The 123,934-nt window shown below is 50.3% G+C and overlaps 2 protein-coding genes across 4 annotated transcripts in view; one reads left to right on the top strand and one right to left on the bottom strand.

Moving 5' to 3' along the window:
• Positions 1–7,632, top strand: part of LOC140400359 (suppressor of cytokine signaling 4-like) — a 10,510-nt gene extending 2,878 nt beyond the window's left edge. For both annotated transcript variants that reach the window (XM_072489701.1, XM_072489702.1), the window contains exon 2: positions 5,113–7,632. In XM_072489701.1, coding sequence (XP_072345802.1) covers positions 5,292–6,635 — 1,344 coding nt within the window. In that variant the 5' untranslated portion in view covers positions 5,113–5,291 and the 3' untranslated portion in view covers positions 6,636–7,632. The remainder of the gene's footprint in view (positions 1–5,112) is intronic.
• Positions 7,633–34,234: 26,602 nt separating this feature from the next.
• Positions 34,235–99,381, bottom strand: LOC140400333 (organic solute transporter subunit alpha-like). Of its 2 annotated transcripts, none has more exons than XM_072489699.1 (7): positions 99,140–99,381; positions 91,976–92,130; positions 69,141–69,214; positions 68,896–69,054; positions 49,939–50,050; positions 48,531–48,786; positions 34,235–34,582 (listed from the first exon to the last, which is right to left on the bottom strand). In XM_072489699.1, the coding sequence occupies exons 1-7, from the start codon at positions 99,186–99,188 to the stop codon at positions 34,455–34,457; spliced, it is 933 nt and encodes a 310-aa protein (XP_072345800.1). In that variant the 5' UTR covers positions 99,189–99,381; the 3' UTR covers positions 34,235–34,454. The 2 variants fall into 2 exon arrangements, with proteins under 2 accessions (XP_072345800.1, XP_072345801.1); XM_072489700.1 differs by having other exon boundaries at positions 48,531–48,696.
• Positions 99,382–123,934: the final 24,553 nt, after the last annotated feature.

Here is a 123,934-nt window from a genome sequence, read left to right as displayed (position 1 = left end):
TTTTTTAAAAATTGGCATCTCATTTGTTTAATCATAATTGTACAAAATATGTTGTGAATAATGCCAGCTACAAAACAACCATCTCATTGACAGAATTGTATAGTCAATAATCAATTTGTTTCAGCTGTTATGCATTGTATCGAAGAAGAGGTTTATGTATGGAGGGCTGCAATATAAGAACATAGAACATAAGAACTAGGAGCAGGATTAGGCCATCTGGCCCCTCGAGCCTGCTCCGCCATTCAATGAGATCATGGCTGATCTTTTGTGGACTCAGCTCCACTTTCCGGCCCGAACACCATAACCCTTAATCCCTTTATTCTTCAAAAAATTATCTATCTTTATCTTAAAAACATTTAATGAAGGAGCCTCTACTGCTTCACTGGGCAAGGAATTCCATAGATTCACAACCCTTTGGGTGAAGAAGTTCCTCCTAAACTCTGTCCTAAATCTACTTCCCCGTATTTTGAGGCTATGCCCCCTAGTTCTGCTTTCACCCGCCATCTATTCCCTTCATAATCTTATATGTTTCTATAAGATCCCCCCTCATCCTTCTAAATTCCAACGAGTACAGTCCCAGTCTACTCAACCTCTCCTCGTAATCCAACCCCTTCAGCTCTGGGATTAACCTAGTGAATCTCCTCTGCACACCCTCCAGTGCCAGTACGTCCTTTCTCAAGTAATGAGACCAAAACTGAACACAATACTCCTGTTGTGGCCTCACTAACACGTTATGCAATTGCAGCAGAACCTCCCTAGTCTTAAACTCCATCCCTCTAGCAATGAAGGACAAAATTCCATTTGCCTTCTTAATCACCTGTTGCACCTGAAAACCAACATTTTGCGACTCATGCTCTAGCACAACCAGGTCTCTCTGCACAGCAGCATGTTTTAATATTTTATCATTTAAATAATAATCCCTTTTGCTGTTATTCCTACCAAACTGGATAACCTCACATTTGTCAACATTGTATTCCATCTGCCAGACCCTAGCACATTCACTTAGCCTATCCAAATCCCTCTGCAAACCTCCAGTATCCTCTGCACATTTTGCTTTACCACTTATCTTAGTGTCGTCTGCAAACTTGGACACATTGCCCTTGGTCCCCAACTCCAAATCATCTATGTAAATTGTGAACAATTGTGGGCCCAACACTGATCCCTGAGGGACACCACTAGCTACTGATTGCCAACCAGAGAAACACCCATTAATCCCCACTCTTTGCTTTCTATTAATTAACCAATCCTCTATCCATGCTACTACTTTCCCCTTAATGCCATGCATCTTTATCTTATGCAACAACCTTTTGTGTGGCACCTTGTCAAAGGCTTTCTGGAAATCCAGATATACCATATCCATTGGCTCCCCGTTATCTACCGCACTGTTAATGTCCTCAAAAAATTCCACTAAATTAGTTAGGCACGACCTGCCCTTTATGAACCCATGCTGCGTCTGTCCAATGGGACAATTTCCATCCAGATGCCTCGCTATTTCTTCCTTGGTGATAGATTCCAGCATCTTCCCTACTACCGAAGTTAGGCTCTCTGGCCTATAATTACCCGCTTTCTGCCTACCTCCTTTTTTAAACAGTGGTGTCACATTTACTAATTTCCAATCCGCCGGGACCACCCCAGAGTCTAGTGAATTTTGGTAAATTATCACTAGTGCATTTGCAATTTCCCTAGCCATCTCTTTTAGCACTCTGGGATGCATTCCATCAGGTCCAGGAGACTTGTCTACCTTTAGTCCCATTAGCTTGCCCATCACTACGTCCTTGGTGATAACAATCCTCTCAAGGTCCTCACCTGTCATAGCCTCATTTCCATCAGTCACTGGCATGTTATTTGTGTCTTCCACTGTGAAGACCGACCCAAAAAACCTGTTCAGTTCCTCAGCCATTTCCTCATCTCCCATTATTAAATCTCCCTTCTCATCCTCTAAAGGACCAATATTTACCTTAGCCACTCTTTTTTGTTTTGTGTATTTGTAGAAACTTTTACTATCTGTTTTTATATTCTGAGCAAGTTTACTCCCATAATCTATCTTACTCTTCTTTAGAGCTTTTTTAGTAGCTTTCTGTTGCCCCCTAAAGATTTCCCAGTCCTCTAGTCTCCCACTGATCTTTGCTACTTTGTATGTTTTTTCCTTCAATTTGATACTCTCCCTTATTTCCTTAGATATCCACGGTCGATTTTCCCTCTTTTTACCGTCCTTCCTTTTTGTTGGTATAAACCTTTGCTGAGCACTGTGAAAAATCACTTGGAAGGTTCTCCACTGTTCCTCAACTGTTTCACTATAAAGTCTTTGCTCCCAGTCTACCTTAGCTAGTTCTTCACTCATCCCATTGTAATCTCCTTTGTTTAAGCACAAAACACTAGTGCTTGATTTTACCTTCTCACCCTCCATCTGTATTTTAAATTCCACCATATTGTGATCGCTCCTTCCGAGAGGATCCCTAACTATGAGATCCTGAATCAATCCTGTCTCATTACACAGGACCAGATCTAGGACTGCTTGTTCCCTCGTAGGTTCCATTACATACTGTTCTAGGAAACTATCGCGGATACATTCTATAAACTCCTCCTCAAGGCTGCCTTGACCGACCTGGTTAAACCAATCGACATGTAGATTAAAATCCCCCATGATAACTGCTGTACCATTTCTACATACATCTGTTATTTCTTTGTTTATTGCCTGCCCCACCATAATGTTACTATTTGGTGGCCTATAGATTATTCCTATCAGTGACTTTTTCGCCTTACTATTCCTGATTTCCACCCAAATGGATTCAACCTTATCCTCCATAGCACCGATGTCATCCCTTACTGTTGCCCGGATGTCATTCTTAAATAACAGAGCTACACCACCTCCCTTACCATCCACTCTGTCCTTCCGAAAAGTTTGATACCCTTGGATGTTTAACTCCCAGTCGTGACCATCCTTTAACCATGTTTCAGTAATGGCCACTAAATCATAGTCATTCACGATGATTTGCGCCATCAACTCATTTACCTTATTCCGAATACTACGAGCATTCAGGTAAGTACACTTATATTGGCTTTTTTACCTCTGTTCTGAATCTTAACACCTCGATCAGTAACCTCTCCTAAGTTATATTTCCTCTTAACCTTTCTCCTAATTTTCCTTGTCGTCGAACCCAAATCTTCCTGTAACAACCTGCCGCGTCGCTTACCATTAATGTTTTCCCTTCCCATTTTATTTCTTTTAGTATTCCTGGTCCTATTCACTGAGCTCCCCTCAGTCACTGTACCTTGTACTATCGCCCTTTTTGATTTTTGACTATGGCTTCTCTGCCTTACACTTTCCCCATTACTGCCTTTTATTTCTGTCCCTGTTTTACTACCTTCCAACTTCCTGCATCGGTTCCCATCCCCTTGCCACATTAGTTTATGACTTGACTTATATGACTTATAAGAACATTTATTTGAGCAGAGGTGGACCATTTGGATCATAGTTGATCTGCAAACAAACTCCATGTCCCTGCCTTTTACCCCATATCCTTTGATACATTTGGGTAACAAAATTTGATCAATCTCAATTTAAAATTTAACAATGAATCCAGCATCAGTGCCAATTTCAGAAAGGAGCTTTAAACTTCTACCATGAAGGAGCGTCCCCTAATTGTATTGCTAAATGTTGGACTGCGATCCCAGTCCCAAACTCAACTGACATAGTTTCTCTCTGTCTGCCCTGTTTCCCTGAATATCTTGAAAATTGATCTTTTAACCTTGCAATCTTTTCTCATATGTTATCCCAAGATGAGTTGACTTGCAAGTGGTACATTTAAACCTGAGTAGAAACATCCATGAAACATTTTGGTGCTTCACATGTATTAAAGTTGAGAAATGGGATATTAACCATGTGGTGATGTCACAAATGACTCGTCAGTTTATCTTTTCAGGGTTGCTGCTTCAGGCCCTGAATTCATAAAAGCTGTGAATCTTCAAAGTCACTACTCAGGTGCTGGAAAAATATGAATTTCTGAGTTAAATTTTCATCTTGAGGGTGATAATCTGGCAGAATGGATTGAAACATGTTACAGAACCCATCCAATTTTCATTCCGGCATTCTACAACTCTAAGATCTACCTACTTTATCTTCAGTACCTTTGTCCTTCAGTACCTTTGTCTTGTTACTGACGGCGACACAGGAGATCAAATGCTTGGTCTCATCTCAAAGACATGGCTAAAATCAATGCTTACCTTAAATGGAACCTGATGAGCATGAGTATGGTTCAAGCTGCGCTGCTTTTTTTTGTCATGTGTTTTATTTATCTATGATTAATATTGTTGAAATGTCATTTTACTTTGAATTTATTTAATTAGTATCGGTCTTGGTTTAGTGGTAGCACTATTGCCTCTTGGAGATCATGTGGTCAAGGCCCACTCCAGAATCTTGAGTACAGTATCTAGGCTTATGCTTCGGTGCAGTGAGTAGGGGGATGGTGGCGGGGGGGGTCTATCATCTAGCATGTCATCTTTCCGATGAGTCATGGATATAAAAGATGGATGGTGACATCAGCTTAAATGATGGACTCGACAACAGCAACCTGCATTTATGTAACATCTTAACATGGAAAGATGGTTCATGGCACATCACAGATGTATATTCAGACAAAATTGGTGCCAAATGTTGATTAAAGACTTGTTTTTAAGGCAAAGTTTTTGAGGTAGAGCAGTTTAGTGAGAACATTTCAATGTTTAGAGCTTAGACAGCTGAAGGTGTAGCATAAGAGTGCACAGAATGCCAAAATTGGAGGAACATCACACTTCGAAGCAGGAGTAGGCCATTCGGCCCATCGAGCCTACTCGGCCAGTTGATAACATCATGGCGGATGTCAGCTCCACTTTCCTGTCTGCCCAACCTTTTAGAGGGTTTTAGGATGTGAGGTTACAGAGGTAGGGAGGAGTGGGTTTGTGAAGGCATTGGAATATTCAAATCATGGAGGTGCTGCTTGAATTTGCAAGCTTCTGACCGGAGATATAATTGCTATCACTGAATCAGGCTGACATTACACCTATTCAGTCTCGTATCATATCTCAAGCATCATTAGTCAAGAGTGAAGCACTAATTGTTTTCTTTTTCTGCAGATGTTCTCATTTGAAAGAGCACGGTGGGATTGTCTGTGTGGCAGTCAGATGAAATCGCTCTAGTGAAAACCAGCAAAACCATAAATGTGAATTTGGCATTAAGTTTTCATTCAAAGTGCGACAGAATTCCTGAATTAACTGCATGTGAATTTCTAACTGTTTCAAAGTTAGCCCAAAGAATGTCACAACAAAGAGAAGCAGCATCTCAAAACTTGGATGTGAAACCCAAGGTCAACCAAGGCAAAAATGTTGATCGTAGGGATGGTTATACGTGGAGTGGTAAGAAACATTCACATTCTTCCAAAATGGAGACTCCTTCAGATGGAGGGGTGGGGTCTGTTGCTGGGATATCGTCAACTGCTTCCAGAAGGGAGAGAAAACTGAGCTCTCCTGGACCTGAGCTGGAGCTTGAAGATTCATGTTCACGCAAGCTCTCCAGTCGATCACTGAAGCAAAAGATTCAAGACGCAGTCGCCCAGTGTTTCCCCCTTAAGGTGCATAACCATAAAAGCTCTGCGTTAATTTCCAAAAGTAAAATCCACATTAGCGATCTGTTGATGGATAATTGTCCGTTTCCAATTGGATCTGAGCTGGCTCAAAAATGGCACTTGATTAATTGGCACACAATTCCATTGACTCAAAGCTGTGGAGTCTGGGAGGGCTCAGATGTGGGATTTGATGAACATGAGCTGGAAGAAGGATGCAGAATGAGCATTGAACTAGAGGTGGACCCCCCAGATGCACAAATCCGCACACTTGAAGTGATTTCTCAGATCAATGCTTTGCACAAGCAGAACTTTGAAGTAGAACATGGAATGGATGACTTAACATGCGATAATAACACGACGTTTCCTTCAAATGATTCTGACTCTGATGAGGAACTGATGGCTCTTTTTACAGATTCTGAAAATCAGAATAATACCAAGTTGGACTTTGAGAATAACTGCAGTTGGCTAGCACCCTTTCACAAATACCACACGGAGTTTGGCTACATCTACCGCTTAGTCCCAGATCTATTTTGGATCAGTAATAATCCATGTTACTGGGGTGTAATGGATAGATATGGAGCTGAGGCTCTGTTAGAAGGTAAACCAGAAGGTACATATTTGCTGAGAGACTCTGCCCAAGAGGACTACCTCTTCTCTGTCAGTTTCAGACGTTACAGCCGCTCTCTTCATGCTAGAATTGAACAATGGAACCATAACTTCAGCTTTGATGCCCACGACCCCTGTGTTTTTCATGCACCCAGCGTAACTGGTCTTTTGGAACATTACAGGGACCCAAGCTCGTGTATGTTCTTTGAACCACTGTTGTCACTTCCACTAAATAGGACTTTTCCATTTTCACTTCAGCGCCTTTGCAGAGCTGTAATTTGCAACTCCACAACCTTTGAAGGAATTGATGTTCTTCCTGTGCCACCATCATTGAAAGCTTACTTGAAGGAATACCATTACAAACAAAAAATAAGAGTGCTCAAGATCAGTGCACACCAGTGGTACGGTGGATTGAAAGGCAATCACTAAATTTCAGAACCACAAGAAAGATTTTTAAAGACCACCAGAAACATTTCTACACCATAAAGAGAACTTTTAAGTGTTTGTCTTAAACAGAATTTGCTGGCACTCTATTTTGTTACACTACAATTTTTGCTTGAAGACTGCTAATTTTCAAACATTATCTTCTACTTTATCTGGGTATCCCAGATTAATTTTCTCCCCCCTTATTCGTGGGTACAATTAAACTGGTGTACCTTGTCCGATTGGATGAATCACTTGCCCATGTTTTCTGTAGGTTTATGACACTTTAGATTTTTTGCCTACAAAGCACTCCTGTCATGTTGAGGTGGAAATTAAAATCTGAAAGAGTTCAGTTCTGAAGCCAAGATTTTTCATGGTAAAATGTACTTTTAGAAAGTCATGAAGCCATTTGACATGTATATCAGTTTTATTTGCACTTTTTTGGTACTCTTTCAAAGATGTTCGTTAACCTATCATTTTCTAAATTATCTGAAGCTTTAATTATGTAACATGGATTGTTGCAATGTAATTTTTTAAAATTCATTTTACATGAGTAAAATCTCTTAACAAATTTTGCTCTTTGAAGTTTTGTTTTGCATAATGTTGCAAATTAGATATTGGCAAAGATTCAAGTATCCTACTTAATATACTATTACTCAAATATATTTTGCGATGCATGACCTGTATCTCTGAAGCAAAAGCAGAAAATACTGCAGACAGACAACAGTTCATTCATTCATCAATCTGATTGACTTTCTGGTGAAAGTACGCTGATCTATCTCTTTTAGGCCCAAGTGGATCATCTCATACATGCTAATATTGAAATCCATTTCTCACAGTTTTTCCCTTTCACTTAATCTATTAATACCTTTGTAATTTTAAGCTGCCATCTACACTGCTTAGAATGTCACCCATCTTTGTGTCTTCGGAAAATATGATCTGCAACTCGATCCCATCATTAATAACTTTGATAGACAGTTGCGAATAAATACCATAGAAAATGTCACTTTTCTGGACCTTTTGTTTACATGTAGATTCCCAATTTATTATATGAAATATTAAAAATGGTTGTGACTGCAAAGGATGAAGTATAAAGGTGGTTGGTGAGAGCTGGTTATGTGAATGTTCTGTATGTGTCTATATTTGTGAAGTACAAGGTCTGCCATGTTGAAATGAGTCAAGAGCAAAATGGCATTCCCACAATCATTTGAGTAAGAGTAAAGCAGAAACTGATCACCCAAGTTTGGTAAAATAGCAAATGATTGATTTGTCTAGCTATTTTAGCAATGCCAGCTGTACTGTGCTTAATCAACCCTAACACCGAAGTGTTACAAATTAAACTGGCAACGTTAAATGGATATTGACACTACTGGATCAACAACGTTAAAGTGAAAAAACATAAGTATTTATTTTATTTAGCGAATACAAAGTCCCCAAGCCAAGCGGTTTCTTTCGGCCCTGCTGTGTTGAGTACAGATAGGCCTTCGCTGTGTCTGAAGATTAGACATTCTTCTATGATGTGGTGCATAGTTTGCTCTCTCCTACAGGCACATAGGGGGTTGACACTAATGTCTCGTGTGGAGGTGGCCAAGCAGGGGCCATGGCCGGTCTTGAACTTATTGAGGGCAGACCACTCTTTTCTTGGAAGTTTGAAACCAGGCAGCTGTTGGGTTTGAGACCTGCCACTTGTTCGTCATGTCCAATGATTCCCATTCATTTGTCCAGGTGAAATTTGCATTGAAATCCTGTGTGGGAGGGCTTTTTCAGATCGGCTATCTTATTGAGAGTTATACCTTGGGTGGGCTGAATCGATCAGCATGAATGGCAGGCAGGGCATTGCAAACATTTTCTATCGTTTTGGTGTCAAAGTCGGGGGCAAGTGTACCAAATGGTCTCATAGGTGTCTGTGAAGTTGAGGAGCACAGCAACCTTGTCTTAAGGTTTTTCTGAAAGCCGATTTGAATGCAGGTGGCAAAGGCCAGGATCTGCTCTCCTGTGCTGCGGTCCTTTTGGAAACCAGTTTGGTCGACACTAAGAGCACTTACAATTGAGGATATGCGCCGAAGGATGAGGCATTCAAGATTTTATATGGGACCAACAGCCGAGAGATTGGATGCAAATACGGGGCGTTTTCTAGATTTTGGTATGCTAATGATTTTGCAGTCCGCCATTTCTTTGGAGTGGTGTTGGAATTTATGACTATCATGTAAAACCAGGTCAGCCAGGCAAGAGCTTGGGTCCCCAGTGTTTCATAAATTCTGCTGCAATATTGTCACATCCTTTTGCCTTGCCACACTTCAAGCAAAGTAGGCCCCTCTTTTGTTCTGCAACCTCAAAGGAGATGGGCTGATGTCTTCTCTTTGTTGCTGATGGTGTTGTCTTAATTCACCCTGGATGTTTCTTTTGATGTTTGTGTCTAGGGTGTCTTAGCTATGGTAGGCAGGTAGCTGGAGACATGGTTGGGAGTAACTGAGGGGCGGTTTTGATTGGGTGGCTTTTGAACTGCTCCAAGGTGATGGATTAGGCGCCAGCACTTGCTGCTGGACTGTGTAAAGTTTAGCTCTGCTACGGTTTCCTCCCATTAAGTGAGTTGACATTAAGCAAGAACCTGCTGTGTCCATGTGCTTGGGGTGAAACCAACTATCTGCCTTGGTCTAGTTTTCCATGTTGGCATTTTATGATGGCTATCATGTGACTTTACTTAATACTGAAGTCCAGAACTACTGAAGTAATTTAGAAAGGGATTAACAATGAAAATGGTCTTGGAGGAAGATGGAAGTGGAAACTTTGGTCATCGCTAACAGTTAGAACATTGATTAAGTAATCAATGCGCCTTCACAATTATTTCCTGAAATACCCTATTAGCTTAATTATTGTCATTATTGATGTTTGGAAATGTTAGGACCATCCCATTTTAAATACAGATTTAAATTATATTACGTATATTAAGCCAATATATTTTGGTGGTTTTGCATTTCTGTAGACCATCTACACACGTCATATAAAACTGTTTTAAAACTGACAGTTAATATTGATGAATGGGGAAAGACAGCAAACTGCAGAACATTAATTATCCTCATTTCAGAAAGTAACTTGTGATTTGAAAGCAATTTTTTGTGTAATTTTTAGAAAAGCTGAGGCTGATTGGGGACAGTGGTGAGAAAGAAGAGGAGTGGCAACCCTGCTTCCCTGCTCTCTTGTTCAGAGGAAACTGATGAAATTCACCTTCTAGGCAACTACAATTCTGAACACATCCTATACCTCTTGTAGGGTGTTGTTTACAGTTTGTAGAAGTCTTCATAGTCACATGTAGGATAACTTTATAAAAATATAAATTTACAGTACCCAATTCTTTTTGTTTTCCAATTAAGGGACAATTTAGCGTGTCCAATGCACCTACCCTGCATATCATTTTGGGGTTGTGGGGGTGAGACCCATGCAGACACTGGGAGAATGTGCAACCTCCACACGGATAGTGACCCGGGTTTGGGATCGGACCTGGGTCCTCAGTGACACGAGGCAGCGGTGCTAGCCGCTGTGCCGCCCTTACACGTAGGTTAACTGGAATATTGGCTCTGGCCAACACTCGACTGACCTTGGGTCCAATACATGGGCTTTCTTACATCACCATGTGGATGGTACTGTACTCAGGCCCACATTAATCATATATATGCCAAACCCTTTTACTACACCTCCCCCAATGTATTTTAAATGATTATAGTTTACCTTATGTCTTTTTTACTATCATACATTTACATTAAAAATTATCACTACACCATCTTTCTCCCCCCCCCCCCCCCTCCCCAACAAGTCCTTAAATTTAAAGGTTCAGGGGGTCTGGAGGACTTCTAACCCTTCCATATCTTGTTTTTCGTTTGGAAGTTTTCTGCCATCTGGGAATTTTTTCATTCTTCCATTCTTTTGTTTTGAACTGTACTTGGTTGGCTGAGCTATCACTTGGTGGTTGCTATCACTCGTATTTTGCGATGTGGCCGAACAGTGTGCTTGTCTCCTAGTTGTTTTTGTCTCACTTCTTCCATCATCATGTGGGCCATTGAGACGTATGTGGAAGTTTACATCTCAAAAATGGAGCCCTTGTTCTCAGTTGTTTTGCAATTTTACCAAATTTTTTGAGTACTACTTTTCTAGTTGTTTTTTGAGCTCCTGAATCTTTTCATTCAGCTCAGCAACTACTCTGGTAAATTGAGCTGACCTTGTTTCAGAACTCTTGTACAAGTTTGACAACTTCATCTGGGTATTCAGTCCTGTTTGGAATCTTTCTTCCATGGTCGCTGACTGATGCTTGGAAACTGTTGGAAAATGGACAATCTATTTTGTAGAATTTCTCTTATCTACTTCCAAAGTCTGGATTTGCTCTTCAATATTACGTACCTCAACCTTCATGTTGTTCAGATTGGATCGAAGTTCAAGCAGTTCAGCAATTTTAGTCTGCTTTCAAGCAGCTTTTTTAATGCATCAGCAATTCCTTCACATGTTGCAGGAATTTTGCACAATATTTCCTTGAGACTTCTGTTCTTGAAGTTCATGTTTTAATTGATTTCAAGTTTTAATTGAAGATCTATGTTGAATTTGTTTTTACAAGTTCGTCATTTTAGCGTTTCCACTTTCAAGTGTCCTACTTTCTGTGAGCGACATTCTAGTGTTCTCATCAGTTTTCATTTTTCCTTTACAAACTCATCTTTCGTATGTGGCAGTTGGTTCTTTAGTCTTATAAGTTTTTCTTCAGCAGAGCATAATTCCTCTGCGTTATCGTTCAAGCTCACATCCTGTAATGACACTTCTCCCAATTGTTTCTGAGACTTTATACTCTTCTGAGATGTTCTGCTTGCTTTTGCCATTCTAGGTTTGTAATTTGCAGCTCTTGACAAATATCTTTGGAATTGCAGTGTTTTCCCAAGTTTGCTTTCAAATGTCCAACCATTTTCTTCAGCTCAGTGGTCTCGCTTTTGCTTCATTTTGAAATTTTACAGAGCAACAGACTTTGACCTGAAGGATTCTTGAAACAGGTGAAGGCCCTTTAGCAGGTTTTTCTTTTCTTTGTAAAGCGCAATTGCTTCGTCTCGAGTTGTCTTGTTACAAGAGCCTCATCATGCTTGTTCTGCTGTTCCTATATTCTGCTATCCAAGGTAGTCTTTATTCCTTCATGCTGTTGAAAGGTTATGTACTGTTTTTGAATTAGATCTTGAAGGACAGTTAGCTGTTCTTACAACTGGTATTTTCCTGTTCAGACCTTGCCTTCTCACTTTGTGCATCAGTACATTGCTTTGTTACTGCTGATATTTCCAACGCATTCAACTTATTTAAATCCTTACGTTTTTCCCAGGGGGCTTATTGGTTCCTCAGTCCCTTGAGTCTTTCAAGGTCGCAATTTGTTTGGGTACATTTTCTGCCTGTTGTTGGGGCTGGCCAACAAAACTTCCCATTGAGTTTTCCCAATTCCCGCTTCAATTTGCCAACAATGGAATTCAGTGTCGTTATTTCCTTTGTGAAACTTTAGAAACTTGTTTGTTGAGATCGCTAACAGTTTGGTTCGTTGAGGATTTTGGCATGTTGTACATTTTCAAAGGTATATAGTCAACTTGAATTTTGTGTTTTAAATCTTCTACTTCAGCTCTGATACAGACATTTTGCAACCTTCTTCAATTTTCCTTTTGCAGTGTTTATTTATTTTGGATTTCATTAGATAGATTTCCTTCATTCTGCACTGCCATCTGTTGTTGCAGCTAGATAATGTGTCGGGCTTGTCAAAACAATAAATATTTTTGTCTGTCTTTGCCTGTCTGGCAGCCTCGTGTGGTTTGCTCGGGTGATGTCTTTTTCACCTTTCGTAGCTTTACGGGGAATTTTCTTTCACTCTTAAGCTTTGTGTGCTCCACAACTTGGAAGATTAAAATAGCATCAAAGGTTTTTAATATTTCATTGAAGCTGATTGAGGATTCATCAATGCCTTACTTAGAGTCATAGATGTTTACAGCATGGAAACGGGCCCTTCGGCCCAGCTTGTCCATGACGCCCAGTTTCTATCATTAAGCTAGTCCCACTTGCCTGCATTTGGCCCATATCCCTCTATACCCACCCTCCCCATGTAACTGTCTAACTGCTTTTTGAAAGACAAAATCGTACCTGCCTCTACCACTGCCTCTGGCAGCCCATTCCAGATGCTCACCACTGTAGGTGTGAAGAAACTTCCCCTCTGGTCTCTTCTGTTTCTCTCACCTTAAACCTATACTTCTGTAATCAATGGATTTTATCTTCCGCAAATACACCAAATGGGTATAAAAACATATTAGTACTTTTTCTGTTTTCTAACTTAATCCTGATGTACTCCTGTATCTAAAAATTCTCTTCAAGGTGCCCAATGTTAGGTCTGGTTTGGGCTTTGCGTTAGCCAAAGTGGCCTGTTAGTTTTAATTTCCTACCTGTGGATGTTTCTGATGACAGGTGAGTGCCTCTTTAATTTTTGTTTTCTTCCAAGGTGGCTCCACAGTAACCATTGTTTTCTTTGTTCATGGGGCGGCACCGTGGCACAGTGGTTAGCACTGCTGCCAACAGCGATGAGGAACTGGGTTCGATCCAGGCCCCGGTTCATTGTCTGTGTAGAGTTTGCACATTCTCCCTGTGTCTGCATGAGTTTCACCCCCACAACCCAAAAAGATGTACTGGGTAGGTGAATTGGCCACGCTAAATTGCCCCTTAATTGGAAAAAAAGAATTGGATACTTAAAAACGATCTTTCATCAAAACGGTAACATACAACTTAACCCCATTAAAAACTAAACCCCCTAACAGCTGACGGTGTCCTAAGTATTTAAAAAAAGGAGATAAATGGTTGCCATCTCAGGTCGAACCTCACACCTACACCATGATGGTATACTTAATTTTTTCCAAGTGCAGACATGGCACCAAATCGCCTGACCAGGCAGATGCACTGGGTGGTGTGGGAGACTTCCATCCAAGCAATATTTGCCTCCTGACCACCAGTGAGGCAAAAGTGAAAACATCCGCCTCTACCCCAGAGTGAATTGCATGTGAATCTGAGACCCCAAATATGGCTACTAGTGGACATGGGTCCAGAACCATGAGAAGAATCTCCGATATAGTAAGTAATGTTGAAATTGAGTTCTTTCTGTCCAGACTGGTCTCAATCAAAAGGCTGAGTTCGGATTTGTAGGTATTGTTTTATTTTAGTTCACCCGGCTTGCAAGCCTCACTCACCCTGACAAATGCAGAGACCACCAGTCTCCAACTTCCCCAGAGTGAGTGAACAAAGAAAAGCAAAACAAGTGTTCTCATATACATTCATGCATATCAAGTTCCACATACACCCGACCAAATAAGGTAATGGTACGAATACAAGATTCTTATAGGTCCTTTTCCCACATTCCTTGACCTGGCCATATAACCTGACCTTCACAACCACTGATAGGCCCATTATACATTCCTCCTCCTTGGGCCTCTTTCTCCCAGCATCCATTGTGCAAAGAACCGGTCCTAATAGTTACCCATCCCCCTCTCGCCATGCTTTGCCCAATCTCTTTGTTCACTCCCTGCAACCCGAATTAATGTCTATAATGCACTATTCTCACTGGCCATCCCAATCTAATGCTCTTTTCTTTAGTTCAATTCCTCAGTAACAATCACTCTTGTCTCCATATCCCGGGGAAACCCACTCTTCCCCGCCTTCTGTGTAATACTTTAAACTGAATTAGACTGTTAGATGCAGGAGGAAGTTAGGGTGGCACAGTAGCACAGTGGTTAGCACTATGGCTTCACAACTCCAGAGTCCCAAGTTGATTCCTGACTTGGGTCACTGTCTGTGGAGTCTGCACGTTCTCCCCGTGTCGGCATCGGTTTCCTCCCACAAGTCCTAAAAGACGTGCTGTTAGGTAATTTGGACATTCTGAATTCTCCCTGGGTGTACCCGAACAGGTGCCGGAATGTGGCGACTAGGGGCTTTTCACAGTAGCGTCATTGCAGTGTTAATGTAAGCCTACTTGTGACAAAGATTTTAAAAAACGTTTTCTATGGCAGGCCTTCATGTGCGCTCCTCCTCTACATGCATCACCGGAAGTCCTGCCTTTAATTTTAAAGCTTTTTTCATTCAGTCAAGCTCAGCCACCATGTTTTATGCTGCCGCCTATGGACCTGGTGCTGCAGCTGTCTGAATTTTAAATCTCTGCCTTCGGCTTCCAAGCCTTTTGAGCTTTTTCCTGGCAATGTTTACTCCGCGCCTCTGCTTCTTGAGCTTCATTTCCATGTCTGAATGCTTTGTTAATTTTTTTTTTTTCCAGTTTTCCAGTCTTTTTGTTTTTCTCTGTATTTTCTACGAGGTTTTGGGTTTTTCCACAAGCTGCCACCATGTTGTAGGATGTTGGTTTTTGTTTGGTCTGTCTGAAGAAGTCTCCATGGTTATAAGTATGTTAATTGTAAGTTTTTATTGATTCTTAGCACCATTTACAAATATGCAGTAAAAGGTACAAGCTAAGAGCTTTGTCCATTCTCCCTGGTATACGTGACTGACCCGGAGTGTGGGTTATGTTCTCTCTTGCATCACTGTGGGTGCTACTCCTCAGACCCACATTAACCCTATATGTACCATACCCTCGTACTACAACCTCTAAATGTGTCTGCTTGGCTGATCATGCAAAATTGACTGTCTCTTTGGGAATGTTTGATTTAGGAATTCTCATAAATTGTCACCAATGCATTTTTAAATTGAGACACAGGTCAGCAAATTCAAGCCATATTTAACACCATTAAAGACAGGTGAACAGGTCCACTTAAACGTTTAGAACAAGAAAAGTATTCAATTAATCGGGAACATGAGATCCAAATTATTTGGGACATTTAACCTAGAACTTTGTGTAATACCTTCATTTTAAAAAAGACATTCAATTGAACATATTTCTGATGACTTAAAGTTAGTTAGGAATATCAGGTTTTCTATCTGATATTCTTCAGAATAGGGCTTAGAGTGTGATTCCAAATCCAGCATTTATTCTATTTAACAGCAAATTATTGCGGATGCTGGAATCTGAAACAAAAACAGAAAATACTGGACAATCTCAGCAGGTCTGACAGCATCTGTGGAGGGAGAAGGGAGCTAACGGTTCGAGTCTGGGTGACTCTTTGTCAAAGATACAGCAACAATGAAAACTTTTTTCGAGAGACCTTCGTTTTTGATTGTTCTTGAAAGTTTAGATAACTTGACAACCAAGTGAGAGACGGGTATCTGAATGTGGGTAAAATAATTACCTTGCTTTAAATGATAGCACTGTTGCCTCTGAGCCAGAACTTGTGGGATTATACATTATTTATTCTCGCGTTCTCTTCAAGGCAGGTCTGCCCCACAGGGTGACAACCTCCGTCACAGGCGAAGCAAGGAAACGGGCCTCAAATCCACTCCACGCTGTTGGCACCAATCTGATCCACACCAGCCATCTAGCCTGCTGAGCCAACCGGCTCCCAAGGTGTCTTACGTTGCTGTGGCAAAATAGACTTTAACATGCATGTTGTAGCTTAAGTTTTGAATGGTGATGGGAGAGGCTCCAATTTCTTTCCCTCGCGTGGCTGACCAGGAATCTCTCACTCTTATTGCCTACCAGTGTGTTGGAAGGATTCACAAGGATAACCCAACCTGTTTGGCTGCGTTATGAGTACACCTTCTTGGCCGTCAAGTCCTGGTGTGGGACTTGTACCCAGAGCTTCTGCCACAAAGGCAGGAACACCAACCATTCCACCACAAGACCTCCGCATATTTTATTCAACTATCTTCAAAATGTGTTCTGGAATGCGAATCCTGGGGGAATTTGGCAATTTTTCGGGGTATAAATTGAACGTGGGGAAAAGCGAGATGTTCGCGATCCAGGCAAGAGGATAGGCAAAATGTGTTCTGCATATTAGCAGCTAAAGTATTATCCTTTTGTTAGATTTAATTGAAACTGATAGAAGGGTTTATTCTTACGGAATATTGTCACTATTTGCAGTAGTCGCTTTTTCTTACACTACCAGAGAATGGATGAGAACTGATCGAGGAAAAAAGACTAGACAAGTTACAATAGGAAATAGACCCCTATTGACGTTGAAGCAAAATATTTAAAGATTAGTGAATAATAATGGTTGGAGACTAATGCTGGAAAAGAATAAAGTAATGCAAAGTAGGAAGGTGAAAGCATCGGATGAAAGATTGATGGAAAATAAGATCAGACTGTGTTGTTAATTGCTATGTTTTATTTTTGTTTTTATTTTTTACTGGTTTGAAGGGTTACTGCAGAGATCAAAAATATCCTCAGTAAAATACTGCAGCAGTTTTCCTCTAGCTTTCTTGTAAGTTGTTGATTAAACTTCCCGTATTGGCTCACTTCACAAATTCAACATCCTCTGCCTGCTTAAAAGAAATAACGAGGTTGATGTGTTAAAATGGAGTCCCTCTGCTGCATAATGACTGTCAGTGATTGCACTCTCTTAATAAATGACAGCATATCAGCACTGCTTTGCAGACTGACGGCTGGTATTCTGAAATCACAAGGGACAAAGAAGGTCTGAAATGATTGTTTTCCGTTGACTTTTATTTTAATGTTACGGTGAAGAGGGTGCAGCAATGGTCAATCTCAGGGGGGGTAGTTAGGCTGGTGAATGAGTATTTGGGGTTCTGTTTTGCGGAAGTGCAGTTGATGAGATGATCGTGGGTGTGTTGCTTGCCTGCTCCTTGCCTTCCTCTTCCTCCCCTTCTCTTCCTCTTGAGCTGCTATCTGTTACTTTGGTGACAGGGCCGTGCCCTCGTGATGGCCAGGTTATGGAGGACACAGCAGAGCACCACCAAGCAGGACAAGTGCATCCTTGTGTCTTGTATGGCTAATCCAGAATGGCTTGGGATGTGGAATCATTCCTTCAGCACACCATTCATATGTTCTGTGATGTTTTGTGTTGCAGTATGTCTCTCATTGTACACATGCTGGCCACATGTTGTTCGGTGGTGTAGCAGAGTCTTGGGCCAGATGTTAAGAATGCAATCCTGATCACTCAGCAGCCACACTCTGTTTGATGTGGTTGCTCAAATACTGAGGAAACAGCAGACTGGTGTAGAATACAAGTGTAATGACTACTGCCAGGATAGTGGGCAACCACCAGCACGGTGTACTGAGCATCACTCAATAACTGAACATTCAGGGGCTGGCAACCTTCGCGACAGGTTGTAACACCTGACTGCATGTAGATGCAGCATCTACAAAACCACGTGTGTGCAGTGTGGTAGTCACCACTGTTTGTATAATAGTTGTATTAGAGGTAATACGGTAAGGCTCCTGTACTACAGGTGCGGGGGTAGATCTCGGCTTGCTGGCTCGCCCAGTAGGCGGAGTAGAAATGTGCGTGCACACCGAGCTGCTCCAATTTCTGGTAGCAGCTGCAGGAGGTCACACATCTCTGCTTAATAAAGCCTCGATTACTCTACTCTCGTCTCGTCGTAATTGATAGTGCATCAATTTATTAAGCAGAGATATTACAGCGATGGAACTACGCGTCAAGCCAGATTGCCTACAACTGCACCCGCAAGCAGCCAACGCCACGTCAGCCTTCGACCACTGACTCACTTGTTTTGAACGTTACCTCGGATCAGCGACTGAACAACCCTCGGACGCACAGAAACTCCAGATCCTGTACTCACGGGTGAGCTCCGAGATTTTTCCCCTTATCCAGGATGCGCCCACTTACCCTGAAGCTATGGAGCTTCTGAAAGGACACTATATCCAGCTGGTGAGTGGTGAGTCAGTTTCAGCGGGAGCATTGCGGAAGGAGGTTGCTGGGAGGTAAGTCAACCTTTAAAAGCACTTGTCTTTGCAGGGGCAGGCCAGTCGATTTCGGCGGGAGAACAGCTGGTGAGTCAGTTTCAGCGGGAGCATTGCGGAAGGAGGTTGCTGGGAGGTAAGTCAACCTTTAAAAGCACTTGTCTTTGCAGGGGCAGGCCAGTCGATTTCGGCGGGAGAACAGCTGGTGAGTCAGTTTCAGCGGGAGCATTGCGGAAGGAGGTTGCTGGGAGGTAAGTCAACCTTTAAAAGCACTTGTCTTTGCAGGGGCAGGCCAGTCGATTTCGGCGTGAGAACAGCTGGTGAGTGGTGAGTCAGTTTCAGCGGGAGCATTGCGGAAGGAGGTTGCTGGGAGGTAAGTCAACCTTTAAAAGCACTTCTCTTTGCAGGAGCAGGCCAGTCGATTTTGGCGGCGTGAGAACAGCTGGTGAGTGGTGAGTCAGTTTCAGCGGGAGCATTGCGGAAGGAGGTTGCTGGGAGGTAAGTCAACCTTTAAAAGCACTTGTCTTTGCAGGGGCAGGCCAGTCGATTTCGGCGGCGTGAGAACAGCTGGCTGGTTAGTCAATTTCAGCAGGAGCTGAGAATTTTTTCTTCTTTTTTTTAAAATTATTTTTAATTAGTTTTTTAGGCGGGAACAGGAAGTCGACCCGCGGACGTCTGGGAAGACCCTCCCCAATAAATTCTGGTGGAGAGGAAACCCGAGACACTACACGTGTAGTGTCTCCCACCCGCCCTCCTCCTCTAACCTAATAATAAAACCCATTGGTCTGAGGTAAGTACCATATTTTATTATATTATTATTATTTTTTTAGCCAGATCTTGGTAGAAAGTTAGAGGAATGGCAGGGAAGGGAGTGCAATGTTCCTCCTGCAGGATGTTTGAGGTGAGGGATGCAGTTAGTGTCCCTGCTGATTTTACCTGCAGGAAGTGCTGCCATCTCCAGCTCCTCCAAGACCGAGTTAGGGAACTGGAGCTGGAGTTGGAAGAACTTCGGATCATTCGGGAGGCAGAAGGGGTCATAGATAGCAGCTTCAGGGAATTAGTTACACCAAAGATTGGAGATAGGTGGGTAACTGTAAGAGGGACTGGGAAAAAACAGTCAGTGCAGGGATCCCCTGCGGTCGTACCCCTGAGAAACAAGTATACCGCTTTGGATACTTGTGGGGGGGACGACTTACCAGGGGTAAGCCATGGGGTACGGGCCTCTGGCACGGAGTCTGTCCCTGTTGCTCAGAAGGGAAGGGGGGAGAGGAGCAGAGCATTAGTAATTGGGGACTCTATAGTCAGGGGCACAGATAGGAGATTTTGTGGGAGCGTGAGAGACTCACGTTTGGTATGTTGCCTCCCAGGTGCAAGGGTACGTGATGTCTCGGATCGTGTTTTCCGGGTCCTTAGGGGGAGGGGGAGCAGCCCCAAGTCGTGGTCCACATTGGCACCAACGACATAGGTAGGAAAGGGGACAAGGATGTCAGGCAGGCTTTCAGGGAGCTAGGATGGAAGCTCAGAACTAGAACAAACAGAGTTGTTATCTCTGGGTTGTTGCCCGTGCCACGTGATAGTGAGATGAGGAATAAGGAGAGAGAGCATTTAAACACGTGGCTACAGGGATGGTGCAGGCGGGAGGGATTCAGATTTTTGGATAACTGGGGCTCTTTCTGGGGAAGGTGGGACCTCTACTGACAGGATGGTCTACATCTGAACCTGAGGGGCACAAATATCCTGGGGGGGAGATTTGTTAGTGCTCTTTGGGGGGGTTTAAACTAATGCAGCAGGGGCATGGGAACCTGGATTGTAGTTTTAGGGTAAGGGAGAATGAGAGTATAGAGGTCAGGAGCACAGATTTGACATCGCAGGAGGGGGCCAGTGTTCAGGTAGGTGGTTTGAAGTGTGTCTACTTCAATGCCAGGAGTATACGAAACAAGGTAGGGGAACTGGCAGCGTGGGTTGGTACCTGGGACTTCGATGTTGTGGCCATTTCGGAGACATGGATAGAGCAGGGACAGGAATGGATGTTGCAAGTTCCGGGGTTTAGGTGTTTTAGTAAGCTCAGAGAAGGAGGCAAAAGAGGGGGAGGTGTGGCGCTGCTAGTCAAGAGCAGTATTACAGTGGCGGAGAGGATGCTAGATGGGGACTCTTCTGCCGAGGTAGTATGGGCTGAAGTTAGAAACAGGAAAGGAGAGGTCACCCTGTTGGGAGTTTTTTATAGGCCTCCTAATAGTTCTAGGGATGTAGAGGAAAGGATGGCGAAGATGATTCTGGATATGAGCGAAAGTAACAGGGTAGTTATTATGGGAGATTTTAACTTTCCAAATATTGACTGGAAAAGATATAGTTCGAGTACAATAGATGGGTCGTTTTTTGTACAGTGTGTGCAGGAGGGTTTCCTGAAACAATATGTTGACAGGCCAACAAGAGGCGAGGCCACGTTGGATTTGGTTTTGGGTAATGAACCAGGCCAGGTGTTGGATTTGGAGGTAGGAGAGCACTTTGGGGACAGTGACCACAATTCGGTGACGTTTACGTTAATGATGGAAAGGGATAAGTATACACCGCAGGGCAAGAGTTATAGCTGGGGGAAGGGCAATTATGATGCCATTAGACGTGACTTGGGGGGGATAAGGTGGAGAAGTAGGCTGCAAGTGTTGGGCACACTGGCTAAGTGGAGCTTGTTCAAGGATGAGCTACTGCGTGTTCTTGATAAGTATGTACCGGTCAGACAGGGAGGAAGGCGTCGAGCGAGGGAACCGTGGTTTACCAAGGAAGTGGAATCTCTTGTTAAGAGGAAGAAGGAGGCCTATGTGAAGATGAAGTGTGAAGTTTCGGTTGGGGCGATGGATAGTTACAAGGTAGTGAGGAAGGATCTAAAGAGAGAGCTAAGACGAGCAAGGAGGGGACATGAGAAGTATTTGGCAGGAAGGATCAAGGAAAACCCAAAAGCTTTCTATAGGTATGTCAGGAATAAGCGAATGACTAGGGAAAGAGTAGGACCAGTCAAGGACAGGGATGGGAAATTGTGTGTGGAGTCTGAAGAGATAGGCGAGATACTAAATGAATATTTTTCGTCAGTATTCACTCAGGAAAAAGATAATGTTGTGGAGGAGAATGCTGAGCCCCAGGCTAATAGAATAGATGGCATTGAGGTACGTAGGGAAGAGGTGTTGGCAATTCTGGACAGGCTGAAAATAGATAAGTCCCCGGGACCTGATGGGATTTATCCTAGGATTCTATGGGAGGCCAGGGAAGAGATTGCTGGACCTTTGGCTTTGATTTTTATGTCATCATTGGCTACAGGAATAGTGCCAGAGGACTGGAGGACAGCAAATGTGGTCCCTTTGTTCAAAAAGGGGAGCAGAGACAACCCCGGCAACTATAGGCCGGTGAGCCTCACGTCTGTAGTGGGTAAAGTCTTGGAGGGGATTATAAGAGACAAGATTTATAATCATCTAGATAGGAATAATATGATCAGGGATAGTCAGCATGGCTTTGTGAAGGGTAGGTCATGCCTCACAAACCTTATTGAGTTCTTTGATAAGGTGACTGAACAGGTAGACGAGGGTAGAGCAGTTGATGTGGTGTATATGGATTTCAGCAAAGCGTTTGATAAGGTTCCCCACGGTAGGCTATTGCAAAAAATACGGAGGCTGGGGATTGAGGGTGATTTAGAGATGTGGATCAGAAATTGGCTAGCTGAAAGAAGACAGAGGGTGGTGGTTGATGGGAAATGTTCAGAATGGAGTACAGTCACAAGTGGAGTACCACAAGGATCTGTTCTGGGGCCGTTGCTGTTTGTCATTTTTATCAATGACCTAGAGGAAGGCGCAGAAGGGTGGGTGAGTACATTTGCAGACGATACTAAAGTCGGTGGTGTTGTCGATAGTGTGGAAGGATGTAGCAGATTACAGAGGGATATAGATAAGCTGCAGAGCTGGGCCGAGAGGTGGCAAATGGAGTTTAATGTAGAGAAGTGTGAGGTGATTCACTTTGGAAGGAATAACAGGAATGCGGAATATTTGGCTAATGGTAAAGTTCTTGAAATGTGGATGAGCAGAGGGATCTAGGTGTCCATGTACATAGATCCCTGAAAGTTGCCACCCAGGTTGATAGGGTTGTGAAGAAGGCCTATGGAGTGTTGGCCTTTATTGGTAGAGGGATTGAGTTCCGGAGTCGGGAGGTCATGTTGCAGCTGTACAGAACTCTGGTCCGGCCGCATTTGGAGTATTGCGTACAGTTCTGGTCACCGCATTATAGGAAGGACGTGGAGGCTTTGGAGCGGGTGCAGAGGAGATTTACCAGGATGTTGCCTGGTATGGAGGGAAAATCTTATGAGGAAAGGCTGATGGACTTGAGGTTGTTTTCGTTGGAGAGAAGAAGGTTAAGAGGAGACTTAATAGAGGCATACAAAATGATCAGGGGGTTGGATAGGGTGGACAGTGAGAGCCTTCTCCCACGGATGGATATGGCTGGCACGAGGGGACATAACTTTAAACTGAGGGGTAATAGATATAGGACAGAGGTCAGAGGTAGGTTCTTTACGCAAAGAGTAGTGAGGCCGTGGAATGCCCTACCTGCTACAGTGGTGAACTCGCCAACATTGAGGGCATTTAAAAGTTTATTGGATAAACATATGGATGATAATGGCATAGTGTAGGTTGGATGGCTTTTGTTTCGGTGCAACATCGTGGGCCGAAGGGCCTGTACTGCGCTGTATTGTTCTATGTTCTATGTTCTATATCCGGCCGATCAACAAACTCTACGCCAGGCACCTCCTGTCCACGCGGTAGCAACTCCCCGGTGAGTCATTAGATGATTTCTGGCATGCCTTGCACATCCTGGCTAGGAACTGCAACTGCCAGGCAGTTTCGGCCACTGAACATGCAGAACTCTTAATCAGGGACGCTTTTGTTAGGGGAATGGGGTCGGCGTACATCCGCCAGCGCCTATTAGAAGGGGGTACGCTCGACCTCGCGGCGACCAGGCAACTCGCTAACGGTAGCCTTCCGGAACGCACAGTCGTACGCCCCCGACCGCACGGCGCCCTCATGGACATTGTGGGCCCCACCAGCGGCCGCCCCCAGCCAACCCCAAGCCTGCGCCACGCGGCAGCCAGCCAAGCCCGGGGGGCCCAAATGCTATTTCTGCGGGCTGGCAAAGCACCCCCGGCAGCGCTGCCCGGTGCAGAGTGCAATCTGCAAGACCTGCGGCAAGAAAGGACATTTCGCTGCTGTGTGCCAGGCCCGGTCGATCGCTGCTGTATCTAGGCCCGGTGTTCCTGTACCCCCTGCGTGTGGCCCGTGGGCGCTGCCATCTTCCACCCAGCAGACCACGTGCAGCCTGTGGGCACCGCCATCTTGAACACCGCCCGCCGTGGGCGCCGCCATCTACGGCGCCATTTTGGACGGCGCCTCAAGACCCCTGCTCGTCGGGCACTTCATCTGGCTGCTCATCGTCTGCCACCGCCGCCGACCAGACCGGGGCCTACCAACACCAGCTGCAGCTGGCCTCCATCACGCTCGACCAGTCCCGGCCGCACAACCTCGCAACCACGACAACGACCGTGAAAGTCGATGGCCACAAGACATCCTGCCTTCTTGACTCCGGGAGCATGGAAAGCTTCATCCACCCCGCTACGGTAAGGCGCTGCTCCCTCGCGGTACACCCCATTACCCAACGAATCTCCCTGGTCTCCGGATCCCATTCCGTGGAAATCTGGGGGTACTGCATCACCACCCTCACCGTCCAGGGCGTACAGTTCAGCAACTTCCAGCTCTATGTCCTCCCCAACCTCCAAAGTCTAACTCTAAAATTTGGTGGACCCCTACCACCCCTCACTGTTTGCGGCCTCACGACCCTTAAGGTTGACCCACCTTCCATGTTTGCAAACCTCACCCCGGATTGCAAACCCGTCGCCACCAGGAGCAGACAGTACAGTGCCCAGGAAGGACCTTCATCAGGTCAGAGGTCCAGCGGCTGTTGCAGGAAGGCATCATTGAGGCCAGCAACAGCCCCTGGAGAGCCCAAGTGGTAGTAGTAAAGACTGGGGAGAAACATAGAATGGTCATTGACTCCAGTCAGACCATTAATCGGTACACGCAGCTCGAAGCGTACCCCCTCCCACGCATATCTAATATGGTCAATCAGATTGCACAGTACCGGGTCTTCTCCACAGTGGACCTGAAATCTGCTTACCAGCATCTCTCCATTCGCAAGGCGGACCGCCAATACACTGCGTTCGAAGCAGGCGGCCGCCTTTACCACTTCCTTAGGGTCCCTTTCGGCATCACTAACGGGGTCTCGGTCTTCCAACGTGAGATGGGCCGAATGGTTGACCGGTACGGATTGCGGGCCACCTTCCCGTACCTAGATAACGTCACCATCTGCGGCCACGACCTGCAGGACAACGACACTAACCTCTTCAAATTTCTCCACACTGTTAAACTCCTTAACCTCACGTACAATAAGGAGAAGTGCGTATTCCGCACCAACCGCTTAGCCATCCTTGGTGATGTGGAAAATGGAGTTCTAGGGCCCGACTCCGACCGCATGCGCCCCCTCATGGAACTCTTTCTCCCCCCCCCCCCCCCCCCCCCCCCACTGCCCTAAGGCCCTGAAACTATGCCTGGGGTTTTTCTCTTATTATGCCCAGTGGGTCCCTAACTATGCGGTCAAGGCCCGCCCACTCATCCACTCCACAGTCTTCCCCCTGACGGCTGAGGCCCGCCAGGCCTTTAACCGCATCAAGGCAGACATCGCCAAGGCCACGATGCACGCGGACGACGAGACCCCTTTCCAGGTTGAGAGCGATGCATTGGACATCACTCTGGCCGCCACCCTCAACCAGGCAGGCAGACCCGTGGTATTCTTTTCCCGCACCTTCCATGCCTCCGAAATCTGGCACTCCTCCGTCGAAAAAGAGGCCCAGGCCATCGTGGAAGCTGTGCGACATTGGAGGCATTACCTGGCCAGCAGGAGATTCACTCTCCTCACTGACCAACGGTCGGTTTGCCTTCATGTTTAATAATACACAGCGGGACTTCCGGGTGCGGCTATGTAGAGCTAGGTCGCATATTCGGCAGCTCCCGCTTGGAACGGACTTTTGGGCTCTTTTACAGGGCCCCCACGGCATTTGTTTGACATTTCCCGGTGTGGGAAGAAGACTGCAACATTCCCCCGACAGTGTCCCCCAGGAATGTTATGTCTTTTGGCTGCCAAACCTGGCAGAAACAGTAAAGGATTTGGCTTTGGCTGCAGGTTTAGACGAGGGCCTCTTCCAGCATGCAGGCGGGGGAAGGGCAAGCTTAAAGCTGCAATCTGACTTGACTCTATCAAAGGTGAATTCTAGCAGCAGAGGGAACAACTGTGAAAGGATCTACCAGGGCCATTGAAGAAGCAGGGACGAGGCTTCCGATGGCGGCCATGGAGGAGTAGGTCGCGCATTCGGCAGCTCCCGTCTGGAACTGACTCTCGGACCTTTTTCAGGAGTTTCCATAGACTTTTTAAACGGACCAGAAGTGTAACGGCCAAAGGAGCGGCACTGGAGCAACGGGAGAAGCGAGGAAAAGAAAACAAAATGGCAGCGGCCAGGGACAAAGGGGAGCTGCAGGAGTTCAACAAGCGCTGCTTCGAGGAGCAGCGCGAAGAGATGCGCAAGGAGATGTTGGTGCCTATGCTTTCGGCAATTGAAGGACTCTGGATCACCCAGAAAGTCCACGAAGCTAAGATCCAGGAGGTACAGAAAAGAGTCCGTCAGAACGAGGACGAGCTCGTGGGCCTGGCGGTGCGAGTGGAGCAGAACGAGGCGCTAGACAAGAGGTGGGCGGGAAGACTCGAAGACCTGGAGAACAGGTGGAGGAGAAAGAATCTGCGAATCCTGGGTCTCCCTGAGGGAGTGAATTGGGCTGATGCCGGGGCATACGCGAGCACGATGCTCGAGGCGATGATGGGCACGAAGGCCCCTTCGAGGCCGCTGGAGTTGGACGGGGCACATCGGGTGCTGGCGAAGAAGCCCCAGGCAAATGAGCTGCCAAGGGCGATGGTGGTGAGGTTCCACCGGTTCACAGACAGAGAGTGGGTCCTGAAATGGGCCAAGGAGCGGAGCAGTAAGTGGGACAATGTAGAGATCCGAATATACCCGGACTGGAGTACGGAGGTTGCAAAGCGGAGAGCGGGTTTCAACCGGGCCAAAGCGGCGTTGTACCGGAAAGAAGTGAAATTCGGAATGCTGCAGCCAGCACGACTGTGGATCACATACAAGGGCCAACACTATTACTTTGAAACGCCTGAAGAGGCGTGGACCTTTGTACAAGCCGAAAAGTTGGACTCTAACTGAGGGTTTGTGAGGGTAGGGGGATGTTTGAGGTTTGATGTGTGATGGTTGTTGTATATAGGGGGTCAATCACGCGCAGGAAATGTTACATGGGCTGGGGGAGAGAGACAAGGCCGCGACAGGAGCTGCGCCAGAGGGGGCGGAGCGGGCTTTGGGAAGGAAGGGGAACTAAGGAATGCATATGGATTGGGAGACTCCCACGCGGGGAGGTCAATGGGACGGCGGGGGAAGCCAGGGTCCGAAGGCGTCAGCTGACTTACGGGAGTGACATGGGGGGGAGCAAAAAAGCTAGACAGGGGTCTAGCGGGGAGGTGGGGGGGTGGGGAAGGGTTGCTGCTGCACTGGCCGAAAGGGAATGGGACACAGAAGAGGTGGTCGGGATGGGGATCCCCCCTCTGGGGGACTGGAGGGTGAGGGAGGCGTGGACACGGACTGGCCCAGAAAAGGAGATGGCAAGTCGGCGGGGGGGGGGGGGTGGGGGGGCGGGGGGGGGGGGGTGAGAGCCCCTCCAATCCGGCTGATAATGTGCAACGTGAGGGGTCTGAATGGGCCGGTGAAGTGGGCTCGAGTGTTCGCGCACTTAAAGGGACTGAAGGCGGACGTGGCCATGCTCCAAGAGGACACACCTGAAGGTGGCGGACCAGGTCAGGCTAAGAAAGGGATGGGTAGGACAGGTATTCCAACTCGGGACTGGACGCGAAGAATAGAGGGGGTGGCAATATTGGTGGGAAAGCGGGTGTCATTTGAGGCCAAGACTATTGTAGCGGACAATGGAGGGCGATATGTAATGGTGAGCGGTAGGCTGCAAGGGATGTGGGTGGTGTTGATAAACGTATACGCCCCGAACTGGGATGATGCAGTATTCATGAAGCACATGGGGCGCATTCCGGACCTGGAGATAGGAGGCCTGATAATGGGAGGGGACTTCAATACAGTGTTGGATCCAGCACTAGACCGCTCCAAACCAAGGACTGGAAAGAGGCCGGTGGCGGCCAAGGTACTTAGGTGGTTTATGAATCAGATGGGGGAGTGGACCCATGGCTGTTTGCAAGGCCGCAGGCCAGGGAATTTTCTTTCTTCTCCCATGTACACAAAGCCTACTCCCGGATAGATTTCTTTGTTCTGGGTAGGGCGCTCATCCCGAGGGTGGAGGGGGACGGAGTATTCGGCTATAGTCGTTTCGGACCATGCCCCACACTGGGGTGGAACTGGAGCTGGGAGAGGAGAGGGACCAACGCCCGTTGTGGCGGCTGGATGTGGGACTGCTGGCGGACGAGGTGGTGTGTGGGAAGGTGAGGGGGTGTATCGAAAGGTACTTGGAGGCCAACGACAACGAGGAGGTGCGGGTGGGGGTGGTATGGGAGGCGTTGAAGGCGGTGATCAGGGGAGAGCTAATTTCCATTAGGGCTCATAGGGAGAAGACAGAGGGTATGGAAAGGGAGAGGTTAGTGGGGGAGATTTTGAGAGTGGACAGGAGATACGCAGAGGCCCCGGAGGAAAGATTACTTGGGGAAAAACGACGGCTCCAGACGGAGTTTGACCTGTTGACCACAGGGAAGGCGGAGGCACAGTGGAGGAAAGCGCAGGGGGCAACCTAAGAGTATGGGGAAAAGGCTAGTCGGATGCTGGCACACCAGCTCGGTAAGAGGATGGCAGCGAGGGAAATAGGGGGAGTCAAAGATGGAAGGGGAGCCACGGTTCGGAGTGCGCCGAAAATAAACGAGGTATTCAAGGCCTTTTATGAAGAGCTGTACAGATCCCCGCCCCCAGCGGGGGAAGAGGGGGTGAGACCATTCCTAGATCAGCTGAGATTCCCGAGGGTGGAGGAGCAAGAGGTGGCTGGTTTGGGGGCACCAATTGGGTTGGAGGAGCTGAGCAAGTGTTTGGGGAGCATGCAGGCGGGGAAGGCCCCAGGACCGGACGGATTCCCGGTGGAGTTCTACAGGAAGTACGCAGACCTGTTGGCCCCGCTACTGGTGAGGACCTTTAATGAGGCAAGAGAGGAGGGGACCCTGCCCCCGACAATGTCGGAAGTGACAATTTCTTTGATCCTAAAGCGGGACAAGGACCCACTGCAATGTGGATCGTACAGGCTGATCTCGCTCCTCAATGTGGAAGCAAAGTTGCTGGCAAAAGTGCTGGCCACGAGGATCGAGGACTGTGTCCCCGGGGGTAATCCACGAGGACCAGACGGGATTTGTAAAGGGCAGGCAACTAAACACCAATGTGCGGCGGCTCTCAAAAGTGATAATGATGCCATCGGAGGAGGGAGAGGCGGAGATAGTGGCAGCTATGGACGCGGAGAAGGCCTTTGACCGAGTAGAGTGGGAGTACCTCCGGGAGGTGCTGCGCAGGTTTGGGTTCGGGGTAGGGTTTTTCAATTGGGTTAAGCTCCTTTACAGAGCCCCGATGGCAAGTGTAGTGACGAACTGGCGGAGGTCGGAGTACTTTCGACTGTACCGAGGGACGAGGCACGGGTGCCGCCTGTCCCCCCTGTTGTTCGCATTGGCGATCGAACCATTGGCCATGTCATTGAGGGAGTCTAATAAATGGAAGGGGGTGGTCCGAGGGGGAGAAGAGCATCGGGTGTCGCTATATGCGGATGACCTGTTGCTGTACGTGGCGGATCCAATGGAGGGGATGGTGGAGGTCATGGAGACTCTAAGGGAGTTTGGGGAGTTTTCGGGCTATAAGCTCAATGTAGGGAAGAGTGAGCTCTTTGTATTACAGGCGGGGGACCAAGAAAGAGGGATATGGGACCTACCGCTGAGGAGGGCGGAGGGGAGCTTTCGGTATCTGGGGATCCAGATAGCCAGGAGTTGGGGGACCCTACATAAACTGAATCTGACGAGGTTGGTGGAGCAAATGGAGGAGGATTTCAAAAGATGGGACATGTTACCGCTCTCGCTGGCGGATAGAGTGCAGTCGGTCAAAATGGTGGTCCTTCCGAGGTTTCTGTTTGTGTTTCAGTGCCTTCCCATCGTGATCACTAAGGCCTTTTTTAAGAGAGTAGGCAGGAGTATTATGGGGTTTGTGTGGGCGAATAAGACCCTGAGAGTAAGGAGAGGGTTCCTGGAACGCAGTAGGGACCGAGGAGGGTTGGCACTGCCAAACCTGGGGAGCTACTACTGGGCAGCAAATGTGGCGATGATCCGCAAGTGGGTTATGGAGGGAGAGGGGGCAGCATGGAAGAGGATGGAGATGGCGTCCTGTAAAGGAACGAGCCTGGGGACGTTGGTGACGGCACCACTGCCGCTCTCGCTGACAAAGTATACCATGAGCCCGGTGGTGGCGGCAACGCTAAGCATCTGGGGCCAGTGGAGACGGCACTGGGGTGCAATGGGAGCATCGGTGTGGCCCCCGATCAGGGGTAACCACCGGTTTGTCCCGGGGAAGATGGACAGGGGGTTCCAGAGCTGGCATCGGGCGGGGGTTGGAAGAATGGGGGACCTGTTCATCGACGGGACGTTTGCGAGCCTAGGGGCACTGGAGGAGAAGTTCGAGTTACCCCCGGGAAATGCCTTTAGATATATGCAGGTGAGGGCTTTTGTGAGGCGACAGGTGAGGGAATTCCCGTTGCTCCCAGCACAAGAAGTTCAAGATAGGGTGATCTCGGGTGTATGGGTCGCGGAGGGCAAGGTGTCGGAAATACACCAGGAGTTGAAAGAAGAGGGGGAAGCACTGGTAGAAGAGTTGAAGGGTAAATGGGAGGATGAGCTGGGGGAGGAGATCGAGGAAGGTCTGTGGGCTGATGCCCTAGGTAGGGTTAATTCCTCCTCCTCGTGTGCCAGGCTCAGCCTGATACAATTTAAGGTGGTTCACAGAGCGCACTTGACGGGGGCGAGGTTGAGTAGGTTCTTTGGGGTAGAGGACAGATGTGGAAGATGCTCAGGGAGCCCGGCGAACCATGTCCATGTGTTTTGGTCATGCCCGGCACTGGAGGGGTTCTGGAGAGGAGTGGCGGGAGCAATATCTCAGGTGGTGAAAGTCCGGGTCAAGCCAAGCTGGGGGCTAGCAATATTTGGAGTAGTGGACGAACCGGGAGTGCAGGAGGCGAAAGAGGCCGGCATTCTGGCCTTTGCGTCCCTAGTAGCCCGGTGAAGGATCTTGCTAATGTGGAAGGAGGCGAAGCCCCCTAGCGTGGAGGCCTGGATAAACAACATGGCTGGGTTCATAAAGCTGGAGAGGATTAAGTTTGCCTTGAGAGGGTCTGCGCAGGGGTTCTACATGCGGTGGCAACCGTTCCTAGACTATCTCGGGGAGCGTTAGAGGAAGGTTGGTCAGCAGCAGCAACCTTGGGGGGGGGGGGGGGGCGAGGGAGGGGGGACTGCCTGGGAGGGTGGATGAGCAAGAGATAACATGAAGGGTTGGGGAAACTGGCACGTACGGGTGAGGGCCAGTGTACAAAGCTGTTTTTGCCATGTATATATCTTGCTCTGCGCGATTTCTTGGTTTTTTTTGTTATGGGGGGGGGGGTTTATTGTTTGTAAGGGAGAAAAATTGTGTTAAAAAACTTTAATAAATATATATTTTTTTAAAAATAATAATACACAGCGGGGCAAGATCAAAAATGATAAAATCTTAAGGTGGAGGATCGAGCTCTCTACCTACAATTACGAGATTTTGTATCCCCCGGGAAACTCAACGAGCCCCCGAGGCTGGCACCTCCGCAAACACGTGTGGATCCACAAGGCGGACCCATTGGTCGAAAGGGTACAACTACTTCATGCGAACCCACAGTACGCCTACGTGGCGTACCCCGACGGCCACCAGGGCACAGTTTCCCTCAGGGACTTGGCACCAGTTGGAACCCCATCCACGGCCCATTACCACCTGACCCCCCCCCCCCCCCCCCCCCCCCCCAGCGCACCTCACTACAGCCCCCGCCCCAGGGCGATCCGTCCTCCCACTGGTTCCACCCGGGGATGAAGATGAGGACAACACGCTCCCGGAGTCACAGGCAACCAAGTCGGCGCCTGCATCACCACCGGGACCGAGGCGCTCGCAGCGGAGGATCAAGGCACCCGACCGGCTGAATTTGTGAATTTTCACCAGACTGTAAATTTTAAATTCTCACAAACCTGTAACTTTTTTTCCACCATCCCCGCTGGACTTTTTTTTTTTAATGGGGTGAATGTGGTAGTCACCACTGTTGTATAATAGTTGTATTAGAGGTAATACGGTAAGGCTCCTGTACTACAGGTACGGGGATAGATCCCTGCCTGCTGGCTCCGCCCAGTAGGCGGAGTATAAATGTGTGTGCACATTGAGCTGCTCCCATTTCTGGTAGCAGCTGCAGGAGGCCACACACCTCTGCTTAATAAAGCCTCGATTACACTCTTGTCTCGTCGTAATTGATAGTGCATCATGCAGTTGATGGCTCCTTGCACAATAGGGAGGTCCACTATCCTGGCAAAGACAAATGAATGCTTCACTTGCTTTTCTCTGGTCAGAGAGAACATGATGAATTCCCCTCTCCTGGCATAAAGAATGTCTGTCAACTCTAATGCAACAGTGAACTGAGAGATGTTACAGAAGTTGCCTGCTCTAGTCTGGAATGATCCTGAAACAAATGTAACCAATGGCTGAGTTATGTCACGATCTCCTTCGTAAAGTACATATGACACATACATGGTACATTTGGCTGAGGCTGAGATAAGAGAAATTCTGAAGATCCTAGGTGGATAGGGCCGAGGGAGAAAAGGCCTTGTGTAAAGAGACATCCCCCCTGACCCTCTGCTGCTTTTGTGAGCAGCTTGTCTTCTTCTTTGCTGCCTCTCCTCCACCTTCCAGTCATCTTGCAGGCCAAAGGGCTGAGAACTACAGCACATATGACAGGAATCCAGAGTTCTGTGCTCATACCCTTGCAGTCAGAATTGAGGCCTTTTCCGTGTGCAGCACCAGCTCCTGTCACCATCAGCAACTTGAGGCAAAACTGCAAAGCACTGCCACAATCTACAAGTGAAACATTAGAAATTAATCTGTAACCAACCTGACCGTAGTTAATGATTCCTTTACGTAGCACTGGCAGGGTCAGGGGTGAATGGGGATGGTGTCCTTCCTGTTTCCAAATGCACATACAGATCTGCGTACTTAGCTGGTGAGAGATTAAAAATGGCATCGCTGACGTCAAATCAGCGTCACTTGCTGACTGATGCTGTGATCTGTCTAATTTACATCATTGTTCTCCCAGTGCCCTCACGAAAATCATGGTGTGGGGAAGTTTGCTTGTATGCTGTGGACTCCATTTTGGTATTAAAATGGCACCCATAGCGACAAGACTATGGGCACTGAGGAGTCCCACGTTTGTCGTCATTGTCTCTGTGCCAGTCATTTTGATCCTAAATGCAGAGACTTTGGCTGGATTTTCCTGCCCTCCTGTTGTGGAGGGACCTGCCATGGAAGAATTGGCAACCCAGCCAAACGTCCGTTGACTTTTGGTGGGAACCACACGATCCCAGCGGCGGGTTGTTTTATACATTATTCTAGAGAAGATTTGGATTTGAATTTATTGTCACGTGTACCGAGGTACAGTGAAAAGTATTGTTCTGCGTACAGTCCAGGCAGATCGTTCCATACATAAAAAAACATAGGACACATGATAGATACACAATGTAAATACATATACATCAGGTGAAGCATACGGAGTGTAGTACTACTCGGAGAAGACGTGAAGAGATCTGTTCAGTCCATAAGAGGGTCATTCAGGAGCCTGACAACAGCGGGGAAGAAGCTGTTGGTGCGTGTTCTCAGACTTTTGTATCTCCTGCCCGATGAAAGAGGTTGGAAAGAGAATAACCCAAGTGGGAAGGATCTTTGATGATGCTGCCCGCTTTCCCAAGGCAGCAGAAGGTGTAGACACAGTCAGTGGATGGGAGGACGGTTCGCGTGATGGACGGGCTGTGTTCACGACTCTCTGTAGTTTCTTACGATCTTGGGCCGAGCAGTTGCCATACCAAGCTATGATGCAGCCAGATAGGATGCTTTCTATGGTGCACCTGTAAAAGTTGGTAAAAGTCAATGTGGACATGCCAAATTTCCTTAGTTAGTTTCTGGAGGATGTATAGGCACTGTTGTGCTTCCTTGGTCGACTTGGGTGGATCAGGACAGATTGTTGGTGATGTGCACACCTAGGAATTCGAAGCTGTCACCCATCACCACCTTGGCACCATTGATGCAGACAGGGGTGTGCACGTTACTTCGCTTCCTGAAGTCAATGACCAGTTCCTTAGTTTTGCTGATATTAAGGGAGAGATTGTTGTCATTACACCACGCCACTAGCCAACAAATACAATAATGCAATGCCTGGGGGTTCAACCCTGCCTTCAATTCCTGTCCTGACCCTTCAGTATGTTCATACAGCATTAAAAAAAAGACAATTCAGGCTTCTCAGCACCAGATCCATTTGTTGAACATTTTGTGGTTCTGTTGTAAAAGGAAGGAAATGGAAAGGATTGCTAAATTCAAGGTTTCTATTGTTTAGTGACTTGGCAATAACTGACAATACAAAGAAAATACCTCTTGTGGGACAATGTAATAATAAAAGTCAATCCCACACATTTAAACAGTTACATTTCATCAGATTTCACGTCATACATCACTATAAAGTCCAGTTTTTGAACAGATACCCCAGTAGGAGGCACAAAACATAATTTGATCCATGAGGAAGACTATCAAATCAAGGCACAGAATGAAGGGGATTTTCAAAATACAGTGGAATAGATTCTGGCATTCGTTTCCGATAATATTTTCTAGAGACGAGTATCAGTATAAACATTTCCAGGATCTTCACATGGTGGTCTATTTCTGCAAAAGAAGTCAGAGACTTATTTTCAGTGTAAACGTGAGCTAGAGAATTGAATGGAAAACGCGGTACAATATTTAGTTTGCTGATTTTTAAAAAAAATTGAAGGTTTACAGGAGCAAACAAATGAGTTAAGAGTAAAGCAGATTGAAGTGAAATGGTAAAACAACAGAAAAATACAAACAAGAAATTGGAACGGAGAACGGTGAGGAGTTATATAATACAGAGCTGTTACAGCGCTGTACAGAAGGAGGCTATCATGTCTACACCAGCTCTCCAAATGAGCAACTCACCCAGTACAATTCCCCCCCCCCCTCCAAATCTTCTCCCTGTAACTCTACACATTCTTCCTTTTCAGATAACGGTGTAATTCCCCTCTGAATGTCTCAATTCAACCTGCCTCCACCTCATTCTCAGGTCATGCATTCCAAGGGTCTGGTTTAGCACAGGGCTAAATCGCTGGCTTTGAAAGCAGACCAAGGCAGGCCAGCAGCACGGTTCAATTCCTGTACCACCCTCCCCGAACAGGCGCCAGAATGTGGTGACTAGGGGCTTTTCACAGTGACTTCATTGAAGCCTACTTGTGACAATAAGCGATTTCATTTTCATTTTCCTTTTTCAGACTTTACACCACTCGCTGTGTGAAAGTGTCTTTCCTTATGTTGCCTTTGCTTCTTTTGCCAATTATTTTCAATCTGTGCCTTCCCGTCCATCCCTCAAGTGGGTTTCTCCCTATCGACGCTGTCCAGAGCTATCATGATTTTGAATGATGTTAAACCTCCACTCAGCCATCTCTTCTCCAAGGATAACAGTCCCAACTTCTCTGAAGAACAATCATCTGGACACAAAACGTCAAATGTTCCCCTCTCCCCTGAGGCCGCCAGACCTGCTGGGTTTTTTTTCAGCATTTTCTGTTTTTATTTCAACTTCTCCACAACTGAAGTTGTGATAATTGATCGACTTGATTTTGTTAGTCTGGAAACATACCTGCGGTGGAAGACATTCTAGGAACACTTGTCCTGACTCCATTTAGGTGCAAACTGTCCAGGCTGGACAGGCTTCAGCTTCCCGAAGGTGCTCCAAATATCCCAAGAATCTAAAGCCCTCCCTCTTGCACCATCGATCCAACCACACATTAAGCTGCATTATCGTCTTGTTCTTGTAATTACCTGTGTGTGGAACTGGGAGTAAGCTGGCGTTTTTCCTTTTGAGGTTCTGCTTGCTAATTTCCTTCCTAGCTCCATAAATTCTGACTGCAGAACCTCATCCCTCTTTTTGCCAATGTTGTTCGTAACAATGTGGACCGCGACTACTACCTGTTCACCTTCCCCTCTCGTGGTGCTCTGCAGCTGTTCAGTGATCCTTGACCCTGGTACCAGGTAGGCAACACATCATCCTATACCACCCCCTGCTGAGCCACTTGTGGTGCCATGGACTTGGCTCTGGCTGTACTTCCCAGCTGAACCATCACGGTCATCATTGCTCAGAACTATATCCTGTTTGGAGAGTGGAATGCACTCAGGAAGCTCCCGCACGACCAACCTGCTGCTACTTGGCTGAATGGTGCTTACCCATTCCCTCATTCCCTGCATACACTTAAGATGCGGGGTGACCACATCTATAAATATGCCATATACAAAGATCCTGACCTTGCAGATGCACTGCAGTGATGCAAGATGCTGCTCACATTCAGACACTCAGAGTTCAAGCTTCTCTCGTCGGTTATGGGAAGGCTTAAACAACGTAACGGGCTACAAAGCAAAGCCGAATAGAACCTCCGGCAGCAGAGCACTCCTCCCCGATGAAGTCAATGCATTCGATGCTTGGTTCGAGCAGGAAGCCAACAAACTGATGTCACCTGCCCCAACAGCCTCGGACACACCCATTCCTACCGTCACCGTCTCAGAAGTCAGATTGGCCTTCCTGAAAGTGAACCCATGGAAAGCAACAGGTCCTAATGGAGTCCCTGGTTGTGCACTCAGATCCTGCGTGGACGAACTGGCGGGTGTGTTTCCCGACATCTTCAACCTCTCCCTACTCCGTACCGAGGTTCCTACCTGCTTCAAGAAGACCACCATCATACCGGTGCCAAAGAAGAACCGGGCAACGTGCCTCAACGACTACAGACCAGTGGCCCTGATATCTATTATTATGAAATAATCGAGAGGTTAGCCATAAAACACATCAACTCCAACCTTCCAGATTGCCTTGATCCATTGCAATTCACCTGCAGCTACAACCGGTCCACAACAGATGCTATCTCCCTGGCCCTACACTCATCCCTGGAGCATCTCGACAACAAGGATACCTATGTCAGACTCCTATTCATTGACGACAGCTCCGCCTTCAGCACCATAATCCCTAGGACTTGGTTCCTCACTCTGCAACTGGATCTTCGACTTTCTGACCCATAGACCGCAATCAGTAATGATAAACAATGACACCTCCTCCATGATAGTCCTTCATACCGGGGCCCTGCACACCATCCTATACCACCCCCTGCTGAGCCACTTGTGGTGCCATGGACTTGGCTCTGGCTGTACTTCCCAGCTGAACCATCATGGTCATCATTGCTCAGAACTGTATCCTGTTTGGAGAGTGGAATGCACTCAGGAAGCTCCTGCACGACCAACCTGCTGCTACCTGGCTGAATGGTGCTTGCTTAGCCCCCTAGTCTTGAATTACTTTTTTGAATGTGGGCTCTGATCCCACAGACTGAGATCTTGTAACAGCGGAGAGCCCCTCACCCACCACTCCCCTGGTAACAGCACAGAGCCCCTCACCCACCACTCCCCTGGTAACAGCACAGAGCCCCTCACCCACCACTCCCCTGGTAACAGCACAGAGCCCCTCACCCACCACTCCCCTGGTAACAGCACAGAGCCCCTCACCCACCACTCCCCTGGTAACAGCACAGAGCCCCTCACCCACCACTCCCCTGGTAACAGCACAGAGCCCCTCACCCACCACTCCCCTGGTAACAGCGGAGAGCCCCTCACCCACCACTCCTGCTAGCTGAGCTAGCTGAAAGAAGACAGAGGGTGGTGGTTGATGGGAAATGTTCAGAATGGAGTTCAGTTACAAGTGGAGTACCACAAGGATCTGTTCTGGGGCCGTTGCTGTTTGTTATTTTTATCAATGACCTAGAGGAAGACGCAAAAGGGTGGGTGAGTAAATTTGTAGACGACACTAAAGTCGGTGGTGTTGTCGACAGTGTGGAAGGATATAGCAGGTTACAGAGGGACATAGATAAGCTGCAGAGCTGGGCTGAGAGGTGGCAAATGGAGTTTAATGTAGAGAAGTGTGAGGTGATTCACTTTGGAAGGAATAACTGGAATGCGGAATATTTGGCTAATGGTAAAGTTCTTGGAAGTGTGGATGAGCAGAGGGATCTAGGTGTCCATGTACATAGATCCCTGAAAGTTGCCACCCAGGTTGATAGGGTTGTGAAGAAGGCCTATGGAGTGTTGGCCTTTATTGGTAGCGGGATTGAGTTCCGGAGTCGTTAGGTCATGTTGCAGCTGTACAAAACTCAGGTACGGCCGCATTTGGAGTATTGCGTACAGTTCTGGTCACCGCATTATAGGAAGGACGTGGAGGCTTTGGAGCGGGTGCAGAGGAGATTTACCAGGATGTTGCCTGGTATGGAGGGAAAATCTTGTGGAAAGGCTGATGGACTTGAGGTTGTTTTCGTTGGAGAGAAGAAGGTTAAGAGGAGACTTAATAGAGGCATACAAAATGATCAGGGGGTTAGATAGGGTGGACAGTGAGAGCCTTCTCCCGCGGACAGAAATGGCTGGCACGAGGGGACATAGCTTTAAACTGAGGGGTAATAGATATAGGACAGAGGTAGGTTCTTTACGCAAAGAGTGGTGAGGCCGTGGAATGCCCTACCTGCATCAGGTGTGAACTCGCCAACATTGAGGGCATTTAAAAGTTTATCGGATAAGCATATGGATGATAATGGCATAGTGTAGGTTAGATGGCTTTTGTTTTGGTGCCACATCGTGGGCCGAAGGGCCTGTACTGCGCTGTATCGTTCTATGTTCTATGTTCCCCTGGTAACAGCACAGAGCCCCTCACCCACCAGTCCCCCAGTAACAGCGGAGAGCCCCTCACCCACCACTCCCCTGGTAACAGCGGAGAGCTCCTCACCCACCGCTCCTCTGGTAACAGCGGAGAGCCCCTCACCCACCACTCCCCTGGTAACAGCGGAGAGCCCCTCACCCACCACTCCCCTGGTAACAGCGGAGAGCCCCTCACCCACCACTCCCCTGGTAACAGCACAGAGCCCCTCACCCACCACTCCCCTGGTAACAGCACAGAGCCCCTCACCCACCACTCCCCTATTAACAGCGGAGAGCCCCTCACCCACCACTCCCCTGGTAACAGCACAGAGCCCCTCACCTACCACTCCCCTGGTAACAGCACAGAGCCCCTCACCCACCACTCCCCTGGTAACAGCGGAGAGCCCCTCACCCACCACTCCCCTGGTAACAGCGGAGAGCCCCTCACCCACCACTCCCCTAGTAACAGCGGAGAGCCCCTCACCCACCACACCCCTGGTAACAGCGGGGACCCCTCACCCACCACTCCCCTAGTAACAGCGGGGAGCCCCTCACCCACCACCCCCCTGGTAACAGCGGGGAGCCCCTCACCCACCACTCCCCTGGTAACAGCGGAGAGCCCCATACCCACCACTCCCCTGGTAACAGCGGGGAGCCCCTCACCCACCACTCCCCTGGTAACAGCGGAGAGCCCCTCACCCACCACTTCCTTAGTAACAGCGGAGAGCCCCTCACTCACTACTCCCCTTGTAACAGTGGCGAGCCCCTCACCCACTACTCCCCTGGTAACAGCGGAGAGCCCCTCACCCACCACTCCCCTAGTAACAGCACAGAGCCCCTCACCCACCACTCCCCTGGTAACAGCACAGAGCCCCTCACCCACCACTCCCCTGGTAACAGCGGAGAGCTCCTCACCCACTACTCCCCTGGTAACAGCACAGAGCCCCTCACCCACCACTCCCCTAGTAACAGCACAGAGCCCCTCACCCACCACTCCCCTGGTAACAGCGGAGAGCCCCTCACCCACCACTCCCCTGGTAACAACGAGAGCCCCTCACCCACCACTCCCCTGGTAACAGCACAGAGCCCCTCACCCACCACTCCCCTGCTACAGAGGAGAGCCCCTCACCCACCACTCCCCTGGTAACAGCGGAGAGCCCCTCACCCACCACTTCCTTAGTAACAGCGGAGAGCCCCTCACTCACTACTCCCCTGGTAACAGTGGCGAGCCCCTCACCCACTACTCCCCTGGTAACAGCGGAGAGCCCCTCACCCACCACTCCCCTAGTAACAGCACAGAGCCCCTCACCCACCACTCCCCTGGTAACAGCACAGAGCCCCTCACCCACCACTCCCCTGGTAACAGCGGAGAGCTCCTCACCCACTACTCCCCTGGTAACAGCACAGAGCCCCTCACCCACCACTCCCCTAGTAACAGCGGAGAGCCCCTCACCCACCACTCCCCTAGTAACAGCACAGAGCCCCTCACCCACCACTCCCCTGGTAACAGCGGAGAGCCCCTCACCCACCACTCCCCTGGTAACAACGAGAGCCCCTCACCCACCACTCCCCTGGTAACAGCACAGAGCCCTCACCCACCACACCCCTGCTACAGCGGAGAGCCCCTCATCCACCACTCCCCTGGTAACAACGAGAGCCCCTCACCCACCACTCCCCTGGTAACAGCACAGAGCCCCTCACCCACCACTCCCCTGGTAACAGCGGAGAGCTCCTCACCCACTACTCCCCTGGTAACAGCACAGAGCCCCTCACCCACCACTCCCCTAGTAACAGCACAGAGCCCCTCACCCACCACTCCCCTGGTAACAGCGGAGAGCCCCTCACCCACCACTCCACTAGTAACAGCGGAGAGCCCCTCACCCAAAACTCCCCTGGTAACAGCGGGGAGCCCCTCACCCACCACTCCCCTGGTAACAGCGAAGAGCCCCTCACCCACCACTCCCCTGGTAACAGCGGAGAGCCCCTCACCCACCACTCCCCTGGTAACAACGAGAGCCCCTCACCCACCACTCCCCTGGTAACAGCACAGGGCCCCTCACCCACCACACCCCTGGTACAGCGGAGAGCTCCTCACCCACCACTCCCCTGGTAACAGCACAGAGTCCCTCACCCACTACTCCCCTAGTAACAGCGGAGAACCCTCACCCACCACTACCTTGGTAACCGCACAGAGCCCCTCACCCACCTCTCCCCTGGTAACAGCGGAGAGCCCCTCACCCACCACTCCCCTAGTAACAACGGAGAGCCCCTCACCCAAAACTCCCCTGGTAACAGCGAAGAGCCCCTCACCCACCACTCCCCTAGTAACAGCGGAGAGCCCCTCACCCACCACTCCCTTGGTAACAGCGGAGAGCCCCTCACCCACCACTCCCCTGGTAACAGTGTAGAGCCCCTCACCCACCACTCCCCTAGTAACAGCGGAGAGCCCCTCACCCACCACTCCCCTGGTAACAGTGAAGAGCCCCTCACCCACCACTCCCCTGGTAACAGTGTAGAGCCCCTCACCCACCACTCCCCTAGTAACAGCGGAGAGCCCCTCACCCACCACTCCCCTGGTAACAGTGAAGAGCCCCTCACCCACCACTCCCCTAGTAACAGTATAGAGCCCCTCACCCACCACTCCCCTCGTAACAGCGAAGAGCCCCTCACCCACCACTCCCCTAGTAACAGCGGAGAGCCCCTCACCCACCACTCCCCTGGTAACAGCACAGAGCCCCTCCCACTTCCCTGGTAACAGCACAGAGCCCCTCACCACTCCCCTGGTAACAGCACAGTGTCCCTCACCCACCACTCCCCTAGGAACAGCAGAGAGCCCCTCACCCACCACTCCCCTAGTAACAGCGAAGAGCCCCTCACCCACCACTCCACTGGTAACAGCGGAGTGCCCCTCACCCACCACTCTCCTGGTAACAGCACAGAGCCCCTCACCCACCACTCCCCTAGTAACAGCACAGAGCCCCTCACCCACCACTCCCCTAGTAACAGCACAGAGCCCCTCACCCACTACTCCCCTAGTAACAGAGGAGAGCCCCTCACCACTCCCCTGGTAACAGCACAGAGCCCTGTGGTGGTATGTATTAGGGGTAATACGGTACACCATGAATGCCGAGGAGCTATTGGAGGACAGATGCTGGGTCCCGATTGGATCTGCCGCCTACTGGGCTCCACCCAGATAGGCGGGGTATAAGAACCCGGTTTGCTCCCAGCACCTGCATTCTGTGACTGAGCTGCTGGGGAACAAGTCTGCTGAATAAAGCCTCGATTGAAGTTCTCTACGTCTCGCCTTGTGTGTGATCGATGGTGCTACAATTTATTGAGCAGATCTAAAAAGGAATATGGAGCTCCGGATCGCCCTGGAGTGCCTGTGTATCGGCCCCCAAGCAGCTAACGCAACATCGGCGTTTAAGCACTGGCTGGCGTGCTTTGTGGGATACCACCGAACGGCCCCCGGCAGACCAACAGAAGACCAGAAGATGCAGGTCCTGCATTCCAGGGTGAGTTCCGAAATCTACTCACTCATCGAGGACGCGGAAGAATTCCCAGCGGTGATCAACTCGCTGAAGGAGATCTACATTAGGCCCGTCACCCAGGTCTATGCATGCTACCAGCTCGCGACGAGACGACAAATCCCCGGGGAATCGCTAGACGAATTCTTCAATGCTCTAAAGATCCTGGGAAGAAACTGCAACTGCCCAGCGGTTACGCCGAACGAACATACGGACCTCCTGATCAGAGACGCTTACGTAGCAGGTTTGGCATCGTCGCAAATTTGCCAGAGACTTTTAGAGAAAGACTCTCTCGGACTCAGAGGTACGGGCCCTTGCAGCCTCCCTCGACGTGGCCTCCCAAAACGCCCGCGCCTATGCCCCCGGCCGCGCTACAGCCCCTTGGGCTCCGTGGACCCCCGCCGCGACCGACCCCCCGGCACCCCCCACCCCTCCGCAAGCGTGCACGGCCAGAATCCCAGACCACCCGGTGGGGGCCCCGCTGCTATTTTTGCGGGCAGCCGAAACACCCCCGCCAGCACTACCCGGCCCGCTCGGCCACCTGCAAAAGCTGCGGTAAAAAGGGGCACTACGCAGCGGTGTGCCAGTCCCGTGGGGTCGCCGCTATCTCCGGGGAAGAAATGGGACCACGGACTCAACCCCCCCAGCAACCCACGGGCGGCCAACGGGCGCCGCCATTTTGAGCCCCGGACACCACAAGGGGGGGACGGGCACCGCCATCTTCCTACCCACGGGCCGCGTGCGATCCATGGGAGCGGCCATTTTGTCCAGCCCCCCCCCCCCGCATGCGACCCATGGGAGCGGCCGTTTTGTCCACCCCCGACCGCATGCGATCCATGGACGCCGCCATCTTGGCTGGCAAGCAAGGACCCCAGCGTGGATGGCTCCACACTGCCTGAAGACAACGATCTGATGCACCAACCACGTTTGGCATCGGTGACCCTCGACCAGTCGCGGCCCCGGACGCTCCAGATGACAACGACAAAGGTGCTGGTGAACTGGCACGAGACGCTGTGTTTGATCGACTCGGGGAGCATGGAGAGTTTTATTCATCCGGACACGGTAAGACGCTGTTCCCTTGTAATTCGGCCAAGCACCCAAAAAATGTTCCTGGCGGCGGGGTCCCACTCCGTTGCAATCAAACGGTTCTGCATCGCAAACCTAACGGTGCAGGGGAGAGAGTTCAAAAATTACCGGCTGTATGTCCTTCCCCACCTCTGCGCTCCCACCCTCCTGGGGTTGGACTTCCAATGCAACCTCCAGAGCTTAACATTCAAATTTGGCGGCCCTATACCCCCACTGACTATCTGCGGCCTCGCGACACTCAAGGTCGAACCGCCCTCCTTGTTTGCGAACCTCACCCCGGATTGCAAACCCGTCGCCACTAGGAGCAGACGGTACAGCACCCAGGACCGGACGTTTATCAGGTCTGAAGTCCAGCAGCTGCTGAAGGAAGGCATAATCCAGGCCAGCAATAGTCCCTGGAGAGCCCAGGTGGTAGTAGTGAAATCAGGGGAGAAGCAGAGGATGGTCGTAGATTACAGTCAGACCATCAACAGGTACACGCAGCTAGATGCGTACCCTCTTCCCCGCATATCCGACATGGTCAATCGGATTGCACAGTACAAGGTCTTCTCCACCGTGGACCTTAAGTCCGCCTACCACCAGCTCCCCATTCGTCCCTGTGACCGCAAGTACACTGCCTTTGAAGCAGACGGGCGGCTATACCACTTCTTAAGGATTCTATTCGGCGTCACGAACGGAGTCTCGGTCTTCCAACGGGAGATGGACCGAATGGTTGACCAGCACGGTTTACGGGCCACGTTCCCGTACCTCGACAACATCACCATCTGCGGCCACGACCAGCAGGACCACGACGCCAGCCTCCGCAAATTCCTCCAGACCGCTAACGCCCTCAACCTCACCTACAACGAGGAAAAATGCGTGTTTCGCAACGACCGTCTAGCCATCCTTGGCTACGTAGTGCGTAATGGAGTGATAGGCCCCGACCCCGAATGCATGCGCCCCCTCATGGAGTTCCCTCTCCCCCACTGTGCCAACGCCCTGAAACGCTGCATGGGCTTCTTTTCTTATTACGCCCAGTGGGTTCCTCAATACGCAGACAAGGCCCGCCCACTAATCCAGTCCACTACTTTTCCCCTGTCGACAGAGGCCCGCCAGGCCTTCAGCCGCATCAAAGCGGATATCGCAAAGGCCACGATGCGCGCCATCAACGAGTCCCTCCCCTTCCAAGTCGAGAGCGACGCATCCGACGTAGCTCTGGCGACCACGCTCAACCAAGCGGGCAGACCCATGGCTTTTTTCTCCCGGACCCTCCACGCTTCAGAAATTCGCCACTCCTCAGTAGAAAAGGAGGCCCAAGCCATAGTGGAAGCTGTGCGACATTGGAGGCATTACCTGGCCGGTAGGAGATTCACTCTCCTCACTGACCAACGGTCGGTAGCCTTCATGTTCGATAATGCACAGCGGGGCAAGATAAAAAACGACAAGATCCTGCGGTGGAGGATCGAACTCTCCACCTACAATTATGAAATCTTGTATCGTCCCGGAAAGCTGAACGAGCCGTCCGATGCCCTATCTCGCGGCACTTGTGCCAACGCACAAGTGGACCGTCTCCAAGCCCTCCACGAGGACCTCTGCCACCCGGGGGTCACTCATTTCTACCACTTCATAAAGGCCCGCAACCTCCCGTACGCCGTCGAGGAGGTCCGAACAGTCACCAGGAACTGCCAAATCTGCGCTGAATGCAAACCGCATTTTTTCAGGCCAGATAGAGCGCACCTGATAAAGGCTTCCCGTCCCTTTGAACGCCTCAGTTTGGACTTCAAAGGCCCCCTCCCCTCCACCGATCGCAACACGTACTTTCTTAACGTCGTTGACGAATACTCCCGTTTCCCCTTCGCCATCCCCTGCCCCGACATGACCGCGGCCAAGGTCATTAAAGCCCTATGCACCATCTTTACCCTGTTCGATTCCCCGCCTACATCCATAGCGACAGGGGGTCCTCCTTCATGAGTGACGAGCTGCGTCAATTCCTGCTCAGTAAGGGCATAGCCTCGAGCAGGACGACCAGCTACAACCCCCGGGGGAACGGGCAGGTAGAGAGGGAGAACGGAACGGTCTGGAAGACCGTCCTACTGGCCCTACGGTCTAGGGGTCTCCCAGCTTCCCGCTGGCATGAAGTACTCCCGGATGCCCTTCATTCTATCCGGTCCCTGCTGTGTACCACCACGAACCAAACGCCTCACGAGCACCTCCTTGTCTTCCCTAGGAAGTCCGCTTCTGGAACGTCACTTCCGACCTGGCTGGCTGTCCCGGGACCCATCCTGCTCCGGAAACATGTGCGGGCGCACAAATCAGACCCACTGGTGGAAAAGGTACATCTACTCCACGCAAACCCGCAGTACGCGGGACCTGGCGCCCGCCGGAGCTCCCCACACCCCCCCAACACCAATCACCACCCCCTCACTCCCGCCGGTGCACCCCACAGCCACACCCTTCCCGGGGGGATCGGTTCTCCTCCCAGGCCTGTCCAGGAGTAAGGAAACAGAGAGGGACAGCGCGATGCTCCCAGAGTCGACCGGACCTGAGCCAGCACCACCACCCGGGCTGAGACGATCGGAAAGGGCGACCAGAGCACCATCTCGACTCATCGAATCGACTTAAGATGTATATAATGCAGTGGCCCAGTAAAGAGGCATTGTTGTAAATAGTTAACGCTGCTAATCGGGTAAAATGTGAATAATTCAGTGGCCCAGTAAAAGCGGCATGGTTGTATATAGTTCAATGGTTAAGGCACCGACCCTGTAAACCCCTACCACCATACCACCCACCACCCTGCCGGGTTTTTTTTAACAAGGGGAGAATGTGGTGGTATGTATTAGGGGTAATACGGTACACCATGAATGCCGAGGAGCTATTGGAGGACAGATGCTGGGTCCCAATTGGATCTGCCGCCTACTGGGCTCCACCCAGATAGGCGGGGTATAAGAACCCGGTTTCTCCCAGCAGCTGCATTCTGTGGATGGCTGCTGGGGAACAAGTCTGCTCAATAAAGCCTCGATTGAATTTCTCTACGTCTCGCCTCGTGTGTGATCGATGGTGCTACAAGCCCCTCACCCACCACTCCCCTGGTTACAGCACAGAGCCCCTCACCACTCCCCTGGTAACAGCGCAGAGCCCCTCACCACTCCTCTGGTAACAGAGGAGAACCCCTCACCACTCCCCTGGTTACAGCACAGAACCCCTCACCGCTCCCCTGGTTACAGCACAGAACCCCTCACCACTCCCCTGGTAACAGCACAGAGCCCCTCACCACCACCCTGGTAACAGCACAGAGCCCCTCACAACCACCCTGGTATACCATCTGTTGTCATGTCGAACAATGGGCCTTGTTTCAAAAATCATTAATGGACTGAATTTGCCCGTCAATGTGACTTCAGGCACATCACCTCTAGCCCTCTATATCCCCAATCGAACAGGATGGCGGAAAAGGGTGTACAAATCGTGAAGCAGTCGCTGAAGAAGGCTGTTGATAGCTGGGAACACATCTATTTGGTGCTTCTCAGCTATCGTTCAGCACCACTTGTCAATGGACTGTCGCTGGCACAGCTGCTCACGAACAGGCAGCTCCAGACGACCCTGCCTTCCAGGGTGGCTCCCCCAGTAAATTAACGAATCAAGAGCAAATTGTTTCCCCAAAAGAGGAGGCAGAAAGAGGTGTACGACAGGTCTTACAAGGAAGCTCCAGCAGCTGCAGCCAGGGGACACCGTCAGGGTCAAGGATCCCAACGGCAATGGGTGGGTAAAACTGGCAAAGGTTGTGCAGCAGGCAGGTCCACACTTGTTTATGGTGATCACGGAGGATGGTTCAGTATTGCGAAGGAACCGAAGATCGTTACTAAAAGTGCAGCGGCCTTTCGTGCTGAATCCAGTGGAAGAGCTGGGGTGCAATCCCAAACGTGAAGAAGACACTGACCACCCGGCAGAGCCAGTGATCAACGACGCATCAGCAATGGTGCAAGTGGAACATCCAGCAACAGGTGAGGGTGGGACACGTTAACCAACTCAGCCAACACTCAGGCTGACCAGATTACCGCACAAGCCTGACAGACTGAACATATGTTTAAAACCATCAGGTATGTCACGTTACTAAAAAACTAGTTATGTTTGTAAATATCAATGCCTCCTCCTGGTCTCCTCAGGGTGATGACCTGCTTCATTCTCCCCCTCACGGTGATGACCTGCTTCATTCTCCTCCTCACGGTGATGACCTGCTTCATTCTCCCGGTCTCCTCACGGTGATGACCTGCTTCATTCTCCCCCTCACGGTGATGACCTGCTTCATTCTCCCGGTCTCCTCACGGTGCCGTTGACCCGCTTCACACTCCTCCCACAATATAATAAGTGTCATATTGAACTCAGGGGTAACATTGCCTGCCACATTCATCTCTTACTCCAAATCCAGATCTTGTAATAACCATTTTGAAATGTCGGTAATGTTCCTTTGACTGTATTGAAGCACCTCCGATTGCAATGTGATATATGTAGAAAACTTGGATATCATCGCACCCTCTGTGTCGGCCATTTTGAAATGTTTGTAATGTTCTTTCAGATATTTTATGAATAAAGTATATTTTTGCAAACAATAAATAAACGTAGATTTAACATTAACCGAAGGAAGAAAATTATGAAAACTGGAAGATATAAAAATGTTGTAGGTCTAGAAAGTGATCAGTATGAAGATCTGAACCTAGTTGCATGTTTTAAGTAAAATTAAAATCCTGATTATCCATATCGAGAATTATAAAACCACTATTCCACACAATACTAAAATCTATCAGTTTCTCTTTTGTTTATTCATCTAGAGGGTGTGGGCATCATTGGGAAGCCAACATTTATTATCTATGTACAACTGTCCTTGAGAAGTATCCTTAGAATCCCTACAAAGGAGAAGGAGGCCATTCAGCCCATCGAGTCAGCACCAACCCTCTGAGAGAGCACTCTCTGCCCTAGCCCCGTAACCCTACGTATAGATCATGGCCAATCCACCTACCCTGCACATATTTGGACTGCAGGAGGAAACTGGAGCCGACGTGGGGAGAATGTGCAAACTCCACACAGTCACCTAGGACCAGAATTGATCCCTGGTCCCTGGTGCTGTGAGGCAGCAGTGCTAACCACTGTGCCACCTTGCTGCCCAGAGTAGAAAGTGTAATAGATAATTATCACATGCAAGTTAACAAAAGCATTGTTTTTAAAAGATTTGCCTTCCTACGCCTTTTCACATTCAATATCGACAAGTGACATTTCATATTAATAGAGGTTTCACTTACGTGATGCTCTGCCTTTTGAGGAATATAGACTACCACAGGGAATGACATGATAGGTTGCGAGGCATGCTAGAATCAGCGGCTGCAGATTGTTGATGATAGTGTAGATAATTACAATTGCATATTTGGCCATGAGATGATAACCTGCTTCTGCAATTCCAAAGGCAGCCTTCAGAAACAGATTAAACACATATAGGGATGATAGAGCAGATATGTTCAGCATGATCTTGATGTAAAACAAGGGATTGGTTGGATTTACCTGCAACACAGAGTTTCACTGGTCAGTATTGTTAAAAGAAGTTCTAATCTTTGGGTTGCCATGTTGAGGTTTTTCTACAACCATCACAGCACGAACAGTTTCTAAATCTACCAGAGCAGGATGTTACAGAATCACAGATTCGTTACAGCCGAGAAGGAGGTCACTGAAAACCTCAGTAAGCCCTGATTTACCAACTTTTACAGGTGCACCATAGAAAGCATCCTATCTGGCTGCATCACAGCCTAGTATGGCAAATTCTCAATGCAAGACTGTAAGAAATTACATAGAGCCATGAACACAGCCCAGTCCATCACGCGAACCCACCTCCCATCCATTGACTCTGTCTAACCTCTCGCTGCCTTGGGAAAGCGGGCAGCATAATCAAAGACCCCTCCAACCTGGGTTATTCTCTCCTCCAACCTCTTAAATCAGGCAGTACATACAAAAGTCTGAGAACACGCACTAACAGGTTCAAAAACAACTTCATCCACGCTGTTACCAGACTCCTGAATGACCCTCTTATGGACTGAACTGACCTCTTCACACATCTTCTCTATTGAGTAGTACTGCACTCTGTATGCTACACCCAATGCCTGTGCCTCTGCATTCACATTGTGTATTTATGTATGTCCTATATTTTTTCATGTATGGAAAGACCTGTCTGGATTGTACGCAGAACAACACTTTTCACTGTACTTCGGTACACGTGACAATAAATCAAATCAAGTTAAGAAAAGGTAAAAACTTTGCTGTTTACATGGCTGAAGCCCTAAACTGAGGAGAAGAGTAAGATGGTTTATTCAGAAAAAATGCTTTTGCAGTCGTTCAGCATTATGACATAAGATTGTCCCCTTCAGCCTCAACAGTTGTTTATTTTACCCGAGCATTTTAAGAATTTTAGAGATTATAAAATGAATCCAAAATTTACAAAATCCATTTGGGGAAAAAATATTGAAATAAAGAACAAACTCCCAATGCAAATATTATACAAATAGAGATTAATGTTGGTAAAAACCCATGCAAAAAGTAATTTCTTCATGGAAATAGCCTTGAATAAACCCTGAGTAATTTTCCAGATGAAGGATGTGTTTATTTAAGACTGTTTGCTGGATCTGCACATTAGAATCGAAAGAAGCAAATCTCAGTAATTACCTCTCCATTGTCATATTTTCCGTCAGCCGACAAGACGGCAGAAATGAACTGAAGCAAAGGTTGTAGAAACAATGTCTGCAAAATGCCAATTCGAAGGATTCTGTAAGCTTTCCTGTGAAACGAATAGTCCAGCATTTAAAATAATCAGTATTTTAAATATCAAAGTAACAATATCGTTCACTATTCAAAAGTAAGGTAGCTTCCCATCTCACATGGTTCAAAATTATTCACTGTTGTTGATTTTAACTGTTAAAAATTGGATAGAATAGGAAGACTTTGCATTGCACCTTATAGTATTTATACCTGTCACTTTGATTCAGGTGTTATCACTCTCATACCTGTGTCAGAGTAGTTTTGAGTGATTGTTTAATGGTGATCTAGAAGTAATGAGGGAGGTGCTGCTCTTCGTAATGATATTGAACTGGACCCTTATCCGACAGGCTACATAAAAAGTGGAGGAGGACATTCCAGGAGCAGCACCAGGCATCCTTAACAAAGTGGTGTCAACCTGGCGAAACTACAACACAGGGCTATTTATGTGCCAAACACCATAAGCAGCAAGTAATAGACAGCTTAAAAAATATATACTTTTATTAAAGTTTTTACTCTTTATACACAGTACACTCGTTAAACGTAGATTCAATGGTTACAATTTACAAACTGTTATTTTTTTAATGTGTTCCCCTCCCCCCCCAGCCTCCTTGACCCCCACACCGCCTTCCCTTCTTTCACTGTTTCAGGGTCCTTCCCTTGGCCCTTTATTTTACCATGGATAGCTGTCTCGTGTTTATATGTGGGCGGTGCCCTTCCTCTCCCTTTCCCCCCATCTCTGTTGTTTGACTTCCTGTTGTTGGCCAGCCTTTGAGAGTTCTCTTTCATGTGGCCTTGTGTTGGGCCGTCTGGTCTCTGTGTCGGCCGCTTTCTGGCCTCCCTGTTATAGCCTGCCTGCTTATCATTGGCTGGGGACTAATGACAATCCCACAATCCTGTGGGAGTATGAGCTTCCCCAATGAGGGGGGCGGAGAAACCATTAGTAAACTCCAAGTATAAATACAGCTGGCCAGTTTAGGAACCAGCAGGAAGGAGTGTGCAGCAAGGGAAGTTGCTGCTGCTGTTATATATATATATGTTATTGTAAATAAATGTTATTACTTTGTATCCTTAAACTCGTGCTGGATTCTTTGTGGCCCTTACAAAACTGGCGACGAGGGTTAAAGTGAATAGCTGTCTACACTGCTGAAGCCACCTCCCTGGATTTTTGTTGGATACAGGTTGGAAGTTGTTTTCTATTGTACCATGCCTCTGTATGGACGTTTGGATGTTTTTGATGCTGCGCTGGAAAGCTGGAACCAGTACGCACAACGGATGCGTTACTATTTCCGGGCAAACAATATCACCGAAAACGAGCGCCAGGTGGTCATATTGCTCACCGCCTGCGGCCTGCATACATTTGGGGTGATTAGGAGCCGTACGTGCCCAGCTGCGCTGGACACCAAAACGTTTGATGAACTTGTGAATATAGTGGGGCAACATTTTAACCCAACCCCGTACACGATAGTCCAGCGTTACCGGTTTAATACCGCTGAGAGGACCCCTGGAGAATCCCTTGCCGATTTTCTATTCAGGCTACGCAGGATTGCGGAGTACTGTGACTATGGTGAGACCTTGTCAGAAATGTTACGCGACCATTTGGTTTGCGGTATTAACAATGCGGCCACCCAGAGAAAGTTGTTAGTTGAGCCAACATTGACTTTTCAACAGGCAATTCAAATGAAATGAATGAAAATCGCTTATTGTCACAAGTAGGCTTCAAATGAAGTTACTGTGAAAAGCCCCTAGTAGCCACATTCCGGTGCCTGTTCGGGGAGGCTGGTACGGGAAATAGTATTGTCCCGAGAGAGCGCAGAACGAGGAGTGCAGGAGCTACAGGGAATGGAAGTGCATGCCTTGGGGCGCAACCCCTTCTGTCCAAAAACGTCCCCCCACGCTCCTGCGGTACCTTGGGCAAGGCGACGTCCGGACCGACGCCAGTGGCCATCGGACATTCCTCCCCGAAGGGAGCCTTCTCCAGAACCAATGGATGAGGAGCCATGTCCGTGTCAAACTTGTAGGCGCCGACCCCGTCGCGGACGCCGGTCCTGGGGGCGCCGTCATTCCGAAAGAAACTGGGACCAGCCCAGTGGCCGTAACTGGGACCAGCCCAGGGACCGTACCTTCCATGTGGATGAACCTGCGGCGAATACCCCTGAGGACGTGGAGACGGAGGACGACTGCCTGCAGCTGCATTGTGTGGCAGCTCCCCGTGTGGCCCCCATTAAGGTGACAGTACGGGTCAATGGTCACCCGCTTGAGATGGAGTTGGACACTGGCGCAGCGGTCTGTGTGATCGCCCAGAGGACATTCGACCGCATCAAGCAGGGTATACAGACCTTTACATTAACCGACTCACAGGCCAGGTTGGCCACATACACGGGGGAACCACTGGACATTGCAGGAACTACAATGACCCCTGTTGTTTATGGATGCCAGGAGGGGCGTTTCCCACTTATCGTGGTGCGCGGCCATGGGTCCAGCCTGTTGGGTCGGGACTGGTTGCGCCATTTGCAGTTGCAATGGCAGCACATCCTCCAAACAGTTTCTGAAGGGTTGACTGAGGTGCTAGGACGATACCCAGATGTATTCCAGCCTGGTTTGGGGAAAATAAAAGGGGCCGTAGCCCATATCCAAGTCAAACCAGGAGCCACGCCGCGCTATTTCCGGGCGCGCCCGGTGCCTTACACCTTGCTCGAGAAGGTAGAAGGGGAGCTCACTCGTTTGGAGAGTTTGGGTATTATCAGGCCCGTCCGTTTTGCTGACTGGGCAACACCAATTGTACCTGTAATGAAGCCAGATGCCACAGTTCGCTTGTGTGGCGACTATAAACCTACAGTGAATACGGCTTCCCGACTCGACCGATATCCAATGCCTCGCATAGAGGATCTCTACGCGAAGCTTGCAGGTGGACTCTCGTTCACAAAATTAGATATGAGTCACGCCTACCTGCAGTTGGAGCTGGACCCTGCCTCCCGACCATATGTAACGATTAATACACACCGGGGCCTGTATGAATATACACGGTTGCCCTTTGGAGTATCCACTGCCTGTGCTATTTTTGAACGTGTTATGGAGGGCATTTTGAGAGGTTTACCATGTGTTGCTGTCTACTTAGATGACGTTTTGATTACAGGGATGTCGGAGCAGGAACATTTGGAAAATCTGGAGGCTGTCCTTAGACGCTTTTCGGAGGCTGGAGTCCGTTTACGTCGCACAAAGTGCGCATCTCAGGCAAAGGAAGTAGTCTACCTGGGTTATCGGGTGGACCGCAAAGGTTTGCACCCCGTCGCAGAGAAGGTGCGTGCGCTTCAACAGGCCCCCGCCCCGACTGACACTTCGCATCTTCGTTCTTTTCTCGGTCTTGTAAACTATTACGGGAAGTTCCTCCCCAATCTGGCAACTACGCTGGCCCCGTTGCACCTTCTGCTAAAGAAAAATCACACCTGGGTTTGGGGTCAGCCGCAAGAAACCGCTTTCTGGCAGGTAAGGCAACAATTGTCGTCATCTGGGTTACTAACCCACTATGATCCTGGAAAGCCTTTGCTCGTCACATGTGATGCATCCCCGTATGGTATTGGGGCCGTCCTGTCCCACAAGATGGAGAACAGGGCCGAGCGACCAATAGCTTTCGCCTCCCGCACATTGACTGCAGCGGAGAAAAAGTACGCGCAGATCGAGAAGGAGGGCCTGGCAGTGGTTTTTGCGGTGAAACGCTTCCACCAGTACGTATATGGCCGCTATTTCACTATCGTGACTGATCATAAGCCTCTGCTGGGACTTTTCAGAGAGGATAAGCCAATACCGCCCATTGCTTCTGCACGGATCCCGCGCTGGGCTTTGTTGCTTGCTGCATACGAGTATTCTCTGGAGCACAAACCAGGAACGCAGATAGCAAATGCCGACGCACTGAGCCGATTGCCTTTATCGACCGGCCCCATGTTGACCCCCCCGACCGGTGAGGTGGTTGCAACCCTAAATTTTATGGACACCTTGCCTGTCACGGCATCACAGATCCGTGAGTGGCCCCAGACGGAGGCAGTCCTGTCAAAGGTTCGGCACATAGTCCTGTATGGTGGGCAGCATAGACAGCTCTCAGGCGAGTTGCGGGCATTTTCCTCCAAGCTGTCAGAATTCAGCGTGGAAGACGGCACCCTCTTGTGGGGGACGCGTGTGATTGTTCCGGAAAAAGGCCAGGAGCTGATACTAAGAGACTTGCACAATGGGCATCTAGGTGTGACCAAAATGAAAATGTTGGCCCGGAGTTATGTCTGGTGGCCAGGCCTCGACACCGACATTGAGAAGGTGGCCCAAAACTGCTCCATTTGCCAGGAGCATCAGAAGCTTCCGCCGGCCGCGCCCCTACATTACTGGGAATGGCCAGGGCGGCCTTGGGCACGCTTGCATGCAGATTTTGCAGGCCCTTTTCAAGGATCCATGTTCCTTCTATTAATCGACGCCCAGTCTAAATGGCTAGAGGTGCATAAGGTGCCGGGGACAACGTCCTGCGCAACAATTGAATAGATGATTTTGTCCTTTAGCACGCATGGCCTCCCCGAGGTGCTGGTCACGGATAACGACACTCCATTCACGAGTGAGGAGTTTGCGAGGTTCATGAAGATGAACGGCATCCGCCATATCCGCACTGCCCCTTACCACCCGGCTTCAAATGGGTTGGCAGAGCGCGCAGTGCAGACATTCAAAAGAGGACTAAAGAAGCAGTCTTCCGGATCAATGGACACGAGACTGGCTCGCTTTTTGTTTACGTATAGGACCACCCCCCATGCGGTGACTGGGGTAGCTCCCGCAGAACTCCTAATGGGCCGGAGACTTCGCACCCACCTTAGTATGGTTTTCCCGGACATTGGGCAAAAGTATGCCCGACACAAGAACGGCAGGGACAGGGATTTTCTTGGCATCGGCCGATTCGGCAGTTTGCGCCCGGTGACCCAGTGGGTTCCCAATTTTGCTGGTGGTGCCCAGTGTGTTCCTGGCGTAATCTTTCGCCAAACGGGCCCTATATCTTACCAGGTGCAAGCCCAGGGTTGTCTCCAGCGCAAACATGTAGACCACGTTCGGTCCAGAAGACTATCCCGTCAAAAGATTCCCCGCCCCCGGAGCTAATTTCTACAGCCGCAGAGACCAGAGACAAGGGAAGGTAGTCCTCACAATCTTCCACTGGTGCCTCACTCAAAGCATGCGCAGGTCGTTACAGAACCGAATGGAGATAGAGACGCTGACATGACGGAGGCAGCAGACTCTGACTCCGAGATGGAGACACAGGACGCATCAGAGGGGGAATCCTCGGGTCGTGGATGTACAACCGTTACGCCGTTCATCACGGAAGCGCCTGATTCAGCGCTGCGGGCAAATGGTGTCCGGCCTGCGGCAAAACGAGTCTGACGCCCTCCTTCGCCAGGGTCTTCGGTGGATTCCTTGGACTTTGGGGGGGGAGGGATGTTATAACCTGCCTGCTTACCATTGGCTGGGGACTAATGACAATCCCACAATCCTGTGGGAGTATGAGCTTCCCCAATGAGGGGGGCGGAGAAACCATTAGTAAACTCCAAGTATAAATACAGCTGGCCAGTTTAGGAACCAGCAGGAAGGAGTGTGCAGCAAGGGAAGTTGCTGCTGCTGTTATATATATATATATATATATATATATATATATGTTATTGTAAATAAATGTTATTACTTTGTATCCTTAAACACGTGCTGGATTCTTCGTGGTCCTTACAAAACTCCCCTTGCTGTTTCCTCTGGTCTCCTCCCCCCTCCCCCATTTCCCTCCCCCCTCCCATTTCTGTCTTCTCCCCGTGTTCCCGTTGGCTCCCATGTGTGTGTGTGTGTGTGTGTGTGTGTCCCGCCCCCGTTCTATTGGTTGTTGGCTTCGAACAGGTCTTGGAACAAGTTGGTGAATGGCCCTCACGCTTTGTGGAAGCCATCCTCTGACCCTCGGATGGTGAATTTAATCTTTTCCAGGTGGAGAAATTCTGATAAGTCTGCCAGCCAGTCTGCAGCTGCGGATGGTGCTGCTGATCGCCAGCTGAGCAGGATTCTCCAGCCTGCTATTAGGGAAGCAAAGGTAAGGACGTCGGCTCCCTTCCCGATGTGTAGTTCTGGCTGGTCCACTACCCCGAAGACTGCCACTCTCAGGCACGGCTCCACCCTCACCCCGACAACCTTGGACATTGTTTCGAAGAAGGATGTCCAGAACCCATCAAGTTTAGGGCAGGACTAGAACATGCGGACGTGGTTGGCTGGGCCTCCCTGGCGCCGTTCATATTTGTCCTCCACCTCCGGGAAGAACCTGCTTATGTGGGTTCTTGTCAGGTGTGCTCTGCGCACCATTTTAGCTGCATGAGGCTCAGCCTTGGGCAGGAAGAGGTGGAGTTGGCCCCGCTCAGCGCTTCGCTCCAGAGACCCCAACCTATTTCCATCCCTATCTCTTTCTCCCATTTTTTCCTAGTTTTGTCCAATGGGGACACCTTTAAGGTCGCTAGTCAAGGGGCAGCACTGTGGCGCAGTGGTTAGCATGCTGCCTCACGGCGCTGAGGTCCCAGGTTCAATCCTGGCTCTGGGTCACGGTCCGTGTAGAGTTTGCACATTCTCCCCGTGTCTGCGTGGATCTCACCCCCACAACTCAGAGATGTGCAGGGTAGGTGGATTGGCCACGCCAAATTGCCCCTTAATTGGAATAAATGAAATGGATACTCTAAATTTATTTAAATAAAAGGTTGCTAGTCTGTCTCCCGTGTATAAGTCCCTAACCATTAAGTGACCCCTCCCATCCTGACTCCACCTCTTAAAGGCGACGTTGAGTATGGTCAGTGGGAACCTGTGGTTGCCACAGATAGGGGCCATGGTGGATACCTCGGTCAAACCGAAGTTCTGCCTCATCTGGTTCCAGGTTCTCCGAGTTGCTACCACCACTGGGCTTGCTCAGTATTTTGCTGGCGGGGATGGGAGCGTTGCCGTGGTGAGGGCACGGAGGGTCGTTCCTGTATAGGAGGACTCCTCCATCCTCACCCGTTCCGTGTCTGGCTCCGTCACCCATCCCCTCACTCTCTCGGCCGTGGCTGCCCAGTGGTAATATTGCAAGTTCAGGAAGACCAGGCATCCCATGTTTCTTCTCATCTGCAGTACTGCCTGGGGATTCTTTCCCCTACCCCACGCAAACGCCATAATTATTTTGTCTATTGCTTGAAAAAAGGTCTTGGGGATGTAGATCAGTATGGATATGAACAGGAAGAGGAACCTGGGCAGGACGTTCATCTTGATCATCTGAACCCTCCCCGCCTGGGAGAGAGGGAGTGCATCCCATATCTGCAGGTCCTTTTTTACTTGCTCTGCCAGACTGGTCAGGTTTCACTTGCGGATCCGTGTCCAGTCATGTACATCTCCTGGGAAGGGTCGGGATGCTGTCCGGATAGCCGCACCCTCTCTCGGGGGTGCCCGGAGACCTCTCGCCTCGTGGGTCCGCTGATCTGCTTGCTCGTTACTTCTGCCCTTTGCCGCAGTTTCTGGCGTTCCTGGAGCCTCTCGAGCTACTGCTTCCTGGCATTATTTTCCTCTCTGTTGTCTTTCTGGGTGAAGGGATGAATGAGTCTGATTTTCTGGGCTAAATTTGGTCAAAAGTGCCTATTTTGCTGTTTTCTGGAGGAAAACTACCTGACTACTCAGCACATCCCCGTCACCAGAAGTCTGGAATAGACAGAGCTAAGCAATTCCACAACCAATGGATTTGATCTAAACTCTGCAATCCAACCACATACAGCCGTGAATGGTGGTGGCACAGTAACATTGTGGATAGCACAAATGCTTCACAGCTCCAGGATCCCAGGTTCGATTCCGGCTTGGGTCACTGTCTGTGCGGAGTCTGCACATCCTACCCGTGTGTGCGTGGGTTTCCTCCGGGTGCTCTGGTTTCCTCCCACAGTCCAAAGATGTGCAGGTTAGGTGGATTGGCCATGATAAATTGCCCTTAGTGTCCAAAATTACCCTTAGTTTTGGGTGGAGTTACTGGGTTATGGGGATAGGGTGGAGGTGTGGACCTTGGTAGGGTGCTCATTCCAAGAGCCGGTGCAGACTCGATGGGCTGAATGGCCTCCTTCTGCGCTGTAAATTCTAACTGGAGAAGGAGGCTACACAAATATCCTCATTCTCAATATTGGAGGAGCAGATCAGTGCAAAAGACAAGGCATTTGCAACCATCTTCAGTCAGAAATGCTGGGTCGATGATCCATCTTGGTCTCTTTCGGATGTCCCCAGTATCCCAGATATCAGTCTTCAGCCAATTCAATTTCGTCAATGTGCTATCACGAAACAGCTGTCACCCAGCTCCTGATCTCATTACAGGCTTGGTTCAAACATGGATAAAAGCTGAATGCCAGAGGTGAGGTGAGAGTGACTGCCCTTGACACCAAGGCAGCATTTGACAGTGCATGGCATTAAGGAACCCTAACTCCTTGGGGATATTCAATGTTGATTGCACAATGTTTAGCACCATACTGGCTCTGCAGATAATGAAGCAGTCCATGCCCAAATGGAGCAAGACCTGGATAATATCCAAGCTTGGGCTGACAAGTGGCAAATAACATTCATGCCACACAAATGCCAAGCAATGACCATCTCCAACAAGAAAGAATCTAACAATCGCCCCTTGACATTTAAAGGCATAATCGACTCCGGATCCCCCCACTATCAACATCCTGGGGGTTACCATTGACCAGAAACTGAACTGGACTAGCCATATAAATATTGTGGCTACCAGAGTGTGTCAGAGGCTGGAAATTTTGTGGTGAGTAACTGACCACCTGACCCCCCCAAAAGCCTGTCCACCATCTCAAGGCACAAGTCAGGAGTGTGATGGATTATTCTCCACTCTCCGGGATGAGTGCAGCTCCAACAGCACACAAGAAGCTTGATACCACCCAGGACAAAGCAGCCCACTTAATTGGTACCCCTTCCACAAACATTAATTCCCTCCACCATTGACACACAGTAGCAGCTGTGTGTACCATCTACAACATGAACTAGGGGCAGCACAGTAGTTAGCACTGCTGCCTCACGGCGCCAAGGTCCCAAGTTCTATCCCGGCTCTGGGTCACTGTCCGTGTGGAATTTGCACATTCTCCCCGTGTTTGCGTGGGTTTCACCCCCACAACCCAAAGATGTGCAGGCTAGGTGGATTGGCCAAGCTAAATTGCCCCTTAATTGGAAAAAATTAATTGGGTAGTCTAAATTTATTTTTAAAATTCTACAACATTTACTGAAGGAACTCACCAAGGCTTCTTAGGCAGCATCACCCAAACCCACAACCACTACCATCTAGAAGGATAAGACGGTCCAAATCCTGGAACCCCCTCCCTAACAGCACCTTAGGTGTACCTACACCTCTGGGACTGCAGCGGTTCAAGAAGGCAGCTCACCACCACCTTCTCAGGGGCAAGTAGGGATGGGCAATAAATTGTCCGACTAGCCAGCTACGCCCACATTCTGTAAATGATTTTTTTTAAAGCTGAAGTATGCAAAACTCAGATAAGAGCAGTGAGTTCTCCAAGCATATCAATCAACCTCACTGAAAACATATTACCTGATCATCCACTTATGCCCATGCTTGTTGAAATTCAAAAGAATTAATTGACTTTAAAGATAATTGGTGAAATATTATCTGCTAAGGGGGTGTGAGGAGATGGGTTTGTTTTGGGGGGAGGGAGCAGGGGGGTGGTTAAACCCGACATGTTCCTAGACTCTTTACATGTTCAACAGAGTTGCGTTCAGAAACCCCTTTGAAGCAGTCAGGTTAGACAATTAAACATTACAATCCCCATGGAGACTGATAACTTAAAAGAAAAAGATGAATTTCCCATTGACCAACTTAAAGGATCACACATCAAGATTTCATATCTTAAGACTTTTTCTGTAAGAAACACATCAAAACCAACAAAGACTAAGCATTACTTTGTTGGCAACTGATACGTGAAACTACAGGAAAGGACAATCAAAAGCCCTATGCCGTATTTATACGTTATACTGCATTCTCAGCAGAAATGTAGTCATATGGAATCCGTAGAGGAGACAGAGAGCACCGAGTTTTACTCTATGCAGATGACCGGCTCCTCTATGTCTCTAAGCCACAGGAGGGACTGAAGGCAATACTGCAAATCCTGAAAGTGGGGGGGGGGGGGGGGGGGGCAGACACTGCAAAGAAGGAAAATCAAAGGGCCTTACCAAACCTACAATACTACCACTGGCTAGCAACGGCAGAAAGAGTGAGGCAATGGGTACAAGACCCCGACACAGATTGGGTACAAATGGAGGAGGCATCCTGTAAAAGAATGACCCTCCGGGCCCTGGCCACAGCAGCACTCCCATCCTCATCAACAAGATACACACAACAAGCCCAGTGGTTGCGGCCATGCTGAGAACGTGGACCCAGCTGAGACAACACTTCGGGATAACCAAAATGGCCCCCATATGCGGCAATCACCGATTCCCCCCAGCCATGCTGGATACCACCTTGAAAAGTTGGAGGCGGGACAGGGGCACACTGACGGTCAGAAACTTATACGTAGGGCACAGACTGGCGACACTGGACGAACTGACGAGGAAGTGGAAACTAGGAAAAGGACAGGAAATGAGACACCTCTAAATAAAACACTTCCTCCGCAAAGCGACAGTGGGATACCCTGGGGCTCAAGAAAGCACACTACTAGAGGACCTGATAGGCACAAGCAACGAGAAGGGGGGGGCTATGTGGGAAAATAGACGGACAGCTACAGGACAGAGCTCGAACACCACTGGACGAGACCAGACTGAAATGGGAGAACGAATTGGGGACCAAGGTAGGGTGGGGACTCTGGAGCGAAGCTAACTCCACCTCCTCCTGCGCAAGGCTAAGCCTAATGCAGCTCAAAGTGGTGCACAGAGCGCACCTGACCAGAACCCAAATGAGCAGGTTCTTCCCGTGGAGGACAAATGTGAGTGGTGCCAGAGGGGCCTGGCCAACCACACTCACATGTTTTGGGCTTACACCAAGCTTGCTGGGTTCTGGGCAGCCTTCTCCGAGGCAATGTCCAAGGTTGTGGGGGTGAGGGTGAAGCCATGCCCAATAGTGACAATCTTCAGGGTATCGGAGCAGCCAGAACTACACATGGGAAAGGGGGCCAACGCCCTTGCTTTCGCTTCCCTAATCGCACGCCGGGGAATCCTGCTCGGCTGGCGATCGGCAGCACCACCCACAGCTGCAGACTGACTCGCTGACCTTTCGGAATTTCTCCACCTGGAGAAGATTAAGTACGCCCGGAGGAAGGCTTCCTGGACACTTGGGGACAGTTTGTCGGCCTGTTTCAAAGCCTGTTCGAGGCCAGCAATGAGGAGTAAGTGAATAAGAATTATTTAAAAAACACCAAGATAGATGAGGAACAAAATGACTGCGCAACCCGGGGGAGACAAGATGGAAGGAAGGTGGGGAAACCACAAGAGATGGGGGGGGTGGGGGGGGGGGGGGGGCTAGGAAGCCAGGAAGGGGGGGGGGGAAGAAGGGAGGGGGGGGGGGAAGTGGGAGGAACTATAGACCGATTCAGAGGGCAGCAAAATGTACATAGGGTCAGTTAAACGATGGACAAAATAAACCTCTCTGTATAATAAAGGAAATTAGCGCAGGCAAGAAAAAAGTGATGTATATATACAACTGTTTATAAATATGAGAAATGCCAAAAAAATATTTTTTTAAAAAAAGAAATGTAGTCATATGGGGAATTTTGCCAACAGTGTATCATTCCCAATGGTGGAACCGTGTGCTGCACTCTTGCCTTTTCCCATTTCCTACATGATTACAATTAAAATTTCAAGCTCCACAGGTGTGCACAGGAGACATGTATGATCACGCGGTGAGGCAAGCTGACTAGCTACGGATGGGCTACAGGAGAGCCTCCTGGATTAGCAGGGAGATTCTGCATCACGGCCACTTGGATCCCAACCATTTGTAATTAAAACCACTAAGGACTCTTGTTGCCTCTGCCAAGTGGAATTCTAACTCTACTGAGCAAGCTTTCTGCTGGAAACTATTCCCAAGTGTTATATTTATAAGATTTTTATTTCTCGGGAAACGGCAAGTAACTCTGACTTACATACAATGAATGAATCAAATGCTATGATCAGGCACAAGAAACTTCGGGCAGGATTCTCCGTCCCGCTGGCAGTGGGATCCTTCGTCCCGGCAACCAGCCAATGGGGTTTCCCACTGTGGGCACCCCATGCCGTCGGGAAATCTGTGGATGTGAGTGCACTGCTGGCGAAAAGGAGGATCACGCCGAGGGAGAATCCAGCCCCTCATTTAATATCTCAGTGAAGGAACCTCCCAACAATGGCGTACTACACTGGAGTTAAATTATGAACAGATTACTCCTGTTAATGCAATGGTATTTTTTGCAGCAAATAACTTGAACTACTCAACAATTATGAAATAACATAAATAAAGTCTCATGGGTTAAGTTCGAGTTCAGAGACTTGAGCACATAATGTTAGCAGCCATTTATTGCAGCACTGAGGATTTACAACACTACTGGAGGTGTGCGGTTGGAGTTTCCTCCAGGTTTTGGAGTTTCCTCCAGGTTCTGGGATGTAAGAAATCGTTGCATAATAATCTTAGATAATCTTAGAAAATCTTAAGAAATATTATAGAAATCCTATGATGTAAGCTTCCAGAACAACTCGCAGGCTGGAAAACGAAGGACAGACCAATTATTCCCGTAACAGCCTCCCCGAACAGGCGCCAGAATGTGGCGACTAGGGGCTTTTCACAGTAACTTCATTTGAAGCCTACTTGTGACAATAAGCGATTTTCATTTCATTTTCATTTCACTGTCAGGGACATGTGTCCAGTACAGACATTCCTGATTAGGTCAGATCCCATGAACCAACCAACTGAGAAAAGGTTAAAAACAGGCTCTCGAGTGGGAATAGATCACGTGTGTTATGTTCTGGTGCTTGGCCGGATGGAATTAGTGCACTAGAGAATGTCTAGTTCGTGACTCGTTGAATGTTTATTGTTAAACAATAGCATGGGTCAGATAACAATAAGAAAACTATCAAAATATACTACTATATTACTATTAAATTATCTAAGAGCTACTACAAATGCAACTATCCCCTACGACAACTATCTCCAGACCACCAGAGGTAACAGTGTCATGTGGTTGTTCTTTTCTGCCACCTGCTGGTTAGAGGTCATATCTATTAATATTTACATGATTGCTTATGTATACCATCACATCCCCATTCCTTTGGAAATGAACAATATTTACAGACATTATTTAAATTTACTGCGCAATACATACGTTATGCATAATGCTTCAAGTGTTGACATGTTTAAAGTCCATCACAAATTCAATCTGTCTGATTTTTTGCTGTATCTTGTTGATCTTCTAAGCACTGGTTAAACTTGTGAGTTTAACTGGTTCTCAGCTGTTGTTGAAGATTGTTCCTGCTGTGTTTTTGTGTTTTGTACATTTTCAGCTTGTTCTGTTTCTGTATGCTGAGGTAGTGTTTATTCAGTTGTCCTGAGATTGCTTTATACATCATCCAGTGGTTCTTAATCAAGGGGTTGCTCAACCTTCAGCAAGGCTCTCCTGTTTTTTCTTAGAGCTTGCCCTTCATCCATGACGATGATGTATGACAGCGGACCTGATGGTTGTATTACCTTTGCACACTTCAACCATCCACCTCCATCAGGATCTTTTACCCCGACTGTGTCATTTGTTGCTAACGGTTGCAGACATCTTGTTGATCTATCATAATCAAGATCCTTTTTTGAAATGTTGCAGTCATCCTGTTGATCTATCATAATCTTGTTTTGAAATGTGAGCTTCTTCACAGGATTTGATTAGTTGGTTTCTGTGAAATATATGGTAAGGTAGTTCTGAGTTGTCGATTCATTAACAATTGTGAAGGTGATAACCCATTAATCAGTGGTGCCTCTCTATAGCCAAGTAACGCGCGATATGGATGTTCCTGACTGTCCATAGCTTTTTTGAGTAGCTACTTCACAATGTGAACACCCTTTTCAGCCTTCCCATTGGATTGGGGATAAAGAGGACTAGAAGTAATATGTCAAAAATCATAGCTCTGTGCAAATTCTGTCCTTTCATGACTGCTAAAAAATGGGCCATTGTTGCTCATGACAATTTGAGGTATTCCATGACGAGAAAAAATGTCTTTGGTATGTTTGATGACACATCTGGCTGATGAGTTGGCTAGTTGTACCACTTCTGGAAAGTTAGAGAAATAGTCGATCACTAACAGATATTCTTTTCCTGCCAGATAGAATAGATTCAGTCCCACTTTCTGCCATGGAATCGTTATTATTTTGCCCATTTGCATTGGTTTTTTTGTTGTTTGTCCTGAAATTTCTGACAAGGTTGCACAGTTTTCTTTCACAACCTAATGTCTTGATTGATGCCTGGTCAATATACCGTTTCTCTAGCTCTTCGTTTGCAATTTTCTATGCCTAAATGTTCCTCATGAATCTTCTGTAGAATCATGGATCTTAGATATTGTGGTATGACAATCTTGTTTTGCCTTAGCAAAAAACAATTGGCTGCACTTAGCTCTGCTGGAATGTTATAATATTTGGAACAGGATCCTTTTGGCCATCCCTCACTGAGATATTTTATGATCCTCTGTAACATTTCATCTTTGTTGGTTTCTTTGGTCAATTTTGATTTCGCATCAGACACTGGAAGAGTTTCTGTCACAAGATTCACGTGTACTTGCGCATCCTCATCCATGCATTGCTCTTCCATCATATCCATAGTACTGACCAAATTCCTTGGTGCATTGCTACTGATTTCCTTCGTAATGTACTTCTCATAGATCCCAGATCCCTTATTTCAACCAAACCACCTTTTAGTGTCGGCACCAACACTACTATTAATTTTACAGGCTGCAAATGGTGTAACACAATGATTACAGTGGTCAGTGGGTAATTTTGTGGATCTGACATCTGATTTACTGCAGGATTCATGGAATTGATCACATTCGGCTATATTATTGCTAGTACAGGTTTCTTCTATCATAATATTTGCTTGGCTGTGGTGTTCGTCCTGTTGTTGTAAACTAGATTTCTGCTCGTTTTTCTTTTCCTATGTTACAGGTTGCACCTTATCCTTCAGTTGCACCCTATTAGTAAGTGGCAAAACTCCAAATCCTTGAAATATTTCTGGAACGCTTTAAGGATTGAATCCATTGATGTACTTTGCGTGGTTACAGCACAATCAGCACTGTATACTCTTTTTACCAATTTGAGTGCTTCACCGGCTTCCAGCAATGATTCACGATCAGCCTCTATAATGGAAAACTTCACTTTATGCATTTTATTCTTTACACTGACCTCTAGTTCGCAAACTCCTAGAGTGTGAAATATTTTGCCGGTATAATCCTTCAAAAGTACCGTTTTATTCAAAACGTGCGGTTTAATTTTAATTTTTTTGCCTATCCGATAAACTTATAAGATTGGCCCTCACTCCCATGTCAAGTTTAACATTGACTAATGTTTTATTAATCATCAGAGGAACTGTCCAGTTATCTCTTTGAACAATTGTATTTGCATTGCTATACTGCAAATTTGCTTCAAAGACTTTTTAGCTTGCATCCCGTTATAATGCTTAAGATTCACTAGATATCACATCAATAAAAACTGTCTTCCAGATTGATGTCTTCAATCACGTTGATTGATTTTTGCAATTCCAATTTGTTTTGCAAAGTGATTTTTGCCTTTGCATTTAGAACACACTTTTCTGAATTCTGGACATTACCTTTGTAAATGCTTTTTGCTCAATGCTTGCACAAAATGGTGGTATTGGTTACTCGTTTAAAATGGCTGTCGCTGCTTGGACCACATTTTGCCTTAAAGTGTGTCAGAACACTAATGACATCGGCTGCATCTCCGATCTTCGCGCAAAAATTCTTTAAGTTTAGAGTGCTAATCTGCTCGAAGTGAACTCGCTGGCATGGCAAATGTTGATGACATCGTTGAGCTGGAATTTATTCTCCCTCAACTTTCTTTCACGAACTTTGTCATTACTAATCCCGAACACAACTTGATCGTGGATCATGGACACTTGCAAATTTGCAACGTTACATGTCTAAGCCTTTAACCTCAAATCTGTTAAGACGCTGTCAAACAATTCACCTGCCTGTTGAGTACGTGTGCAAAAACATACCGGTCAAACGTTTTTCTTTCGGTGTGGAGTGTCGATTGAATTTTTTCATAACCTCATTATTTCTATCAGCTTCTTTATCGAATGTGAAGTTATTAAAGATTTCTATCGCCTGTGAACCTGTGAGCAGCAACGCTATTCTCCATTCATCAGGCTGTGCCTGAAGACCTAGAGCTGCTACGTAAAGGGTGAATTGTTTCTAAAAGCGTGCCAATTCGCATCTACATTACCAGTGACTCGAAGCTGGTGTGGTGTCTTCAGACCTTCCATCGTTGACTTCGATAACTAGCTGTGCATGGAGATATATTGGGGCAGCACAGTAGCACAGTGGTTGGCACTGTGATTACACAGTGCCAGGGTTCCAGGTTCAATTCCCGGCTTGGGTCACTGTCTGCGCAGAGTCTGCACGTTCTCCCTTTGTCTACGTGGGTTTCCTCCGGATGCTCCGGTTTCCTCCCACAAGTCCCGAAAGACGTGCTGTTAGGTAATTTGGAAATTCTGAATTCTCCCTCTGTGTACCCGAACAGGTGCTGGAATGTGGCGACTAGGGCCTTTTCACAGTAACTTCATTGCAGTGTTAATTAAGCCTAGTTGTGACAATAAAGATTATTATTATTATATTCTCTCAGTGCTCTACGTGGTGAGTAATTTTTTTTTCTTTCTTCTTTGTTATCTTGGTCTCTGTTCTTTCTAGATCTTCAGAACCAGTCCTGGTACCATGTTAAATTCTGGTGCTTGGCAGGACTGAATTAGTGCACTAGAGAACGTCTAGTTCGTGACTAGTTGAATGTTTATTGTTAAACAATAACATGGATCAGATAACAATAAGAAAACTATCAAAATCTACTAACTACTTTATTACTATTATTGAATTATCTAAGAGCTACTACAAATGTGACTATCCACTACGACGATTATCTCCAGACTCCCCGAGGTAACAGTGTCACGTGATTGTTTTTTACTGCCACCTGCTGGTTGGAGGTCATATCTATTAATATTTACATGATTGCATATGCATATCGTCACAACGTGGGACAGGAAAGAGTTTTTCAAAGAGGTCCATGTCATCTTCAGATGGAGGAAAACTGGGTGAGGGACCTTCCTGGCTCCTCGGTTAGTTTAAGAAGAAAGAGAACAAAGGCGAAGACTGCAAACAGAGCAGTCAAGAGAATGCTGTCCCCAGCTTCATCTGTCTAACTGCCTTCTAGTATCAGTAAACCATCTCTGTCTATCATGCGTCATACATTTTCCGAGACTATTTAGTTTTTCCAGTGAACGTACCTTATACATCCAATTAAGGATGACAGGTGCCCCCTCAGGCTGGAGAACTATTACGAAGCCTTTCAGCAATGACACATTGGGCAACCTCACAGTCCGAGGTTAGAGCTGACAAGGCAGGGAGTGTGAAGGGATATAGAGAGAGAGACGGATACCTCCATATTGAGACACCTGAACACTTTTTAAGAATATTAAAATAGATAGAGGCCACAGCTGCGAGGTGGTTGGCTGCAGGGAGGGTTTAAAAAGGCCCTCTGGAGTGCTTGCCCTAGGTCTGCCACCAGGTGGCATCGTCCTCACATAGGCCCTGTTGCAGATAATGCACAGGGCCTGGCTGCTGAATGGAAAATTCCAGTTGGTTTGAGGGTGTGGCCTTAATGACCTTTATTGGTTGTCGGCTGCTTATGGGCAGGTAGCTGTTGCGTCCCGGCCAACATTTTCAAAACTGTCTCAGAGGCACAATAAACCTGCAGACTGACATACAGAGGGAGATTTTGAGCCTGCCCCCAATGGGCTTTCAAATCTAGCCTGTGGTCTTCCAGATTAAACAGAGCACTCTTAGGCTGATGTAAATGTTCGCATGACATTACTTCAAAAAGGAGCGCAGCTTTTCCAGTATCTTATGTACCCCTCAATCCACGGTGTAGAGCAGATACATCTGGTCACCATCTCATTGCTGTTTAGCGAGTTTGCTGCCATTTTTCTACACTGTAACAGTAATCCCTCTGTGCGCTATTTTAAAGAAGGCGCTCACTTTTTTAAAAATGTAAATAAATAATGCACAAAGCAACATAATGCATGTTATGATTAATATCACAAAACATAATTTCAACCCAAAGGAGGTTGCCCCACTGAGCCATGTGCCCATTTTCTTCCAAGAGTTTTAATGGTATGAAAACTTGAAGAAAACTGAGAAAAGTGAATAAAAATGCTTGCATTTGGATTATTTACCTGCAATAGAAAAAATTCAGACAGTTTATGACTGAACCTTATGATACAATCAATATCTTGAAATCACTTTGATAACCCATTCTTCTTCACAATAATTGTGTCACAGAATGAAGAGGAAGGTGTTATTATGTTTCTACCCCCATTTTATTTGTTGGGGACTGGTGTCACTGTGAGCATCAATAAACTGCTCAATACAGCTGATGAAATGGTAGATTTCATGGAGTTGTACTCCCAGTGTGGAAATTTATTACCAGCGGTTCAGCCAAATTGCTAGTAAATACTGCTAATGGAAAATTCCAGGAGTGAAAATTTGTAAAATCTACCCTCTGGAGTGCATATGTAATCCTTATTAGAGAATATTGAAGGCATTTATCAGATGAAAAATAAAACAATCGTAAAGAAGCTTGTTTACCTGTTTATCCTGACCTTTGGAAGACACGTGCAGCAACAGCAACAAGGTCCCACATTTAGTGCAGCATCCACATACTGCAGTTTATCAATGGCTTCAGTTACGCCGCCAAGGTAACTTATAGTAAGGTGGAAGAAACCAAACAAAGCTATACATGCATAGCTATAAAACGGAAAAGAAAAGTCAGATTAGGCACCAAAACTGCGTCCACCACTCATTCACCAAAGTACTTTTCCAATTATACTTACACAGCTGCCACAAAATCCACCAAAGTTCCAGCTCGTGGAACAAACATCCCCACTTGGTAGACAATGGTAGTTACCTAAGTAAAAGAGAACATGAGCTTTTGCTGAAGGTTGGTCATTTACAGTTCCAAAACATGTGAACCACACTTAAATTGCACCTTGCTGTAATGAAAATATCAATCCAAACGCAATACCGTTTTCCATGATATGAGTGACTTTTACACTGAGAGATCTTCAAAGGATAAGAATGTACAAGTGCTTTAAATATTAAAAATAGATATCAACAGGGATGGAGTTTTTAAAATGTATTTGATCCCAATTTAGTTAGTTAATCTCAGCCAGGGAGACAATTGGCCTTCAATGCTCATGGTCTCCAAGCACTCCTTATAATTATCCAGTGAACCCTGTTGGAAAGTGTATTTGTGTGAATTTTAATTGACTGAATACTGGATCGAAACCTGCTGGAATAATAACGGCACATGTTAAGGCGCACACCATTATTAATGAACAAATTGACCAGCATGTTCAGGGGATTGAGACATAGGTCCTGAGCTGTGAGTCAACGAATTTGCCAGTTGCATTCTGCCACTCCATCCTTTATGTTGCATTAATAGCATTTTGACTACATTTTTATAAGAACTTGCTGGATTTGCATATTTGTTCATTAAACTCACCCGAGAAAATTAGAACTGGAAATAAGCAGCGTACATTCTGTAACGATATGTATATTGACTGGGATGTAAAGAGATAACAAGTTAATGATAATGCTTATTACCACGAGAGGAAACCACAGAACAGTCATATATATCATGTGACTTCTGGGATTCTGGGAGTCACGAGTTAGGAGAGAGCTGGATAAGATAGTGAGGCATGAGAGACAGAGAGAGCGGTTGTACTTGTGAAAGTCTGCTAGTTAGAGATAGCATAGTTTAATAGAGAACCTTTCTACTTTAGGAATGTGATCGAATCTTAGTAGTGCAATAAATTTATAGTTTTGTTTGTTAACAAAGCATTGTGTTCCTTATTCAACACTACGCATCCGAGCCATCCAGGTAAAGCAGAATAGAGAAGACAACACATACCTTTTTAACGATGTGAGAATGACAATTAACCTCTCTGGCTTAGTAAGGGAACAATTTAAATTATTCACGCAATCCTACATATGATTAATTGGGTTTTTCAGGCAGTGGGCTTTGATGCCCCGATCTGCACCATGTATCCACCCCAAAAGGAGCAGTAATCCACAGGAACATTCGACTCTCACTGGTTAGGCTCACATGTACAGCGCAGTCACTTGGGCAAGGTGTTAACACCATTGGAACTGTACCCAACCAAAGAATCAATTTTAACCCATGGGTTTGAGGTGGGAAGGGGGCTGAGCAAATCTGAATGCACGTGCCCTAAGTCTCAGGACCATCGGACCCAGGCTCCAAATGGCCAATTTCTTTCCTAAACAGGAGAGAAGAGGGCACAGCGAGACTACCAGCAGACAAGGATCGAGTAGTTATTTTCTTTCACTTTCACGGAGTACCTCTTCGTCCTTCCCACCGATCTGCCGAACTGCTACTGCTGAGCAGGAAAGCCACAGCAGCTCCCAACCCAGGCTGCAGTTAAAATGTTATCAGGGTCCCATTGACTGCAAAGGACCAAATTAACACTCATCAATGTGCCCTGTCTGCCAGGCAACCCATCTGCCACATAAACAAATGGGGTTAAAACCAGCTGCCAGGGGACGGTGTTGGGGAAGCGCATGTGGTATTTCTCCCAACAATCCTTTATACCATTTTTTTCTTAATGTGCCAGTATATTGTTATTTGCCTTCAATAAAATTAATTTAAACACTCAAGGAACAGTTTTTTAAAAAAATGCCCAAGAATTTAAAGCCAGAAGATATTAAATGCTAAACTCACCCCTGCCAAGATGGCTACAGCTAAGATGGCTGCCGGCTCCCCCACGCTTCTAACAACCAAAACTCTGTGCAAAATTCTGGTCACTGAGCTCAACATATCCCGATTAAATTTAGCTCTGGAGCTGAAAAACCCATTGGAAGAATTGTTGGGTCCTATTCGGTCCTCCCTTTATTTGTTTAGCTGTTGACTCTCACACCGGCATCCTTACCAACTTCAAGACGACCCTTTCAGACCATAGCAACAGGATCAGTATACTGGAGCCCAGGCTGACAGCAGGTCTGACATCCTCCGTGGAGAGAGAGGGGAGCTAACGTTTCGAGCCTGGGTGACTCTTTATCAAAGCTGACAAGAGGGTGGGATTCTCCGGTCTCCGACGGCAAAATCGTGTTCGGCGATTGGCCGGAAAATCCCCATTGGCCCCAAAATCGGGGGTGGCACCGCTTTTGTGATGCTCCGCACCCTCCAAAACGGCATATCCTATGGATGGCCTCGATGTCACTTGAGGCCGTTCCCCGATGCTCCACCTCCCGATGGGCCGAGTTCCCGACGGTGTGGGTCACTCATGCTATTTTTTTTCGGGAACCTGACGTGGTGGCTGCGGAGTGAGTCCAGCGCTGCCACAGTCTGGGGGGAGCCGATTAGCAAGCAGGGGGGGCTTTAGCGGAGGCGGGGGGCATTGGTGGGGGGTGGTCCGGGGGTGGCGAGCCTGGCCAGAATTGGGCACTATTTGGCAGGCCAGGTCCGCAGGCGGTCAGCGCCATGTTGCACGTCACAGCCGCTGCAGGCCGCCGCCGGGCGCATGCGTGGCCGTATCCGCAGCTATAGCCGGGGGCTGTACACTGCGTGCCTGCATCCCCCCCACCAAACGAAGGATCGGTGGAGGTTTTGCGCCGTTTTTTCTGGCGTAAAATGGTACTGTTCCCACGCCGGCATCAGCACATAGTCTCATAATTGAAGAATCCAGCCCAGAGTCTTTGACAAAACTTTGACAAAGAGTCATCCAGACTCAAAACATTAGCTCCCTTCTCTCTACAGATGCTGTCAGACCTGCAGAGATAGTCCAGTATTCTCTGTTTTTGTTTCAGAGTCCAGCACGCGCAGTAATTTGCTTTTATTAACTAAGTTTGTGTTTTTGTTTTGGGTATCATGTGTTTGAATATCTGTACAGGCCTTTTAATATGCTCAAAATTAGGGACATGTTCGAGTGCTCGTTTACACTAGAGCTCTTACTACGCAGTTAGAACAAGCAACTTTCCAATGGCATATTATATAACAGAGATTATATGTCAGGGGTATGTCCCATTAACAAAGTTAGTTAGTCAACGGATGTCATAAAAGACGGGATACCTGCTGTTCGTCCTGTTTATAATGGTGAGCTTAGGATTTGATTCATGGTTTTATTAGTTAAAGGTTATTATCACACTGTTTGTTTTTTGTTCTAGAGGTTTGGGAGTGTGATTATTGTTCTGGGGATGGAGTGGGGTGGGAGGGATTTTCTGCATTGACAGTAATCAAAGATCTTTTTGCATTTGGCCATTTTAATTTTGTAATGGATCCTCTTGGTTTTGCTTTCTTTTCCATTCAATATACTGACCCTTTAAATAAAGTCTTCCAAGACATGTAACTAGGTCAGGTGGTCAGGGTTGTACAGGTCTCTCAATAAGATTAGTCACATGGAATGTTAGGGGGTTAGATGACTGTGGTGAACCACCGTATTAGGTGATGTAAGGTAGGACCTGCACTACAGGTTCGCCGGTAGCTCCTGCCGGCTGGCTCCGCCTACGGAGAACTGTATAAATATGCATGACCTCCAGTGCCCTGCCATTTCGCCAGCTGCAGCAGGAGGCCACGCATCTGACTGTAATAAAGCCACAGTTGTACCCAACTTTAGTCTTTGTGCAATTGATTGCGCATCAAGTTATTACAGTCAGATTTTCCACAGAATGGAGATCAGAATTAAGCCCGATCGCCTGCAGCTGGATCCGCATTCACCCAACGCCAAAAAAGAGTTTACTCACTGGCTAGCATGTTTTGAGGCCTACATCAACGCTGCGAACCCCGCGCCAACGGAGGCTCAGAAGATAAACGTCCTGTACTCCAGACTGAGCTCCAGCGTGTTCCCGTTGATCCAAGACGCCACGAATTACACAAAAGCAATGGAACTCCTTAAGGAACACTACGCACAGAAGGCGAACGCGCTCTTCGCCTGGCATGCACTCGCCACCCGCTCGCAACTACCTGGTGAGTCCATCGAAGACTTCTGGCGGGCCCTAATTCCACTCGTCCAGGACTGTGACTGTCCGGCCGTTACGGCCGCCGAACACGCAAATCTCCTCATGCGCGATGCCTTCGTGACGGGGATTGCGTCGGACCGCATCCCACTCTTCTACTCCTTCCTACCCCTCCTGGACCCCGCCGACGACCTCCTCAGCTGGGGCCCTGCCTTCCCAATACGTCTGCTCTGCACGCCGATCCACGTACCCTGGGGGTACCCGCTGCTACTTCTGCGGTCAGCAGAAGCACCCCCGCCAACACTGCCCGGCCCGCACTGCAGTTTGTAAAGCCTGCAGTAAAAAGGGCCACTCGCGGCGGTGTGCCAGGCCCGCGCAGTCGCTGCGATCACACACACTATCGCCCCCTCCCCCACGCCAGACGCACAATGGGAGCTGCCATCTTCTCCTCCCGGGTTCATGTGCGACCAATGGCGCCGCCATCTTGTCCCCCTTTGGCCACGTGCGCCCCATGGGTGCCGCCATCTTGTCCCGACCCCGCATGTGCGCACCATGGGCGCCGCCATCTTGTCCCCCACAGGGTCTCCGGACATCCCGACATCGGAACCGCACACGCTCCGCACCCAAAGCAGCCGACGGCTACCCGCAGCATGCTTCGATGATGCTGGACCAATCTCGCCCGCACAACCTGGCCACCGCATTGACGACGGTGAAAATCAACGGCCAGGCGACCTCGTGCCTGCTGGACTCCGGGAGCACCGAAAGCTTTTTGTTCACCCAGATCCGGTAAGGCGCTGTTCCCTCGCGGTCCACCCTGCCAATCAAAGGATCTCCCTAGCCTCTGCATCCGATTCCGTCCTTATCCGAGGCTTTTGTACAGTCACCTTCACGGTCCAGAGCGTAGAATTTAGTAATTTCCGCCTCTATGTCCTTCCTAATCTTTGCGCTGCACTCCTGTTGGGCCTGGACTTCCAGTGCAACCTCCAGAGCCTCACCCTCAAATTTGGCGGGACCTTGCCCCCACTTACCGTTTGCGGCCTCACGACCCTCAAGGTCGATCCTCCCTCCCTATTTGCCAAGCTAACTGCGGATTGCAAGCCCGTTGCCACTAGGAGCAGACGGTACAGCACCCAGGACAAGACCTTCATCAGGTCCGAAGTCCAGCGGCTGCTTAAGGAGGGTATTATCGAGGCCAGCAACAGCCCCTGGAGAGCCCAAGTAGTAGTGGTTAAAACTGGGGAGAAACACAGGATGGCCGTGGACTACAGCCAGACCATCAATCGGTACACCCAGCTCGACGCATACCCCCTCCCACGCATATCTGATATGGTCAATCAGATTGCGCAGTACCGGGTCTTCTCAACAATTGACCTGAAATCCGCCTACCACCAGCTCCCCATCCGGAAGTCGGACCGGCCATACACCGCCTTCGAGATGGACGGTCGCCTCTACAACTTCCTTAGGGTCCCTTTCGGCATCACAAATGGGGTCTCGGTCTTCCAAAGAGAGATGGACCGAATGGTCGACCAGTACGGTTTGCGGGCCACCTTTCCGTACTTAGATAATCACCATCTGCGGCCATGACCAGCAGGACCACGATGCCAACCTCGATAAATTCCTCCGCACTGCCACTCTTCTCAACCTGACCTATAACAAAGAGAAGTGTGTGTTCAGCACAACCCGGTTAGCCATTCTCGGCTATATAGTCTTCTTGGGCCCGACCCCGACTGCATGCGCCTCCTCATGGAACTTCCCCTCCCCCACTGCCCCAAGGCCCTCAAACGCGGCCTGGGGTTCTTTTCCTACTACGCTCAGTGGGTCCCAAACTATGCGGACAAGGCCCGCCCACTCATTCAGTCCACCCAATTCCCCCTCGCAGCCGAGGAACAACACGCTTTCGCCCGCATCAGAGCAGACATCGCCAAGGCCGGGATGTGCGCAGTGGACGAGTCACTGCCTTTCCAAGTAGAAAGCGACGCTTCAGACGTCGCCCTTGCCGCCACTCTAAACCAGGCAGGTAGACCCGTGGCATTCTTTTCCCGCACCCTTCATGCCTCTGAAATTCGACACTCATCCGTTGAAAAGGAGGCCCAAGCTATCGTTGAAGCTGTGCGGCACTGGACGCATTACCTGGCCGGTAAGAGATTCACTCTCCTCACTGACCAATGGTCGGTTGCCTTCATGTTCAATAACACACAGCGGGGCAAGATCAAAAAATGATAAAATCTTGCGGTGGAGAATCGAGCTCTCCACCTATAATTACGAGATCTTGTATCGCCCCGGTAAACTCAACGAGCCACCAGACGCCCTCTCCTGTGGTACATGTGCCAGCGCACAAGTGGACCAACTCCGGGAGGCCCTACACGACAGCCTTTGTCACTGGGGGTCACTCGATTGTACCATCTGGTCAAAGCTCGCAATCTGCCCTACTCCGTCGAGGAAGTAAGGACAGTCACCAGGGACTGACAGGTCTGTGCGGAGTGCAAGCCGCACTTCTACCGGCCAGACCGTGCGCGCCTGGTGAAGGCTTCCCGCCCCTTTGAACGCCTCAGCGTGGATTTCAAAGGGCCCCTCCCCTCCACCGACCATAACACCTACATTCTCAGTGTGGTCGACGAGTACTCCAGATTCCCCTTCGCCATCCCATGCCCCGATATGACGTCTGCCACCATCATCAAGGCCCTCAGCACCATCTTCGCTCTGTTCGGTTTCCCCACCTACATCCACCGTGACAGGGGATCCTCATTCATGAGCGATGAGCTGCATCAGTTCCTGCTCAGCAGGGGTATAGCCTCCAGCAGGACGACCAGCTACAACCCCCGGGGAAACGGGCAAATAGAACGGGAGAATGGGACGTTTTGGAGGGCCGTCCAGCTGGCCCTATGGTCCAGGAACCTCCCAGCCTCTCGCTGGCAAGAGGTCCTCCTTGACGCTCTACACTCCATCCGGTCACTATTGTGCACCGCCACTAATAACACACCCCATGAACGGATTTTTACCTACCCCAGGAAGTCCACATCTGGGGTGTCACTCCCGACTTGGCTCGCAGCTCCAGGACCGGTCCTTCTCCGTAGGCACGTCCGACTCCACAAGGCGGATCCCTTGGTGGACAGGGTTCATCTGCTTAGCGCCAACCCTCAATATGCCTACGTTGAGTTCCCCGACGGCCGCCAAGATAGTGTCTCACTCAGGGACCTGGCACCGTCAGGTTCCACCCCAACACACACCCCCACCCATGCGCCCCCCCTCCTACCGCGCCGCCAATATTGACCCCAACAGACCACACCACGCCCCTCCCCTTTTCCTCACAAGAGGACGAAGAGGACATTAGCACGCTCCCAGAGTTCCCCGATGACTGGCCAACATCAGCACCGCCACCACCGCCATCGGTGCCACCTCCACCACCGACTTCGCCGCCACCGTTACGCCGCTCCCAACGAAACACCAAAGCACCGGATCGGCTGAACCATTGACGGACTCCGGACCGTCAACATGGACTTTTCTTTTTCCTACCACTGTAGATAATTGCACTAATTGTATATAGTTTATCGTCAGCCCCGCCGGACTCATTTTTAACAGGGGGTGAATGTGGTGAACAACTGTAATAGGAGATGTAAGGTAGGACCTGCACTACAGGTTCGCCGGTAGCTCCTGCCGGCTGGCTCCGCCCACGGAGAACTGTATAAATATGCCTGACCTCCAGTGCCCTTCCATTTCGCCAGCTGCAGCAGGAGGCCACGAATCTGACTGTAATAAAGCCACAGTTGTATCCAACTTTAGTCTTTGTGCAATTGATCATGCATCTGTGACTCAGTAAAATGTTCCAAAGTCTTTTTGCATCTCAAGGGCATTAATACTGTGTGGTAAACCACTGTGTTCTGATATTAGAGGTTGTACGATAGAACCTGCACTACAGGTTCACCTGTGGCCCCTGCATGCTAGCTCCGCCCAGGAGGCGGGTTATAAATATGCGTGGTCTCCAGCTCGCAGCCATTGCGCCAGCTGCTGTGGGAGGCCACACATCTGATACTAATAAAGCCTCAGTTTTGATTCAACTTCGTCTCCAGTCAAATTGATCGTGCCTCAATATAGCAGTATCATATTCAGAAGATGGACCTCCGGGTTAATCCAGATCGCCTGCAGCTGGATCCACTCTCAAGCGACTCCAGAAAGGGCTTCCAGCACTGGCTAGCTTGTTTTGAAGCGTATATCAACGCAGCGCCGACCCCTGTTCCAGAGGCTCAGAAGATCCAAATATTGTACTCCAGACTTAGCTCCAAAGTCTTCCCGCTGATCCAGGATGCGCACAATTACGCTGATGCCATGACTCGACTCAAAGAAAATTCTGAACAGAAGACAAACACGCTCTTCGCCAGACACACGCTCGCAACGCGTACAAAACTACCTGGTGAGGCAATCGAGGACTTCTGGAGGGCCCTGATCCCACTAGTGCGGGACTGTGACTGTCAGGACATTACAGCTAAGGAGCACTCAGATCTCCTTATGCGGGGGACGTTTTTGTGACTGGGATTGGGTCTGATGTTATCAGGCAGCAGCTCCTAGAAGGGGCCACGCGCGACGTCGCAGAGACTAAAACACTAGCGCTCTCCATGACGGTCGCCCTGCGCAATGTCCAGTCCTATGCCCCCAACCGCATGCCCCACTCCTCCTATGCTTAATGGGCCCCACATGCAGCTGCCCCAGCGGTGGCGCTATCCACCCAATACGCCTGTGCTACGCGCCGGCCAGTGATCTCCGGGGGGCCCCGATGCTATTTTTGCGGCCAGCAAAAACACCCCCGCCAACGCTGCCTGGCTCGCGCTGCCCTTTGTAAGGCCTGCGGGAAGAAGGGCCACTACGCAGCAGTGTGGCATGCCCGCTCAGCGGCCGCGGTCACCCCCCCCCCCCCCCCCGGTCACGGACAATGGCCGCCACCATCCTCCTTTCCTCCCCAGGCCATGTGTGACCAATGGGCGCCGCCATCTTCTCCCCTGCACAACATGTGCGTTCCATGGGCGCCGCCATTTTGTAATCCCCAGGATCTCCGGGCGCCGTCATCTTGACCACCCGCAGCACATGGACACCAACGGCGTTCCAGGACCTCAACTTAACGGCCGCCTCACTACCCGCGATCAATCACGGCTCGCCTCCATGGCAATCGACCAGTCCTGACCACATAATCTGACCAACGCATCCACCAGCATGAAAGTCAATGGCCATGTGACCTCCTGCCTACTGGACTCTGGGAGCACCGAGAGCTTTGTACACCCAAATACGGTAAGGCGCTGCTCCCATAAGGTACATCCTACCAATCAAAGTATCTCCCTGGCCTCCGGATCCCATCGGGTAGCGATCCGGGGGTACTGCACGGTCACGCCCACAGTCCAAGGCGTAGAGTTCCACGGATTTCGCCTCTACGTCCTCCCTAACCTCTGCGCTGCACTTATCCTCGGCCTGTACTTCCAGTGCAACCTCCAGAGCCTGACCCTTAAATTCGGCGGACCCTTACCACCCCTCACTGTGTGCAGCCTCGCAACCCTAAAGTTCGATCCTCCTTTCCTCTTTGCCAATCTAACTCCAGATTGCAAACCCGTCGCCACCAGGAGCAGATGGTACAGCACCCAGGATAAGGCCTTCATCAGGTCCGAGGTCCAGCGGTTGCTTCGGGAAGGCGTCATCGAGGCCAGCAACAGCCTCTGGAGAGCTCAAGTGGTAGTGGTTAAGTCTGGAGAGAAAAACCGAATGGTCGTGGGCTACAGCCAGACCATCAACAGGTACACGCAGCTCAACGCGTACCCCCTCCCACACATATCTGACATGGTTAACCAGATTGCACAGTACCGGGTCTTCTCAACGGTGGACCTGAAATCCGCTTACCACCAGCTCCCTATCCATAAATCGGACTGGCCATACACCGCCTTTGAGGCAGACGGCCGTCTATATCACTTCCTCAGGGTCCCCTTCGGCGTCACCAACGGGGTTTCGGTCTTCCAAAGGAGATGGGCTGAATGGTCGACCGGTACGGTTTGCGGGCCACGTTTCCGTACCTAGACAATGTGACCATCTGCGGCCATGACCAGCAGGACCACAACGCTAACCTCGCTAAATTTCTCCGCACCGCCACTCTCCTCAACCTCATGTATAACAAGGAGTTCCGCACAAACCGCTTAGCCATCCTTAGCTACATGGTCCAGAACGGAGTTCTGGGGCCCGATCCCGACCGCATTCGCCCCCTCATGGAGCTCCATCTCCCCCACTGCCCCCTGCCCCAAGGCCCTCAAACTTTGTCTGGGGTTCTTCTCATATTACGCGCAGTGGGTCCCAAACTATGCGGACAAGGCCCGCCCACTCACACATTCCACTCATTTCCCCCTGACGGCCAAGGCCCAACAGGCTTTCGCCCGGATCAGAGCTGATATTGCCAAAGCTGGAATGCACGCTGTAGACGAAACACTTCCTTTCCAAGTAGAAAGCGACGCATCGGACGTCGCCGTTGCCGCCACCCTCAACCAGGGAGGCAGGCCCGTGGCATTCTTTTCCCGCACCCTCCATGCCTCTGAAATTCGGCACTCATCCGTCGAAAAGGAGGCCCAGGCTATCGTTGTGGCTGTGCGACATTGGAGGCATTACCTGGCCGGCAGGAGATTCACTCTCCTCACTGACCAACGGTCGGTAGCCTCCGTGTTCAACACCACGCAGCGAGGCAAGATCAAAAATGATAAAATCTTGCGGTGGGGAATCGAGCTCTCCACCTATAATTACGAGATTAAGTCTCGCCCTGGCAAACTCAACGAGCCCCCAGACGCCCTATCAAGAGGTACATGAGCCAGCGCACAAGTAGACCGACTCCGGACCCTGCACGACAGCCTTTGTCACCCAGGGGTCACTCGGTTGTACCATTTCATTCAGGCACAAAATTTGCCCTACTCCGTCGAGGAAATAAGGACAATCACCAAGGACTGCCAGGTCTGTGCGGAGTGCAAGCCGCACTTCTACCGGCCGGACCGCGCGCGCCTGGTGAAGGCCTCCCGCCCATTTGAACGCCTCAGCGTGGATTTCAAAGGTCCCCTCCCCTCCTCCGATCGACACACATATTTCCTCAGTGTGATCGATGAAGACTCCCGGTTTCCCTTCGCCATCCCATGCCCCGACATGACATCTGCCACCGTCATTAAAGCCCTTAATTCTATCTTCACTCTGTTCGGCTTCCCCGCCTACATCCACAGTGTCAGGGGATCCTCATTCATGAGTGATGAGCTACGTCAGTTCCTGCTCTGCAGGGGTATCGCCTCCAGTAGAACGACGAGCTACAACCCCCGGGGAAACGGACAGGTAGAAAGGGAGAATGGGACGGTATGGAGGGACGTCCAGCTGGCCCTGCGGTCCAGAAATCTCCCGGCCTCCCGCTGGCAAGAGGTCCTCCCTACATTCCATTCGCTCATTACTCTGCACTGCCACTAATAGTAGACCACATGAACGTCTTTTTGCCTTCCCCAGGAAGTCCACATCCGGGGTATCGCTCCCAACTTGGCTTACAGCTCCGGGAACCGTGCTTCTCCGTAAACATGTGCGGCTCCACAAGGCTGATCCGTTGGTGGAAAGGGTGCACCTGCTCCACGCATACCCACAGTACGCCTACGTGGCGTTCCCCGACGGCCACCAGGATACCGTTTCCCTCAGGGACCTGGCACCAGCAGGTTCCACCCCCTCACCACCCTCGTCGCCCCCGGTGCCACCCTCCCCTCCCCCGCCACCCCCATCACCCCCCATAGGACCGTCCGTCCACCCCCTGCCACTCCCATTGGTGAAGAGGGTTTCGGCACGCTCCCAGAGTCAACTTCAACCACAACAGCGCCAACATCGTCGTCACCACTTCGTTGATCTCAAAGAACCACCAAGCCATCGGACCGGCTGAACCTCTGACCGGCCCGCCGGATGACCAGAGACATTTTTTTTGTTACTCTGTAAATATTAAAATTTCTAATTGTATATAGTTATCCACCACCCCCACGGGCCCAATTTTAACAGGGGGTGAATGTGGTAAACCACTGTGTTCTGATATTAGAGGTTGTACAGTAGAACCTGCACTACAGGTTCACCTGTGGCCCCTGCATGCTAGCTCCGCCCAGGAGGCGGGTTATAAATATGCGTGGCCTCCAGCTCGCAGCCATTTCGCCAGCTGCTGTGGGAGGCCACACATCTGATACTAATAAAGCCTCAGTTTGGATTCAACGTCGTCTCCAGTCAAATTGATCGTGCCTCTCACTGATGTTGCATTCCTTCAAGAAAGGCATCTTGGCGTTTGAGATCACACCAGATTATGTAACGCATGGGTTGGCCAGGTGCTTCACTCCAGCTTTAACAGCACAGCTGAGGGATGGCAATTTTGATTAACAAAAGAATACAATTCTCCCCCTTGGATGTAGGGCACGATCTTTGCAAAAGGGAACAAAATCCCCTAGTGAGGGCGTTTAGCCGCGTGCCAAGAGCACATGACTATTCAACGCTATTTACTGCTGACCTCTCTGATATTAATTTGGCCTTTGCTTCATTTTATCGTAACTTCTATAAATCTGGGGCGTCATTCTCCGACCCCCCAGAGGGTCGGAGAATGGCCGTTGGCCGCCGTGAATCCCGCCCCGCCGGTTGCCGAAGTCTCCGAAGGGAGAAAAGTCAGCGGGGCGTTAATGTCGCCGCTGCCGCGGAGAATGTCACGGGTCTGCGCAAGGCAGCCGATTTTTGGCCTGCCGATATTCTCCCTTCCGTATGGGCCGAAGTCCCATCGACGTGATGACCGTTCACGTCGACGTAAATTAAACCTCCTTTTCATCGGCGTGACCCTGTGCTCCAGGTTCACGCCGACCAGCGTGCAGGTGAGTGACGGCCTGGGGGGTTGGCTCTGGGCAGGCGATGGTGTGGCCGCAGTCTGAATGCGTGAGGAGAGGTGTCTCGGGTTGTGTGTGTGTGTGTGCGGCGGGGGGGGTTAGAGTAGGCTGGGCTCCGGGGGAGTGCCGGGAGGGGGGTGCCGGGGAGGGGGATGGGGGGTCCGTGCTCGGGTGGAGGTTGGGGGGGGTACGTGCCGGGGTGGAGGTTGGGGGGGGGTCCGTGCCGGGGAGGGGGATGGGGGGGTCCGTGCTGGGGAGGGGGATGGGGGGGTCCGTGCCAGGGTGGAGGTTGGGGGGGGTCCGTGCCGGGGAGGGGGATGGGGGGGGGTCCGTGCTGGGGAGGGCGATGGGGAGGTCCGTGCCGGGGTGGAGGTTGGGGGGGGGGTCCGTGCCGGGGAGGGGGATGGGGGGGGGGTCCGTGCTGGGGAGGGGGATGGGGGGGTCCGTGCCGGGATGGAGGTTGGGGGGGGGGTCCGTGCTGGGGAGGGGGATGGGGGGGGGTCCGTGCTGGGGAGGGGTATGGGGGGGTCCGTGCCGGGGTGGAGGTTGGGGGGGGTCCGTGCCGGGGTGGAGGTTGGGTGGGGGGTCCGTGCCGGGGAGGGGGATGGGAGGGCAAGTGAGTTGGTCCACCTGGCCAGGTGCCAGCCTCCAACAGTTGGACCCATGCGGTCCATGCCACCTGGCTGGGGGAGGAGGGGATATGGGCAATGATGACATGTCGTCGTTCCCCTCCCCCCACCAGGCCGTCATGTTTTCAGATCATCCAGCGATGTTGGCCGCCGTGGCGGCAGCCGTTAATGTCTATGTTGCCGTGGATGAGGAGGAGGAGGAGGAGGAGGAGCGTGCCAGAGAGGCGGCGCAGGCTGCTGCAGAGGGGCAGGCGGCAGCCGCCCAGGCTGGAGGGACACCTGACCGACAGGACGAGGAGGGGGAGGAGGACGTCGCGACCCCACGGCAATGGAGGCACCCGAGGGCGCCCCGTGTGTACCGGCCCAGGCAGTCATACCAGGACCTCACGGACCGGGAATGCAGGTGGAGGTTGGGGGGGGGGTCCGTGCCGGGGAGGGGGATGGGGGGGGGTCCGTGCTGGGGAGGGGGATGGGGGGGTCCGTGCCGGGATGGAGGTTGGGGGGGGGTCCGTGCTGGGGAGGGGGATGGGGGGGGGGGTCCGTGCTGGGGAGGGGGATGGGGGGGTCCGTGCCGGGGTGGAGGTTGGGGGGGGTCCGTGCCGGGGTGGAGGTTGGGTGGGGGGGTCCGTGCCGGGGAGGGGGATGGGAGGGCAAGTGAGTTGGTCCACCTGGCCAGGTGCCAGCCTCCAACAGTTGGACCCATGCGGTCCATGCCACCTGGCTGGGGGGAGGAGGGGATATGGGCAATGATGACATGTCGTTGTTCCCCTCCCCCCACCAGGCCGTCATGTTTTCAGATCATCCAGCGATGTTGGCCGCCGTGGCGGCAGCCGTTAATGTCTATGTTGCCGTGGATGAGGAGGAGGAGGAGGAGGAGGAGGAGGAGGAGCGTGCCAGAGAGGCGGCGCAGGCTGCTGCAGAGGGGCAGGCGGCAGCCGCCCAGGCTGGAGGGACACCTGACCGACAGGACGAGGAGGGGGAGGAGGACGTCGCGGCCCCACGGCAACGGAGGCACCCGAGGGCGCCCCGTGTGTACCGGCCCAGGCAGTCATACCAGGACCTCACGGACCGGGAATGCAGGAGGAGACTCCGGATGAGCCGGGAAACCATGGCACACATCTGCCACCTGCTGGCACACCTGTCACCGCGTGGCACTGGCGGGGGACACCCTCTCCCCGTGTCCGTCAAGGTTACGGTGGCCCTGAACTTTTATGCAACGGGGTCATTCCAGGCACCGAGTGGGGACCTGTCCGGCATATCGCAGACATCGGTGCACCGGTGCATCCGGGCAGTGACAGATGCCCTATATGCCATGGCGCACCGCTACATCCGCTTCCCCGTGGACCGGGCCAGCCAAGATGCCCGGGCGGTGGGCTTCTCTGCCGTGGCCGGGTTCCCCATGGTCCAGGGCGCGATCGATGGGATGCACGTCGCCGTGCGGCCACCTGCAGATAACAGGGCCGTGTTCACTAATAGGAAGGGGACCTATTCGATGAACGTACAGGTGGTCTGCGACCACCGCATGATGATCCTGCACGTCTGCGCCCGTCACCCAGGCAGTGTACACGACTCATTCGTGTTGTCGCGGTCATCCATCCCCGGCATGTACGAGTGACGCCATCCCCGGCTGAGGGGCTGGTTGCTGGGCGACAGGGGCTACCCATTGCGATCGTGGCTGATGACGCCTATACGGAGGCCACGCAATGAGGCGGAGAACCGCTACAATGATGCCCATGTAGCGACAAGGGGAGTGATAGAGAGGTGCTTTGGCGTGCTGAAGATGCGTTTCAGGTGCCTGGACCTCTCTGGGGGCGTCCTCCAGTATCGGTCAGATAGGGTCGGCCGCATCATTGTGGTGTGCTGCGTCCTGCACAACATAGCCCAACAGAGGGGCGATGTGCCGCAGGCAGAGGAGGGCGGAGTGGAGGAGCAGCAGGAAGAGGCGCAGTCCTCCCCAGATGAGGGGGATGGGGGTAATGGTCAGGGCAGACGGGGTAGACACAGGCGGGTGGCTGTCCACCGTTACCGGCTGGCCCAGCGGGCACGGGACAGACTGATAGACGCCCGCTTCACTGACTAGATGGGCGTGGGAATCGGGTAGTATGGCCACAGACCGCACACCATGGCAACAGCCGACCACCCACACCCCCCACCTATCCACCCACCCAGCACCCTCACCCCCTTCCCCAACCCCACCCACTCCACCCGCATGCACACCACCCCCCCCCATTGCCGATCCACCTGTGGCACAACGGGCCGGGCTCACACAGTTGCGGGTGGACGCGTGTCTATCGCAGGCCATGGAGGATGATGACAACCCGCCCTGCGGTGAGCTCCTGGCTCTACATCGTTGGACTATGTCTGACCCATGGCCACAGTACCACCATCCACCTGGACCATCCCTGCATGCGGCTGTGACACTGCAGCGCACGGTCCCGTCCTCTGCCCGGGGGATGTTGATGGCGGCCCAGGGGGAAGGGGGCAGACTCACCTGGGGCTGAGGTAAGACCACCCCTCACACACACACTTGCGCTCAACGTACATGACACCCCCGCACACTTTGGACAGAGCACAAAGGCAGCTTCTGTAGGTGTAACATTGACTTTAATAACCAAAGGAGTTCATGCACGTGCCCTAGCCCCTAAAACTCATCTGTGCCCTGCAACCGTGCCAACTTACTCAGTGTCTAATTGTTTGGCCTTATGGGCCCTTTGACTACGTCTACGTGGTTCCCCAGATGGTACAGCAGAACTGGAGGTGGACTCCTGTGATTCCTGCCTTCTGACACTGGATCCCTTTGGCGGCCGTTTCCTGGGGCGTCCTGGCCTAGATGGGCCAGGCTGCGGCCCGGGCGACTGGGATGGCGAGCTGCCAGCCTGTCCTGCCCGTTGCCCACCCGATGTACCTGGGACGGAAGGGGGGGAGTCCGAGGTGTCGCGGTGTACCGGGACCTCCCCTACAGAGGGAGCCGGGACGGACCACACCACCTCCTCCTCCCTCGGGGTGCCCGATGGCCCCCAGGCCTCTACATGGGTGGGGGATGCGAACGGACTGGCCATCCGACGCCCCCCCCGACATCTGGCGCTGCCAGCCCTGGAGGCCCGTGCTGGTATCGACAGGGGTCTGCAGGTTTGCAGCCATGGAGCCCAGGGGGTTGGCAAACCCTGTCTGTGACAGTGCGACGCCGGCTCGCACATGGCTACTGGCGCCGATGCCCTCAGCGATGGCCTGCAGAGACTGGGCCATGGCCTGCTGAGACTGGGCCATGGCCTGTAGAGACTGGGCCATGGCCTGCTGAGACTGGACCATGGCCTGCTGAGACTGGGCTATGGCGTTGAGCGCCTCTGCCATCTGGCGCTGGCACTGGCTCATGGCCTCCTGTGAGAGGGCAGCCATTTCCTGGGCCACATACGCCGCATCAACGGAAAGCCCCAGGCCTCGCAAACCGTTCCCCATGTCTGACACCGTCGCACCCATTGCCTCCACCGCGGACGCTACCCGTGCGGTGTCGGCCTGGGTGGCACGCATGACCGGCACCACTCCCAGCTCCTGGACGTGGTTGGACTCCTCCACCTGCGACCGCAGCCGCCGCAAGCCGCCCGTCACCCTCTTCGCTCGTCTCCGGGTCGGTGGTTGCATCGGATCTATGTGTGGGTGTGGTAACTCCAGGAACCCGGGATCCATCTGGGCGGCAGATGTTCGCTTGGGCTGGGCTGCCCTCCGACCGCCCGGCCCCTCTGCTGCTCCTACCTCCACCTGCTGTACCGGGACGGCTGTGTTGTGCGCACCAGTGAGTGTACCAGACGCCTCATCACGAAAGTGCCCAACCGTGGTGAGTGTTTCTGCGATGGTGGAGGGTGTTGGTGACAGCAGTGGCGTTGTGTCGTGCTCTTCGTCCCACTCTGAGTCCATGGCACTTTGGGGTGGGGGTTCGTCTCCACCCATCCACTCTGAGTCACTGTCCGGTATTTCGTCTTCCTGGGTAGTGCTGTCCCGGGTACTGCTGTCCCGGGTAGTGGTGTCCTGGGTAGTGGTGTCCTGGCTCGGATGTGACGGGGGCCTGTGGCTGCCCCCTCGTCGCTGGGTGGTCGCTCCCGCACGTGACGGGGGTGTCGTCTCCCTGTTGCTCCAGGTCTCTCCGTCTCCCGTGGTGTGCGAGGGGCATCCTGCGGGCGTTGCATGCTGGAGGGTGCGGGTCTCTCCGTCTCCCGTGGTCTCCGAGGGGCATCCTGCGGGCGTCACATGCTGGAGGGTGCGGGTCTCTCCGTCTCCCGTGGTCTCCGAGGGGCATCCTGCGGGCGTCGCATGCTGGAGGGTGCGGGTCTCTCCGTCTCCCGTGGTCTCCGAGGGGCATCCTGCGGGCGGTCTGCATCTGCGGGGATGGGTGCCTGGACGTTTGGTCCTGCGATACACAATGAAGCATGCATGGTTAGACATCAGGCAGTGATCAGGTGATACGGGGGAGGGGGATATAGGGGAGGGGGGATATGGGGACGGGCTGTCGGTGGCTCACTTGCTAGTTCGCCCCCCGACCTCTGCATCAGCAACCTCCCGGTCCTCAGGTCCGCCAGCCAGTTCCAGGGCCCTTTCCTGGTGTTCGGTCAGTGGCCTCTCATCAGCGGGCCCTCCTCCAGTCCTCACATGCTCCCTATTGTTGTGTGCGCGCTTCTCCTGGGGGGGGGGGGGTGGCAGGGGTAAAAGGCAACAGTGTTAGGCAGGTATATGAATGCACGCCATCGGTTGCGCGTGCATTGCAGAGGTTAAGGTTAGGGCTGGATTCACTTGGGGATATGGGGGATGGTGAATATGGGGGAGGGGGGATATGGGGGAGGGGGGATATGGGGGAGGGGGGATATGGGGAGGGGGGATATGGGGGAGGGGGCATATCGGGGAGGGGGGATATGGGGGAGGGGGGATATGGGGGATATGGGGAGGGGGGATATGGGGGAGGGGGGATATGGGGGAGGGGGGTTATGGGGGAGGGGGGTTATGGGGGAGGGGGGTTATGGGGGAGGGGGGATATGGGGAGGGGGGATATGGGGGAGGGGGTATATGGGGGAGGGGGTATATGGGGGAGGGGGATATGGGGGAGGGGGGAATATTGGGGAAATGGGGGAGGGGGGTATATGGGGAGGGGGGATATGGGGGAGGGGGCATATCGGGGAGGGGGGATATGGGGGAGGGGGGATATGGGGAATATGGGGAGGGGGGATATGGGGGAGGGGGGATTATGGGGAGGGGGGTTATGGGGGAGGGGGGATATGGGGAGGGGGGATATGGGGGAGGGGGTATATGGGGGAGGGGGTATATGGGGGAGGGGGTATATGGGGGAGGGGGATATGGGGGAGGGGGGAATATTGGGGAAATGGGGAGGGGGGATATGGGGAGGGGGGATATGGGGAGGGGGGATATGGGGAGGGGGATATGGGGGAGGGGGGATATGGGGAAGGGGGGATATGGGGGAGGGGGGATATGGGGAGGGGGATATGGGGGACGGGGGGATATGGGGGAGGGGGGGATATGGGGGAGGGGGGAATATGGGGGAGGGGGGTTATGGGGGAGGGGGGATATGGGGGAGGGGGGGATATGGGGGATATGGGGGAGGGGGATATGGGGAGGCTCACCCTGCCTGCTCTGACAAGGTCATTCACCTTCTTGTGGCGCTGGGTGCCTGTCCGTGGTGTCAGGGCAACAGCGGTGACGGCCTCTGCCACTTCCCTCCACAGACGCCGGCTGTGGTGTGGGGCAACTCTGCGGTTGTGCCCGGGATACAGGGCGTCCTTCCTCTGCTCCACCGCGTCCAGGAGCGCCTCCACATCCCGTGACTCGAACCTCGGGGCTGAGCGACGGCCAGCCATCCAGTCGGGTGTTGCGGTCGGGTGTTCCGGTCGGGTGGGGGGGAGCAGCGCGACCTTATGAGCCGTCACGCCGTGCGGCGCGTATGACGCTGCACGGCGTGAACCACTGCGCAAGCGTGGATCCCGTTACGTCGCTGCTAGCCCATTTCGGGCCGGAGACTATCGACCCATTTTTCCGACGTGACGCAAGTCGGATTTGCGCCGTTTTGTGCGCCGATCGGCGGACTTTCCGCCGATAACGGAGAATTTCGCCCCTGATCTCCCGTCAGATAGCATGGCAATGGCTGACTTCCCAAATAATTTGGACATCCCGTCTGTAAGTGTAGGCAGGAGCAGAGACTAAGATGACCTTTTGCACCTGGATGAAACAGAGATAAATAGGTTCTTGATTAATAGGGGGATCAGGGGTTATGGGGAGAAGGCAGGAGAATGGGGATGAGAAACATATCAGCCATGATTGAATGGCAGAGCAGACTTGATGGGCCGAATGGCCTAATTCTGCTCATATGTCTTATGGAGTCAACAAATTGCATTAAGATGATGCCAAGTTCCAAGGCCCCAGGATCTGATGGCTTCCATATTGACTGTCGTAAAAGATTCTTCACTCAACTTGCACCCTCATTGCTAGATATGTTTAACGACTCATTATTTTATGGTTCTCTGTCCCCTTCATTGATTCAAGCTTCCATTTCGCTCAAACTCAAAAAAGACGTGGACCCTGAAGAATGTGACTCACCTAGGTCTATCTCTCTTTTAAACACGAGCATAAAGCTGATAGCTAAGGCACTGCATGAGGTTTGGAGCCATGTCTCCCTGATTTAATATCTGATGACCAAACTGGCTTTATAAAGAGATGCTCGTGCCAGTTATCCTCAAATGTACACCAACTTCTTGACATTATACTTTCCCCAACTGCCTTGACCGTCCCTGAAGTTGTTGTCACTCTGGATGCTGAAAAGGCTTTTGTTATGGTTAATAAGCTGATATCAACATTTATCTGGACAGGCAGAACTCATAGAGGCCGTAGAGCAATACGTCAAAGAGCGAGACGGGTTGGTGGGCAAGCTCTTTCTAATCTACTGCACTATTTAACATTGGGCGGCCAATATTCAAGAGATTTTAATAATGTGTCATGATCCAAATTTAAACTGGTGTCTTACGGAAGTGAACTTCTGCAGCTCATCCTCTCTTCCTGCCTTAACTTGTGCCCCGATACCCTTTCCCCCTCTAAATGCACATCAAACACCATTGCGATTTCAAACTTCCCACTCCTTCGCTATTAGGTCCTAGTCGGAATAACCACTTATTCTTGCCCTCCATGCCTGACTTGGCGTTTGCCTTGTGGAGAAATAATAGACTCAAACGTTTTACCGACCTGTTTGTGGATGGGAACTTTGCCAGCTTTAGTGAGCTTGCTGCAAAACCTGAATCATGTCTTAACCTCTGTTTTCAGGCTCATGGTTTTGTTCGCTCGCACTGTCCATCCTTTGCTCAACTACCTCCAAGTACATTGTTGGAAGGGATTTTGTCATTACCTCAAACCAGAAGTGGTTCTATTTCAAGGTTGTACGATCTCATGATATCCTCTGGAGCCTCCCCTCTCCATAAGGTAAGAAATGTTTGGGTCGGTGAGCTTGGGCTCGACCTTACGGATGAGTGGTGGGAGGAGGCCCTCTTTAGGGTCAACTCCGCATCCTCCTGTGCTCGGTTAAGTTTAATTCAGTTGAAAGTTCTGCTCAGAGCTCACTTTACCAAGGCCAGAATTAGTACGTTTTTCTCCAACACAAGCAGACGCGCCCCTGCAGACCAAACCCTCATGCTCTGGTCGTGCTGAAACTGGCGGGTTTTTGATCATCCTTCTTTGATACTCTTTCCAATGTTCTAGATATTGGCCTACAGCCTTGTCCTTTGATAGCCATATTTGGAGTATCATCTGCACTGGTCAGTTTCACTAAGATTGAGGCTGTGCCACCTTATTTGCTTCGTTAATAGCACAGAGGTGGATTTTATTCACCTGGAGGTCCTCCAAGCCACACATTGCTTCATCCTGCTTGGAAGACTTAATGGGCACGATCTAACCAAAAAGAACAGAGTCCGTTCTGGCCGTGGTTATCAGGGTTATTTCCAGCGCCTGTAGTGCTGTGAATCACCCTGCTATCTAACAGCACTCTGGTTTTCTTCGGCCTTGAAGGGGAACCGAAGGTTCTGAGCATCCCCAGACTTTACCAAGGTAGACGAGCGGAGCTCCTCGGTGCAGGAAGTGATCGGGGCGCCATTCCCGACACCCTGAGGCGACCCTCCAATGCCCAACTCACCTGTTGGGGGTCCTCGAGCCCCCTGGCACCCCACCTCACATGGGCAAGGCACCCCCTGGGCCCAATCCCCGGTGTGGGCAAAATCCCTCCCCCCCACCACCCCTCTCATGTGCCGTTCCACTTGGTCCCTGTTTGAGATTATAACATCGCGAGGCGTAATGACTGCCTCTCCCGGGATCTAACGTCCGTGTCCCATCCCGATTCCGGTGGGACGTGGCTGGTAAATTGCGCCCAATGTCTTTGCTATACTTGGAGAAGATTAAGGCTGGAACTCTCCATCCATTCACACCAGCGGGATTCTCCGGTTCCACTGCAGTGAATAGTGTTTTGGCTGAGTGCCAAGTTTTCCGTTCTCGCTGGCAGCAGTGGCAGGGTGAACCCGGATCGGAGAATCCCAGCCTAAGTGTGCCGTAAGAAGATCCACTGAGAACTTATTTTGTAGATGGCAACCATCTGTCTCTTTCTTTAAAGAGTTAATTACTGTTGACTGTTAATTTATTATTACTATTATTTTATTGATTTGTTTTGTTTGTTTTTTGTTTGTTTGTCTGTTTATTGGGGCAGGAGTTGCAGTACGGTACTGCATTGTACTTTGTTTACCTCTTTCGGAAATCAATAAAAATAATTTACAAAAAGAAATCAGATGCGGTTGGGAACAAAGTGGGAAATGGAGGTGCTCCATGTTAATAGTTGCTGCTCCACTCATATCCAACAGTAAAACTTCAAATTCTGCCCCCAAAAGTCAGAAATTACACCAAGAAAATTCAATAAAATTGCGGGAGAATTTCTAACTTATTTTACATATTGAATTGTTAGAATCTTACGAAGGATTGTTCGGGGGCCAAAGGTGATGGAAAGATTATCCTCTATTTACAGTGACTGTTCCTGGCATTTTGGAATTTGTTCATCATTAATACGTAAAACCAGCTAAATCATAATGTGCAAATATCACAGAAAACACAAGTATCTGTGTAATACATCTGTACACTTAATCAGAGCATGCTACTTACAGGGAATAAGCCAAGCACCAACACAGTCTTCTCCCTGATTAAATCATTTACGATATTGTGGTGTAAATAGGTCCATAGTTCAAAGAAAATAGCGTAAGTGGCAACTGCTACAATATTGAGTATGACCATAAAGGCAATAGCAGCATTAGTGAGACCTATTGAAAGAAGAAAATTAAATGTACCACAATTTCTTGCACTGATACATAAAATGTAATCAAAGCATGAGGTTAATAGTATATTCATTATTAATATCTACTTTATGTCAATCGTTGTGAATTTTTTTTAAAAAGCAAAGTCATTACTCTGTGATATAATTTCCTTCCATTGTATGTAAACCAATATGTAAGGAATGTTTTTGACATGGTGGACATATCACTTGTCTGCATGACCCCTGGCATTTTCACCCTGGGGGGGTCCCCATTTTCTTATTGCAGTAGCACAGTGGTTAGCACAGTTGCTTCAAAGCTCCAGGATCCCAGGATTGATTTCCGGATTGGGTCACTGTCTGTGCGGAGTCTGCACGTTCTCCCCGTGTCTGCGTGGGTTTCCTCCCAGTGTACCAGTTTCCTCCCACAGTCCAAAGATGTTCAGGTTAGGTGGATTGGCCATGCTAAATTGTCCTTAGTGTCCAATAAGATTAGCTGGGGTTACTGGGTTACAGAGATAGAGTGGAGGTGTGGGCTTAAGTAGGGTGCTCTTTCCAAGAGCAGGTGCAGACTCAATGGGCTGAATGGCCTTTTCTGCACTGTAAATTCTATGATTATTGAGGGCAGGTTTAGTCCACTATTTTAAAAAAATTATTCTTGTGACATAAACATGGCAGGCAGTTATTATCCATCCCTAATTGCCCTGAAGAAGGTTGTGGTTCTCGAATTGGTGCAGTCCACGTGGTGTGGCAGCTTGATACAAAGTAGCTGGTTGGACCATTTCAGAGGGCAGGGAATTGTCAGCTACAATGCTGGAATCACAAGTAGGCCAGACCAGAGAAGGATGGCAGATTTCACCTGAAGGGTATTAGTAAAGCAAGTTGGTTGTTTTTTTATGATAATTCATTAGTTTCACCATCATTATTAATGAGATTAGCATTTTATTCCAGATTTATTAATTAAATTTAAATTCCCCCCACTGCCGTGGTGGATTTGGACTCATGTCTGTGGAGAGTTAATCCAGTAACATTACCACTAAGCTACCAGCCCTAAAACTCCTCTTCTTAGGTTTACTGCTGCTGGGAGGATCATAGGAGCCGGAGTAAGCCCCTTGAGTCTGCTCTGCCATTTGACTACATCATGGCTGATCTGCTACCTCAACGCCATCTTCCCGCATTATCCCCATATTCTTTAATGTCATTGGTACCTAGAAATCTATCAACCTCTGCTTTGCACATACTCAATGATTGAGCCTCCAAAGCCCTCTGGGGTAGAGGATTCCAAAGTGGGGCAGCACGGTAGCATTGTGGATAGCACAATTGCTTCACAGCTCCAGGGTCCCATGTTCAATTCCGGCTTGGGTCACTGTCTGTGAGGAGTCTGCACATCCTCCCCGTGTGTGCGTGGGTTTCCTCCGGGTGCTCCGGTTTCCTCCCACAGTCCAAAGATGTGCAGGTTAGGTGGATTGGCCATGATAAATTACCCTTAGTGTCCAAAATTGCCCTAGTGTTGGGTGGGGTTACTGGGTTATGGGGATTGTGTGGAGGTGTTGACCTTGGGGAGGGTGCTCTTTCCAAGAGCCGGTGCAGACTCGATGGGCCGAATGGCACTGTAAATTCTATGATAATTTACCACCCTCTGACTGAAGAAATTCCTTCTCACCTCAGTCTTAAATGGCCTGTCCTTTATTCTGAGACTGTGTCCCCTGGTTCTAGAACCCTCAACCAAGCGGAACATCCTTTCTCCATCTATCGTGTCGAGCCCTGTAAGAGTTTCGCACACTTCAATGGGATCACCTTTCATCCTGATCCTTATCATGCCAGCTGGAGCAGGCGGGGAGAATGGGAAATTGGCGCAAATCCCATTTCAGAGCTCTCCTACAACTCTCCCGAAATCGCAGGATTGTGGCAGGCACATTGCAGCCGGAGAATCGTCCCTCACATATGTCTTGAATGTGGTTTCTTGTATGTCCACGAACCTAAAGTCGCTTAAAGGATTATTATTATTTTTGCACTGCAGTAGTTAAATTTCTTTCCATGCTTGAAGTCAGAATTTCATTGGATTGTTTGAGCTTTCAATTTTTCCAGTGATTTTAAAATAATTCCCATTGCTATTGCATGGTTCCTGAGGACTGTATATATTGCATACTGGGTGAGTAACTAGGGAGGATATATGAGGAAATGGCAGTGGCTGGGTGATCTGAGAGGGAATGGGATGGCCTAGGGGCGGGTAGGGGGTGAGGGAGCATGGAGATGCATGAATGGTCTGAGATGGCACAAGGAGGCAAAGGGGTGCGAGGGGGCCTTCTCACTGGTCCACCTCCACACCAACACTCCTCACACACTCCATCAGGTCTCACAAAATGCACTGTGAACCCGTCCCATGTGAAAAGACAAACCATCCCAGACAAAGGCACTTGTGGGTCGGGTATGCATTTTAGAAGATGCAAAAGCGCACAGGGGTGTTTTACTGAGCCCACGTGAAAACCCAGGCCTTTGTCTCGTTGGTCCAGTGGTAACACTCTTGCAGCCCAGTCAAAGGATTGTGGGTTCACACCCCCATTCTAGGGCTTTTGCATATAATCCAGGCTGACACTTAACATAGAATGGTTATTGCACAGAAGGAAGCCATTCAACCCATCATGTCCATGCTAGCTCTCAGGAAGAGCAACTCACCTAGTCCCACTCGCCTGCCTTTTCTCCTTAGCCCTGTAAATTTTTTCGCTTCCGATAATTACGCAATTCTCTTTTGAAGATTTCAGTTGAATCTACCGCCACCACACACTCTGGCAGAGCATTCCAGATCCTAATCACTCGCTGTGTAAAACGCTTGTCCTCATGTCTGTTGCTTCTTTTGCCAATCAGCGTAAATCTGTGTCCTCTGGTTCTTAGTTCTTCTGTCAACAGGAACCGTTTCTCCCTATCTACTCTGTCCGCTTCCTTTTGACTTTGAAAACCTCTATCAAATTTCTTCTTTATCTTCTCTTTTCCAAAGAGGACAGATTCCGCTTCTCCAATCAATTCACAAAGTTGAAGCTCTTCATCCCTGGACCCATTCTCACAAATCTTTTCCGGGCTCGCTCTGCAAATCCTTCCCATAGTGTGGTCCCCAGAATTGGGCACAATACTCCAGCTGAAGCTGGACCAAGGTTTTAAACAGGTTTAATATGCCTCCCTTCCTTTTATACTATGTATCCCTGTTTATAAGGCCAAGGATCCTGTATGCTTTAATAACTGCTCTCTCAACCTGACTGCCACCTTCAATGGGCTTTGCACGTACACCCCAGCTCCCTCTACGCCCACACCACCTTTAGAATTGTGTCCTTTATTTTATATTGGCAGTGATTGTACCCCCGACTTGGGACACACCAAGACCGTTAAATTGTGCGAGAGGACTCTTGCGCGATTTAACGGTCTCATTACGCTTCATGAGATCTAACAAGATCTTGGGAGGTGTCACCATCTGGTTCCCGCCCACAATGGACAGGATCCAGATTTGCATATCCAAGTGTGCAGTCAGGCTTATTTGAATATGTTTACGTTGGAGTTACCCAACGCACGGGATCTAATGCCCATGTCTTGAAGAACCTTAACTAGTGCCATTTTTAAATGGTGCCCCCATCCAAGAACCCCCACACCACAAACTGCGGACCCCCCCAACACCCCAATTTATAATGAGGGGGTCCTCAAGATCCCCGCAGTCCACCTCATAACGGAGGACACCCCTGGGCACAATCACCAGTGCAGGCAGGCTGCCACCTTGGCACTACCAGCCTGACACCCTGGCAGTTCCCCAGCCAGCCTGGCAGTGCTACCTGGACACCCTGACCGTACCAGGGTGGCACGGGCAGGGTGCCCAAATGGCACTGCCAGGGTGACAGGTTGGCAGTGGCACAGTGCCCTGGTAGTATCAGGGATGACAGGGTACCACCCTGCCCAGAATTCCACCACCCAGGGGCCCTCGATCACCTGGGAGACCCCCCCAAGTGCCAGATGTCTGGTCCACATTAAAGTCCATGTACATCACATCAACTTCATGACCCTCATCAACCCTCTCTATTACTTCATCAAATCCTCAGGCACATTAATTAAACACAATTTTCACACAATAAATTAAGGCTTTCCTTAATCCACATTTGTCCAAATGATTGTTAATTTTGTCCTGAATTATTCTTTCTAAAAGCTGTCCCACCACCGAGGTTAAACCAAAAGTTTTGTAGTTGCTGGGCTTATCCTTACACCTTTTTTGAACAAGAGTGTAACTTTTGTAATTCTCCGGTCCTTTGGCACCACCTCGGAGTCTAAGAAAGATTGGAAAATTATGGCCAGTGCCTCTAAAATTTTCAATCTTGTATCCTTCAGTGACCTTGGATACATCTCATTCGGAGCTCGTGAATGATCAATTTCATTTCAAGCTTGGGCAGCCTGTTCAATATCTCCTCATTAAAATCCATTGTCTCAACTATTTCTTCTTTCATTACTCGGGTAGCACCTTCTTCCTTGATAAAGGCAGATGCAAGATTTAGAATATCTCCGCCATGCCCCCTGCCTCCATGCATAAATCTCCTTCAGTGCAGTACTGTGGGGCTGTTCACAGTATTGGAGTACACGTTGGATGTTTAAAATCCAGTATGTCGGGACCGAGGCCTATGCCGAATTTTGGATTTTCCAGGATTATGGGAGTCCAAACTGTACAGAGGGAAAGAGTGCCCCCACGGCACAGGCCCGCCCGCGGATCGGTGGGCCCCGATCACGGGCCAGGCCACCGTGGGGGCACCCCCCGGGGCCAGATCGCCCCGCGCCCCCCCCAGGACCCCGGAGCCCGCCCGTGCCGCCTTGTCCCGCTGGTAAGAGAGGTGGTTTAATCCACGCCGGCGGGACAGGCATCCTAGCAGTGGGACTTCGGCCCATCCGGCCCGGAGAATCGCCGGGGGGGGGCCTGCCAACTGGCGCGGCGCGATTCCCGCCCCCGCCGAATATCCGGTGCCGGAGAATTCGGCAACCTGCGGGGGTGGGTTTCACGCCAGCCCCCGGCGATTCTCCGACCTGGCGGGAGGTCGGAGAATCCCGCCCCTGAAATTACAACAGTCCCTGAAACTGATACAGACCCTGAACATAAAACAGACCAGAACTAAAACAGTGTGCCAATTCAAAACTGTCCAATTTTTGGACAGCTGGATTTGGATGCCTAAACTACATGTTTTGGGTGAGATATTATTTAGGCTTTCAGCCTGTTGAATTGAATATGAAAGATCGCATAGCAGAAGGATATAGGCAGCAGAAGTGAAAGGGCAAGAATGTAGACGAAGGAATATAGTATGCTATAATAGACGGGAAAACAACTTCTCAGTGTCTACCTTGTCAATTCCCTTCGGAACTTTGCATGTTTCAATGAAAACAACTCATTCTTCTAAACTCCATTGAATATCGGCCTAATTTACTCAGCCTGTCATCATAGGACAATACCTCATCAAGGTGCTCAACCTACCAAACCTTCACTGTACCACCTCAAGGAAAGTATATCCCCCCTTAGATATAGAGACCAGGGGCGAAATTCTCCGGTATCGGCGCGATGTCCGCCGACCGGCGCCAAAAACGGCGCAAATCAGTCGAGCATCGCGCCGCCCCAAAGGTGCAGAATCCTCCGCATCTTGTGGGGCCGAGCCCCAACCTTGAGGGGCTAGGCCCGCGCCGGACTAATTTCCGCCCGGCCAGCTGGCGGAAAAGGCCATTGGTGCCCCGCCAGCTGGCACGGAAATGACATTTCCGGGCAGCGCATGCACGGGAGCGTTAGCGGCCGCTCACGGCATCCCCGCGCATGCGCTGTGGAGGGAGTCTCTTCCGCCTCCGCCATGGTGGAAACCATGGCGAAGGCGGAAGGAAAAGAGTGCCCCCACTTCGGCAACCGGCGGGGGCGGGATTCACGCCAGCCCCCGGCGATTCTCCGACTTGGCGGGTGGTTGGAGAATTTCGCCCCAGGTATGGTCTCATTAGAACATAGGAACAGGAGTAGGCCATTCAGTCCCTCGAGCCTCTTCTGCCATTCAACTAGACCATGGCTGATCTCCTACCTCAATGCCATCTTTCTGTATTGTACCTTTATGACATTAGTATCTAAAAATCAATCAATCTCTGCTTTGGACATACGCAATGAACCCTCTTGGGTGGAGAATTCCAAATCTTTATCATCCTCTGACTGAAGAAATTCCACATAATCTCAGTCTGAAATGGCATCCCTCTTTATAATGATCCAGGCGACCCAAGAAAGAGGGTTCATTTAAGTTTATTCTAAACTTCAAGGTTAATGCTGCTACAGCGACATACAACAAAAGTGTCCCAGTGGGAGACTAGCAAGAAGCCCAGTCCCAGTTCAGGCCGGTACTTAAAGGGCTATGTAACAAGCCCCCAGCTAAGCAGGCCGCTGCCCACGAGCGGGGAAGCTCGTACCCTGTGAGCCCCACGGGGAGATCCATCAGTGTATCACTGTGGGCCTTGTCAAGGTTATGCACTCTTATTCAGAGACTGTGTCCCCTGGTTCTAGACCCCCCCCCCGACACCCACCTTCCCTCCCCCCCCCGCCCCCCCGGCACCGGCAAGACTTCTGGATTCTTATACTCTAATCTCTGAAGGCCAACATGGCATTTGCTTCCTGGATTACTTTCTGTACTTGCAGGCAGACATCCTGTTTCCTCTATGACCCCCACTCCTCTTTCTTTCTTCATTCGGTATTTGAAGATTCACTAGGCATTCTCCTGACCGCCAATAAACCTTCAGCATTGTTGGCTGTGCGACTGCTCTGTGCAATTTAGCAGCTGCAATTGCCGACACGATGACAGTGATTATGCTTAAAAAAAAAACATTTTTGTTGTGGCATATTTAGATCATCCCGAGGTTGTAAAAGTCACCATACAAATTCTTCCAGTGATTGTGATTCACAGACTATCCTTTTTCGCAAATTGAACACTGAAGGTTGACACTGGATCACTTTTAATAGTTAAAGTCACAATCTGCAGTCCTACCTTTCATTTGATCTTCAGAACTTGGCAAGCTGTTGCTGCAGTTTGACATGACGTTTGCCAGTAAAGCTTCAAACAAAAGGCTGTTTCACAACAGGTAAGGACTATTCTAATTCCTTCCCAATAAATGCAATAATCCTTTCTGATATATTGTTGCAGCAAAGTTGAAGGAAGTGCTCATGCACGGAATATTCTCAAAGGGACTTCCCTGTGAGTCATCATGTACCCTGCAATCAGGAACAGTACTCTGTCTCGAATAAAATGGAACTAGAAGTAACGTGAGCAAAAATGAACTTTGTAATTTAACCTTCTGAGTAAATATGAAGGGCCTTTCTAGTGCTTTCAAAGCACTGTACACAGATTTTCTAGCATACACCATCTGAAACCACAAACGTTTGTTTTTAATTTTTTTTAAATTGATTTTTTAAATAAATTTAGAGTAGCCAATTAATTTTTTCCAGTTAAGGGGCAATTTAGCATGGCCAATCCACCTAGCCTGCACATCTTTGGGTTGTGGGGGTGAAACCCACGCAAACACGGGGAGAATGTGCAAACTCCACACGGACAGTGACCCAGGGCCGGGATCGAACCTGGGACCTCGGCGCCGTGAGGCTGCAGTGCTCCACCGTGCTGCCTGACCACAAACGCTTATTTACAGTATTCTCCGAATGATGGGAAGAAAATTGTCAATGAGGCATTTTCGCCATTGGCTCCAATAATTACTGTCTACAGTGGGGTAAAATATTATTAGTCACAGACAACAGAAACAAACAAACATCATGCTGGTGGGATGTCAGGTCACAGGCAATCTCAGAATGAGGAGAAATGGAATATTACAAAATGCTCAAGTTTCTATGGGCGCGATTACCCGGCCTCGTTACGCTCTCGCTCGAGCGAAATGAAGCCGGTAAACAACGAGAAAGGCCAAAAACGGGAACTGCGCCAAACAGTTTGCGATGCAACCAGCCCGCTCCCCTCGGCAAAATCGGAATCTCGCCGCAGTGAGGCGAAAAACCAACTATCACCACTTAAGCCCCATTTCCATACAATGAACAAGAGCCACCCCATATCCAATAGCCTCCTGTCATTGAGCGGCCTCCCCAGCAAGTGGTCACATTGGCGCTGATTAGCACTCCTGTGAACCTGGCGGAAGGGGAGCCAAGGAGGTGAGTATCCATCTTTGCTCAGAGGCAAAAAGCCCAGGGGCACTGGGCTTGCTGCACCTGTGCTCAGTGGGGAATAGGGGACCCTCGGCTGGGGGTGGGCCACCATGGGAGGGTGGGGGGGGCACTGAGGGGGGCAACCGCTCGCTGCAAAACCATGCCAATCCCTGGATCGTGTTAATGTTGTGAGCAGGTGTCCGGAATACAGGGTCTGGGGCCCGGTGAGGGGGGCCTTGAGTGGGAAGGGCTTTCCAGGTAGGGGCGAAGGGGGGGATTAGTGGGGGAATAGAGGGTCTGGCATGGGAGCCATCGCTGTTTGTCAATCGAACGCCCTCTCTCAATGCCTTACAGATATTGAACGCTATGGCAGGGATGTTGGACGCAGAAGTTGCCCTAGTCATGCTGGTGCTACGCGATGCAGCCAGACGCCGGAGACAGCGGCAGAGGCAGAATCTGCAGATGCTCGAGGCGGCGGCCCATGTGCCGACCCCGCCCCACACCTTGAGGACTCGGCTACCCATCAGGCCAGGGAGGGACCAGAGGAGGCGTCCCGCGATGCCCCAGGGTGTACAGGCGCCACTGGTCATTCGAACAAATGACGGACAGCGCGTGCCGCAGGAGGTTCATTGACAAGGAGGCAGTGCGGCACCTGCGCCATATCCTTACGGACTTGGCACCACGTGGAGGAGGAGGACACCCGCCCCCGGTGGCCGTCAAAGTCACTGCAGCCCTGAACGTTTACGCCACGCGATCATTCCAGGGCTCAAGCGGGGACCTGTGTGGCATCTCACAGGCTCAGCCAGCAGGTGCATCTGGCAGGTCACAAATGCCCGAAATGCCCGGGCGGAAGGCTACATCATATTTGCCATGGACCAGGCCCAACAAGATGCCCGGGCAGCAGGTTTCTCCGCCATCGGCGGGATGACCCAGGTCCAGGGAGCCATAGATGCCACGCATGTTGCCCCCCGCTCACTGAGCCATCGGCACTGTCCGCGGGTCACTGTCGAGGGCAGTGGGGTGATGATAACCCGCAGAGAGATGGGCGTTGGTGCTCCACAATCCATGCCATAGTCTGACCCCTGCCTGTCTGCTGAGTGCTCGCTCACACTCAGCACCTGCGCACGGTGATGCATCGTGGAAGAAAGTGACAGAGGCTTCCTACTGGTTGTGCACAAGGGGGTTTATTGTTTGATACAGGTCCCCATTCTCCCGATGGTGCAGCCCCCATCCCCCCCACACCCTCACCCTCCCATCCCCCTCACCCCCATGACCCCCACTCACCCTCAACTCCCCCCTCCCCGGTGATGTACCATCAATGACTACGAGACGAATAGTGAATTAGTGAGGCTTTATTGTGCTAGATGTTAAGCCTCCTGCAGTTGGAACCAGAATGGGGGCAGCGTAGATAGCATACACGTTTATACAGAGCCTGCTGGGTGGAGCCAGCAGGCCGGGATTTACTGTAATGACTGGAGTACAATGGCAGTACCGTAATACACGTAGTGTATGATCAGTGGTGTTTACCACACCTGGTGCCCTCAGTGATCCGCGATGTGCTTTGCCCTCCCAGCTCTATCACTACATTTAGGTGTCTCCCCAAGATGCACATCTGAGGTGGAGGCAGCCAGCTGCTCACCTCACCCCGTGGCCTTCGATGCCCCTGGTGGGTGTCCTCTGGGGGCTCTGGGACCGGAGGGGCCGCACTTCATTGTCAACGACATATGCACAGCCGTGTCCCATGTGCTGACCCCGAGACGTGGCCTCATCAGAGGCATGGAACTTGGGAGAGCTGTGGCCACCGTCGCCGCCCCATGGGACGGGTCCGGGTTAGCACTCAGTGCCCTCTCCTCCCGGTCAGTGCCCATAGGCCTCCACATTGGTGACCGCCCTGTCCTCGGCCACCCACCACCTCCAAGGCCCGCTCCTCGAAGGAGGGCAGGATTCTCAAGTCCGGCACCCCACCGTCAGTCTGGGAACTTTCCAGCCGATTATGGGAGAGCTTTTCTTGAGGAGACACTAGAGGGCATCGTTAGCCACATGCGGGGTTCACAGTTGTGCGGGTGGGGGGGGGGGCCGGTGTGAAGAGAGGGTTGGGGTGGAGGGAGGGTTCAATGGGTGGGTGGAGGGAGTGCTGAAAGGGGAGGGGGATGGATGGAGGGTTGTGGATGACCTGGGGGGATGCTCCCTTTGGGGATTGGGGGTGGGATGTTGGTGTCTACTCACTCGTGCTGCCCAGTGTAGGTTGTTGACCTTCTTCCGACACTGGAGGCCAGTCCTCCTGGTCACACTGCCCGAGCTGACTGCTGCTGTCACCTCTTCCCAGGCAGCACTGGCTGCCTTGTGGATCACCCTCCGGGACGTTTGGGGGAACAGGACATCCCTCTTGGCCTCCACTGCGTCCAGGAGCCTCACCACGTCAGCATCCCGAATCCTGGGGCCGGTCTTCTCGGCGCCATTGTTATGAGCTGGCTGGGATTGATCGAGCAAATGCAGCCTAAGTGCTGCTCGACCTTGTTAGCGGGGGGCTGGCGACCGTGGTCCCAGTGAATCAGCTGGCGCGCCGGCATTCGGGGAGAGAAGCCCGTGAGGCCTCGTTAAGTGGACCAGCTAACGTTGAATAGCCTTGCCGGCCTTGCAGTGTCGGGCACCGGGAAACCCGCGACAATTGCTGCTCGCTACCACACTTAGAAATTTTTCCAGAGAATCACCCTATGTGTCAATCACTCTAACGGTAGCACCTCGGAGAATCCACACATTTAATGGGGAAGTAACAAACAGGGATTTCTTCACACTTTGTAGCATAGAGAATTTTCTTTTTTTAAATTTCGAGTACCCAATTCATTTTTTCCAATTAAGGGGCAATTTAGCGTGGCCAATCCACCTACCATGCAAATTTTTGGGTTGTGGGGGCGAAACCCAGGCAAACACGGGGAGAATGTGTGTGGTGGTATGCATTAGGGATATTACAGTACCCTGTGATGCCGAGAGGCTATTGGTGGATAGAGGACGCCGGGTCCCGATTGGATCAGCCACCTACTGGCTCCACCCAGTAAGGCGGAGTATAAGAGCCCGGGTTCTCCCAGCAGCCGCATTCTGTAACTGTGCTGCTGGGGAACAAGTCTGCGTAATAAAGCCATCGATTGACTCCTTCTCATCTCGTCTCGTGAGTGATTGATTGTGCTACAATTTATTACGCAGACTTTAAAGAACATGGAGCTCCGAATCACTCCCGAGTGTCTGCGAATCAGCCCCCACGCGGCAAACTCAGCAGCCACTTTTAAACACTGGTTAGCGTGTTTTGAAGGCTACCTCCGAACGGCCACCTGCGTACCTACAGAAGACCAGAAAATGCAGGTCCTGCAATCCAGGGTGAGCCCGGAAATCTACACACTCATAGAGGAGGCGGACGATTTCCAGGCGGCGCTCGCTATGCTGATAGGAATCTACGTTCGGCCCGTCAACCAGGTCTACGCACGCCACCAGCTCGCGACGAGACGGCAAATCCCCAGGGAAACGCTGGACGAATTCTACAGTACGCTGTTAATACTGGGGAGAAATTGCAACTGCCCACCGGTTCCGGATAATGAACATACGGAGCTACTGATTCGGGATGCTTTCGTGGCAGGTATGCTTTCGTCCCAAATTCGCCAGCGATTGCTGGAAAGAGACTCACTAGGCCTCAAGGAGGCACGAGTCCTCACGGCCTCGTTCGATTTGGCATCGCAGTACGCCCGTGCCTACACCCCCGACCGCGTGGCAGCCCCTTGGGCATCATGGACCCCCGCCGCGACCGAACCCCCGGCACCCCCACAGGCCTGTGCTGCCAGAGCACCAGATCACCCGGGTGGGCCCCGCTGCTACTTTTGTGAGCAAGCGAAACACCCCCGACTGCGCTGCCCGGCCCGCTCAGCCCTCTGTTAAGGGTGCGGCAAAAAGGGGCACTTTGTAGCAGTGTGCCAGGCCCGGGGGGTCGCCGCAATCTCCGGGGGAGAACCAGGACCCCAACCTCAACCCCCCCCCAACCATCCATGTGTGGCCACCGGGCGACGCCATCTTGGGTCCCGGGCTCCATGCGGGAGGGATGGGCGCCGCCATTTTTGTGCTCCTCCGGCCACGTGCGATCAATGGGCGGCGCCATCTTGTCCACCCCCGACCGTGTGCGACCCGTGGACGCCGCCATCTTGGCTGATGGCTAAGGACCCCAGGATGGACGGCCCCACAGGGCCTGAGGAAAACGCCCCGATGCAGCAACAGCGACTGGCTTTGGAGACCTTGGACCAGTCGCGGTCCCGAACGCTCCAAACGATAACAACGATGGTATTCATAAACGGGTACGAGACGCCCTGCCTGGTCGACTCTGGGTGCACGGAGAGTTTTATACATCTCGATACGGTAAGACGCTGTTCCGTTCCGATCCACCCGAGTAATCAAAAGATTTTCCTGGCAGCAGGATCACATTCTGTAGAGATCAAAGGGTTCCGCATCGCGAACCTCACGGTGCAGGGGAGGGAGTTCAAGAACTATCGGCTTTACGTCCTTCCCCACCTCTGCGCTGCCACACTCCTGGGGTTGGATTTCCAGTGCAACATCCAGAGTTTAACTTTTCAATTCGGCGGCCCTACACCCCCACTCACTATCTGCGGCCTCGCGACCCTCAAGGTCGACCCGGCTTCCCTGTTTGCGAACCTCACCCTGGATTGCAAACCCGTCGCCACTAGTAGCAGACGGTACAGCGCCCAGGACCAAACCTTTATCCGGTCAGAAGTCCAACGGCTGCTGAGGGAAGGCATAATCTGTCATGATATTCAGATAAACATCATGGTGCAAACATACATACACACTGATGGACAGATCAACGGACCAATCACACAATACACACACAACATCACAGCCAATCACAGGCAAGAGCATACACACTATAAAACGGGGAACACGACACTTCCCGCTGATTTCAGCAGGAGACAGCTCAGGGCACAGAGCTCACAGCAAGCCACACAGACATTCACCATGTGCTGAGTGCTTCTCCAAGATAGTGTTAGGGCTAGGTCCACAGGTTAGAGGGAAATGAATGAACCACAGTAACCAGATACTGCATGCGCAGTTCGGCCCTGCGTAGAGCGCGCCTGCGCGTCACGTCCCTCTGCGCGACGTCTCTTTTGGCGCATACAAGTGCGGGAGGCCGCGGAAAGCGCGTGAAATGGCCGCCCTCATCCGGGCCGCGGGCCGGGAGGAACTCGATCGCCTGGACCCACTCGGCCTCGTAGGACCCCTGCCTTGCCGATTCGGCCACGTAGGACCCCTGCCGTGCCGATTCGGCCGCCTGGAATTGGGAGTTCCGGCTGGTCGTGTCTTCATGGAGGACGCAGACTTCGATGGCGGTGGCTAGGGTGAGGCTTTTAATTTTGAGGAGCTGCTGGCGTAGGGTGCCCGAGGTGACCCCCAAAACAATCTGGTCCCAAATCATGGAATCGGAGGTGGCCTCGTAACCGCAGGACTGCGCGAGGATACGGAGGTGTGTAAGGAAAGATTGAAAAGGCTCATCCTTACCCTGCAGGCGCTGCTGGAAGAGGTACCTCTCAAAACCCTCATTTACCTCGATGCTGAAGTGTTGCTCGAGTTTTAGAAGGACCGTCTTGTACTTCGTCTTGTCCTCAACTTCCGCGAACTCCAGGGAGTTGTAGATGTGGATGGCGTGTTGCCCTGCCGTGGAGAGGAGGAGGGCGATTTTCCTGGTGTCCGAATCATTCTCCCTTTCTGTGGCTTCTAGGATGAACTGGAAGCGCTGTTTAAACAGCTTCCAGTTGACGCCGAGATTTCCAGCGATTTGGAGCGGCTGCGGCGGGCTGATGGTGTCCATGGCGCAGGATGGCGGATTCCTGAGGTTGCGTAGGTAGGTCTCACAGGTACTGGGTTCCAATCCTGGTACTATGTCGTGTTGGGTGCTCTGCTACACAGACAAACCAACACGGTTGCGGATGATACAACTCAGTTTTATTACTAACAATAACAACATCTGTAAACTGGTTACTGTGGTTCGTTCATTTCCCTCGAACCTGTGGACCTCGCCCTAACACTATCTTGGAGAAGCACTCAGCACATGGTGAATGTCTGTGTGGCTTGCTGTGAGCTCTGTGCCCTGAGCTGTCTCCTGCTGAAATCAGCGGGAAGTGTCGTGTTTCCCGTTTTATAGTGTGTATGCTCTTGCCTGTGATTGGCTGAGATGTTGTGTGTGTATTGATTGGTCCGTTGATCTGTCCATCAGTGTGTATGTATGTTTGCACCATGATGTTTATCTGAATATCATGACAGATTATGCCTTCCCTCAGCAGCCGTTGGGACACATCTCGAAAAGCAAAATGATGGAAGCCGAAACAAAAGTAGGTAATGCTGGACACATAAAGCAGGACAAACACCGATCATGGAGAACATAGTAGCACGGTAGCATTGTGGATAGCACAATTGCTTCACAGCTCCAGGGTCTCAGGTTCGATTCCGGCTTGGGTCACTGTCTTTGCGGAGTCTGCACATCCTCCTCGTGTGTGCGTGGGTTTCCTCCGGGTGCTCCGGTTTCCTCCCACAGTCCAAAGATGTGCAGGTTAGGTGGATTGGCCATGCTAAATTGCGCTTAGTGTCCAAAATTGCCCTTAGTGTTGGGTGGGGTTACTGGGTTATGGGGATAGGGTGGAGGTGTTGACCTTGGGTAGGGTGCTCTTTCCAAGAGCCGGTGCAGACTCGATGAGCCGAGTTGCCTCCTTCTGCACTGTAAATTCTATGATAATCACAAAACGGCTCTTCGCCAACTAGTAAAGAAGTCCACGGAGTTCCAGTGGCTGCCCGCACACCAGAAGTAATGGAAGGAGCTCAAAATTAAGCTCACCACAGCCCCGGTATTGGCGTTCTTCGGCACCTCTCGTGATATGAAGATCTCGACTGATGCCAGCCAGTCCGGCATTGGGGCGGTACTCCTGTAACGGGATGACACTGCATCATGGGCCCCGGTCGCCTATGCCTCGCAGGCCATGACCCCCACAGAACAGCGCTATGCGCAGATCGAGAAGGAGTGCCTGGGTTTAACCGGCATAGACAAGTTCCACGACTACGTGTATGGTCTCCCCCAGTTCACCGTGGAAACCGACCATCGCCCCCTTGTCAGCATCATACATAAGGACCTGAATGAGATGACCCCTCGCCTCCAGCGCATCCTGCTCAAGCTCCGGTGGTACGACTTCCAACTGGTCTACAACCCGGGAAAGGACCTCAGCATTGCGGATGCCCTATCCAGAGCAGTGAGCACACCGCCCGACTCGGAGGGGTTCGTCTGTCAGGTGAGTGAGTGAGTGAGTGAGTGAGTATTAGTGAGAGGCAGCACGGTTTTGTGAAGGGAAGGTCGTGTCTCACTAACTTGATAGAGTTTTTCGAGGAAGTCACTAAGATGATTGATGCAGGTAGGGCAGTAGATGTTGTCTATATGGACTTCAGTAAGGCCTTTGACAAGGTCCCTCATGGTAGACTAGTACAAAAGGTGAAGTCACACGGGATCAGGGGTGAACTGGCAAGGTGGATACAGAACTGGCTAGGCCATAGAAGGCAGAGGGTAGCAATGGAGGGATGCTTTTCTCATTGGAGGGCTGTGACCAGTGGTGTTCCACAGGGATCAGTGCTGGGACCTTTGCTCTTTGTAATATATATAAATGATTTGGAGGAAAATGTAACTGGTCTGATTAGTAAGTTTGCAGACGACACAAAGGTTGGTGGAATTGCGGATAGCGATGAGGACTGTCTGAGGATACAGCAGGATTTAGATTGTCTGGAGACTTGGGCGGAGAGATGGCAGATGGAGTTTAATCCGGACAAATGTGAGGTAATGCATTTTGGAAGGGCTAATGCAGGTAGGGAATATACAGTGAATGGTAGAACCCTCAAGAGAGTGAAAGTCAAAGAGATCTAGGAGTACAGGTCCACAGGTCATTGAAAGGGGCAACACAGGTGGAGAAGGTAGTCAAGAAGGCATACGGCATGCTTGCCTTCATTGGCCGGGGCATTGAGTATAAGAATTGGCAAGTCATGTTGCAGCTGTATAGAACCTTAGTTAGGCCACACTTGGAGTATAGTGTTCAATTCTGGTCGCCACACTACCAGAAGGATGTGGAGGCTTTAGAGAGGGTGCAGAAGAGATTTACCAGAATGTTGCCTGGTATGGAGGGCATAAGCTATGAGGAGCGATTGAATAAACTCGGTTTGTTCTCACTGGAACGAAGGAGGTTGAGGGGCGACCTGATAGAGGTATACAAAATTATGAGGGGCATAGACAGAGTGGATAGTCAGAGGCTTTTCCCCAGGGTAGAGGGGTCAATTACTAGGGGGCATAGGTTTAAGGTGAGAGGGGCAAAGTTTAGAGTAGATGTACGAGGCAAGTTTTTTACGCAGAGGGTAGTGGGTGCCTGGAACTCACTACCGGAGGAGGTAGTGGAAGCAGGGACGATAGGGACATTTAAGGGGCATCTTGACAAATATATGAATAGGATGGGAATAGAAGGATATGGACCCAGGAAGTGTAGAAGATTGTAGTTTAGTCGGGCAGTATGTTCGGCACGGGCTTGGAGGGCCGAAGGGCCTGTTCCTGTGCTGTACATTTCTTTGTTCTTTGTTCTTTGTTTGTCGAAGCGCAGATGGCCTTCACATCGGCAAATCTGCCAGTTGATGATTCAAGCCTGGCCCGTATTCACCGGGAGCCGCAGTCTCCCGGTGAATACGGGCCAGGCTTGAATCATCAGCTGGCAGATTTGCCGATGTGAAGGCCATCTGCGCTTCGACCTGACAGATGTAAGAATCTCGGGCAACCCCTGGTCACCTTGAACTGCGAAACCGGACTTTAACCTCAGAAACTGTAAAATGGACACCTTTCTTGGCCAAATTTTTCCCAGCAAGCTTGGCTTGCAGGGCTGTCTGTGAGTGTAAAAGGAATGTTTGCAGCAACCCCCACTGGACTTACAACTCATCAATAAACAGACAGCACTAATTGGATCAGCAAAAGGCACAATGGAAATGCTAATAGCCCTGAAACTCCCCCAGCCAAGAAACAATGTGTTGGTAAGAACTCCTTACACATGATAATGACCTTGTCTCCATCGGAGCTGAAATACCCATCAGTATAATCAGGTCATAATGGCAGCAATCTCGAGCGAATGGCAGACTCGAAAATCCCATCTTTTTAACGAGGTGTGGAAGACTGCGATCTCCCAGGACAATGGAGCGGGCAGGAAGCAGTTTACCCTGGAGGGAAACTGCCCGGAGACTGGAGCTGGCTACCTGGACCTATCAGGAGAAGGGGCGGGACCTGCGGGAACTTTGAAATGCTAACTGACATGCTCACACAAAAGAAGCTGGACTGGAGCGAAAAAACTTGGATTTTGGACTATAAAAAGGGTGGTCAAACGGCCATTCGATCTCTTAGGGTCTTCTGCTGGTGCTGAACTCTCTGCTCCTACAACATCAGCCTTGGATTGTAAGTATCCCACAGCTGCTTGCGAAGCTCCCGGGACTAGTATAGTGGTTGCGGCTTTGGGGAAAGGGGGTGCATGCTCCTATTTTGTCCTTTTAAAAGATTGCAAAAATTGTGTATGTAAGTTTTACGTTGTGCTGCGATAGTACTCCTTCCATAGTAATAGTCATTAAAGTATAAGATAATTGTGTGTTTTCTGTATTTGGTGGTGGTTGATCTTGGCAATTAATAAATATATGTGTTTGGATTTTGGAATTGGAGTCTGTCTCAATTCCTTCAATCCCTCACCAACGAGCTCTAGCCAAGTAACTCTATTAAAATACTCCTTACCATAAATCCGGTGTCGAGAACTGAGGGAAATCCTTGGGCGATTCGAACCCGCTCACTCAGGAAAGGCTGCCAGGTACAGGTGGGCAGAGGTTTTCCTTGCCTCTCTCTCTTGGGGGCGCTGCTCAGGTGAAGCAGGCGCAGGTGGTAGCGAATCCACCGGTGAGAGAGAGGATCACCCGGGCAGTGGTGGGGTTTGGACGACGGGGTGCCAAGCCTGGTAGAAGCCCACGGGGGTGGAGGTAAAAGGGGATCCCGCTACACAGACGAACCCCTCCGAGTCGGGCAGTGTGCTCACTGCTCTGGACCCCCCTTCTACAACGTGTGATGCACCACATGACGGGAGGGTGGCTCAAAGGACAGTGCCCACAATTCTACAATGTCCAGGACGACTTGGCCGTCATTGACGGTGTCCTCCTAAAGCTGGACCGGATTGTGAGTCCACACAACATGCACAAGCTGGTCCTCAACCAACTACATGAAGGCCATCTGGGGGAGTTGAGAAGTGCAGACGGAGGGCCCGAGAGGCTGTGTACTGGCCGAGATCAGCGATGACATTGCCAACATGGTGCTCAACTGCCCCACCTGCCAAAGGTTTCAGCCGGCGCAACCCCCTGAGACACTTCAGCCCCATGAGTTAGTGACGTCCCCCTGGGCGAAGGTGGGTGTGGACCTTTTTCATGCGCTTGGCAGGGACTACGTAATCATCATAGATTACTTTTCAAATTATCCAGAGGTCATCCACCTGCACGATTTAACATCGTCCGCTGTCATCAGGGCATGCAAAGACACCTTTCCTCGCCATGGCATTCCGCTTACTGTCATGTCGGACAATGGGCCCTGTTTTGCAAGTCAAGAATGGTCTTGTTTTGCTGCTTCGTATGGCTTCACACACGTGACGTCCAGCCCTCTGCATCCCCAGTCAAATGGCACGGCGGAAAAGGGCATTCACATCGTCAAGCGGCTCCTCTGCAAGGCTGCTGATGCCAGATCGGATTTCTGCTTAGCCCTGCTGGCATATCGCTCGGCCCCACTAGCCTCTGGCCTCTCACTAGCCCAGCTGTTGATGGGTCGCGCCCTCAGGACCACTGTGCCATCCATTCTGGTCCCTACACCCAACTATGCTCCAGTACTGCAAAGGATGCGACAGCAGCGTGCTCAGCAGAAGGTGGCACATGACACTCGGGCAACTGATCTTCCTGCCCTGGCGCCTGGAGACAACGTCCGCATCCACCTACCAGAGGGTGGCTGGTCGGCAACTGCCGAAGTTCTCCAACGCGTGGCTCCCCGCTCGTTCCTGGTTCGCATGCCTGATGGCTCCATTCGCCGGCGTAATCGGCAGGCCCTTCGGCTGCTTCCACGCTCGCTACGTGATCATGCACCGGTGCCACGCCCTCCTGTTGTTCCTGATGTCGATTTCGTGGAGCTTCCTGCCACCATGCCCATTCCTCTGTCGCCTGTGGCCAGGCCCATTCCTCAGCCGATGGATCCTGACCCACCCTTGAGACGGTCAACCCGAATTCGTCGCCCACCTACTAGGCTGGACTTATGAGCCTGTTTGAACATTGGACTCACTAAAGTGTTATGCCACAATGTTAATATGTTTCTCTTTTTGTCGTTTGTTTTGATGCTTGATGTTTACACGTGTTTTGTTTATGGTACAACCTCGCTGCTATGTTGCACCTGACACCTTCCTATGTATATAGTTTAGCCTCATGTACATGTTGTAGATATTGCACACACACATTCAGTTGCACTCAGTACACATCTATATTTATTACCACATAGGCACATATTCTTGTAAAAAAAAGGGGGATGTCATGATATTCAGATAAACATCATGGTGCAAACATACATACACACTGATGGACAGATCAACGGACCAATCAATACACACATAACATCACAGCCAATCACAGGCAAGAGCATACACACTATAAAACGGGGAACACGACACTTCCCGCTGATTCCAGCAGGAGACAGCTCAGGGCACAGAGCTCACAGCAAGCCACTGAGACATTCACCATGTGCTGAGTGCTTCTCCAAGATAGTGTGAGGGCTAGGTCCACAGGTTAGAGGGTAATGAACGAACCACAGTAACCAGTTTACAGATGTTGTTATTGTTAGTAATAAAACTGAGTTCCATAGAGAATTAAAAAAATTTTTTTTAGAGTACCCAATTCATTTTTTCCAATTAAGGGGCAATTTAGCGTGGCCAATCCACCTACCGTGCAAATTTTTGGGTTGTGGGGGCGAAACCCAGGCAAACACGGGGAGAATGTGTGTGGTGGTATGCATAGGGGTATTACGGTACCCTGTGATGCCGAGAGGCTATTGGTGGATAGACGCCGGGTCCCGATTGGATCAGCCACCTACTGGCTCCACCCAACAAGGCAGAGTATAAGAGCCCGGGTTCTCCCAGCAGCTGCATTCTGTAACTGTGCTGCTGGGGAACAAGTCTGCGTAATAAAGCCATCGATTGACTCCTTCTCATCTCGTCTCGTGAGTGATTGATTGTGCTACAATTTATTACGCAGACTTTAAAGGACATGGAGCTCCGAATCATTCCAGAGTGTCTGCGAATCAGCCCCCACGCGGCAAACTCAGCAGCCACTTTTAAACACTGGTTAGCGTGCTTTGAAGGATACCTCCGAACGGCCCCTGGCGTACCTACAGAAGACCAGAAAATGCAGGTCCTGCAATCCAGGGTGAGCCCGGAAATCTACACTCTCATAGAGGACGCGGACGATTTCCAGGCGGCGCTCGCCATGCTGAGAGGACTCTATGTTCGGCCCGTCAACCAGGTCTACGCACGCCACCAGCTCGCGACGAGACGGCAAATCCCTGGGGAATCATTGGACGAATTCTACAGTACGCTGCTAATACTGGGGAGAAATTGCAACTGCCCACCGGTTCCGGCTAATGAACATACGGAGCTACTGATTCGGGATGCTTTCGTGGCAGGTATGCTTTCGTCCCAAATTCGCCAGCGATTGCTGGAAAGAGACTCACTAGGCCTCAAGGAGGCACGGGTCCTCGCGGCCTCATTCGATTTGGCATCGCAGAACGCCCGTGCCTACTCCCCCGACCGTGCGGCAGCCCCTTGGCTACTGTGGACCCTGCCGCGACCGAACCCCCGGCACCCCCCGCAGGCCTGTCCTGCCAGAGCACCAGATCACCTGGGTGGGCCCCGCTGCTACTTTTGTGAGCAAGCGAAACACCCCCGACTGCGCTGCCCGGCCCGCTCAGCCCTCTGTAAAGGGTGCGGCAAAAAGGGGCACTTTGTAGCAGTGTGCCAGGCCCGGGGGGTCGCCGCAATCTCCAGGGGAGAACAAAGACCCCAACCTCAATCCCCCAACGATCCATGTGCGGCCACCGGGTGCCGCCATCTTGGGTCCCGGACTCCATGCGGGAGGGATGGGCACCGCCATTTTGTGCTCCTACGGCCACGTGTGACCAATGGGTGACGCCATCTTGTCCACCCCCGACCGTGTGCGACCCATGGACGCCGCCATCTTGGCTGACGGCTAAGGACCCCAGGATGGACGACCCTACGGGGCCTGAGGAAAACGCCCCGATGCAGCAACAGCGACTGGCTTCGGTAACCTTGGACCAGTCGCGGCCCCGAACGCTCCAAACGGCAACAACGACGGTATTCATAAACGGGTACGAGATGCCCTGCCTGGTCGATTCTGGGAGCACGGAGAGTTTTATACATCCCGATACGGTAAGACGCTGTTCCGTTCCGATCCACCCGAGTAATCAAAAGATTTTCCTGGCAGCAGGATCACATTCTGTAGAGATCAAAGAGTTCCGCATCACGAACCTCACGGTGCAGGGGAGGGAGTTCAAGAACTATCGGCTTTACGTCCTTCCCCACCTCTGCGCTGCCACACTCCTGGGGTTGGATTTCCAGTGCAACCTCCAGAGTTTAACGTTTCAATTCGGCGGCCCTATACCCCCACTCACTATCTGCGGCCTCGCGACCCTCAAGGTCGACCCGGCTTCCCTGTTTGCGAACCTCACCCCGGATTTCAAACCCGTTGCCACTAGGAGCAGACGGTACAGTGCCCAGGACAGGACCTTCATCGTGTCGGAGGTCCAATGGCTTCTGCGGGAAGGAGTGATTGAGGCCAGCAACAGCCCCTGGAGAGCTCAAGTGGTGGTAGTGAAGACTGGGGCGAAGCACAGAATGGCCATTGACTACAGTCAGACCATCAATCGGTACATGCAGCTCGACGCGTACCCCCTCCCACGCATATCTGACATGGTCAATCAGATTGCGCAGTATCAAGTCTTTTCCACAGTGGACTTGAGGTCCGCCTACCACCAGCTCCCCATCTGCCCGGAGGACCGCCAATACACTGCATTCAAAGCAGATGGCCGCCTCTATCACTTCCTTAGGGTTCCCTTCGGCGTCACAAATGGGGTCTCGGTCTTCCAGCAAGAGATGGACCGAATGGTTGACTGGTACGGACTGCGGGCCACCTTCCCGTACCTAGATAACGTCACCATCTGCAGCCACGATCAGCAGTACCACGACACAAACGTCCAAAAATTCCTCCAGACCGCCAAACTCGTTAACCTCATATACAATAAGGAGAAATGCGTGTTCCGCACCAACCGCTTAGCCATCCTTGGCTATGTCGTGGAAAATGGAATCCTAGAGCCCGACACCGACCGCATGCGCCCCCTCCTAGAACTCCCTCTCCCCCACTGCACCAAGGCACTGAAACGATGCCTGGCGTTTTTCTCCTATTATGCACTCAGTAAGCGTTGCGCAGGTCAAAGAGACACAGCCTGAGTGAGACACATCCAGAGAGGGAATTTGGAACTTGGTAATTTGGTGCAGTGAGGTAATTCAGTGCAGAGTGGGAGAAGGTGCTTTTTCTCTACTGTTTTGTTCTCTTTCTTCTGGCCTGTAACTTTTAATCAGCAGGGAGAGAACCAGAGGGCATCTGAGACCCTCGGAAGGTAAGTAAGTGATTTTTACTCATTTTTACTTTTATTACCTTTTCAAATTGTGTGTGTGGGGCAGGGCGAAACTGAAGTGACATCACAGAAAAGCTGTGACCTGATTGGCTGGTTGGGAATCTACACTAAATTAAAAAAATTAAGCGTTGGTAAACTAATTAAACATAATTACTTAATTATAATTTAGAGGGGTATCTAAGCCAGAGATCGGAGAGTACTGTATTTAGCTTTCACATTTATAGTAGAAATCTAGTGCAAGGAAAAATATAGTTAACAGTAACTTTTTAAAAACTTTTAAATTTAATTTACTAATTAATTGACGCAATGTCAGTTAGAGGGGTGCAGTGCTCTGACTGTGAGATGTGGTAGGTCCGGGAGGCTTCCAGCGTCCTGGATGGCTTCATCTGCAGAAAGTGCACCCAACAGGAGCTCCTCACAGACCGCATGGTTCGGTTGGAGCGGCAGTTGGATGCACTTAGGAGCATGCAGGTGACGGAAAGCGTCATAGATAGCAGTTATTTAAATGTGGTCACACCCAAGGTGCAGGCAGAGAAATGGGTGACCACCAGAAAGGGCAGGCAGTCAGTGCAGGAATCCCCTGTGGTTGTCCCTCTCTCGAACAGGTATACCCCTTTGGATACTGTCGGGGGGGGATAGCCTATCAGGGGAAAACAGCAGCAGCCAGAGCAGTGGCACCATGGCTGGCTCTGATGTTCAGAAGGGAGGGACAAAGCGCAGAAGAGCAATAGTAATAGGGGACTCTATAGTCAGGGGCACAGATAGGCGCTTCTGTGGACGTGAAAGAGACTCCAGGATGGTATGTTGCCTCCCTGGTGCCAGGGTCCAGGATGTCTCCGAATGGGTAGAGGGCATCTTGAAGGGGGACGGCAAACAGGCAGAGGTCGTTGTACATATTGGTACTAACGACATAGGCAGGAAGGGGCATGAGGTCCTGCAGCAGGAGTTCAGGGAGCTAGGCAGAAAGTTAAAAGACAGGACCTCTCGGGTTGTAATCTCGGGATTACTCACTGTGCCACGTGCCAGTGAGGCTAGAAATAGGAAGATAGAGCAGCTAAACACGTGGCTAAACAGCTGGTGTAGGAGGGAGGGTTTCCGTTATCTGGACCACTGGGAGCTCTTCCAGGGCAGGTGTGACCTATATAAGGACGGGTTGCATCTAAACTGGAGAGGCATAAATATCCTGGCCGCGAGGTTTGCTAGTGTCACACGGGCGGTTTAAACTAGTATGGCAGGGGGGTGGGCACGGGAGCAATAGGTCAGAAGGTGAGAGCATTGAGGGAGAACTAGGAAATGGGGACAGTATGGCTCTGAGGCAGAGCAGACAGGGTGAAGTTGCTGAACACAGCGGGTCTGGTGGCCTGAAGTGCATATGTTTTAATGCAAGAAGTATTATGGGGAAGGCAGATGAACTTAGAGCTTGGATTAGTACTTGGAACTATGATGTTGTTGCCATTACAGAGACCTGGTTGAGGGAAGGGCAGGATTGGCAGCTAAACGTTCCAGGATTTAGATGTTACAGGCAGGATAGAGGGGGATGTAAAAGGGGTGGCGGAGTTGCGCTATGGGTTAGGAAGAATATCACAGCTGTACTTTGGGAGGACACCTCAGAGGGCAGTGAGGCTATATGAGTAGAGATCAGGAATAAGAAGGGTGCAGTCACAATGTTGGGGGTTTACTACAGGCCTCCCAACAGCCAGCAGGAGATAGAGGAGCAGATAGGTCGACAGATTTTGGAAAAGAGTAAAAACAACAGGGTTGTGTGATGGGAGACTTCAACTTCCCCAATATAGGTCATTGTTATTTGTGTTGTTATAATATTGTGTAAAGGATGCACAATGTACTGTGTTGGTTGACCAAAAATTTTCAATAAAATATTTAATAAAAAAAAAAACTTCCCCAATATTGACTGGGACTCACTTAGTGCCAGGGGCTTAGACAGGGCAGAGTTTGTAAGGAGCATCCAGGAGGGCTTCTTAAAACAATATGTAGACAGTCCAACTAGGGAAGGAGCTGTACTGGACCTGGTATTGGGGAATGAGACCGGCCAGGTGGTAGAATTTTCAGTAGGAGAGCATTTCGGGAACAGTGACCACAATTCAGTAAGTTTTAAAGTGCTGGTGGACAAGGATAAGAGTAGTCCTAGGGTGAATGTGCTAAATTGGGGGAAGGCTAATTATAACAATATTAGGCGGGAACTGAAGCACCTAGATTGGGGGCGGATGTTTGAGGGTAAATCAACATCTGACATATGGGAGGCTTTCAAGTGTCAGTTGAAAGGAATTCAGGACCGGCATGTTCCTGTGAGGAAGAAGGATAAATACGTCAATTTCCGGGAACCTTGAAAAAGGAGGCATTTGTCAGGGGTAAAAGGCTGGGAACACAAGAAGCCTGTGTGGAATATAAGGAAAGTAGGAAGGAACTTAAGCAAGGAGTCAGGAGGGCTAGAAGGGGTCACGAAAAGTCAATGGCAAATAGTTAAGGAAAATCCCAAGGCTTTTTACACGTACATAAAAAGCAAGAGGGTAGCCAGGGAGGGTTGGCCCACTGAAGAATAGGCAAGGGAATCTATGTGTGGAGCCAGAGGAAATGGGCGAGGTACTAAATGAATACTTTGCATCAGTATTCACCAAAGAGAAGGAATTGGTAGATGTTGAGTCTGGAAAAGGGTGTGTAGATAGCCTGGGTCACATTGAGATCCAAAAAAGACGAGGTGTTGGGCGTCTTGAAAAATATTAAGGTAGATAAGTCCCCAGGGCCAGATGGGATCTACCCCAGAATACTGAAGGAGGCAAGAGAGGAAATTGCTGAGTCCTTGACAGAAATCTTTGGATCCTCACTGTCTTCAGGTGATGTCCCGGAGGACTGGAGAATAGCCAAAGTTGTTCTTCTGTTTAAGAAGGGTAGCAAGGATAATCCAGGGAACTACAGGCCGGTGAACCTTACGTCAGTGGTAGGGAAATTACTGGAGAGAATTCTTCGAGACAGGATCTACTCCCATTTGGAAGCAAATGGACGTATTAGTGAGAGGCAGCATGGTTTTATGAAGGGGAGGTCGTGTCTCACTAACTTGATAGAGTTTTTCGAAGAGGTCACAAAGATGATTGATGCAGGAAGGGCAGTGTATGTTGTCTATATGGACTTCAGTAAGGCCTTTGACAAGGTCCCTCATGATAGACTAGTACAAAAGGTGAAGTCACACGGGATCAGGGGTGAGCTGGCAAGGTAGATACAGAACTGGCTAGGTCATAGAAGGCAGAGAGTAGCAATGGAAGGATGCTTTTATAATTGGAGGGCTGTGACTAGTGGTGTTCCACAGGGATCAGTGCTGGGACCTTTGCTGTTTGTAGTATATATAAATGATTTGGAGGAAAATGTAACTGGTCTGATTAGTAAGTTTGCAGACGACACAAAGGTTGGTGGAATTGCAGATAGCGATGAGGACTGTCAGCGCATACAGCAGGATTTAGATTGTTTGGAGACTTGAGCGGAGAGATGGCAGATGGAGTTTAATGCAGACAAATGTGAGGTAATGCATTTTGGAAGGTCTAATGCAGGTAGGGAATATACAGTGAATCGTAGAACCCTCAAGAGTATTGACAGTCAGAGAGATCTAGGTGTACAGGTCCACAGATCACTGAAAGGGGCAACACAGGTGGAGAAGGTAGTCAAGAAGGCATACGGCATGCTTGCCTTCATTGGCCGGGGCTTTGAGTATAAGAATTGGCAAGTCATGTTGCAGCTGTATAGAACCTTAGTTAGGCTACACTTGGAGAATAGTGTTCAATTCTGGTCGCCACACTACCAGAAGGATGTGGAGGCTTTAGAGAGGGTGCAGAAGAGATTTACCAGAATGTTGCCTGGTATGGAGGGCATTAGCTATGAGGAGCGGTTTAATAAATTCGGTTTGTTCTCACTGGTACGACGGAGGTTGAGGGGGCGACCTGATAGAGGTCTACAAACTTATGAGGGGCATAGACAGAGTGGATAGTCAGAGGCTTTTCCCCAGGGTAGAGGGGTCAATTACTAGGGGGCATAGGTTTAAGGTGCGAGGGGCAAGGTTTAGAGTCGATGTACGAGGCAAGTTTTTCACACAGAGGGTAGTGGGTGACTGAAACTCGCTACCGGAGGTGGTGGTGGAAGCAGGGACGATAGTGACATTTAAGGGGCATCTTGACAAATACATGAATAGGATGGGAATAGAGGGATACGGACCCAGGAAGTGTAGAAGATTGTAGTTTAGCCGGGCAGCATGGTCGGCACGGGCTTGGAGGGCCGAAGGGCCTGTTCTTGTGCTGTACTTTTCTTTGTTCTTTGTTCTTTGTACACCCAGTGGGTCCCTAATTATGTGGACAAGGCCCACCCATTCATTCAGTCCACAGTTTTCCCCCTGGCGGCTGAGGCCCGCCAGGCCTTCAACCGCATCAAGGCAGACATCGCCAGGGCCACGATGCACGCGGTCGACGAGTCCCTCCCCTTTCAGGTGTTGAGCGATGCATCGGACGTAGCCCTGGCCGCCACCCTCAACCAGGCGGGCAGGCCCGTGGCTTTCTTTTCCCGCACCCTCCATGCCTCTGAAATTTGGCACTCCTCTGTCGAAAAGGAGGCCCAAGCTATCGTGGAAGCTGTGCGACATTGGAGGCATTACCTGGCCGGCAGGAGATTCACTCTCCTCACTGATCAACGGTCGGTTGCCTTTCTGTTTAATAATACACAGCGGGGCAAGATCAAAAATGACAAGATCTTGAGGTGGAGGATCGAGCTCTCCACCTATAATTACGAGATCTTGTATCGCCCAGGTAAGCTCAGCGAGCCCCCTGATGCCCTATCCCACAGTACATGTGCCAGCACACAAGTGGACCGACTCCGGGCTCTCCACTATGACCTCTGCCACCCAGGGGTCACCCGATTCTTCCATTTTATCAAGGCCCGTAATGCACGATCAATTGCACAAAGACTAAAGTTGGGTACAACTGTGGCTTTATTACAGTCAGATGTGTGGCCTCCTGCTGCAGCTGGCGAAATGGCAGGGCACTGGAGGTCATGCATATGTATACAGTTCTCCATGGGCGGAGCCAACCGGCAGGAGCTACCGGCGAACCTGTAGTGCAGGTCCTACCTTACATCTCCTATTACAGTGGTTCCCACATTCACCCCCTGTTAAAAATGAGTCTGGCGGGGGTGACGTGAAACTATATACAATTAGTGCAATTATGTACAGTGGTAGGGAAAGAAAAGTCCATGTTGACGGTCCGGAGTCCGTCAAAGATTCAGCTGGTCTGGTGCTTCGTTGGGAGCGGCGTAACGGTGGCGGCGAAGTCGGTGCTGGCGGTGGTGGAGGTAGCACCGATGGTGGTGGTGGCGGTGCTGATGCTGGCCAGTCATTGGTGAACTCTGGGAGCGTGCAGAAGTCTTCTTCATCCTCTTGTGCGGAAAAGGGGAGGGGGGGTGGTCTGGTGGGGTCAATATTGGTGGCGCGGTGGCAGGGGGGGGGGGGCGCATTGGTGGTGGGGGGGGGGGGGGGGGGGTGTTGGGGTGGAACCTGACGGTGTCAGGTCCCTGAGTGAGACAGTATCTTGACGGCCGTCGGGGAACTCAACGTAGGCATATTGAGGGTTGGCGTGGAGCAGGTGAACCCTGTCCACCAAGGGGTCCGCCTTGTGGAGTCGGACGTGCCTATAGAGAACATAGAACATAGAACAATACAGCGCAGTACAGGCCCTTCGGCCCACGATGTTGCACCGAAACAAAAGCCATCTAACCTACACTATGCCATTATCATCCATATGTTTATCCAATAAACTTTTAAATGCCCTCAATGTTGGCGAGTTCACTACTGTAGCAGGTAGGGCATTCCATGGCCTCACTACTCTTTGCGTAAAGAACCTACCTCTGACCTCTGTCCTATATCTATTACCCCTCAGTTTAAAGCTATGTCCCCTCGTGCCAGCCATTTCCATCTGCGGGAGAAGGCTCTCACTGTCCACCCTATCTAACCCCCTGATCATTTTGTATGCCTCTATTAAGTCTCCTCTTAACCTTCTTCTCTCCAACGAAAACAACCTCAAGTCCATCAGCCTTTCCTCATAAGATTTTCCCTCCATACCAGGCAACATCCTGGTAAATCTCCTCTGCAATCGCTCCAAAGCCTCCACGTCCTTCCTATAATGCGGTAACCAGAACTGTACGCAATACTCCAAATGCAGCCGAACCAGAGTTCTGTACAGCTGCAACATGACCTCCCGACTCCGGAACTCAATCCCTCTACCAATAAAGGCCAACACTCCATAGGCCTTCTTCACAACCCTATCAACCTGGGTGGCAACTTTCAGGGATCTATGTACATGGACACCTAGATCCCTCTGCTCATCCACACTTTCAAGAACTTTACCATTAGCCAAATATTCCGCATTCCTGTTATTCCTTCCAAAGTGAATCACCTCACACTTCTCTACATTAAACTCCATTTGCCACCTCTCAGCCCAGCTCTGCAGCTTATCTATATCCCTCTGTAACCTGCTACATCCTTCCACACTATTGACAACACCACCGACTTTAGTATCGTCTGCAAATTTACTCACCCACCCTTCTGCACCTTCCTCTAGGTCATTGATAAAAATGACAAACAGCAACGGCCCCAGAACAGATACTTGTGGTACTCCACTTGTGACTGTACTCCATTCTGAACATTTCCCATCAACCACCACCCTCTGTCTTCTTTCAACTAGCCAATTTCTGATCCACATCTCTAAATCACCCTCAATCCCCAGCCTCCGTATTTTCTGCAATAGCCTACCGTGGGGAACCTTATCAAACGCTTTGCTGAAATCCATATACACCACATCAACTGCTCTACCCTCATCTACCTGTTCAGTCACCTTCTCAAAGAACTCAATAAGGTTTGTGAGGCATGACCTACCCTTCACAAAGCCATGCTGACTATCCCTGATCATATTATTCCTATCTAGATGATTATAAATCTTGTCTCTTATAATCCCCTCCAAGACTTTACCCACTACAGACGTGAGGCTCACAGGTCTATAGTTGCCGGGGTTGTCTCTGCTCCCCTTTTTGAACAAAGGGACCATATTCGCTGTCCTCCAGTCCTCTGGCACTATTCCTGTAGCCAATGATGACATAAAAATCAAAGCCAAAGGTCCAGCAATCTCTTCCCTGGCCTCCCAGAGAATCCTAGGATAAATCCCATCAGGTCCCGGGGACTTATCTATTTTCAGCCTGTCCAGAATTGCCAACACCTCTTCCCTACGCACCTCAATGCCATCTATTCTATTAGCCTGCGGCTCAGCATTCTCCTCCACAACATTATCTTTTTCCTGAGTGAATACTGACGAAAAATATTCATTTAGTATCTCGCCTATCTCTTCAGACTCCACACACAATTTCCCATCCCTGTCCTTGACTGGTCCTACTCTTTCCCTAGTCATTCGCTTATTCCTGACATACCTATAGAAAGCTTTTGGGTTTTCCTTGATCCTTCCTGCCAAATACTTCTCATGTCCCCTCCTTGCTTGTCTTAGCTCTCTCTTTAGATCCTTCCTCGCTACCTTGTAACTATCCATCGCCCCAACTGAAACTTCACACCTCATCTTCACATAGGCCTCCTTCTTCCTCTTAACAAGAGATTCCACTTCCTTGGTAAACCACGGTTCCCTCGCTTGACGCCTTCCTCCCTGCCTGACCGGTACATACTTATCAAGAACACGCAGTAGCTGATCCTTGAACAAGCCCCACTTATCCAGTGTGCCCAACACTTGCAGCCTACTTCTCCACCTTATCCCCCCAAGTCACATCTAATGGCATCATAATTGCCCTTCCCCCAGCTATAACTCTTGCCCTGCGGTGTATACTTATCCCTTTCCATCATTAACGTAAACGTCACCGAATTGTGGTCACTGTCCCCAAAGTGCTCTCCTACCTCCAAATCCAACAACTGGCCTGGTTCATTACCCAAAACCAAATCCAACGTGGCCTCGCCTCTTGTTGGCCTGTCAACATATTGTTTCAGGAAACCCTCCTGCACACACTGTACAAAAAACGACCCATCTATTGTACTCAAACTATATCTTTTCCAGTCAATATTTGGAAAGTTAAAGTCTCCCATAATAACTACCCTGTTACTTTCGCTCTTATCCAGAATCATCTTCGCCATCCTTTCCTCTACATCCCTAGAACTATTAGGAGGCCTATAAAAAACTCCCAACAGGGTGACCTCTCCTTTCTGTTTCTAACTTCAGCCCATACTACCTCGGAAGAAGAGTCCCCATCTAGCATCCTCTCCGCCACCGTAATACTGCTCTTGACTAGCAGTGCCACACCTCCCCCTCTTTTGCCTCCTTCTCTGAGCTTACTAAAACGCCTAAACCCCGGAACCTGCAACATCCATTCCTGTCCCTGCTCTATCCATGTCTCCGAAATGGCCACAACATCAAAGTCCCAGGTACCAACCCATGCTGCCAGTTCCCCTACCTTGTTTCGTATACTCCTGGCATTGAAGTAGACACACTTCAAACCACCTACCTGAACACTGGCCCCCTCCTGCGACGTCAAATCTGTGCTCCTGACCTCTATACTCTCATTCTCCCTTACCCTAAAACTACAATCCAGGTTCCCATGCCCCTGCTGCATTAGTTTAAACCCCCCCAAAGAGCACTAACAAATCTCCCCCCAGGATATTTGTGCCCCTCAGGTTCAGATGTAGACCATCCTGTCTGTAGAGGTCCCACCTTCCCCAGAAAGAGCCCCAGTTATCCAGAAATCTAAATCCCTCCCGCCTGCACCATCCCTGTAGCCACG

The sequence above is a fragment of the Scyliorhinus torazame genome, chromosome 2 (genome assembly GCF_047496885.1).
Source record: "Scyliorhinus torazame isolate Kashiwa2021f chromosome 2, sScyTor2.1, whole genome shotgun sequence".
Lineage (NCBI taxonomy): Eukaryota > Metazoa > Chordata > Chondrichthyes > Carcharhiniformes > Scyliorhinidae > Scyliorhinus > Scyliorhinus torazame.
The sequence above is the reverse complement of the archived record's forward strand: the minus strand, read 5'-3'. Positions and strand labels throughout refer to the sequence as shown.

Coding starts and splice junctions, on each gene's coding strand:
- LOC140400333 (XM_072489699.1), bottom strand. CDS start 99,188: ATGTCAAACTGCAGCAACAGCTTGCCAAGTTCTGAAGATCAAATGAAA. Junction 69,215..91,975: donor TGGTGCTTGGCTTATTCCCT/GTAAGTAGCATG, acceptor TCTTTTACTTAG/GTAACTACCATTGTCTACCA. Junction 34,583..48,530: donor CTCAAAAGGCAGAGCATCAC/GTAAGTGAAACC, acceptor CTTCTTTTGCAG/AAATAGACCACCATGTGAAG.